The sequence below is a fragment of the Delphinapterus leucas genome, chromosome 12 (genome assembly GCF_059928025.1).
Source record: "Delphinapterus leucas isolate spDelLeu-1000000601 "Yukka" chromosome 12, BTC_Dleu_Yukka2, whole genome shotgun sequence".
In the NCBI taxonomy this organism is placed as follows: domain Eukaryota; kingdom Metazoa; phylum Chordata; class Mammalia; order Artiodactyla; family Monodontidae; genus Delphinapterus; species Delphinapterus leucas.
The window spans coordinates 27,652,302-27,792,714 of NC_143140.1; the positions used below are offsets into that span (position 1 = coordinate 27,652,302).

Below are 140,413 nucleotides of genomic sequence, written 5' to 3' on the forward strand. Positions count from 1 at the left end.
AATGTTCACTGTGAAGAGAAGGCATTCTTTAGAGAAAGCCACTTCCCCATTAACATTATTAAACTCTTTTATCTTGTGGAGAAATCTATCACAAAAATGCAATAGTTGAGATATACTGGTTTTATTGTTGTAACAAATTAATCCTGAATTCTCGGTGGCTTAACATAATGAAGACTTATTTCTTGCTCATCCTACATGTCTATCACAGGTCAGCAAGAGTCTCTGTTCCATTCAAGGACCCAGGCTGACCAAGACCCCACCAACTTGTAGGTGCTCCATATGGAGCACATAACTTCCTCAATTAGGAAAGAAGAAAGGCTGGAAAATTATACATAGGCTGTTTATTGCTTCAGTCTGAAGATCACTTTTGTTCCCATTTCATTGGCCAAAACTAGTCACATGGGCTCACATACTATAAAGAGGCTGAGAAATGGAGGAAAGCAGATGGAACATTTGGTGAGCATTACTGTTTCTCCCACGAATAATATAATAATTTTCTTGTCTTTTATTCATCTTTCTTGTCCTTTGAGAACAGCATAAATTTTTGGTCAAGCTGCATGAACTCAAATAGAAATCCTTTTTAAATTGTACTGTTTTGTCTTTTATGCTCATTTATAATCTGTATCTATTTGAACTAGTTTAAGAATTACAGTAAGAAAAAAAAGAGTGGTTTCTTGGTGTGCCAGCTAACAATTTCCATTGAGGCAAAATAGGCCTCTGCAATGCCCCTCCCCCTTTTCTATTTTTACCCTTGTTAATTTGACAGCACTTTTCCATGATCTGGATGCATAACCCCACTACAAAGAAAGATAAACATTCCCTTATGTATAGATGACATGTCTATTCAAACACTCCAAGACTGGCTTTAAGATAGAATCAACCTTCGTATCACATGACTTCCCCCCAAAAAGCCTAGAGACCAAGTATTCTAGAATTAAAGTCATTATTTTTGCTCAGTAGCACCCAACATTAAATGAGTTCATAATTTAAAACTCCATAAGTCCATTTATCAATATTTTACAACCAGTTTAACTTAATATGTCCACCAGGAAATTATATTCCTTAAAGGTATACATTTTCTGGGTCCTTTACTGAAATAGCTTTATGGCCAGTGTCAATGTTTACTTATAGCTGCTCTAAAGTTTTTCCAGAATGAAATGATTTTGTACGTGATCAGGGTAACGAACTTTGACCTCTGAGAGCTCATTTGTCTGTGTTTTTGAGCTCACCAAATATTACTTTTTGAAAAGAATATTGCCCTCCCTAAAGATGCCACCATAGCCATCTCTGTGCAGAGGTGAGGTGACTACTTTATGAGATCCCTAAATTGTGATCCCAGCCAGTTTGGTGTTAAAAGCCAAGGCCTGTGGCTCTACACACTGAATAAGTGCTGCTTTCCAGACACATGTCAGGGACGATCGCCCCAAACCTACTACCGGTCCATCCCTATCAAAACTCCCAGAGAGAAAAGCAATATTTGTTAACAATTGCGCAAAGAGTGTGCAGGCTACCCCTCCTTTTCTCTTACTACTCAAAGTGTGATCCAAAGACCAGAAGCATCTGCAGCTTGTTAGATTTGCAAAGACTGAGGCCCTAACTCAGGCCTAGTAAATCAGAATCTGCGTTTTAACAAGATTCATATGCACGGTAAAGTTTGAGAAACACCACTGTAAGCCACATTTCTAATCCGGGGCACATGGATCGCTGGATAGGCCTCAGGAAGACTGTGATTTCCTTGACGCATTTCAGTGTTGTGCATGTGCAGTTTGTGCGTTTTCTGGGGAGAGGTTGCATGACTGTCATCAGATTTTCCAAAAGGTTTGCTTCAAACATATTCACATAAAACCCCTCGCTGTGGAGTTTCTAAAGAATTTCTTTGATCTCGACTAGAGCACCAGAGAGGTTTGTACCTTCATCACCTCTATTAGTTATCTGTTGTTGCATAACAAGTTACTCCCAAATTTAGTGGTTTAAAATACAAGTATTTATTAAATCACAGTTTCTGTGGGTTCAGAATCTGGGAGTGGCTTGCCTGGGTGCTTTGACTCAGCATCAATCAGAGGATGCAGTTATCTGAAGGTTCAGCTGGGTCTGGAGAATCCACTTCCCAGCTCCCTCACATAGCTATTGTCTGAGGCCTCAGTTCTTTACTGGCTGTAGGTTGGAGACCTCAGTCCCTCACTTAAGTGGGTCTCTCCATAATCTGCCTGAGTGTCCTCTTGACATGGCAGCTGGCTTCCCCTAGGGTGAGTGAACCGAGAGAGAGACAGAGTGAGACAGAAAATCACAGTGCCTTTTATGACCTATTTCCAAGTCACACACCATCACTTTAGTCCTAGTTATTCTATCTCACAATGTTTTTGTGAGGATTGGATGTTGTAATGCATGTAAGTAAATACTTTGATCAAGTATTTCTCACATGGTAATGACTCAGTAAGTATAACTATTGCATTGAAGGCTACCTTAAGGAGAAATTCTATGAAGATAACTTATACAAACTGTAAGGGTATTATTGAGGATATTGTCCACAGCAGTCTCTCCACAAAAAAAAAAAAAAAAAAAAAAAAAAAAAATGCCATGGGAGGATTTCTCCTTGGCCTCAGTGAAAGGAATAGATAGTCATCTCATGGATAATGTGAGTTAGGTGATTATGTACTTCCTGTGTTGGCTGCTAGAAAGCACATAACCACATTCATGGTCTGACCTTAATAAGGGAATGGAGACCCTTTCAAGAAGCATTTTGTGCTCTAATCTTGCTCTTAGCTTTATGTTACTTTCCTACCCTATATTCCACCTATTTTGGTTCTCTCACATGTCTAAAATAAAGTTTGATTTTGTTTCATTATATGTAGTTTTATAAACTATTAAAACTTCCTTGGAACCACACAAAATATAAAACAATCTTTCCAGTTTCACTCATAAGAAAGTAGACATTAGTTATAGGAAATTTGACCTGGCATATCCTCTCCATAAATGGAGGGATATGGAATCTAAACATTTTTTAGTAAGAGTCACTTATAATGAAAATTAAGAAAATCCCTCCCATGCAAAAACACAAAAAATTTTAGCACAATTTTAGGGTGGCTTTTGTAGCACACTGGAGCCCTTCCACAAGCCCAGGTTGAGAACCAGTCTCTGTGGGATTTCTCTGATATTTAATTCAGAGGATTCATCTGTCCTCTTTTAAAGCACAGTCTTCAAACGGAGCCCGCATGCCCCTGGGGGTACTCTAAGAGTTTTCGGGAGATGGAATGGCATGAATGTGCTACGGAGTCCAAGCTCACTCTGCTCGCTGCACTACAGGCCAGTAAATCAGGAGACGAAGTGTTGAGGCAAAAGGAATAATGACTTTGTTTGGAAAGCTGGCAGACTAAGAAGATGGCAGACTAGTGTCCCCAAAAACCGTCTTAGTGGGGGGTCTGGATGCGAACAGAGAGGGGGAGGAGGTGAGGAAATAAAGTAAAAAAGCCATTAGTTTTGCAAAATATCTCCTGGCTTGGGCAGCATGGGGAAGGGATGTGTTAATTTCTTCTTTTCTACAGCCATTCGCAGGTGGGCAGGGTCAGATTATCTCCCTGTGAGCTGAACAAAGGCACTTTAGTTTAAGGTTCAGGCAGAGGGGCAGGGTTCCCTGAAGCAGCCCATTATGTATGATTATAATAACAAAAGCAATGAAAAGCAAAGTTTAAAATAAAAGAAACAGCTCCAACATGGAGTCAGATTTTGCTCTTCCCTGTTACAAATAGTTTTTGGATCATCAGTTTCCAAATCCTCAGATTCCATAGGCATGATTTTCTAGACTTGATCTGCCTGAGAATGTGCCACAGTCAAGACATCATCCTGTTCTCCTTGCCCACCTTCCCTCACCTTTCATAATTGCATTTCCCCACATTACAAAATAAAGACATGTCTCTCATGCATCCTCAAACTTACTGTATTGTACTGCTCTGAGAGTAAAAACCACAGAGTGAAAACATAGGGAGAATTCTAAATATCTGTGTTGATAAAGCCATCTTTAATCAAGATACTGTTACTGAATTGGTTGACTTAGACCCTCACTGGGCTGATACCCCTTGTCTTTGCCAGGTAGGTTCTTTTCCCTCTCAGATTCACACAACCAATAACAAAACCGATGCTGAGACTGGAACAGTACAAGTTTTAGTCAATGCCAAAGAATGAAAAAGTGGGAACTTAGTTTGCAAATCAACTTCTCAACCCAGTTGCAGCAGAGACACCAAATATATAGGAGGGTCAGAGGAAAAGAGAGAGAATTGGAAAGAATGGGAGGAATATTCACGACTTATCTGAGAACAGGAGTGTGGCTTAGACCCACAGAGGCAACACTCCTTTTCAGTGCTTGTATGGGCTTTTCCAGTTGTTGTCATGGCAATTGTCAACTGTCGTGGTGTTGGTGGGTGTGTCATTGAAGCATGCAAATGTATTATAATGAGCGTATAATGAGGGTCAAAGGCAACTGGAGGTCAGATCTTCTACCATCTTGGGCCTAGTGAGTTCTAATCAGGTCTTGTTTTTTTCTCTTTGCAGTTTCCCCCTGAAACTAAGGCAAAAGTAATTGGTTCCCATTCGAGAGAGGGGCAGGGGAATGATTCTGGGGCAACAGCCTTGGTAACGATACCATAAACCCAAATAGACCTTGGCACCATTCTCTGTCTTAAATATATATCTGTTAAGATTGAAGCAAGGCGTTAGATATCTCTGTTGGGGTGTTTCAGTCTTAGATGTATGGCGTAGTGGGGCAGCAGAAGTCATGGCAATTTTTTGCTCAACAACCTCATCCCTTCCAATTTTTACCTATTATCACAAAATGTATTGCCCCTGAAGATAGATTCTTCTGAGAGCAAAAAAAAGAAAAAAAAAAGAGCCTCAGTAAGACAAAGTAGCCATCTTTTATTTCATTCAGTAACAAACTCCTGGCAAAGCTCCATGACTTATGTAAATACCTTGGCATTAGAATTAGGAAGGAAGAAGATAATTGGTGGGAGGCACACTAACTCTTATGTTTGATTTGAAAATGAACCCATATTTCTTCTGATGGAAAGTAAGTGCGATTGGGCTCATTGGTTTGACAAAAGGGCTGGTTTGATCGACTTTTTTTTTTTTTTTCCGGTACGCGGGCCCCTCACTGTTGTGGCCTCTCCCGTTGCGGAGCACAGGCTCCGGACACGCAGGCTCAGCGGCCATGGCTCACGGGCCCAGCCACTCCGCGGCATGTGGGATCTTCCCGGACCGGGGCACGAACCTGCGTCCCCTGCATCGGCAGGCGGACTCTCAACCACTGCGCCACCAGGGAAGCCCTGATCGACTATTTTACATGTCAGATATTTTCCAGAGATTGAATGAACTAAATGTAAATATCCAAGGATTTAAGAAAAAAATAAGTAAATCACATATAATAAGATAAAATATGTTTGCAAAACGGAATTGACATTAACAATTTTTCAACTTTCCCAACCCTTTCTGGGTAAACTGATATGCTTCTAAGTAAACCGGTAAGAGTAACTAATTCTCATTTGATAACTCTGAGTGAAGCCCTATTGGGAGATTCGCAGATATGAGAGAATTCTAATGACTAAGTAACAAATACTTTGCAAGTTAGGAGGTTTCTAATTCTGTGCTTTCAACAAAATTGAAGGAGCACCTAATCAAGCTGTCAGGTGCTGTATTTTTAGCACATAACTTGAAAGAAGGTTTTAAAAATTGAGTAATATTACCACAATAAAACTTCTTCCATTCCCATTACTTACAGGAATAAAGATTTCTCAGAGCTTACATCATTAAATTTTTTTTTGAAAATTGAATAGGACTGATGTTGAAAATTCCATCTTCTTCTAATGATAAGTAATAGTTATCCATAGATGCACGTAAAATGTGATCAGTAAGAGTCGCCACATCATGGGACCGCCGTGAACAGTAAATAAACTAACACAAAAAGGACATAGACCATGTGTGGCAAAAAATCAACAGCAATACACATTAACTATTATTATTATCATTATCATTATTACCCCTGTACTTGGCATAGAAGTGACAATCATATGAATCACAGCTGTATCCACATGCACTTCCAAAATGTTTTATGTTAATAATTATTTATCAAATCATAATATATGTATGTTGTTTTGGTAAATTGGCCCTGAAAATATTTTTTGTGGCAGAGAAGTATATTAGAATTATCTACTAGAGATTTTCAAACATTAGATATATTACATTAGGATAAAAAGTATGTGGGGAAGTGCAAGAGAAATAAGTCTGAAAGAAAAGGTGGCAATGTAAAACTCCTAAGTTAAAGAAGAATTTGTTTATGTATTTTTTAAATGGCTTATGATACGTATGAAGGTGGTATAGTATTTGGATTCTATATGATACATTTTAAACAGTGATGTAACCATTTTAATGTAAAATATCAAAGTTACCTGTGATCATTTTGTAACATATAGAAATATCAAAGCACTATGTCAGGTGCCTGGAACTAACATAGCATTGTAGGTCAATTACACTTCAATTTTTTAACTAATAATAAAAAAATGTATCAAACTTAGAATATGGAGGAATTTATACACTTTGCAACTACTTAAAATTACCACGAATTTTTTTTATAACCTAAAAAAGAGACTGGGCACATCTATTATGAAAATATCGTGAAGACCACTGCCCTGGAGCTCTGTCTTTTGTTTCCACTCACTCTGTACCACCTGCTCACTCACTCTCATTGCTCAGTTAGCCTCTTTATCATCAACTTTATGTATCTGGAGAGAGAGAGAGAGGGAGAGAGAGAGACAGAATATGTATGTAAATAATTATTATATACAAAATATAATATGGGGCTTCCCTGGTGGTGCAGTGGTTAAGAATCCACCTGCCGGTGCAGAGGTCACGGGTTCAAGCCCTGGTCAGGGATGATCCCACATGCCGCGGGGCAGCTAAGCCTGTGCGCCACAACTACTGAGCCTGCGTGCCACAACTACTGAAGCCCGTGCGCCTAGAGCCCGTGCTCCACAACAAGAGAAGTCACTGCAATGAGAAGCCTGTGCACCGCAATGAAGAGTAGCCCCCGCTCGCGGAAACTAGAGAAAGCCCACGTGCAGCAACGAAGACCCATCACAGCCCAAAATAAATAAATAAATAAATTTATTTTAAAATATGTATATATATAATATGTATAGAGAGAATATATAATATGTATAATTATTATATTCTCTCTATATCTATCTGGCCCCTGGTGGAGTTTGGGAAAGTAACTCATAATCAAGTAATCAAGCACTTCAGTATTTCTCAGCAAAACATATATGTGTGTGTATACATAGATAGACACAATTTTTCTAAAATTAAGACTTTAAAAAAATCTTTGAATTCTGAAACACATCAGTCCCCAAGGGATTGTGAACCTGAAGAGATATAAAAAATCTATCATACACAGTCTTCCTTTCACCATGCATTTGACCTATTAGGTAGCGACTGGGGTTGAAGCTGGGTCTTAGAAATATTTTAAATGAGTAATAATGGGCACCATACAACTAATTTCCATTTACCATTTCCTGTTTACTAGAAACTTCTTAAAATCTCCTTCACGGGCTTCCCTGGTGGCGCAGTGGTTGAGAGTCCACTTGCCGATTCAGGGGACACGGGTTCGTGCCCCGGTCCGGGAAGATCCCACATGCCGCGGAGCAGCTGGGCCCATGAGCCATGGCCACTGGGTCTGCGCGTCCGGAGCCTGTGCTCCGCAACGGGAGAGGCCACAGCAGTGAGAGGCCCACGTACTGAAAAACACACACACACACACACACACACAAATCTCCTTCACTTACAGTCTCAAGGAAATGCTGGTAAACTTGCTTGACTTTTCTGGAGATAATAATATAGATCCTAAAAGTTAGCCTTTTCATGTTTCTGCTTCTTTACCCAAATGTTAAAGCCTTTCTCCTTTTATTACCCAGGAGGACTTTTACTTGTGCCCCCAGAATCCCACTAAAGGGAGTTTCTGATTCATTCGCCCCTTAGGGGCATCTCAGCGTCCTCTTTTCTAACAGATGTAACAGGTTGGTTCTAACATTTGCATTTTTTTTCACCTTTGTTTCTCTAGCTCAAAATTTCTAGAATTCTGTTTCTGTAATTTGCCATCAATACTTTTGTCATTTTCCTCTTTTCTATTTCCAATTCTCTCCTTTCCTTAATTGTCCCCAAAATAATCATTCACCTATTTTGGAAATAAATTTTTCATGATTACCAAAATGCATGCAAAAATAAAATTAAGTATATTAGAATTTCATATAAAGGGAACTTGCGCTTAGGGAAGGATTGCTGGCTTTACAAGTCTTTGAATATAATTTCTAGCCATTACTTTCATGCAGACAGCCCTGATTCTCTATATATGCACCACAGTCACAATAATTTATGGGATAATGTGACTTTTCCCGAAAGATGAGACTGATAATTCGTGTTCTCAGTCTGATCATCCTAAAGTTTCTCTATACCACACTTTTCAAGACTGTGGCTTTTGCTGTGGTAGATGGTTCAAATCATAAGACTCTCTACTTATTAAACTAGGCACACATCAAGTAAAAAATCTTAAGCTCTGTGTATGTGACAATAATTAGGGGTACATGATGATTTTTCCACAAGACTCGCAGAGAAATTTTGTGATCTGTACGAATTGTAAAAGCATGGACCCAACAGAGGAAGATGCGAGACCCCTAATCCCTGAGGTAACATTAAGGGCTTCTCTGTCATTTGTGAATAGTTCTGTTCTCTCAGCAATGCTCTCTCAAGTAAGTAACAGTTGGTGTCTCTTTGTCACCGGCATTTTATGACTAGACCCAGCTCCAGCCCTGACATCATGACACATAAGAAGAAAGAAGCTATAGTTTATGTTCATCATAATGCATTCCTGCAGACTAAAAGTCAATAACCACTTGACATTCAGAAAACGTCCTCATGCTGGCAAGTCCAATGCTTCAGTCTGCTGGGGCTGCCATAACTAAATACCATAGACTGTGGGGCTTAAACAGAAGACATTTATTTTCTCAGCTCTGGAGGCCAGAAATCCAAGATCAGGGTGCCATCATGGTTGGGTTCTGGTGAGGATTCTCTTCCTGGATTGCGCATTGCCACCTTCTTGCTATGTCTCCACATGGAGAGAAAGAGGGCAAGTTCTCGCATCTCTTCCTAAAAGTCACTAACCCCATCATGAGGGTCCCACCCTGATGACCTCATTTAAATCTAATTACCTCCCAAGGATCCTATCTCCAAATACCATGACAATGGAAGTTAGAGCTTAAACATATTAATTTCGGGGTTGGGGGGGGACATAATTCAGTCCGTAACAGCTTCATAATTCCTTTTCCAAGCAAGCAATGAAATAGTTATGCAGAGGCTAGGTTCCATGGGAAAAGCCCCCGAAAGGAGTGATGTAGCAATAGAGGTACAGGTGCAAGGGCTTTATCGTAAACTTTACGCGTACATGCACACACCAACACCACACCCACACACAATTTCACAACATGACATCTGAAAAATTTCCCCAAACTGCAGTGCTTGGTTCTGAACATCAGCAGCAATGCACTCTCCTGTTTGTTTCTATTAGGGAAATTTACATTTCAGAATAATTTGGGGTGTTTTTTGACGATTGCACCTGAAGACTAGCCAGAGAAACAAAAGTAAGGAGCAGTCACTCTCCCCTGGCCCTTTTGCCTGCTGAAGGGAAGTCTCCTTGTATATCTATATCCACAACTGAACCTTCAGAAAGAGCACTTCTTTGCCCGTTACGGGATTGAATCAGTTAAGGAAAAAAGGAGTTGTTGTCATTTATCATTAATTCTTTTCAGTTTCTGCATGCATCCATGCTGCAGTGATTGGATTTAGCCTAGAGGAGATTCCAGAAATAAAAGATTATCCTTTCGAATACCTGTTCCTTCCTTGCTTGGTTTTTGTGTTTGTTTTATTTTTACTAATAACCAATATGTCTCTGCCTTCCACCCAAGACCTACCTCTCCTCCATGAATCTTATTTCATTCCACTCTGAATTTTTCCTTTTTCTGGCTTTTAAAACATGTATTGTGGACTTCCCTGGTGGCGTAGTGGTTGAGAGTCCTGCCTGCCAGTGCAGGGGACACAGGTTCGAGCCCTGGTCCAGGAAGATCTCACGTGCCGCAGAGCAACTAAGCCCGTGTGACACAACTACTGAGCAGCCTGCATGCCACAACTACTGAAGCCTGGGTGCCTAGAGCCCGTGCTCTGCAACAAGAGAAGCCACCGCAGTGAGGAGCCCATGCACCACAAGGAAGAGTAGCTCCCACTCACCACAACTAGAGAAAGCCTGCGCGCAGCAACAAAGACCCAACGTGGCCAAAAATAAATAAGTAAAATATTAAAAACAAACAAACAACAAAACATGTATGGCTGCACAATCACTTCCTCAATAGTTTTCTAAGGTGGTCACACATTAATATTCAATAAACATTTGTTTGATTCATTGATATTCTTTATAAATATTTCTAGTCTATTAATTAGATATCCATTACACAGTTCTTAAAAAGAGAGAGTGAGACCAGGAGAGAGAGCAAGTTGTGTGCCACTGAGTTTCTTCCTGGAAGCCTCTTCATGGTTTATGCCACCCAGAGCATCTCATCTGATCCACAGGGCCACCGGGCAGAAAGCGGGGCACCAGACATACCCACTCTTGGATGCCCCCATGGATCTGGATAGTCTATCAACATCATCCCTCTCCCACCCCAGACTTCTGTTTGGAGAGGTGAGGCAACCTTTCAAGGGACAACTCACCAACATTTAACTCTTGTTTTCTTTCCAATGTACTCTTCCTCTCCCAGTGCAGGATGAAAAACAAATTTTTAAAAAACTTTTGCTCTGTTGACGGAAAAAAATGCACAACCTAAAAGGTGAGAGTTATGTTTTATTTGGTGGACAAAACTGAGGACTTAAGCCTGGGACACAGCATCTCAGATAACTCTGAGAGACTGCTCCAACGAGGCAAGAGAGGGGGAGCCAGGATGTATAGGAGTTTTTGCAACGAAGACCAGGTAGTCAGAACATCAAACGATTACTGGGAATTAAGGAAAACCAGATGATCTCAAGTTAAGGAATTTAGTGCTTTTCTATGTACTAGAAGATGCAAGAGTCTGGGCTCACTGAAATCATTCCTTTGATATGCGAGCTATCTGGGGCCAGTATCCTGTGCTCTCTCATCCTGAGTGTCCTCAGGGTGTACCTTTGGGAGTGGCTGCATTGGCTGACTGCTAGTTGGGGGATTGGGGGGCACCCTGCCTCTATCCTGAGTTGCCTCAGGACTCACCATCCTGGTGGCTGTAATGTGATGGCTTGATGGCTGTGACATCCTTTGTTTACTGATATGGCACCAATGTTTTTCATTCACAGCTCTCAGGTAGGAATGAAAGGAGGTCAGGGCAAAGTGGAACTCACTTATCAAGTATTTTTTCCAACCTTTCTGCCTTATACTTGGTCCTGGAGATTCAAACTTTAAAAGCAAGGAAACAAATGAACAAAAACAAGAAGTTGCTGCTTTGGGAGTTTCCCGGTGGTCCAGTGGTTAGGACTCTGTGTTTTCACTGCCAAGGGCCCGGGGTTCAATCCCTGGTCTGGCAACTAAGATCCTGCAAGCCGTACGGCGTGGCCAAAAAGAAAAGGAAGTGGCTGCCTTGGTTCGCTATTTCCATTATCTTTGGGATGTCAGTGGCCTAACTTCCATCCCACTGCACTATTGGGGATGGGCTAGGGAAACAAAAGAAAACAGAGGGGACCACATCCATTACTACTTTGGAACATCTTTGGGGTTCAGATTATGGTAATTTGGTTCAATATCCAAGGTAGTCTAATAATAATTGAAGGACTTATTAAAATAATACATTTGAGAAACAGGATTTAGTAATAAATTTAAATAATTATTTTAAAATGGATCATAAATTTATGTTTGTCCTAGATTCCTGCAGTTTTCTCCATTTCTTAGCTCAAGCCACAACTTACCCTATCAACAACTTTTTTTTTCTACAGAAATCCATTAACAATTTATATCTGTAAAGAGCAATTTTGATCATTTGACTGCTGTGAAAAGCAGTGGTTTGCTTTCAGCAAAGGTGACATTTTGCCCCTAATCAAGTAAGAGAATAGCTGTGTGAGGAGCTGTTATCTTGGTGCTAAAAAAATGGAGACTGTGCATCCCTAACAAAGAATGCGTTTGCAAGCTGTTGATCCCAGGGGAGATTTAGAGGAGGAAGTTAATATTTTCTTGCTAAATTCTATATCACCATAATACTTTGAATTGATTGTAAATAATGCAAAGGTTTGTATGAGTGAAAATTATCTATATACAAAGAGCTGCAGGAAAGTAAATTTAGCTGCTGAAGATATATATGTTATAAAGCTTTTTATTAAGTGGTTAATATTACATTCTTCTCCCAATATTTTCCACATTCTTCGTACTACTACTCAACTATGTTACAAGAGGAATTTATTACATTCATTGTATTCCCATTAATCTTTAAAAAAATATTATATTGCTTTTCATTTTATTTCACTACTATTGTTTTTCCACTAAGCAATGATTTTTACCATGAGGCTGAAATCAATAGACATTTAACAAGTACTATACACAGGTTTATCATCAATCAAAAACCCCAAGGACCTAACACAGCACTTACTAAAATTGACTTTGAATTCATCCTTGCTATTGTATTTTGTGAAACTTCTTTTAGAGGATCTGGTTCATTTTACTGAGAAAATGATGCACTCCTCAATAATAATTGACAAAAGATTTAAGGAAATGTAATTCAGAAAAAAAAATCATTTACTGCACATAGCTGAAACATGAAAATTTGGAACCCTTTTCTTCCACACTCCTTCTGCCTTGGTAATACCGTAGAGAAGGATATTTTGTGACTAATTTGGTTTTATGTAATTTTTACACAGCAAACCTTCACTCAAAAGGAGATTGAAGATAGAGTGTTTGCTTTCCAGGAAGGGAAAACCAAACTAATATATTTGAGGAAAAGCTGCAAAAAAACCCATGAAGTTGCCTTTGGTTATCTGATTATACCTACCTACCGCCAAGTCATGAAATTAAAACAAGTCAAAAACATAAGGATCAAGTTATTAAAATGATTGTAGCACTTTAGAATTAGAATATAGCTCTAAATACTACTAGAAGGGAAAATATATAGTTAACATTAAGGAAAGTTGAAAATATGTGTACGGTTGGACCTACAGATCAAAAGAATCTAGGTACTGCTAGATTCTTTTGATCTGTAGGTTGATTCAAACTCAATTTTAGTAAGTGCTGTGTTAGGTCCTTGGGGTTTTTGATTGATGATAAACCTGTGTATAGTACTTGTTAAATGTCTATTGATTTCAGCCTCATGGTAAAAATCATTCCTTAGGTATAAAGATCCAGAGATGACAGAAATGAGCTGTCATGCCAGGACCTCAAACTTTTTGTACATCAGTTTCCTTGTATAATCCTCCGTCATCTGGTTACCTCTTCCTTTATTGTAGCCTATCACAGTCCAACCTGCAGTACTTCTTTGGGTTCTGGAACCCGCCTGCGGGTTTCTGCCACCTGTCAGGAGGAATTTGATGGCTGAGTGTTTACCAAAGAATAATTCTCACTTATATTAACATGGCACAGCATCAACAGGGCTATAGGAGCACTCTCCCTCCACCTAGAGAAACTTGTAGCCATTATTTTTACACGTTATCCTCACTAAATTGAACTCAGTATTGTTTGAAATGGCAATGCTGTATGTATATGCATGTATACGGTTGTAAAGGAAACTTCTTAGGGAATGTTTTGTTTCTTCTCTTTTTTTTATTAATTTTTATTGGAGTATAGTTGCTTTACAACGTTGTGTTAATTTCTGCTGTATGGCAAAGTGAATCAGTTATATGTATACATATATCCCCTCTTTCTTAGATTTCCTTCCCATTTAGGTCACCACAGAACATCAAGTAGAGTTCCCTGTGCTCTACAGTAGGTTTTCATTAGTTATTTTATTCATAGTAGTGTATATATGTCAATCCCAGTCTCCCAATTCATCCCACCCCCAACAGGGGAATGTTTTGATAGTTGAGAAAAGGAAAAGAAAGGAAAGGAGTAAAGGAGTAAACATTTTGTAGAGAATAAAATTTAGCAATTAGAAATAAATCTTTGCAAGAAACTGGGGATATTGTAAGACTAACCATAAAATCTCTGGGCCCTTCTGTAGTCAATCTGTCCTCTGCATAAAAGCTCTCAGAGGGCTACCTCTCCCCTTTCTCCCGCCTTTTGGTTTATAAATTGGAGTCAGGGGTATTTTGTTGAAAAGGACCAGCAAACCAAGAGGGTAGGGCTTCCCTGGTGGCGCAGTGGTTAAGAATCTATCTGCCAATGCAGGGGACACGGGTTCGAGCCCTGGTCCGGGAAGAGCCCACATGCAGCGGAGCAACTAAGCCCATGCGCCACAACTACTGAGCCTGCACTCCAGAGCCCGTGAGCCACAACTACTGAAGCCCGCGTACCTAGAGCCCGTGCTCACAAGAGAAGCCACCGCAGTGAGAAGCCCGCGCACCGCAATGAAGAGTAACCCCTGCTCGCTGCAACTAGAGAAAAGCCCGCGCGCAGCAACGAAGACCCAACACAGCCAAAAATAAAAAATAAATAAAATAAATTTAAAAAAACAAAAAGGGGATAAGGCCCATTTAAAATTTGCAGTTTATGAAAAGGCAGGGCCTCTGGTCAGGTCCAAGTCTTCTCAAGTTCTCTAAGGCTAATATTATTTTTGCAGAATATGATACTTGAGTATGTGGTAATCTATAAAATATGAGAAGAAAAATGAGGGCAATAACCATCACTCCAAGCTTTAGTTAATATTCCTTTAGAACAGGGTGATTTTTCAGAGCCTTAAATGCTTATAACTGAAAATAGCTTTTATGAATAAGAACAAGGTAGATTCTGGCCAGATCAATACCTTGTTTTCAAGGGGCCAGGTTCTCATTCTATGTAACTATGGAAATCAGACTACACAGGAAGGCAATCTTCCCCAGAGAGAGATGGGTACAAGTGAACCTTCTGATACTGCTAGTGAAATTAAAGTTCCAAATCCAGCTACGTTGATTGAATTCAACACACTCTAATGGGGGGCTGCTTTATTTTAGTAAAGGGGAACAAAGCACAAATAACATGATTGAAAGGCTTACTCGGCTTCTGAGTATCATGCCACTGAACAAGCGCGGAAACACCCTCTGCATCAAGAATCTGGAGTCTATTTAATATAACGTCCTTTACATTAAATAATAATAACACATTAGCAGTTGGCTTTAATACATTGTATCTAAGTCAAATTACTGTTATTTTTTCTAACATCTATCTTAAATATGTCTATTTTAAAATTTCAAGTTGTTGGTCCTAATTATACTAAAATTGATCAGTTTAAAAACTATTTTCCTTCCATGACATTAGCACTTGTGTTAGTTTCCTATGACTACTGTAATATATTATCAAAACTTAGTAGCTTAGAATAATACAAATTTGTTACCTTACAGTTCGGGAGGTTAGAAGTCCTAAAGGTTTTTACTGTGCTAAAATCAAGGTTTTGGCAGGGCTGCATTCCTTCTGGAGGCTCTAGGAGAGAATCCATCTTCTTGCCTTTTCCAGTTTCTAGAGGGCCCTGATTTCCTTGGCTGGTAGCTCCCTAACATCTGCAAAGCCAGCAATGGCGAATCAAGTCTTTCTCACATCGAATCAATCTTCATATTCATGTGTATCATTATTTTAGGTTCCACATTCATGTGATATCATATGATATTTGTCTTTGTCTGACTTATGTCACTTAGCATGATAATCTCTAGGTCCATGTTGCTGTAATTTCTTTTTTATGGCTGAGTAATATTCAAATATATATATATATATATCACATCTTCTTTATCGATTCATCTGTCAATGGACATTTAGGTTGCTTTTATGTCTTGGCTATTATACATAGTGCTGCTATGAACATTGGGGTGCGTGCATCTTTTCGAATTAGAGTTTTCATTGTTTCTGGATTTATGCCCAGGAGTGGGATTGTAGGATCATACGATAAGTCTATTTTTAGTTTTTTAAGGAACCTCCATACTGTTCTCAGTAGTGGCTGTACCAATTTACATTCCCACCAACAGTGTAGGAGGGGTCCCTTTTATCCACACCCTCTCCAGCATTTATTATTTATTATTATCTTCAATATTTTGGAATAGTTTGAGAAGGATAGGTATAAGTTCTTTATATATTTGGTAGAATTCCTCAGTGAAGCCATCTACTCCTGGACTTTTGTTTGCAAGGACTTTTTAAAATCACAGATCCTATTTCATTTCTAGCAACTGGTCTGTTTCTTCTTTTTTTTTAATTGGAGTAGAGTTGATTGACAATGTTGTGTTAGTTTCAGATGTACAGCAAAGTGATTTGGTTATACATATAAATGTATTCATTCTTTTTCAAATTCTGTTACCAATATAGATTATCACAGAATATTGAGTAGAGTTCCCTGTGCTATACAGTAGGTCCTTGTTGGTTATCTATTTCATATATAGTAGTGTGTGTATGTTAATCCCAAGCTCCTAATTTATCCCTCCTCCCCATGCTACCCCTTTGGTAACCATAAGTTTGTTTTCTAAGTCTGTGAGTCTGTTTCTGTTTTGTAAATAAGTTCATTTGTATCATTTTTTAAAATTAGATTCCACATATGAGTGATATCATTGTCTGTTTCATCTTGACTCAATCTTGGCAGGCTGTATGTTTGTAGAAATTTGTCCATTTCTTCTAGGTTGTCCAATTTATTGGCATGTAACTGTTCCTCTTATGATTTTTTTGTATCTCTGCGGTATTGGTTTTTTTTTTTTTTTTTGCGTACATGGGCCTCTCACTGTTGTGGCCTCTCCCGTTGTGGAGCACAGGCTCCGGACGCACAGGCTCAGCGGCCATGGCTCACGGGCCCAGCCGCTCCGCGGCATGTGGGATCTTCCCGGACCAAGGCCCGAACCCGTGTCCCCTGCATCGACAGGCGGACTCTCAACCACTGCGCCACCAGGGAATCCCTGCGGTATTGGTTTTTATTTCTCCTCTTTCGTTCTTATTTTGTTTATTCAATTAAATCAGACACAGTTTTAAACAATTGTTAACTCTGTATAATATTAATATGAAATTCCATGAATATACTATGTTTGAAATTGTTTATTAATTTAGATGTTAAAAGATACCCTTAAGGGGAAAACTTATTCTCTTACATCAATAAAGGAATATTAAGGACTTCCCTGGTGGCGCAGTGGTTGAGAGTCCACCTGCCAATGCAGGGGACACGGGTTTGTGCCCCGGTCCGGGAAGGTCCCACATTCTGCGGAGCGGCTGGGCCTGTGAGCCATGGCCGCTGAGCCTGCGTGTCCGGAGCCTGTGCTCCGCAACGGGAGAGGCCACAACAGTGAGAGGCCCGCGTACCGCAAAAAAACAAAAAAGGAATATTAAGACTGAGCTAATGTTTCCTTCTTATTTAATATTTCTGCTGATAGAATGGCTTTCTGGTATATTATTCCCCTTTTGTATTACTGACAAATGATAAGTGGCTTGATTTCTAGTAATAGTTACATGTTATATATGAAATATTCAGTGAACCAAGGAGGCAACTTCTTTTACCTTTCCCTCAAGATGCCAGGGTCTTGCTGTCATTTCCATTCCTCTAGGATTTCCTTCTTTGGTGCTCTGCCCTATGTCAAGTGTAGAAAGTAACTGAACACTTACAAGTACTCAACTGTCTGCAGCTTTGGTGCATCATTTAGAAAGTAAGAATCATTTCTTAGTGAGTGCTGACTGGCACAACACAGCAGGGGAGTAAAGCTGAAAAGAGAAACCATGAGAAATTTACGTTTCTTTTTGCTTGCGTTTCCTGTCAAACGAGTAAAAGCAGGACTTAAAAATGAATCAAATGTGCTTTAAATAAACTTTCAAGGTTGCATGAGTAGTGTCTTATCATCTTTATTTTTCTCATCATTCTTGCAAATTGTGACTTGTATAGACCCCCTTCAGTAAATATTTATAGAAAGATCTGAAATTTTCCATTGTGAGTTTGCTAAAAAGCAATACGGATATTGGGTGAAGTTAAATTTGTAATTTATTTAGTCTGCAGAGAATGATATAGACTTGATTGGAAGCTCCAAGACCTCACAACGCAATGGAAAATTTTGCCAAAAAGTGAAGGACACAGGAAAAGAGGCTCAACATCACCAATTATTAGAGAAATGCAAATCAAAACCATAATGAGGTATCATCTCACACTTGTCAGAATGGCCATCATCAAAAAATCTACAAACAATAAGTGCTGGAGAGGGTGTGGAGAAAAGGGAACCCTCCTACACTGCTGGTGGGAATGTAAATTGGTGCAGCCACTATGGAAAACAATATGGAGGTTCCTCAGAAAACTAAAAGTCGCACTACCATATGATCTGACAATTCCACTCCTGCATATACATCTGAAAAAAAACCGAAAACACTAATTTGAAAAGATACATGCACCTCTATGTTTATAGCAGCACTATTTACAATAGCCAAGACATGGAAGCAACCCAAATGCCCATCAAGAGATGATTGGCTTAAGATGTGGTATACACACACACACACACACACACACAATGGAATGTTACTCAGCCATAAAAAAAGAATGAAATATTTCCAGTAGCAGCAACATGGGTGGACCTAGAGAATATTATGTTTAGTGAAGTAAGTCAGACAGAGAAAGACAAATACTATACGATAACCCTTATATGTGGAATCCAAAAAATAATACAAATGAATGTATATACAAAACAGAAATAGATTCACAGACTTACAGTTACCAAAGTGTATGTGGGGGGAAATTTAGGGGTACGGGATTAACAGATACAAACTACCATACATAAAACAGAGAAGCAACAAGGATTTATTGTATCACACAGGGAGGTATATCCAATATCTTGTAGTAACCTATAATGGAATATAATCTGCAAAAATACTGAATCACTATGCTGTATAACTGAAACTAACATAATATTGTCAATCAACTATACTTCAATTTAAAAGAGATCCTCAGTTTGTCCCAAAGTTTAAGAAATGCTCATCAAGGGCTTCCCTGGTGGCACAGTGGTTGAGAGTCCGCCTGCCGATGCAGGGGACATGGGTTCGTGCCCCGGTCCGGGAAGATCCCACGTGCCGCGGAGCGGCTGGGCCCGTGAGCCATGGCAGCTGAGCCTGTGCGTCCGGAGCCTATGCTCCACAACGGGAGAGGCCACAACAGTGAGAGGCCCGCGTACAGCAAAAAATAAAAACAAAAAGAAATGCTCATCAAAATGAGCTATTAATTTTAAATTATGAAATTGTTTTAAAAGCTTGACAAAACATAGTTCTACTAAGAATTCCTGGGAAACCGGTCCTTTTCTACACTGTTGATGGGACTATAAGCTGGTCCAACATTTTGGAAGGGCAATTTAGCAACATCTGACTAAATTAAAATCACAAATTGCTTTGATTCAACAAATCTTCATTGGAGAATTTATCGCATACATACTTACTTGCTCAGATAATCAAATATATGCACAAGGAAGGCCACTGCAGCATTTTTATAGTTAAAAAAAAAAAGAAAAGAGAAAAGAACCAACTTGTTCCTCCATGAAATAATTAATTAAATTACCTTCATTTATACCATGGAATATCATAGGGTCATTACAAAGAATGATGATATAGAAAATTTGTAAATTAATTTTTAAGAGAAAAAAGTAAAGTGGGAGACTGTCCAGCTGAGTGGTATGAGTAGATTTGTTAAGAAAGCAGTGGTGATAAACACATATTGCTTATATATGCAGAAGAAATTTTTTTTTTTTTTTTTTTTTGCTACCGTGGGGCTCGTGGGATCTTAGTTCCCCCACCAGGGATTGAACCTGGGACCTTGGCAGTGAGATTACAGAGTCCTAACCACTGGACCACCAGGGAAAAGAAGAAAATTCTTAAGAATAAATAAACCATTGTTGAGTCAAGTAACAGGGTGGGACTTGATCCTGGAGGTTAGGAATGGAGGAAGATGTTTATTTTCTATTTTATGTCTTTCTTTGCTGTTTGAAAATTTTATGTAATTTTAAAATTAATGGCACCTAATTAGCAATTTTAGGAAGTCTCAGAACCATGGATATTTGGAATTTACAAATCAAATTTTACATTGTCTTTCTTCCCTGTCCACTTACCCTTATATGTATAAAAAATACATGTCATTAAGACTTATAAATACAGGGAGAATTTTTTTTTTTTTTGGTTGCTCGGCATGTTCCCTTACCAGGCATGTGGAATCTTAATCCCCTGACCAGGGATTGAACCCGTGCCCCTTGCATTGGGAGTGCAGAGTCTTAACCACTGGACCACCAGGGAAGTCCAATACAGACAAAACTTTGAGCTCTCTTCCCCTACCCCTTCACACCACTTCTGATAGAGCTGTTAAGAAGTAATATTCTCCTCAACAAGTAGCCTTGCTAGGGAATGCATGAGGAACAGGTTGAAAAATGCACGTTTATTGAGAACACACCTCCCATGTGCTGCACATTGAACTAGGGGCTTAGGAGTCAAATGATTCACAAAACAAAGGCTTTGGATAACAGGATGATTAGAACAAATTATGAAGAGTTAGCTATAACTTTTTTTTTTTTAAGTGCTTTGTGCCCGTTGGTGGTGGGTGGAGCAAGAAGGAAAGTGTTTAGGCTTTTTTTTTCTTTCTTTTTTTTTTTTTGCGGTACGCGGGCCTCTCACTGTTGTGGCCCCTCCCGTTGCGGAGCACAGGCTCCGGACACGCAGGCTCAGCGGCCATGGCTCACAGGCCCAGCCGCTCCGCAGAATGTGGGATCTTCCCGGACCGGGGCACGAACCCGTGTCCCCTGCATCGGCAGGCGGACTCTCAACCACTGCGCCACCAGGGAAACCCTCTTTCTTTCTTTTTTTACAAAATTGGTACAAGGGCCATGAGTCAGAGGGAAGGAAGGGAAGGCAGAAATTAGACAACTACAGGTCTAGAACAGTATGATCTGAAGGATCCTGAAGTGATGGTTAGAAAGCAGGTTTCTAGGGCCCAACTCCAGTCTACTTAGTCAGACTTTCTAGAGGTGTGGCCTGAGAATCTGCCTTTAAGTCAAATTATTCAAGTGATCTTTATGCACACTAAAGTTTTAGAGGTTCTGCTGTAAGATAATTCAGATCCTGAAGGATAAGCCCTACCTGGACTGAGAGGTAATCTTCTTACATTTATTTTCTCCTTAGATTTCTAGGATGGTAGTAAGGTCCCACATTAAGCATGCACTAGATGTTAGTGCGTAAACTCGTGGTAAAGAAATTGAGAAAAGATTGTTATGTTAAGAAAACAATTGGACTGGAAATTTAGACTCTCTCGAGAACACAATACAAAAATCAATATTGTGACAAAATGTAAGAGAAAAGACAAAATTAAATTAGATCTAAAGCACAGATTAAGTTTGTGAAAGGGAAAGCTAGAGCCTGTGTTTTTGCAGTTCATCTGATAGAGTGTAACAACTGAGCATCTATCTTGCCTTCTTTTGAGTCTACTTGCTATAACTTTTGATTATAGATAATTTTGTTGATAAAAAGTAGAGTCCCCAAAATATTTGAAAGGCAGTTGTAAAGAAGTTCCTAAAGTTTAGAGAGCATCATTGCTCATCCTGTATAGTCTAGGATATTTTAGATAATATGAGGATAAGTGTAAATCTATATCTATGACAGTCAAAAATAAACAGAATTGAATTAGTTCAATGGGCATTTATTGACTACTTAATTTTACCTTGAAATGTGCCAAGGAATATTAGAGAAGGGAGCCTGGATATAAGACACAGTGTCTACCCTCAAAGGGCTTACAGGCTCATGAGCAAGGCTCATCTATAGACTAACTATAATAAAAGGCAAGATGAGGGATTTCGAATTAAAGTGCAGTAGGGGGCATGGGATGAATTGGGAGACTGGGATTGACATATATACACTACTATGTATAAAATAGATAACTAATGAGAACCTACTGTATAGCACAGGGAACTCTACTCAGTGACCTAAATGGGAAGGAAATCCAGAAAAGAGGGGATATATGTATATGTTTGGCTGATTCACTTTGCTGTGCAGCAGAAACTGCCACAGCAGTGTAAAGCAACTATACTCCAATAAAAAAAAATGGTATGACATTAAAAAAAATAAAATGCAGTAAGTAGTAGATCAAAGCTACAGGAGTTTTAATGGGTGGTTATTTCTGCATGGGAAGGGGGGTGGTGGGCTAAGGGAAAGCAGAACAAATCAGTCAACTCTACTCTGGTGACAGATGTATCCAGACTTCACTCCACCAGGAAGACAAAGGAAGACTTCACAGAGGAGCCCTGATTAGAGAGGAAGTCGAGGGTGAGGATGTAGAGAGAGGAATAGTGAGCAAGTGAACATTTTTGTAAAGGTACGATAGAGGGTAAGCACTCGGTGGGACTGATCCTGGTCCAGTATATGAACAGAACACTAAACACTCAAATTGATGTTAATTGAATTATTATTACTGCCACTGTTGTTATATTGAAGAATACGTCTGTAAGAATCACAGAAATCAGCAAAACTCCTAAGAAGTTGATGTCCTAAAATGGGAAGAGAGACCTGTGCATTTCCAAGTTCATCACACTTTGACAGCCCTATTTTTTAAAATCCAGAGACCACAAAAGTGATACTCTCTGATGGGTTTCCAATGAGGTAAATGAGATACAATGATGAAAACTTAAAAATATAAGAAAAAGGCACTTTTATATTGCCTTTCTAAAGGCAATTTCTATATTTCTTCTTGGGAGAGATGCTGTGAATCAACTCAGGGGTTCTCTACAGAGATAGCGTATGCCACATTTATGCTTCCAAGATTTATTTTGCTTTATTTCGCGGTTAATTTACGTTTGAATAATTGAGGCTCTCTTAAAAGCATTTTCCTTAGAATAGTATTAATCTTTCTCATTTGCACCTGGCTTTTCCTCATGGAAAGAAAAATAAAAATCCGAATAGGCAATACAAATATCTCTCCTCATTTAACTACCTGTTTATTTAAATATACATGCTATCTTCTTTCTGGGAAGAACGCAAGGACTAGAATGAATCGTTTTAAATGCGGGCCCAGCGTTTCCGGTGCCTTTGGAATCATTTCAATATGTGGCACAGCACCTGCCTCGTGTTTTCAACTTTGATTGGACTCCATTCGCTGCTCCTCTCATGAAAAATGTTTTCCTCGGGAAAGTGTGGTGTGTTTTTAACCGATTCCAACAGACCTTCAACCCGTGCTCTCTCTTTGTGTCTGCGGACACAGAAGTGGTTCCCAGACTCCGGGGGGACTTTCTGCTGGACCGATCCCCAGACAGACTCCGGCCCTCACCTCTGAGACCCAGCAGGCGGCCTGTCTGGGGCCTCGCGGCCCAGCCCCTCGGATGAGAGCAGGTAGAACCCGCCCGAGACCCAGCAGCCGTGCCCGCGTCGCGGCCTCCGCAGCACAGACTCTAGCATCCCCGCCCTGTCGGTTTCCGGAGCCCCGGAGCCCCGCCGCGCCCTGGAGAGGCTCCAGCATCCCTCGGCCTGGAGGCCCCGGGCGCCCGCGGCTACCGAACCACGAGCCACAGCCGCCCTGCGGTCTCGATCCACAGCGCCGGGTGGAAGAGCCGCGCCGGCAGATGCCGGGGCTGGGGCTGCTGAGCGCCGGCCCCTGGACGAAGAGCGCGAGCAACCGCGCAGCTGCCAGGCGATCGAGCGCCGTGCCGCGCCAGGGGAGTCCCGTCCCGCCTCGGCCGAGTGGGGACCCGAGGACACGGTTAGCCGAGCAGATCGGAGGCGGCCTCAGCCCGGCTCCAGCCCTGCGCACCTTCCCGGTGGCCGGGGCCCCAGGAGACAGCCGGGAAAGGGAGAAACGGCGGCGGGAGGGCGGGGCGCTCTCCACCCCCTGAGGCCAGCGCTCTCTCCCAGCGTGCTGGGGTTGCTCGGCGCCCCGGTCGGAAGGACGTGCCCAGCCTTAGCCCCGAGCCGTCCGCCGCGCCCGCCGCATCCCTGGCGCGGCCCTCTGGCTCTGTTAGCAGGCACAACCCAGCGCCCTTCCTGCCACCAGGCCCTGCTATTTCAAGAATTTTAGAGGGAAAAAAAAAAGTGCACTAGCGAGTTGGGGGCCGGGGCAGCCCGGGAAACTCGTGAAGCAGGCAGGCAGGCGCGGCCTGGATGCAGCGACCTCTGTCTCCTAAGGGTCTCCCCGGCTTTATTGATCGCAGGGGTGGGGTGGGGGGCTTTTTCTGTCTCCCAGATTTACTCTGAAATCGAGTCTCTTGGGACTGAAGGTCCATATGATTGTATCACGTCCATAGCAGTCGCGCTGTGTCCAAAATGGGCAAGGGCACTCGCGGCGCAGACACTGAGGTCCCCAGAGACGCCAAGTCTCTTGGCCCCGGGGCTTATGCTTGTTTTCTCCATGGAACGGGCCTCCGAATTCCCCCAGGAACGTCTCAGTAAGTAGGGGTGTGTGTGCGCGTGTGTGCAATGATTCCCGTGAACTGACAGTGTTATTACAAGAACAAATGGACGTAAGTACGTCATGTGTACTTGTTGATACACTTTTTTAATGGATAAGAATGAAATTTCTGAGGTCTCGAATACAAGGTCGACTTGTCAAGGTAAAGTATTTCCAGCCCTCATTTAATTAAAAAAACCTGCACTTCTGTAGAGATTCGATGGACATTCCAGCTAGCACCTTAGACGATTTTGGTGATCAGAATTGAATCTGCATGCATTCTCATAATAGAACACTTGTCGTACGAACTGCCATTGCAGGTCACTCTTCCTCAAAACTGTAAGCTTCCTCAAGGCAGGGATAGTTTTCATTCACCTTTGATTTTCCCCATATCAAGTAGTGCCTGCGCATAAGTACTCAATAAATGGTCATTAATTACGCCACTCACCCCTAGTCCTTACACTTTCTGTAGATTCTAATACGGAGGAATGCAGGAAGAGGAAGGTGGGGGGAAAGATACCAAATAAAAGTGAAGGACTTAATCTTCCAAGCTGAGGGACATTTGCAAGTCAGTGATAATGCTCAGAATCAATTTGCTAATCAAATCTTTTTGGTTTTAGGGCTGTCATGGGCAGGAAGTGGAAATGACCTACATTCTTGGGCTTTTTGTTTTTAATCAATAAGTGGATACATTTCTCTTTGGATATATTTTCCTTTCTTCTTTTTTTTTTCTTTCTTTCTATAGATTAGGTGTGGTGTAAATCATAATGCTTGAAGTGAAAATGTGTCTTGCTAGCCTTTGATGCCTTAGATGTCCTTGAATTTACTGGTATATGTGGCTAATCTCATATTTCTCATTTTTTATATTTTAACGGTTATCCTAAGAACATACATTGGAGAAATCTTGTTTGGACATCTAAAATACTTCACTTGGGAGAGTGAGCTGCAAATATTAAAATCCATTAGCTGCCCTAATTGTTGCTTTTTAAGCTCTCAGTGATACTTTTACATCTTTGTTCCTTAGCCCTTGAGTGTACTCCCCAGCCTCTTCCATTTGTAACTATTTGAAGAACCTGTATTGTTAATATGTAATATGCTGTACTATTATTTTAGCTGATAATGGCCTTTATAAGGGGTTCATTTGTGCCCACTCATCTTATATAATGGCACTTAAACATCACCATCACTGATGCATTACAAACATTCATTCTGGACAACATACTGTCTAGAACATTTTCTATTAATACTAGAAATCTCCAGATGCCTCATCACTATCATTGTTTCTGAATTTCTGTAGACAAGTTGTAAGAAAGATTAGCCTTTTGTCTAATTTTCGACTACTAACAAAATATTTGTTTTATTCTGAACTTTAGGCTTAAGCACTTGAATTTTTGTACTACTTCTACTGTTCTGTTCAAGTGCCAAGTGTCCATTCTTTCCAGGTTGTAAATAAAATATGGTTCAGAATGCCATCTCTATTTGCAGCACCAGGAAAAAATGCTGTTGAATCTGTAATAACTCTCGATAACCTTGTTCTTTTATTTTAGCAACTTCCCCTCCGTTGTGATTTTTAATGGAGTCCTTATTGCTGTCTTTTTTTTTTTCTTGACCTACTTTCTTTTCAAGAGCTTTCATATAGAGCGTGTTTTATGTGGCGGTGATTTCTGTAGTGTGCAGGAGAGTCTTAAATCGCGCGGAACAGATTAGTTGGCTATCAGTTATTCAAGAAATGTTTTCGTGGTTTAAAAATCACCTGGTTCCAACGTCCACAATTTCACAGTCTGAAATCTTTTAAGCTATGCTTTTCATGAGTTTGCTCCGTTCTCCAGACTGAGGATTGGACCTCATTCTGCTCTGACCCAATTGGTATTTTTCTTTGTTGCCTCAACCCCCTAGAGATTGTGTTTCCAAGGGAGAGGCGTTCTTGGGACTGACAAGGAGGGGAGTGGGACGAGATCTGGTACCTCAGGCACTAGATCCCTCCTCCCTCTCCTGGTGAGAAGTCGGAGACAATTTTGACAGTTCATAGTCCCGCTTTGGCTCTCACGCTCTTGGTCCATGGGTGGGTTTTACCTGCTCCCACTTCCCCTGCCTCTGGCCTGCCTTCGGGCCAATCGCAAATGCCCCAGCCCACCCAGAGCTCTCCCTCACCCGTCCTCTTGGGGAACTGGGGCATATGTCCGTAGAAGGCTTCGGAGACTGGGGAAAGCCACGCCGGGATCCGGACGGTCGAGAAGAGAGCCCCTCCCCAGGCTTTTCCCCGCGTCGCGGCTCGCGGCCCTCACGTGACCGAGAACAGGCCTCCACCGGCCCGCCCATTTCGTCCGCTGCTGCCCACTTCCCGCTGGGGGTAAGTAAACCGCGGTTTTCCGTACCGCCCAAACCCGCCCTCCTCCTTTCCCCTTCCCTTCACCTCCCTCGGGTTCCCTCGCGCCACTCTCCCCGCCCCCCATCCTCCCCACCGGGCCCTTTGTACGTGCTCGGCGGCGTGCGAGCGCGCCCGGCACGTGACCCCGCCGAACGTGGCATTGTGTTATCACGTGACCCAGGTGCGTACGCGACGGAGCGGGGTGTGAAGATGGCGGACGAAGAGGCCGAGCAGGAGAGGTTGAGTCGCGGCGGAGGCGGCTGTGCCGCGGAGCTGCAGCGCCTGGGTGAGCGGCTCCAGGAGCTGGAGCGACAGCTGCGGGAGAGCCGGGTGCCGGCCGTGGAGGCGGCCACGGAGTACTGTCAGCAGCTGTGCCAGGTGAGGGCGCCTGGGGTCCCCTCCCCCTTTCCCCCTGCTAGAGGGGGAAGAGGGCGAGCGAGCGCTTGGCGGCCGTGCGGTGGTCCTCGCTGCCTTGGCACCGTCTGCGCCGCCGCCCGGGCGGGAGCGGGGGAGTACGAGGAAGGCGCCTTTGTGTGGCTGCCGTTGTGGCGGTTGTTGTCGGCGGCTCCCGGCTGGGGGAAGGGAGTTGTGGTCAGGGCGGAAAATCCCCCCTCCCCTTCCCTTCCCCGAACTCGGGACTGCGCGGTCCCCGCGGCCGAGAGATGCAGACTGCGAGGACTGGAGCCCTCTCCGCCGTAGGAGAGGGTAAGGGGGGAATGGAGGCCAGGTCCCCTTCCTCCTTCTCTTATTGTGCACTGGGGATTACCGCGCCCCCCCCCGCCTCTGCGCCCCCGCGTCCCACTCCAACGGGCCTCCGCCCCCACTGGTTTGATTCCTTTGCCTCCTTTTGCTTTCATCCGTCCCGCCCCCGGCCCCGTTCTCGCTGTCTCCGGGCCTTTGTTGTTCGAGTTTCGCCTTAGGACTGAAGGGGCCTTTGTTGATGTTCCGAGTAGCAGTCCCCGCCGACCCCTTCTAGCTGGGCGAGACGTTCGGGGGTAGGCGGCGCGGAGGTTGTCCCTTCCTGCCTTTACTTGTTAGGAGCACCGCTTCCATGGTAAAGGTTGCTCTCCTCGGTGGAGAGAAGCTGTCCCTGTATGTGTATCCTAGGGTCGGATGTCGCTGTGCAGCGGCTTTTCCAGAGTCCGCTTCTCTTTTGCCTTCACCCTTGGAGGAGTGTGGTTTCCTCTCTGCCCTTCCTCTGCCGTCTTCCCACCCCCCTATTACTTGGAGCCTTCCCTGTTTGGCCTCCCGGTGGAACGGAGAAGACTGAGGTTCATGTGGACCCGTGCTCAGGTCAGTTTCAGGCCTTTCCTTTCTTTTCTTGCACAAGGACACTGCTTTCCAGTAACTGCGTTCTAACCAGGATTTGGAATGTTAATAGCACTGTTTGCTTGATAGAAATCGGGGAGTTTGTGTCTACATTTGGACTTGATTACCTACCCTCCAGTTACGTTTGAAATTTCAAGGTGCTACTGCTGGCTGTGGTCAAGATTTTGGTTAGATTATCTTCTTGAGGAAGAAAAAGAATTTATACGGGTCACATTTAGAGTTAGCTTGTGAACATGTCATTATACAGAAGTTGTTTCGTTAAGATACTGAACTTAAGGTCGAGCAATGGTGGACCGTTTTAGCATGTCACAGTAGATCACATTTTCACTTAACATTTGGCCTCCAAGTTCTGAAATCTTTCTTTATAAGATCAGGGGTACTTGATCCCATACCCAGAAATTCTCCATCGTTCTGTGCACCTTATTGTCGCAAATTATTTGATGGCGGTTATCTTAAAAAGCAAAACAACAAAAAAACTTTGTGAGATTGCATGGTGACTTGTCTGGGAATAAATGCAATGTGAAAGCCACCCACTTAAGGTAATATAGGTCTGGTGAATACCTATGGCATAATTAGAGATTCTGTCATTCCTTTGAATCCTAGTTTTAAAGAATTGTTGAAATTTACTAATTTCACTATCCTGACCGTAAACACTCATTCTTAATTGGTCTTTCAGATTTAAAAATTTATCTTAGATTAAAAAAACAACTTTAATAAGATGCCCATGAAAGGAACTCTTTCATTTGTAAGTAAAGTTAGCTTTTCAGTCAGTGAAAAGTATTAAAGTCTAGCTTTGCTGAAAGACATTTTTCAGGTAACAGTTTCCATTGATGGATTTAAGGCTTATTGCTGTAAATAGTCTTGACCAGCAATATGTATAATCAGGATTAATAATTCTGGGAAAGTGGAATCTCATACAAGTTGGACTTAATTTGGAGCATATGCAACATCAGATATTTGTCACTTTAAAATTATTTTTAATGTATGAAACAGTATTCCTTTTTGTCAGCATGAAGGTAATTTCCTGTATTAGTTTTAAGTGATTAGTCTTACAACATGTAAATTGCTTTTATTGACCAGTGCTACATGAAATAGTAATAAAACAAATGCTGGGTTTGTGGATTTCAAAAATGACATATTGCATGCACTAAAATCGCACAATAATGTAAATGCATTTAAAAGTGATCTCCATTATTCGAATAGTAGAGTGTATCTGATGTTTAAAATCCCCTGTAGAACATTTTATATATATATATAATTTATATATATATGATAAGTTTCCAATTTGGTCTTGCCAGATGGGAGGTAACTTGAAACAGTTGTTTCTTTAAAATTGTATCATAGCCATTATTATTAACATTTTGCTACAAGTTGAACAGAGCAGAGCAGTGGTTAACAATTACAGAATTTATTGGAGCAGTTTAAGAACAGTGCTAGAAATACTAGGAGCTAGAAATTATATCTACGTTTCTAACCTGGAGATTATCATTTAACTTTTTCTATCTAAGGTTTTCCTGTAAAACTGGGATATTCACATGCTTCAAGAAGGCAAAGATGAATAATATTTGTCAGAGTTAGTGAGCTTCAGAGTTAATATTCTGCAAGTGTTGATGCTTAGTGCTTTTAAATGTGAATTAGTTTATATTCTGAATTTTTACCTCAACAAAAGGTGAGTTTCTGGAGAATGTAGTGAAACCTACAGAAATAAAGTTGCTTACTCTTTCTAGTTTATAGATTTTTCTTTCTTTTTGAATGAAGTGTAGGATAGTAACATTTCTTGAGTTCTGAGAAGTAAAATAGAAATGAAAAACATTTAAGTTTTTCTTATTGTTAACTATTGTTTTGCTGTTTATATTAGGTTGCTTCCTGGAAGCATGTCCCACTTTTATATGAACGTTTGCTTAAAGCTTAAGAGTAGGAGAAAGGGAAGGTGGTAGAGGATGGGCATATGGGAGTATTTGTCAGAAAATCTTAGATTTCCTTATATCTTTACAAGCTAGCTGTAATCTGGATAATGTTTAATTTTCCTAAAAGCAAATTAGAATAAGAATATAGGATAACCAGAAATAATTTATTGCATTTATTTGTTTCAGTATCATTATATAAAAACAGATTGTAGTTGGAACTTATGGGACTGTTCCATTGTATTAGACTAGGCCAGGATTCACTCACTCATTCAGCATTGTTATTGAATACCTACACCGAGGGCCAGGCAACCATGAGCATGGTCCCTGGCTTCAAGGATCTTACAGTGTCTGGAGGAAGGTAGACAAGTAATTGTAGTAAACTGTGATTTATATCTTTTATATGGAAGGTTATTTATTTGGGAGTTTGAACAGAAGCATTCCAATAGGAGAATTGTTCTAAAAGGATTTTAAAATGATTCATTTAAAAAGTTAAGCCATCGTTAATAGTTGAAGAATGATTTGTTGGAGCATGGTGTTTGTTGACAGCATTACATACTGGACTGGATGACTCGATTAATACATGAGTTGTGACTGTTTATGGTTGTTTACCTTCTGGTGACAATTATTTTAAAAGGTAGAATTGCAGTTGTGGAAATATGGTTTTGTATCATACACACACGCACGCTTCTTACCTTTGTTCATACCTTAATTCATATAAGCAGCTTCTCAACTGGGCATGGTACTGTTTCCCACTACATTTCTCTCTTAAGGACATTTAGACACACGTGGGGTCAGTTGTTCGGTTACTGCAGTGACTGGGGATGTGATAACTGGCATTTAGTGCCCATGGGCCATGGATATTACATTTTCTGAAGTGACCAGGACAGTCCCACTCCATTAAAATTTATCCCTCTGCCTAAATACCCACAAGTGCCCTTTTGAGAAACAGTGACCAGGAAGAAGAATATATTAAGATTTTTTTTGTCCTTATGCTTTTTCATGTTAATATAGTTATATTAAGAAATGCAGTTAATCTGGAGCAGATCCAGGTCAGTGCTTTTCAACCATATATAAATGCACACACTGAGCTTCAGTGCACATTGAACTTGAAAATTTCTACTTTCTTAGCAGAAATTATGAGCAATTACTTAAACAATTACTAAAACAATTCACTTTTACTAGGTTAAGGAGGGTAGCAAAGTCAGCATACTTAGTTATCCTGATTAAAGCAGAGATTTGACCTTTTGATAAAATTGAAATTATGTGCTTTTAAGAAAGCATTTAATGCAAGGACTAGGTTTAAATGTTAGGGAATATAAGATACAGGAGACTCTAGTAGGATATAAACTAATAAGATTTAAATATCACTTCAAGATGACAACTGAAGACATGTCAAAAGGCTGTGTATCATTAACATATTTGCTTTATTTTTTATTCCCCTTTTTTAAATTGAAAATGTGGTACATTAAAATGGTTTTTAAAAATTCAAAGACCAAGAAAGGGCATACACTGAAAACTTGCTCTCCTTCCCACCCTAGGCCTCCAGTCACCTTCCACAAAGACAGTCCCCTAATAGTATTTTATGTGTCTTCCCAGAAATGCTGTTTACTCTTCTTTTTTTTCCGGCACGCGGGCCCCTCACTGTTGTGGCCTCTCCCGTTGCGGAGCACAGGCTTCGGACGCGCGGGCTCAGTGGCCATGGCTCACGGGCCCAGCCGCTCCGCGGCATGTGGGATCTTCCTGGCCCCGGGCACGAACCTGCGTCCCCTACATCGGCAGGCGGACACTCAACCACTGCGCCACCAGGGAAGCCCTACTCTCTTTTTTTTTCTAATTAAAAAATCAGGACATACTGTATACTGCATTTTTTTTTTTTTTTTGCGGTACGCGGGCCTCTCACTGTTGTGGCCTCTCCCGTTGCGGAGCACAGGCTTCGGATGCGCAGGCTCAGCAGCCATGGTTCACGGGCCCAGCCGCTCCGCGGCACGTGGGATCTTCCCGGACCGGGGTACGAACCCGTGTCCCCTGCATTGGCAGGCAGACTCTCAACCACTGCGCCACCAGGGAAGCCCTGTACTGCATCTTTTTCTTCACCAAAAAAAGGTATCTTTGAGATCATTCTGTAGCTGCCCACGTAAATCTATGGCTTTCTGTTTTAAACTGTGTAATAATTCTAGTCTGCAGCTGTGTCTAATTAATCAGTTAATTGTTGGTGGTTATTTAGAAGAGTAAGTTAATTTTGTGTGTAGTAATTTCAGTAGAGTTCAGAATAGGTAGTAAGCACATCAGGCTGGGTTATCAGACAGAAGGCTTTACTAAAAAGGTAGGATTTGACATAGACCTTAATGCCTTTATTAACTGTGTTTAGTGCCTTGTTGGTATAAGAAACAAATGAAATTAAAACTGTTGAGAACTACTGTTTAAATTGTGCAGTTACAGCATATCTTTGTATATATTTCTTTCATCTATTTGATACAAGTTGATTCTTTTGTTTGTCTGCATGTTTTGCTTAGCTTTAATGGTAGAGGCAAAAATTTTGAAAATACTTAAATATTTTCCTTGAGAAACTCAACTTTCTTTTGATTATTAGAGACCATCTTAAGTTAATTTGTAGGTCACTTCAAATCAGAAGATAAGATAGCTTGCTTGTTAATTAGTGATAATTACTTTAGGTATTGAGGGAGTAATAAGTCATTTAAACTTTAAAAGTTTAGGTAATGCTCAGGGGAAATAATTTGTTAAGTGTTCATAATTAGTATGATTGCATGCTGGAGATATTAAATTCTGCTTTCCAGAATGTACTTATACCAGTTTTAGCAAAGGAAAACTTTACCAGTTTTTCTTGCCTCCATCTTAACACTTCTTGATCCTAAATTAAAATGGGGGAAGGGAAAAGGTATTTTGCAATTGCCATTCATGATATTTTATATGACTAATCTGCAAAACCAAGGATTTTTGAAAATGTATGGTCTTAACTGTATGAAACTGCTGCTGTACTTATTTTCCTGGAGATTCTGTCAAAGTTGAGAAATTACCTTATTTTTCCCAACTCCCACACGTAAATTCAGTTCATAAAATAAACCAATCAATGTGTGAGTAGCCTTGCTTATAAAATGGAAAGTTTACTTTTTATTAATGTGTTTGTCAGATACGCTGTGTAACTTTTAGCTATTTATTGTTTTCCAGGAGAGCCTCTTGATTCATTGTTTCTCTTATCATTTAGAGTTGCACAGTGCACCTCATAGGAAAAAATGTTACCTTTTCCCACCTTACATATACTTAGCCAAGAAGATTTGTTAAAGTTCAATTAGTTACATCTTAATTTATTTTAAACATATTGAAATTCCTCTTATATGGGAGCACTAAGGGAGCTATGGAGAATTATGGCGTGGATAGAGCTTACAAAATCTGGTACATATATTAATAGTTAAGCAAGTAATACTATTAGATAGTAAAGTATCTAGTGATTAATACAATAAGTAGAGTGTGAATTAAGAAAACTAGAGCATTTTAAAATTACTTACACTAGCTAAAAATTGAAAGGAAAGGAAAGGAAAACACTATTTACATTGGGTCTTGAATGTGGATAACTAAAGTGGGAAGGATGGGAATAAACCTCAGAGATCTGGAACAACTTTTCAAACTGGCATCTTGGAGAAAAATGTCATGGGTTGGGATGAAAAATAGGATAGAAAAGGTAGATTAGAACCAGACTTAGAGTTTAAGATCCAAACCAAGGAATTTTAACTGATCCTGTAAGCGTAGATAATATATGGTTACATTTCTTAAAGACTTACCCTTCCAAGGTTGAGGCATTGAAATTTTAAAAAGTTCAGAATGTTAGAGCCTTTGGTTTTTCTTGAAGTATCCTGTGTCAGTTACTGCCATGTAACAAACTACTCAAAAACACAGTGGCTTTAAAAGAACAGCCGTTTTTATTACTGTTCTCAAGTCTATGGGTCTTTTGGGTCGTTCTGCAGTCAGCTGGTAGGTTGTCTGGGGCTGAATGATCCCAGATGGTCTCACTCATATGTCTTGTGGTTGGTGGGTTGGTTGAGGGGCCCCAGTTAAGTTGGCTCATCTCTGCTCCACTCTTACCCTCTAGTAACGTAGCCTGAATTTCTTTACTTTGCAGCAGGAAAGCCAGTTCTGTAGCACAACTGCTTTTCAAGCCTCTGCTTGTGTCATGTTCGCCATTGTCCCATTGCGTCAACTAGTAGTCATACCCAGCCTCTTCGTGGGTACAGGGAGATGTGATGCTTCAGGGAGCAATTTTATAACAGTCTATGACATATCTCACTTCTGTTTATTCTCCACTGCAATTCCGGGCACTTTTTTGGGTGAGATTTTAATTTTTTGTTTCTATAGCCCCACCTCTGCTTTCTTTCTTGTCATACATATTCTGTCATCAAAGCACATCCAATTACTCCTTTTCTCCTTGATTGGCAAAAGGCATTTCTATTCCTGCTTTCTAATTTAAATTTCCAAATAGAAGAAGGGCATCCCACTCCATCACTGTAACTTTGGAAAGTTTGTGGAACAACTTCTTATTTGCCGTGGTTCTTTACCTTAATATTAAACCTGGTCTGTACGTGGTGTTTTGTGTTGTCTCTACCTTGTACAGTTTAGTAATAACATCCTAGTTCTTGTCCTAATATTTGAACTTCTTTTTCCTTTTAACTGATGAACTTGCTTTTAACCTTCCATTCAGTTTGTGAAATTCCCCCAACATCCTGCTTTTATCCTTCTACCTCAGTGGCAGTCCAGTACTCGTGACAGTGTTTCTCAAATTTGTGTTTGCAGAAACCCAAGAGAGTCTGTAGATTTTAGAGTTACTCAGCTCAGAGTAAGATGTAACTTTTTTTTTACGTTGCCACTTAGTTGTCCACTGAAACAAAATTATCACAAAAAAATACTTATCTTTACTGTGTGTGATGCATTCTATTTTCATTTACTATTATTGTTTTTAAAAGCTGCTCTTGATTTTATGATCCATTCATACGTCATAACCAAGAAATTGGAAAACACTGCTTATAGGAAGTCAATGGGCTCAATTCAGTAATAAGCACATAGGTACTCCTAAGTTGTAAGGTGGCCTTCTAGTCTAGTTGATTCAGAAAATTCATAGTTTTATTTATGAGGCGCATCAAAATTAAAATACAATTTTAAATTTAAATGACTGCTAAAAACCCAGCATATGTCCATGGAATCAATTTGAGAAATACTGGTACATAGGATCAAATCCAAATTTAAGCTTGAGCCCAGTGGTCTCCGTGCTCTATTGTTTACTTTTTTTTAATATTTTCACTGTTCAGGAACTTTCTGCTCCATCTAAATTGTTCATTCCTCATTTTACTGCCTTTGTGACTTTGTTCAGAGGAGCAATGTTATGCAGTGAAAAGTCAAATGGCTTTGGGTTCAAATAGGAGGTCCCCAACTATCAAGACAAGATTTTTGCTCATGCTTTGTTTGGGGTGAGGGTGAACCTTGAAGTTAGAGTCTAGACCAAACAGATTGAAGAGGAAGAGAATTAATGTTTAAAACAGGCACTGTTACGCTTTACTAACAATGAATTGTTTAATCTGAAGACTTGTGATATCATAGGATTAAAAAGCGTTTAGTCTGTTTAAATGTCTGTTTACCCAAATTGCCTCTTAGGGCCTCATCATTGCTATATAATACTTGTTCAGTATGACATTGATTTATCAGAAAATGTTCAGTTTTATTAGGCATTTGTTTAGGAAGACTGAGATATATGGTTTAATGGCTAAAATGAAGCAGTTCTTTAAAAAATGAATTTCAAATATATGGATAATATATTCGTGTGGAACATTTGGCATCCTTATTGATGCCTGACGTATAGGCAATGTTATGTTTTAAGTTTATCACTCCTAGATACAGATTTTACATTTAGAAAGAGGTAATCTAAATTCAGAAGTAGTAAGTAATTGACTTGATCCCCATCCCCGTCATTTTTTTTGTTTGTTTTTTTGGATTGAACCTCCACCGCCCCACTCCCCTGCAGTGAAAGCACCAGGGAATTCCCTGCATGAAGGTATTTTCTAGGAAGGGTTTCTGAGTGCTTGTCATAACTATTGCTCCTTAGTAATTCAGAATGAACTCTAGTATGTAAAACTGAATATGTTGGCAAGAACGAGTCAGACCTAGTATATTTAATATCGTGACCTATTTAGTGTTTCTGAAAAGGCAATCTGATGTTGTAAATGCTGCCTAAAGAGAAATTATTTTTAACACCAGAAGACCTTTGAGGATTTACGTATCTTGAATGAAAACATTTGTGGTGTTTGGTGCCCCTCCTCACCGAATTATCTTTTATAAATCTTGTTTTACTTGATGAAGAAAACGTACCCTCCAGATTCTTTCATATATACTTTGCTTGACAGCTCATTAGATACTGTAGATTAAAAGTGTTGGAATTCTAAGGACACCAATTTTAATTTTCATGAAATGGTTTATTGTGACCTTTGGCATGCTACTTAAGACTTTTCTGGGGTTTTTTTGTTTGTTTGTTTTTGTTTTTTATCCTTGACATGGAGATGCTACAGACTTTTGCTGGTTGTTGGTATAAGAATGGATCAAAGGCATGATTATTTAAAACGATTGTTGTCGTATAAAGTAACATTTTCATTTACATTTAGAGACTACTTTGGAAACACCTTTGATGTTTTATACATGATGGTGACCTAGAATAATGTTATTACATTAATAATTCTATCATTTTGAAGTCATCTATTATTGTCATTTTGAAAATAGCATTAGATTACTGATTAACCAGCTTGTTTAAAGCCTACATTTTAGAGAAGGCAGGATTAGATTTTATAATAATTTATGAAAGGTCTTTTTGTCATGGGGGGCATGCAGATTACTCAATGTGTGTGAATGTGCCAGGAGAAGATTATTGGCTTTGCAATTAAAATCTTTGTCCAAAATTTTAAACCTTGGATTTGAGAGGCTGGGATGAGAAAAGCTAGTATTTACCTAGTAACTAAAAGTATAGATTTTGAACTATGATTAGAATTCTAGCTCCCTTACTTCTGTGGGATTTCGGGCTTGGTTTTGTGCTCATCTCTATCTAGACTGGAGGTAAGAAAAATATCTGCCTTAAAGCTGGTGTGATTAAGATATAATGTTTGTTGAGCACTTTGCATATTATGTTGCTGGAAGCACACAGCAAATGTTAGCTATTAATACATTTACAAGGACTAGGTCTGAAACTTTCTCTCATAAACGAATATTAATCTTAGTAAAATACTCTTTAGTTTATCAAACTTAAAAAAAAAATGAGGGGAACTCCCTTTTCCTTCCCCCCAAAGTCTTACCTGAAATCTTATGTATAAAACAGAAAAGTTACTGCTGCAGAACAGTTTGACAAGTACAGTACTAATCCAGAAAATAACAATGCTATTGCCAGGGGTTGTAAAGGGAGTTCAAGCAGAGTTCTCTTCTGCTGTTATTTTCTTCTCAAATGGTTCTTTTTTCTTATTTTCCCTCATTCTACTGCTTTTCTACACTCTCCCAAAAGATAATGAATGTTCTTGTCTTAGAGGCATAATAAAGCCATCACTGAAGACTTAATATATTTTATCTTTAAAGACTTTTAATTGTGCTGCTTATTTTTGTTTTACATACCAAGGCACACTAAATAAACTCATTTTTTGGTACCTAAGATTTAAAATAAATTTGCTTCTCTGGAAGCGTGACACTGATGTGAATGTCTAAATAGAGAAACTGTACCTTATCAGAGAAACAATAAATATTAAATAATAGTGAAACTTATGCATGAAACAGTCCCACAGATATACTTAGTGCTTACGTTTAATTCGGCCATCTTATATATTCCCTCAAATCTTCATCTAATGTTTTCTCTAGATCTTTTATTTTCTTCCTTGGGTTTCCAAATAAGTGGCTGTTCCCTGGCAAGTGGATCTTTTCGTCTGTGCACCTTCTCAAAGAACCTTTCCACTTTCCTGTTTCTTCACATTTTTCTTTCCATCGCTTCTGTCCTTTAGCCTACAGAGATGGGTGTGTGTGTCTTTCTCATCTTATTGCTATGTTGATCATGTCTTCAGATTTCTCCCTTTTCTCTGACCCCTTCTCTCCACATATGAGATGTCTCCTATCCTAAAAATGTCTTTCTCTAACTCTTGTTTTCTAGTCTTTCTTGCCAGACGTCTTTGGAAAAGTACCCTGTACATTGCCATCATTTCTTACCTTCTGTTGCAGTTTGGATTCTACCCCTCACCACACTGGAGAAGACACTCTTTTGAAGGTCACTGCTTGGCATATTTGTAATACTTTATTAAATTTAGACCCAAGTAGCAATCAGACTATTTCATATACCTGCATATTGTGTTTAATAAAATTTAATTGTTAGCATTTTAAAAATCATAAGCTTTCATGTTGAAATGAGAGTGTTTGGCTTTTCCTGGAAAATCAGAAGATCGGGCAATATTGGACTCATGCATGGCGACAGGCTGAAGTGGCTGCCTGCTCAGCCTCTGTTGGCATTTAAAAGTGTTTGTGACCCCATCTTAAGTTCATCTCCCCTCAGTTTATTTACACTGCTCTCCTGATTCTCCTACCTTTGTGACTGCTCCTTAGTCATCTTCACTGACTCTTCCTTTCACCGCTGGAAATGCATGGTAATTATTAGCTAGTATTAATATATTTAAACGGAGTAGATCCAACATTTCTGAATTTTTTTGTGGCATTTCCTCAGTGTTCTTTTCTTCCTTTCACTCTTCATTAATGACCCTCAACCATTTTCCCCATCTCATCAACATATCTGAGACAGGACTCTAATCAGAAAGTGGCTCCTGAGCCCTGGTTGACAGTCGTGCTTCACATACTAGTCTTCAGCAGGCATCCACTCTGACAGCATCTCCTGTCACTCACTCTGGATAGGATTTACAGGGGTCCATTCTCTTGGACCTTGCCACTCTTCTTAGCTCTTGAGTCCTGCTTCCAGCCACCTGTGGAACTCTTCCTCGTGAGGTTCAGTAGGTACTTCTAATTAAACAAGACTGAAATTGAACTCATCTACTCTGCTCTCCACTCCCCACTCCCCACCAAAAAGAAAGCCTGTTGGTATTGGTGACATTCCTCCCTTCCCCCTCAAACTTAGGTTTTGAAATCTTGAGTCATTTTTAGCGCCGCCTTTCACCTCCACAGCCCAGTCACTGAGTTCTGTCAATTTTACTCATGCACTGTTTCCTGTATCCTTCTCTGGTTAGATCTGATATGCTATTAGTGGCCACTTAGTTTCTTGCAACAAAAAATTCAACAAACATTTTTTTCATGAAGGTACTTTTCTGTTCTCCATTCTCTCCACTAATCTGTCTTCTTCTACATTGTCGCTAAGATTATGTTATCTTTTTAAAGCATGGATATCATATTTTTAAAGACTTTTAGAAGGTAGCACAATGTGGAAGAGCTCAGACACCATGAGTTGAAATCCCAGCTCTACCATTTACTGACTATGGGCTCAGTTTCTTAACCTATTAGATGAGGATCGTAGTATTGTGAGGTAAATGAGGCATCAGCACAGCACCCCCCACATTAGTAAGCACTACATAAAATGCTGTTCCATGAAAAATAAAATTCAAGCTCACTAGCCTTACATTCAGGGACTTTCATGACATGACACCTAGCATGCCAGCCTGGCTGATTGGCAGCCATATCTCTTCATTTCTTTTTTATATAGAGCCTTAGGGGTTTGTAGTCTGTTCTTATACTACAGTTTACATAACTTCCCTCACCTCTGTGCTTTGGCTCCAGCTTTCCCCTTTAGGATTTCCTTCTTTTATCAACCCCATTTCTCCATATTTATTTCCTTCAATCTGTGATGAGATTATGAGGTATTATTATCTTTTTCATGAGGCTTTCCTATACTCCTAAATGGATTTAATGGCATATTCCCCATCCTTCTTATTGAACTGTATTTTTTCTGGCTTTTATCATAGTTTTTCTATATTAAGATTGTCTCCTCGCCCTCTCCCCAAACTGGAGCTTCTTAAAAGCAGGGGCCATGGCTTAATAAGTGATTAAATCTGTTAAATGGTTGTCTCCTCTTTTTTTGCTTGAATAGGCTGGTTTTAAATGTGGGGTGAGCTTTTGTGCTCATAAGAGGCCATTACTTCCTGAAATTAGGTTTCTTCTGACCACAGTTGTTTCATCTCAATTCTGACATTGGGTTTCTGTGTTCAAGGCAAGGATTCAGTTGGACCAAATATGTATAGTTTTTATAAAGCAAACATGAATGAATGATAAGTAGCAGCTCTCTTAATAGCTTGCGTTCATTAAATGCTGATTGTGTGCCAGGAACTGTTAAGTGTAAGTGTGTGTGTTTGAGAGGGAGAGAGAGATTGAGAGAGATGAACTCATTGTAATCCTCAACAACCCTCTGAAGTAGGTGGTTACTCTCCCTATATATGAGAGACTGCTGAGGCATGGAGAAGTAAAGTAGCCCAAGTCAATTAACTCAGACTTAATTTTTAAAAAACAAACAAAAGCAAAACCCAAACTAAGTAAAACTTTTTTTTTCTTTTTGGGAGGAATATATAAGTGTTAATTGTTGAAATTTGTTTTAGGGCACAAAGATAATTTACAATAGTAAAATTTAATCATTTGAAACTAAACCTCAGGAAAGCAGAGCAATGAATATAAGCAGTTATTGTAGTGGAGTTTGAGTAATAGTTTTATTTAATAATGTGTTAAGTAAAGTTATTTGTTTAGTAGTAGTGGGAATCTTATTAGTTTTGAATTTCTTTGAGTAATGTATAGGTCTTTTAAGGGTAACCAGTACATATTTATAAATTACAATGAGGGCAACTTGTTGAAGAAATCTGTTACTAATCTCCAAATATAACTAAGATCAATTCTTTATTTCATTGGATTAAGGAAAAAACTGCATTTGTGTTGTGTTTGGCCTTTTTTTGTTTTGCGGTACGTGGCCTCTCAGTGTTGTGGCCTCTCCCATTGCGGAGCACAGGCTCTGGACGCGCAGGCTCAACGGCCATGGCTCACAGGCCCAGCTGCTCCGCGGCATGTAGGATCTTGCCGGACCGGGGCACGAACCCGTGTCCCCTGCATCGGCAGGCAGACTCTCAACCACTGCGCCACCAGGGAAGCCCATGTTTGGTCTTTTTATATGGTGCAAAGAGGTGCCTAAAATCCATGGGGAAAAGTAGGTCATCAGCGGTCTTTAAGCTGCTTTGAATTGGGTATCCTACCAGTAAACATCTGAATAGGAACCCTTAGTATGGGAATGTCTCATAAATTTCACACCCGTGTGCACGCGCATATTATTTCAGCTTATATAGTTATTTGAGTCTGTTTGTTAAATTATAAAGTTTGTTTTAGATAGATTTCATAGGAACAGTTTTTTCCCCCCTCTGTACCGCATTTTATACTCTGTTTGGAAACCTCTGGTTTGTAGTGCTGTGAGTAGCTGAAGTTTCTGAGATATGTTATTAAATGAGTGCTGATTTATTTTCCCCATTTTCATAGTGTACTGGAGAAATGACAGCAGTGACCCAATCAGAATTTTTTTCATATTGTCTTTTAGGCAAATTTAATGTAATGTGTATTTCCAGTTTATTGTTTCTGTCATGCTTTACCCTTTATGAACATCCCTGAGTATTGAGTGTGCCTGTTACCAGATTCTCTCTTAGCTCTGAATCAACTCTGTTACTTGCTCTGTGGTATTGGAGCTTGGCCCTTTTAGCATTTCTCTGTTGATCGATGTTAAGCTGTGTCGGTAGAGGATGCTGAAGGGCCATTACACAAAGAAGGGGCTTCTGTTTGTGTTTCTTGCTGCTGCTGCATGACTGCTAGTGGCACAGATAGGAGGACATTCAGTAGTCCTCTACCCCAGATGAGTGCCCCGGGTGGACAGGTTCTTCGTGAGCTCACAGCCCCAGCCCCGACTTTGTGACTTGCCTCACCACAGTTCTCCTGCCACGGACATTGCACACCCCGGCCACCAGCACCCCACTTTCCCTGCGCGGCTGCTTGAGCTGTACAAGGTTGTTTCCGTGGCCCTCCCCACGCAAGTACTGCTTGCAAGCAGGTCCTCAGCTCTCTTTGCAGACTCACCTACCGGCCACTTAGGCCCAGGCAACCTAACCTGGCAAACTTCTTTGCGATTCCAGTAGGCTGTAACCATATCTTCTCCAACAAGGTCCAAACCCTAGCTTTGGGGAAGAGCCCTCCTTCAGGTTTGTTTTTTTCCTTCTGGTACTCTCTCAGTTCTTGGGGATTCTTTAGAGCAGCGGTCCCCAACCTTTTTGGCAGCAGGGACCGGTTTCGTGGAGAGAGTTTTTCCACGGATGGGGGTGGGGAGGGGTGATTCAAGCACATTACATTTATTGTGCACTTTATTTCTGTTATTATTACATTGTAGTATATAATGAAATAGTTATCCAACTCACCATAATGCAGAATCAGTGGGAGCCCTGAGCTTGTTTTCACTTGCCACTCACTGGTAGGGTTTTGACATGAGTCTGCAAGCAGTTGATTTATTATGGTCTCTGTGCAGTCAAACCTCTGCTAATGATGATCTATATTTGCAGCCGCTCCCCAGTGCTAGCATCACCGCCTCAGCTTCACCTCAAATCATCAGGCACTAGATTCTCATAAGGAGCACGCAACCTAGATCCCTCACACGTGCAGTTCACAGTAGGGTCCGAGCTCCCATGAGAATCTAATGCCGCCGCTGACCTGACAGGAGGTGGAGCTCAGGCGGTTATGCGAGCGATGGGGAGCAGCTGTGAATACAGATGGAGCTTCATTCGCCCGCCTGCTGCTCCCCTCCTGCTGTGCGCCAGTACTGGTCTGTGGCCTGGAGGTTGGTGATCCCTGCTTTAGAGTGCTGTTTACTTGTTTATATGTGTTACTCCTCTGTTAAAATTAATAATTCTTTATGTGAAACTTTCCCTGTTCAAATTACTGTGTGGTTCCCAGGTTTTTGGTTTGACCCTATCTGATGCAGTGGGCTAAAATGAGATAAAGTGCATACTGAGCGTAAAAACTGTATGTAGATTAATACCAGTACTTTCTGCCTTATACACATTGCCTATTTGGTTCACCTGCTTGCTAGTCCATGGAAACTAGCTTTGGTATTTAAAAAAATACCATGGTTGTAGATTCAGGTTTTCATTCTAGTGGGATTATAATTATGTTGTAGTGGTCCTTAAAAGTCACTGGTCCCAAAAATTGTTGAGGTAAGGGAATGGAGTCATTGTGTTTCATAGTTAAATATCTCTCATACTTTAAACAGTCAGGAAACATCAAGTGATAACTTTTCAATCCTATTAAGTTATTGGCATATTTATTGCTCAAAAAATTTCCACCTGGTCTTTTTTTTTTTGGTAAATTAGCAAATGGCAGGCATGAGTTATCTTTTAAAAAAAATTCCCCAAGTAGGAGGTTGGGTTAAAAGAAAAACACACCCACACTCCCAGAGGACTGGAGCTGTTGAGACAAGGAGACAAAGAAGTGCTGTTTTGACTAATTTCTTCGCTGTGCTCACTTGTTAAATGGTTTATTTGTAGACATCTGAATTTGATTCTGTTTAATATTTTCATATTTGAATTTTCTTGTGGATATTTAAAATCAGTAGCTTTGCTGATTTTAAGATTCCTCTCATGTCTTTAATAACATTTACCACATGTCTGCAGCTATTGCTGTACAGTCGACTAAAGTGTTCTATTAATACTACATTCATTCCCAGGAAGTTTTCTCAATTTTCCAGTTACTGGATTTCTGACTTCCACTTTGGTTTTTGTGAACCCTAGTTCTAGCTTTTTCTTTGAAGTAGTGATATATACTTAAAATGGTTGATGATAATGTTTCCAGAAGTTGAAGGTTTCTGAATAGAAGTAAATTAATGATCAGATTATTGATTCTATAGGAAATAATTTTGCTATATCCAGTAACCTTTACACTGGTATGGAAGTAATGAATCTGCATAGTGTATTAAATAAATTACATTATTTTTTAAAAGTTAATAAAACAGTAGAACACCAGAATCCTATTTGAGGGGTTTCTTACCTCCTGGTCCTACTGCTTTAACTTCACTATTTGTGACAGCTTTGGGTAGAGATATTATTGAAGATAAAACTGATGGCCCTGACTCTGTAGATGATGATTTTCCCAGTGGAGCATTTATCCAGTTAGTATTTTAAATAAAATTTTAAAAGCAAATTATATTTCCTGTAGAGGAGCCGATTTTTAAAAAAAAAAACCCTAGCTTATAATTACTATGTATACAGTGAGTGCTTTTGAAAAGAAAAAAATGTGCTTTTTAATAAAGTTACAAATAGGAGTTTTCTCCCCCTGCAGTGGAAAGAATGGTACATTATTTAAGTCTTTGACGTGACATTCAGTAAAGGTGTGATGTACTAGAGAAAGATTATAATTACAAAGAGGTGAGTCTCCTCATCTTAAAGGAAAATAGAATTCTTTGCAACAGTAAAAATAATAGGAAAATAATTTATAATATGTATTACTATCAAGTACATTTTTGTTTCTTGCTGGTTGGCTCCTGCAAGAAAATATAACATGAAATTGAAATACGTAGTATATGTTGTATCTTACTAAATGAAATTCAAGTATATTGTATATATTGTAACTTACTAACAAGTTACTTTTTTTAAAAGCTCCCTTCAGGTGACACAGTATGGCAATTTAATTAACACAGTAATCGTTTTAATTTTGTTGGTGTACCCTTGGTATTCTTTTAGAACTTTAAGCATACTTTTCTGTGTTGTTAGTGGACGTAAATTCCCAGCTAATCACAACAGTCTTTTTATTAGCAGAGTATGCTTTAGTGTTATTTTGTATTCTAGGAACAGGATGCCATGGAGGAAAGAAGGGTTTCCTACTATTTTTCTGAGTAGTAGGCAAGCTTGCTGTCCGATTTAGAAATAATAGTTGTGAGCAGTTTGGGTTTTTTTTGGCGGGGGAGGAGGGCTCCTTAACACTTCATTTTCATTCCTTCTCCCTTCCCTGCCCTCTTTCCCAAGTAACCACTGTTCTCATATTTCTGTGAGCCCCACTTTGCATCCTCACTCAAACCCCCTATTTCATCAGTGTGGGAAAATGCAACTACCTGTTAAGGAACATCTAGACTAATATGTGGGTATATCTTAAGTAGATAAGGTTTTGAGCAGATAAATAAAAATGGGGAAATACGGGTAATTTGGGGAAGGATAATTTGGAAAAGAAGGGTCTTCAAAGAGACAGACCACACTGTTGCTGTTATCTGAGTTCAGTGTTTGTTTGTTTTTTTTAAGAGTTGTTTCTGTACTCCTGAACTCATAGTTTCTCTGAAAATTTGAACTCAAAAAATTTTTTCCTAACTACTTTTACAGTACAGCAAGGGTTCATGGGGTAGATGAATAGGGTAAGATGGGAGCCTTTGGTATGTATGGTTTTATAAATTCAGGATTCCAGTTGTGTCATCATCACTCTGACCTTTTCCAGTTATTATGTGAGCAAATAAATTACTTTTTTTTTCTAATCCTAATACAAATAATAGTCCAAATTTTAAGGGAAAAATTAATTAACTACAAAAGTGTAGTAAGTTGTCAGTCCTCTGACTTACATACATAAAATATACAGATAATTATGGGTCCAGATAAATCATGATAAATACCAGTGAAATTTAAAGGAAAAATCATTTTGTCCAATAACTCTCTTGACTACATCTCTGGATTCCGAGGCGTGGACACTTAGTACTGGAAAATATACACGTCCATAGCCAGATCTTCAGCTGAAGGGCTGTTGGATGAACCTATTTTGTGGACAAATGTTTGATATTTACTGATGACCTAATGTAGTTTAGTGCTCCTGCGTTAAAAACTGCTTTCACTACTTAACTGTTTGTCTGTGCTAGCAGTGACAACACTAGATGCCTATAAACCCCAGGAATGTCAAATAAATGGAGCACTTGGGTAGGGAAGGAGCAGTGAAGAACCAGAGAGCTCCTCCCTGATTTCCCAGTTGCTACCTTCCTGCTTTTCACTGCTACGTGGGATTCTTGACCCAGTATTACTAGATCTTCTGAGTCTTCCAAGAAGAACTAGAAATCCAGATTTTTTTATGTGCATTGTCCCAATTTTGAAATATTGGCATCTAATTCAAAATGTCTGGGGGGGGGAGGTGGGGAAACCCGAAAAACACTGTGTGAGCCAAGCAAAACATGTCCAGGGAATTTAAATTTATTCCTGGATATTTTGAGCGGTCTGTAGTTTGCCAGAAACAGTACATGGAAAAACTCCTCCCCCAGAGTGAGATTTGGTTATGATTCCATCACTGTCCATGTGTTTTCCTTCTTCATTTGCATCTCTGGAAATTGTAGTCTCCTGAATGCATCTGGAAAGAGGTATGTACAGATGGCTAATATGGTAAGAGGGGGGAAACAGGTTACTTTCGCACTTTCTTTAGAATAGAGAGCTCTCCGAGGTGAAGATTCCTATTGGCAGATACCTAAGAAATCTCTTACCATCCTCCTGGTCTTGTATTTCTGCTATAGGGCTCTATGCATTGTTTAATTTATCCTGAGGCCGGACAGATTTTTAACCAGTATTCTAAGTTTCCAGAACCGTTTAAACATTGTATATATCCAAGGGTGGTTATATATCAATGTATCAGTGGAAAGACAGAGGAGAACAAATCAGATAATATTAGCTTGCAACCATGTTTATTTGAAACTTGGGTGATTAAAGAGTTAAAAATATAATTATGTTAAACTAGGTTTTAGAATGTCAGTATTCTTGCTTAATTTTTTGCATTATCTAAGAAAAATTCTAAAGTTTAGATTAATACATGGCCAACTGTATTATCTTTTGTTTATTTTAGAAAGTTTACTTCACTTATTAAAAATAGCCAAATATCAAGCTTGAAAATGAACATATTAATGAAAAATTCTAACAAATAAAAATGTTTTTTAGAACAAATTTCTTATTAGAATAGTTTTAGATTTACAGAAACACTGTGAAGACAGTACAGTGAATTCCCATATACCCCAGGGCCAGTTTCCCACATTAGTCACATCTTACATTCGTGTGGTACATTTGTCACAGTTAATGAACCTTTATTGATATAGTATCATTAAAGTCCATACTGTATTCATATTTTCTCAGTTTTTTTTTTTTTTTTTGCGGTACGCGGGCCTCTCACTGTTGTGGCCTCTCCCGTTGCGGAGCACAGGCTCCGGACGCGCAGGCTCAGCGGCCATGGCTCACGGGCCCAGCCGCTCCGCGGCATGTGGGATCTTCCCGGACCAGGGCACGAACCCGTGTCCCATGCATCGACAGGCAGACTCTCAACCACTGCGCCACCAAGGGAACCCTCTCAGTTTTTTTATCGTAGCGTTTTTCCTGTTCCAGAATCCTATTCAGAATACACATTACACTTAGTTGTCATATCTGCTTAGTCTCCTTTGTGCTGTAATGATTTCTCAAACTTTTCTTGTTTTTGGTGACCTTAAGTTTTGAGTACTGGTCAGGTATTGTGAAAATGCCTCAATTGGAATTTGTCTAATGATTTTTTCTTGATTAGACTGGGGTTAAGGTTTTTTGGCAGGAAGACCTCACAGGTAAAGTGCCCTTGTCATCACAGTCATATTAAGGGTACCTGTTAACAATATGACCTAACACTTGATGTTGACCTTGATCACCTGGCTCAGTAGTGTTTGTAGGTTTCTCCACTGTAAAGGTACTCTTTGTTCACCCTTTCCATTATGTACTCTTTGGAAGGAAGTCACTACACTTAAGAGGTGGGAAGTTATGCTCTATCTCCTTGAGTGTGGTGTCTAGATAAATTATTCATGATTCTTTTACATGGGAAGTTTGTCTCTTTTTCCACATTTATTTATTTATTCATTTATTTACATCAGTATGGACTCATGGATACTTGTTTTATACTTTGTGTTATAATTTAACACTACTGTATTTTGTTGCTCAAATTGTTCCTGTTTTGGCTGTTGGGAGCTCTTTCAGTTGATGGGTTCCTTTGGATTACTACCCCCCCCCATTTCTCTCTGTGTGTGTGTGTGTGTGTGTGTGTGTGTGTATGTGTGAGCACAGTAAGTCTATCTAGAAGAAAAATTTTTAAATAGAGGTTAAGTTTCTTTTTAAATTTATTTGTTTTTGGCTGTGTTGGGTCTTCGTTGCTGCGTGCAGGCCCTCTCTAGTTGCGGCGAGCGGGGGCCACTCCCCGCTGTGGTGCGCGGGCTTCTCACCGCGGTGGCCTCTCCTGTTGCCGGGCACGCAGGCCCAGCAGCTGTGGCTCGCGGGCTCCAGAGCGCAGGCTCAGCAGCTGTGGCACACGGGCTTTGTTGCTCCACAGCATGTGGGGCCCTCCTGGACCAGGGCTCAAACCCGTGTCCCCTGCATTGGCAGGCGGACCCTGAACCACTGCGCCACCAGGGAAGCCCGAGGTTAAGTTTTATATACAGATAATCTTCCCATTTTTACCCTCTTGCTAACCCTAAAACTCCATAACTAACAAAATTCCGCTATTATGGTTATGCCCTACTCTCAGCATTCTTTTTTCAGGTACTTTCAGAGGCATTGGTGAACATTATCTTGGAAGTAAAATAAACATTGTCAAGATAAAAGATCCTAGAAGATTTTAAAGTTCTTGAAGCAGTGAAAAATGCCTGTGCTTGCTATAGGAAAATTTACCAGAAAATGGAGGTCTCTTAGGCCAGTGGATATATATTTTTAAGAAGACTGCAGAAAAATTCCTTCAAAGGAATATTTAAATAGCCAGTAAACATCTTTGAAACATGTTTATTTTATTTTTGATCAACTTTAATATTTTTTGATGATATAAAACTCATTTCTAGAAATTGGACTCTAATATATAATCTCTCTGTAGAGTTTGATTTACTAGGAGCCAGTGAAGTCATTGTTTGGGGTGGGGTCACTGGTGTTAATTATCCATAGAAATGTAATCGTCCTTGGCATACCCTGAAAGTCAGTTCTAACACAGTTTTCTATGTAGTAGAAACATTCTTTAAGTCAGATAAAAACACTTCTATGTGATTAGTTTTTTTAACTCTCCAGTACATAGTATTAATAGTCTCTTTCCATTTTTTAACTACTTTCTTTTTTAAGTTATAAAAATGGCATTCTTTTTATTTAAAAATACAAGCAATACAAAGGTGTCATCCTCCCTATCCTGTTCTACTCTTCACTCCAGAGGTGTAACTAGTTACAAAAATTGAGTATCTTTCTAGACATTTTCCTGTGCATTCAAATAAATGTAATTCATTTATATGTTCAAGTTTAAATAGCAGAATCATGTAATACGTATTGTTCTGTGCTGTACATTTTTTTCACCTGATAATATATCCTGATCATCATTCAATGTCAGTAAATTCAAAACTACTTCATTCTTTTTATTTTTTTATTAAAAAAATTTTTTTTTCATTTTATTTATTTGTTTTTTGCCTGTGTTGGGTCTTCATTGCTGCGAGCAGGCTTTAGTTGCGGCGAGCGGGGGCTACTCTTTGTTGTGGTGCGCGGGCTTCTCATTGCAGTAGCTTCTCTTGTTGCGGAGCACAGGTTCTAGGCTTGCAGGCTTCAGTAGGTGTGGCACTTGGGCTCGGTATTTGTGGCTTGCCGGCTCTAGAGCGCAGGCTCAGTAGTTGTGGCACATGGGCTTTTTTGCTCCACGGCGTGTGGGATCTTCCTGGACCAGGGCTCGAACCCATGTCCCCTGCATTGGCAGGCAGATTCTTAACCACTGTGCCACCAGGGAAACCCGACTTAATTCTTTTTAAATTAAACATTTTATAGTGTGCACATACCGCAATTTATTAAACAATCTTCTACTAGTGACATTTGGGTTGTTTCCAATATTTTGGATTACAGAAAGTGTCAGAAAACCCTTGTATCAATGTCTTTGTATGTGTGCGGCAGCATTTGGTTAGGATTGTTTTGTGGAACCAGAATCTTTAGTTTAGTGGTATACCCATGTAAAATGTTTGTATCGCCAAATTGACCTCCAAAAGACCGTACTAAACATTCTACAACACTGGTTGTTTTTAAGGTTTTGGAATTTCTGCCATCTTGCAGAGTGAATTAGCGGCTCCTTGCTGCTTTTAATCTTATATTCCTGACAGCTGGGGAGGTTTGAAAGTTTCTTTTTCATAGACTATGCTTTGCCATGGAAAAGGCTTTCAGAAGATTTTGTTTTCTGTCTCTGATTCTGGGTTAGTTTGTATTTTAGAAGTATTTTTTAAACCTTTATATCAGGTACCTCTGAATTGTAGCTAATATTTTCTGGGAAAAGTAATACGATTTTGAGCCATTAATGTTTTAAGCAATGTTTAATATATATTCATCAGTATTTTCTTTTTCATTAGTTTCAAATTGATTCTGTGAATTTGATGGGTTAAATCAGGAAATTCGGACAGCTAGAGATCTGTGTCTTAAATGACACTAATTTGCTTAAAATTTAAATTCTAAAATAAGTCACGATTACATAGTACACATTAACTGTGTGCTTCATGTTCAGTCATTTAAAAAACATTAAAACAAGAACTAATTTGTAGTTGGGAAATGGATGTTGCTTAATATAGGTTATTATAAGGTATAAAATACTTGAATGTATTAGGAGGGCTTGGGAAAGTTATTAATCCTCTGTGAATTCCACAGTCCTTATGTGAAACCATTGAAGCCAGATGTGATTCAGAATTCAGAATTTTATGGCTTTCTGAAAAGCTGTATGGTGCATGTACTGTATTTTACACAATACCTTCAGAGGGGCTTTGGGTCGCATCCCATAAACACATAGCAAGATATATGAGTATTCTCTCTAAGTGGAGTAAAAGCTATGAAGTATTTCATTCCTTTTTATTATTTTTATTGGATTATATTCAATCATATGGATATAATACATTTTATTTATCCATCCACTCCATTTAATGGACATTCGGCTTGTTGCCAGTTAGTGTTGCTATGAACATTCATATACATTTCTTTTTGTCAACATGTTTATATTTGTTGGGGTGCTTTGCTAATAGAATTGGATAGTGAATTTATGAAACTGTCAGATTATTTTTCCAAAGTGACTGTATGTACCATTTTACATTCTGTATGTACCATTTTGCATTCTTCCCAGCAATGCATGAGGGTTCTAGTTTCTCTATATTCTCACCAAACTTGGTATTGTCTGTCTTTTTAATTACAGCCATTCTAGTGGATGTATAGTGGTATCTTGTGGTTTAATTTGCATTTCCCTAATGACTAATGATATTGAGCATCTTTTCATGTGCTTTTTAAGCCATTTGTTATCTTCGGTGAACTGTCCATATAAAACTTTAGTCCATTTTTGGGAGAAGGTCGTTACTTGTGTTTTTATTATAGAGTTGTAATAGTTTTTTATGTATTCCAGATACAAGTCCTGTATCAGATATATTATTTCCAAACATTTTCTCCTAGCCTAAGCCTTGTCTTTTCATTTTCTTTTTTCTTTCTTTGTTCTTTTTTTTTAAATGAATGCTTAGTTTTTTCCACATCTGTTGAGGAGAATTGATAAATAAAATTATATATATTTCAGGTGTGCCAGATGAAGATTTTATATACATATACATTATGAAATGACTACAGTCAAGTTAATTTAACATATCCATCACTTCACATATTTACCGTGTGTGTGTGTGTATGTGTGTGTGTGAGAGAGTACGTGTATTGAGAACACTTAGGATTTACTTCCTTAGCAAATTAGAAATATACAATACAGTATTAATTGTAGTCACCATACTGTACATTAGATCCCTAGAACCTATTTATCTTATAACTGAATGTTTGTACACTTTGGCCAACAGTTCTCTTTCCCCCACCCCACAGTCCCTGGCAACCACCATTCTACTCTCTGCTTCTATGATTTTGACTTTTTGTACATACGAGTGAGATCATACAGTGTCTTTCTCTGTCTGGCTTATTTCACTTAGCATAATGTCCTCCAGGTTCATCCAAGTTGCAGCAAATAACAGGATTTTTTTCTTTGTTATGGCTGAATAATATTCTGTTGTGTATATACACAACATTTTCATTATCCATTCGTTTGTTAATAGTCAATTAGGCTGTTTCGATATTTTGGCTATTGTGAAAAATGCTGCATGAACATGGGAGTCCAGATATCTTTTCAAGATACTGATTTCATTTCCTTTTGATATATGTCCAAGAAGTAGAGTTGCTGAATCATACATTCCATTTTTAATTTTTTGAGGATCCTCCATATTGTTTTCTGTAATGGCTGTACACTTTACACTCCTACTAACAGTGCACAAAGGTTCCCTTTTCTCCCCACCCTCACCAACACTTATTTGGTCTCTTTGATAATAGCTATCCTAAGAGGTCTGAGGTGATACATTGTTATGGTTTTGATTTGTATTTCCCTGATGATTAGTGATGGTGAGCACCTTTTCATGTACCTGTTGGCCATTTGTATGTTGTCTTTGGAAATATATCTATCCAGGTTCTTCGCCCATTAAAAAAATTTTTTTTCCCATAGACTTGTTTTATGTTCCTTATATATTTCAGATATTAACCCCTTATTAGATAGATGGTTTGCAAGTGTGTTCTCCCATTTTATAGGCTGCCTTTTAATTTTGTTAATTATTTCCTTTGCTGTATAGAAGCTTTTCAGGTTGATGTAGTCCTCCTTGTCTATTTTTACTTTTCTTGTCTGTGCTTTTGGTATTATAGCCAAAAAATCATTGCCAAGACCAGTGTCAAGGAGGTTTTTTCCTCTTTTTCCTGTTTTCGTCTAGGAGATTTACAGTTTCAAGTCTTCTTACATTTAAGTCTTCAATCTGTTTTGAGTTAATGTTTATGTGTGGTTTAAGATAGGAGTTTAGTTTCATTCTTTTGTGTGTGGATATTCAGTTTTCCCAACACCATTTACTGAAGAGACCATCTTTCCCCATTGTGTGTTCTTGGCACCCTTGTTAGAGATTAGTTGACTATGTATGCATGGATTCATTTCTGGGTTCTCTGTTCTGTTCTGTTAGTCTATATGTCGGTTTTTATGCTAGTACTATACTGTTTTGATTACTGTAGCTTTGTAATATAGTTTGAAATCAGGAATCCAGCTTTGTTTTTTCTCAAGATTACTTTGGCTACTGGGGTCTTTTGTGGTTTTGTACAAATTTTTGTTTTAATTTCTGTGAAAAATGTCATTGGAATTTTGATAGGTATTGCATTGAATCTGTAGATCGCTTTGGGTAGTTACGGACGTTTTAACAATAATAATTTTTCTGATCCATGAACATGAAACATCTTTCCATTTGTTTGTGATTTCTGCAGTTTCTTTCAATATTATAGTTTTCAGTGTACAGTTCTCCACATCCTTGGTTAAATTTACTCCAGTGTTTTTTGTTTGTTTTTATGGGTTTTGAAGCTTTTCTTAAAAGCTGGAACTGTTTCCTTAATTCCTGTTAACAGCTTGTTCTCTTATAGACACATAGTTTGTTCTCTCATAGTTTCTAAATTTCTCTTACAGTTCTCTTATAGTTTGTTGTTATTGTATAAAAATGCAACTGATTTTCCTATGTTGATTTTGTATCTTGCAACTTTACTGGATTTGTATTTTTTCATTTTCTAAGTGAAGTCTTATGAAGTGCAAAAGTTTTAAATTTTGACGAAGTCCAATTTCTTTTTATAGATCATACTTGTAGTGTTGTATCTAAGAACTCTTTCCCTAACCCAGGGTCACTAAGATTTCTTCCTATGTTTTTTTTCTAGAAGTTTTATAGGTTTAGCACTTTATTTAAATATGGTCCATTTTGAGTTAATTTTTGCATGTGATGTAAGGTAAATGTCTTATTTCATTTTTATGCATGTGGCTATCCAGTTGCCCCAATACCATTTGTTATGTTGAGAATGGATCACATCCCCTTATAGTTCAGCATGTATTAACATTTTTCTTAGGAAAAGAAGTAATTTTTTTTCATTTGCTTTTAATCAAAGTTTTTGTGGATCAGTGGATATAATATAAGTGACCAAGGAAAAGCTAGTTTCTGTTGAATTTTATTAGTATCCAAGATAGTTGTAAATTATAGAACCAAAGGGAATTGATCACCTTCTAAGCTGGGCTTCCTGCTGTCATATTTCACATTCTAAAGTAGGTGTATTTGTTCGTTTGAGCTGCTGTAACGTAAATAACATAAACTGGATGGTTTATAAACAATAGAAATTCATTTCTCACAGTTCTGGAGGTTGGCAAGTCCAAGATCAAGGCACTAGCAGAATCTGGTCTGTTGAGAGCCCACTTTCTGGTTCATAGACAGCAGCACCTTTTCACCATGTCTCACATGATAGAAGAGGCAAGGGAGCTTTCTTGGACCTCTTCTGTAAGGGCACTAATTCCATTTATGAGGATTCTGCCCTCACGACCTAATCACTTATCAAAGGCTCCACCTTCTAATACCATCACCTCGGGGTTATTATTTCAACATATGAATTTTGAGGGGCACACACATATTTAGTCCATATCAGTAGGAATGTCATATATGTGGCAGTTGGCCCATGATAGAGAGACCAAGTAGACTATGGTACCCTTTTCTGCTGAACCCTAGCAGGTTGAGATTGAGACTCATGCTGTTATTATTTCTGGGATTTTGACTGTGCTTCTTTGAGTATGATTATGTATATATACTGTGCTTGTGGGTCCCTGGAGATATTACGGTTACGGTCTTTGTGGAGGTGTTCCTCTCTAGGATTTTGGACCTCCCATGTGATATTCAGCTGTATGTTGGAATAAAATTATCACTCTAGACTTGAACCATGTGTTTACCTTCACTATGACTGCTTCACTCTTGGAGTCACAATATAAAGGTACAGGTCAACCAGACACAAGCTGTCATGGTTCTTGGAGTATACGTACAAAGTTAGAAATATTGTGGAGACTAAACTGAAGTCAAAATTGTCATTTTTAGGGTGTCCTGTATGCAGAAACAGTTATATAGTGTTATGAGAATTAGTTCAATGGATGGGATCTAAAAACACTTCCTCTCTAGGTTACAGTGTACTAGACATTGTTACTTTTTATCTCTATTACATCAGGTTTCTTAGGAATACCTGTGGGCATTGTGAACAGGTTAGTGTCAAACATGTTCATATTAGTCCAAGATTGAGACCCTCTACACAAGCGGTCCCCAACCTTTTTGGCATCAGGGACTGGTTTCGTGGAAGACAGTTTTTCCATGGATGGGGGGGAGGGGGGGAGGGGGGGGGACGGTGGTTGGGTGGTGGTTCAGGCGGTAATGCGAGCGATGGGGAGCGGCAGATGAACCTTTGCTTGCTCGCCTGCCGCTCACCTCCTGCTGTGTGGTCCAGTTCCTAACAGACCACGGACTGGTACCAGGGGTACCTGGGGGTTGGGGACCCCTCCTCTACACTAAGGAACTCATTTGGTTGCTTTTGTAAAACTTGTTTATAGCAAAGGATATATTATAAGAACTAGAGGAATTAATGGGCCACACCACGTCAAGGTAGGGAATAGGAAATGTTGGGGTCATGATGTTCATGCCACCAAAATGCTGCAAAGAAAGTAGGCCTTGGATTCTGAGAAATTCTGGAGAATTACAGCATCCATATTGGAGATTATTTAGGATTTTAAGCTGCCAGAAGCTCAGTTTCTGAATGATTACTTCACATCCTAGAATGAATGTATGGGAGTGTGAATTATGTCAAATTCATAATTGATTTTCTTTGAAAATGTTAAAGTGCCACTGAAATAACTACAACAATGGCCCATTTGCCAAGGACAATAGACTAAGGTATGGGGAAACAAAGTATCTGGAATAATGTGGAAGTAAGATTATGAAATAATATTGGATTTCATCACAAGTGAGAGAGACTCATTGAATTCTTACTGTTCAGGAGAAAGATGATACAAAAGCAGCAGCCCCAGAAGAAAGTACAGTAAGGGACAAGCTCAAACCTGAGATGCTGAGTCAGGCTTCTGACTAGCTTGGTAGTTGGGAATAACCTCCTTCACCAATTCTAGTCAGAGGAAACTTTTATTATGGACATGTTAATATGTATTCCTGGGAATATGGGTTGCAAATACTTCTTCCCAGTTTGTAGCTTTTCGTTTGGTTTTAATGTGGGGTTTTGGTGAACCAAATATTAAGTTCTAAGGTAGCTTTGGTTGTCAGTGTCTTCCTTTATGGTTGTGTGTTTTGTCTTGTTTAAGAAATCCTTCATTGTCCCTTGAAATATTCTCAAGATCTTGAGATCTTCTCCTCTTGTGTTCTTAAAGTTTTCAAGTATTGCTTTTCACATTTAGATATTTAGATATTTAATCCATATGGAATATAATTTTGTTGTATGCTGGGAATAGTTGTAGTTTTTTTCTCCTGAAGAACTGGTTGTTTAAGCATTATTTATGAAATGGTCTGTACTTTTCTCACTAATTACTAACGGCACATCTGTTATATACCCAAGTTCCCATATATACTTAGCTTTGTTTTAAAGCTCTCTCTAATTCTTTTCTGTCATCTATGCCTGTACCAATATCATGCTCTTTTAATTTCCGTCTCTTTAAGTCTTGCTATCTGATTAGGGCAGATACTCCCACCTGGCTCTTTCAAAATTGGTTTGGCTTTTTGTGTGAATTTTAGAGTCAACTTGTCAGGTTATATGAAAAATCCTTATGGGGAATTTCTTTGGCATTGCTTTGACTTTATATATCAAATTTGGGTCATATTGCCATTTAAAAAATTTGTCTTCTAACATCCATGAATGCAGTATCTCCATTTATACAGGCCTTCTTTTATGTCTTTAAAAAAAATCTTCTTTTCTGAAGATTTTATATATATTTCGTTAGATTTATTCTTAGGTACCTCATGGGTTTAGTTATTGTGAGTGGTATCTTTTTAACAGTTATATTTTCTACTTGCTTGTGAATAGAATTGATTTATATCCTGATTATATCCTGCAACTAATTTGAATTCTCTTGGACTTACGTATGCACTTTCTGCAGTAATGACGTTTTTATTTTTCCTTTGCAGCCTTTATTGTGTTCATTTCTTTTTCTCATTGTGCTGATTAGGCCTACAGTGTTGAGTAGAAGCAGTGATAGAAGACATTTTTGTTTTGTTTCTGACTTTAAAGGGAAATGCTTTTAACTTTTCACCATTAAGTATGAGGTTTGCCGTGGGTTTTACTGAATACATTTCGTCAAGTTAAGGAGCTTTCCTTCTATTCATTGTTGCAAAAAGGTTTTTTTTTTCTTCTCTTTACGTTGAATGGGTTTGTATTTTGATCGTGTCCTTTTTTTCATAATTATTGAGGTAATCATATAGCTTCCCCTTTAAATCTGTTACTATGATAAATTAGTTTAAAATTAGAGACATCTGTTTACTATCTTCATATTGCCAAGATAAATCCTTCTGGGTCCGAAATACATTTAAAAAAAATACATTGCAGCCCTTCCTCTTCCCTTCCTGAATAATTCAGTCCTTGATTCCTTATGTAGAGGGGACAAAGTAGGTGTCTGTGGTGGGAGCAGGGGTGTTGCATAGGCCCAGAGTGAGTGTCAAAGCCCAGGATGGATGAGTAGCAGCTCTGTGGTGCAGGAGTCAGAGCCCAGTTAGGGTGAGGAGGGCTCTGTAGGGAGTTGGCAGGGGTGGCTGCATGTGGGGATTTAGAGCCCAAGTGAGATGAGTAGGTTGCCCATGGGGTGGGGGAGGGGAGAGCAGCCTGGTGTGGGGCTTCAGAAGGGGGGCATTTCCACAGAGGGGCAGCCTGGCAGAGGATGTCAGCGCCGAAGCAGAGGGAGAAGGGGGAACTACCTGGAGAGACAGCCGGTTCCAGCATGCTGAGCCCAAGCGGAGTGAGGAGGGCAGGCCCTAACTTAATCAAGTGATCAAAATGAACATCATCCATAATGGTACAAATTGAAATCATGTACTGCTTGATAGCATACAGTGAGCAGAGATCATCATTGCTTCTGTGGTATTCCTGCCAAAATGCATAACATGGATATAATTATGAGAAAACACCAAACCCAAATTGAGGGTTATTCTACAAAATAACTGGCCTGTAATCTTTGATAGTGTAAGGGTCCTACATGAGTCTTTAAAATTTCGCTTAGGACTTAGAGACTGAAGGGACATCACAACTAAATGCAAGGCATGGTTCTGAACTGTATCCTTTTCTGTGAAACACATCATTGGGATAATTGGCACACTTGAGTGGTGTCTGAGGATTAAATGGTAGTAGTGTATGTACCAGTAGCTTTTTCTTTTTTTTTTTTTTTTTGCGGTACGTGGGCCTCTCACTGTTGTGGCCTCTCCCGTTGCAGAGCACAGGCTCCGGACGCGCAGGCTCAGTGGCCATGGCTCACAGGCCCAGCCGCTCCGCGGCATGTGGGATCTTTCTGGACTGGGGCAAGAACCCGTGTCCCCTGCATCGGCAGGCGGACTCTCAACCACTGCGCCACCAGGGAAACCCAGTAGTTTTTTCTTGATTCTTGTGGTCATACTCTCTGATCACGCAGGAGGTCCTTGTTTGTAGGAAATACACATTAAAATATTCGAAGGCAGTAGAGCACCAGGTTGGCAACTAACTCCCAAATGGTTCAGGAAAAAAATTTCTCTATACTGTATTTCCAACTTTCTGTAACTTTGTGATTGTTTCAAAATATTTTTTTTAATTTTTTAAAGTTTATTGCAGGATTTGGTTTGGTAATACTGGGGATTTTAAAATCTGTTTATTAAGTGAGATTGGCCTGTGATTTTTCCTGTCTCATATCACATTTACCCAGTTTTTAAGTTTATAATAACCTCAAACAATGAATTGGGGGAACTTTCCCTCCCTCCCTTTTTCTCTTCCTTTCTTCCAAAAGTTTCTATAATAGTCTGTTTCCTAAAAGATCGTTTGCTGGATTTTCCTGTAGAAAACCAACTAGATTCTTTTTTTTTTTAAATTGGATTCAGTTTCTTTAGTGGGTAAAGGACTTTTTCTGTTCTTGAGATAGTTTTAATAACTTCTACCCATTTCATTCAGATTTTTAAGCTGTTTCATTAAAAACCAAGTAAATAGTTAAAAAAAGATTTTAAAGCTATTTCAAATAAGGAATAAGGTTATTCAGTGTATTATCTTAAGATTTTTTAAAAATATGTATTGCTTCTGTAGTTTTGGTCCCTTTCTCATTCCTAATTCTATTTATTTGTGCCTTCTCTCTTTTTTTTTTGATTATTTTTGCCAAAGGTTGTTTTTTTTTAAGTCTTTCAAATGACCAGTGTTTGGTTTTGTTGATCCTCTCTATTGTATCTTCATTTTCTATTTCATATATAAATATATCTGCTCTTGTTTTTACTATAAAATTTTTAAACTTTCTTTGAATTTATTCTCTTTGTCTAACTTAAGTTAGCTACTTAACTCAGCTGTTTTCACAAAATTGTGTGTAACAACCACAAAACCCTAGTGACATCTAATAGTAAGTATGTATTGCTCATTCATCTGAAGTCAGGGCATGGTTGGCTAGGCAATCTGCTGGTCTTGGCTGGAGTCATACAGGTTTAAGGTTGGCTGGATGTTGCCTGGTATAGGGTGGCGTCAACTAGAGCAACAGGGGTGGCATCTTCTCATCTTACTGGGAACAGCAGGCTAATCTGGACATATCTCCTCCTTTTGATGGTAGAAGCATACGAAGGAGCAAGATTCTTAAACTTATAGATGACCTACCATCACTTCTGACACATTCTTTTGGTCAAAACAAGTCACATGGGGTAGGAAAATATTCTCTACCACTATGAGAAGTATTCCAAAGTCATGTGAAAAACGGCGTGGATACAAGGAGGAGTGAGGAATTCAGTCTCCCACACTTGCCATCCCCAATATTTTGCTCTTCCAAACTTTTTATTATCGAAAGAGTACAAGAATAGTACACTGAATACTCATATACCTTTTACAAGATTCACCGGTGTTAACATTTTGCTATATTTGCTTTGTCTCATGCTTTCTCTTTTTCTCCCTGAATCCTTTAGAGCTAGGCATCATGACACTGCGTAAGTCCAAAAATTGGACTCGTATTTATCGCTTACGTCCAAAAATACAGTCATCACACAGGAAATTTTAACATTGACACAATAATATTATCTAATTACAATATATGTTCAGATTTCCCTGTTTGTCCCAGTAATATTCTCTGTGACTTTTTCATTTTGTCTTTTTCTAATGCAGCCAGTTTTGCTTTATCACAGCATAAGTATCCCTAGCAAAAAACCTTGCTATGCAAGATTGCACAACAAAAATCACAAGGCTTATGGGGAAAATGGGGTTAGAGGCACAACACTCAAACTTCATCAGTGTCACACACAGAACCTTATAAAAACTGTAGTACAATTTTATACCCCTTTAGTGGTTAAGACATACATAACTTAAAATAAATGTGGTGCTTTACCTTGGAAAAGACCTGTACTTTGTTTGTAGGAGTGGGTGTCAGAAGGGATGCAGTTTGTGAGTTATTGTGAGGTAGTGGAAGGAGAGTTCTCTGAAATTGGACAGAAAGTTGTAAAACCATGTGTGGATGGGTGTGGCTCATCACACGCCTGGTGAACTGATGCAGGTGATACATGTTTTTGAGGTGTGTGCATTTTGTGTTTTCCTGCAAGCTTAGTTCAGCTGGGTATAGTTTTCTTCTTTCACCTAATGTTTCTCACCAAAAAAATCACACATAGGCAAATGGGAAATTAATGTTTTGCTCATACTGTGTTGGAACATATTTGCATGTTTTTTTAAAGCTATAGCGTAACTTACAGTATAAACATTTGCATCTATAAATTTCCCTCTTAAGCTTGTTCTAGCTGCATCCTACAAATTTTGATGTGCTTTTGCTATAGTTCAAGTCTAAGTATTCTCCGATTTCTATTATGATTTCTTCCACCCGTGATTTAGAAATAGACTTAAGGGGGGAGAGGGATAGATTGGGAGTTTGGGATTGACATGTACACACTACTGTATGTATGTATGTATGTATATTTATTTATTTACTTTTGGCTGCATTGGGTCTTCGTTGCTGCATGCATGCTTTCTCTAGTTGCAGTAAGTGGGGACTACTCTTCGTTTTGGTGCGTGGGCTTGTCATTGCGGTGGCTTGTCTTTGTTGCGGAGCACAGGTTCTAGGCACACGGGCTTCAGTAGTTGTGGCACGCGGGCTCAGTAGTCGTGGCGCACGGGCTTAGTTGCTCCGCGGCATGTGGGATCTTCCTGGACCAGGGATCAAACCCGTGTCCCCTGCGTTGGCAGGTGGATTCTTAACCACTGTGCCACCAGGGAAGTCCCACACTACTATATTTAAAATAGATAACCAACAAGGACCTACGGTATGCACAGGGAACTCTGCTCAATATTCTGTAATAACCTAAATGGGAAAAGAATTTGAAAAAGAATAGGTACATGTATATGTATAACTGAATCACTTTGCTGTACACCTGAAACTAACACATTGTTAATCAACTATATTCCAATATAAAATAAAAAATTTTCAAATTTGTACTTTTCTTTGTAAGGGTATTTTGTTAATAATTTCTGACTTTATTGCATCATGTTCAAAGAATGTGAAATGTATGATATTAATTCTTTGTTATTTTTTGTGACTGTGACCTAGTTTATAGTCAGTTTTTGTAAATGTTCTGTGTTTTTAAAGAATGTGCATTCTCTAATTGTTGAGGGCAGGTTAATGTACTTAAATTATTTTATTTCCTTAGCTGAATATTCTATGTATATGTCACTAATTCAATCCAAACTCTCCCTCAGTTGTATAAATCTCCTCTAAGCTTATTCAGGCACATTAGGTAGTCTTGTCAATTTCGTCTTGAATAAATTTGTCCTAGAGCCATCTGATATGCTGTAGTTATTTTTCAGGCCCATTGCACAGCTGTCTTCTTGGGATCTTTCTTCATTTCCTGTCTCTTGTGTTAGATTCCCTTTTTCCTAGATATCATTTTCACTCCTTCCCTGGTTTATTCCCTCATTTTGGTGAAATTCCCTCTTCAGTAGCATCCTGAAAAAATATGCCTAGAAGTTGAAATTTTTGAGAATTTGCATGTCTGAAAATGACTTTTCTGTGTTAATACTTACGATAATTGGATGGAAATAATCGCCCCTCAGTTTTTAATGCAGTGCTTCATTTTCCTTTGGCTCCAGTGTTGCTGTTGAGAAGTCTGCTCCCTGGTCCCCCCCAAGCTTGTTTTGGTCTTCTCTTTGTCCTTGAGCTCTGAAATTTTATGAAATAGTACCTTGGTATAGGTCTAGTTTGAGTAATTGAGTTGGGCACTTAGTGGGTCTTTCAATTCTAAAATTCGTGTCCTTAGATTCTAGGAAATTAACTTGAATTAGTTCTTTGATTTGTTCCCCTCCATTTCTCTTAACTTCCTGGAATTCCTCTTGTTGATTATGAGACCTCTAGCACTATTCTCCAAAGTTTCTTATCTTTTCTTTCCTTCCCTTTTACTCTACTTTCTGGGGAAATTTCCTCAGTTTATCTTCCAGCTCTTTAATTGAGGTTTTTATTTCTGCTATTACATTTTTAATTTGAATCGTTTTAAAATAAATATTCCTGTATGATATGGTGTTTCTATTCATAGGTCTAATAGACTCTCTCTCACACACACACCCCCTAGAATATTTTTTTAATTTTTTTTAACATCTTTATTGGGGTATAATTGCTTTACAATGGTGTGTTAGTTTCTACTTTATAACAAAGTGAATCAGTTATACATATACATATGTTCCCATATCTCTTCCCTCTTGCGTCCCCCTCCCTCCCACCCTCCCTATCCCACCCCTCCAGGCGGTCACAAAGCACCGAGCTGATATCCCTGTGCTATGCAACTGCTTCCCACTAGCTATCTCCCTTACGTTTGGTAGTGTATATATGTCCATGCCTCTCTCTCGCTTTGTCACAGCTCACCCTTCCCCCTCCCCATATCCTCAAGTCCGTTCTCCAGTAGGTCTGTGTCTTTATTCCTGTCTTACCCCTAGGTTCTTCATGACATTTTTTTTTCTTAAATTCCATATATATGTATTAGCGTATGGTATTTGTCTTTCTCTTTCTGACTTACTTCACTCTGTATGACAGACTCTAGGTCTATCCACCTCATTACAAATAGCTCAATTTCGTTTCTTTTTATGGCTGAGTAATATTCCATTGTATATATGTGCCACATCTTCTTTATCCATTCATCCGATGATGGGCACTTAGGTTGTTTCCATCTCCGGGCTATTGTAAATAGAGCTGCAATGAACATTTTGGTACATGACTCTTTTTGAATTATGGTTTTCTCAGGGTATATGCCCAGTAGTGGGATTGCTGGGTCGTATGGTAGTTCTATTTGTAGTTTTTTAAGGAACCTCCATACTGTTCTCCATAGTGGCTGTACCACTTCACATTCCCACCAGCAGTGCAGGAGTGTTCCCTTTTCTCCACACCCTCTCCAGCATTTATTGTTTCTAGATTTTTTGATGATGGCCATTCTGACTGTACACACTAGAATATTAATGATAGTTTCTTGGAATTTTGTCTTCTCCTTGTATAGTCTCTGCTTGCTCCAAGTTTCTTTTCTTTTTTTTTTTAACTAATTTGTTGCAACCTCCTGAGTGGTCCTTGGCTGTCCATATTTAAAGGTTTACCACTGAAAAATGGATTGAGAGCTCCAGGCCCATGAGTGGGATTTGTTGTGGTTTTCACTGTAGGGGGACCTAGCTGTTTCCTTTTCATGGGGGAAGGCCTGGTGTCAGAATCTTTGGGTCTTTTCTCTTGAATTTCCTGAGAAGGACTCAGCTAAGGAGGTTCTGGCAATTTTGGAGGGAAAAGGACATGAGAAGGGAGCTGTCTCTATAGTCAGTATGTAAAGTTGACTCAATGCTCCCCTTATCTCTGTGCAGACACCTTTTTTTCTATACTTCTCTCCAGAATAAACTGCTGGGGATAGAGAGGAGTAGTGCCTAGCTTTGGTCACCTAGCTGTGGAGAGGGATGCAGAAATCAGAGAGGCCAACTGCTTAAATAGACTTTCAGCCAATCCTCTCATTCTCAGTCTCACCTTTGCCCCCATTTCCAGAGGCACCTGGTGCTCCCAGTTCTTGAGCCCTTCCATGATTCTTGAGAATTAGGTCTTTACCTAAAGACTACTTTGGAGTCATTTTTCATAGAGTGCCCATCTTCCGTATGCTTTCCAGTGTTTAAAATTTTGTTTCTCTTTCCTCTGTTCCTATTTTCTTAGTCCTTGTGGGTTTATGCCAGTTTAAAAAAAAAATTACTGTTGGTTTAGTGAGGTTTGGAGAGAACAAGGTGCGAAGTGTATGTGTCCAATCCACCATTTTCATGCAAAACCTTAAAATAAATTTTAGTAACTTTGAAATTATAAGAGTATCACTCCCCAAAGGCTCAGTGGGTACAAAAAAGTCAAAACTCTGTTACTTGCCTTCTTTCATTCCTGTACAGTGGAGTTTTTCTGGAGGTTACATGATCTGTGATATTGCAGCAGATTAAATGCAGGGATATGAGAATCCTGCTCTTTTGTATTAAGCCAAACATTGAAGAGATTTGAAAAATGTAAGAAATGCCACTCTTCTCACTAATTTTTTTGAAAACAATTTTTTTCATTAAAAATACCCTATTTATAGTAACATGTGATGGGTTTGTTGTTATTTTAAATCCATTTATAAGTATATAATTAAATATCTCAGTTTTCATTTCTAATTCTCACATGGTGAAAATCAGTAGTTATAATCCCCATAAACAAATGCTTTGGGATTCTCAGTAATTTTTAAGAAAGGGTCATGAGATCAAAACTTTTGAGAGCTTCCACTCTAGAGAATCATAGCTATAAATTGGAATTGGACCATGAGTGTAAGAGTATAAACATATCCAACACTCCAGTCTTACCTTTACGTAGGACAATAATGTAATTTAATCCTCTTGCTTATTAAATTTAACACCCCTGTGCTTTTATTCCCCTTTTATTCTTCTTTCGTTTTCTCTCCTAATAATCCTTAGAGGAACTAAAGGAAGCTTCTGGAAGTTAATCTATACTGTCTTCCTCCCTAGGGTATATATGTCCTAGTCTCTGCTGATGTAGATAATGAGAAATCAACTTAACAGCCAGAATATTAAATGTGCATTTTTGTTCCCAAGGGGGTGAAAATTGGTTCTTAAGGAGCAAAAAGAATCTTAGATATTACAATAGCTTGTGACCCATAAACAGACAGTACATCTGTGGTATTAAAATTTCATTGCGGGTGGGGGACAGTTAGGGAAAAAAGTCAGAAGTTTCCTTAGGAGCGGATGAAAATGAAAAAGAGGTTGAGAAACACTGTTTTAGAGATCCTGCTGGAATATGATCCTTTAACCTTTCTTTTGCTTGTATTTCTTTCTCTGATCCTAATACACGCTATAGGAAAGGTGGTGACGACAAATAACTTGCAGGAAGACAATAGGTCCCTTAAAGAGGGAGGCAGCTGGGTAAGGCTTCCAGCAAGCAGAGAGCCCGTGCCTCAGCTCCTGCCAGTTATTTCAGTGCCGGAATATGGACCCAAGGTTTCCAAATGAAAAAAAAAAAAAAAGTCAGAAATCCAAGTTCTGTGTAAACTTATGATTTTTAAGTGTTAGAAACTAATTAAAATAATTTTTAAACAATATGCCCACCAATCAAAACCTCTCTGAGCCCCACTAGTGTAGTCTCTTCTGTTGTGATGGAATGTGTCTCCCAAATAGGACTGCTTTACTGCATTCTGAACTCAGAGCTGTTTTGCTCCTGCTTGAGTAACTTCAGTGATGGAGGCCAACCTGTTCAATTTTTTTTTTTTTCTGTACGTGGGCCTCTTACTGTTGTGGCCTCTCCCGTTGCGGAGCACAGGCTCCGGACACGCAGGCTCAGCGGCCATGGCTCACGGGCCCAGCCGCTCCGCGGCACGTGGGATCTTCCCAGACCGGGGCACAAACCCGTGTCGCCTGCATCGGCAGGCGGACTCTCAACCACTGCGCCACCAGGGAAGCCCAACCTGTTCAATTTTTGGTTAACTGTAATTGTTTGATCGTCAGTCTCATAGGAAGCAGAAATTTATCTCCTTAAAACTTTAACTTAGTGGTGCTGGTTTGTCCTGTGAGAGCACATAGAGTAAGACTAACTCTTGTTTTATGTGACAAGTCTTCAGGTTTGTTAATTTGGCTGTGAACCAAAGTTTTATTTCTCTAGAAATGTAGAGCATAGTATTTAAGAACTCAGGCTCTGAAGTCAGACTATTAAGGTTTGAATCTCCTCTATGCCTCTAGTTCTGTGCTCTTGGGGCTTATTTGTTTAACTATTTTATGCCTTTGTCCATTTTAATATAAGCATATTATTGTAATTTATCTAATTGCTAATAGGTATTGTAAAGCTTGCAGAACAGTGCCTAGCATATAGTAAATATTCAGTAAATGTTATTTATTGCCCAGATTAAGCATCCCGTCCTTAGTTCCATTAATCATTCTTTATAGAACACACTTTTAACTTCTCTTACTATACTTAGTTTACAGTTTATTCATCAATGGAAGCAATCTGGTGCCTCGTAGGAAGACTTACAGGTTTCTTTTCCTATCTCTTATCCTCTATACCCCTCGCATATCCCTCTCCAAACCAGATCACAACTTTTATTTTTGTTCATTTGTGTATGTGTATTTAAATATAAAAACACCACACACACACATGTGGACTTGCTCATTCTTGAACACATGTGGGAGTAAAAACCATTGGAGAGGCAACCGAAGTGTGAGGCTTAGGCTCCTCCCCCACCTTCCTAATAGAACCCTGATTTTATTCACACATTTTCCTTCTTCAGCATGGCTTTGTGCTTCGGAGAAACCTTGGAGAGTGGGCAACCATGGAGTTCCTTTATGGCTGTGTGATTTTTGACGTAGGTGTCTGATGAAATTCTGGCCGTTGGGACCTGAGGAAAAATTTACTGATAGAAATTGGGTTTATGGTTTCTGGGAAGGGTTTCTTTGTTGCTTGAAAAGATGCACATGAAGTGGCGGTCTCATCTTTTCTTCTGGTTATTGCTGAGACCTAGGGACTGGGTGGGGCACCACCTGAGGACGGCAGAGTGAAGGCAGAGGTGGTCCTTGAAGACGTTGTTGAGCCGCTAAACTAACCAATCCCAGAACTTGCTCTTCCTCTTAATCTCTTATTATGTGGGAAACCTTTATTATTGTTTCTGCTGCTTTGAGTTGGATTTTCTTACTTTCAGCTGAAATAAGCTTAACCAATAAAGAGGTCAAGTTATTTAATTCTACTATGGCTGGCAAACTAGATAAATAGTATATAACCTCATAGAGTTATGAGGAATAATTGAAGTAATAAAGTAATCTACAGATTTATAGCTGTGACATTACCACAAACAGTGTTTGTAGTGGACAGAATGTCTCACAGAGAGTGAGGAGGCTGCCTGGCTTTGCTGATTGCCAATTCAGTTAATATTCGAATTGCAGGTCACTGGACTTCGTAAAACAGAATTAAGTGATCTTGAAGGTCTGATCTGATTCTGTGTAAAAAATATGAGTCTGATTGTTCTGGAATTCCTGCCTGAAAGCCTTTGTATAGATTAAGGTAGTAGATATAAATAAGTAACTTTTTTAGTTGAAGAAAGCATAATTTATGAACTAGTCATGTTGGGAATGCTTCCAGTTTCACAATGGTTCTACTAATCTTAGTGTTTTGAGAAACAAGGGAAGTTCTACTATCAGTACATTTACTGGTTATGAATATCAACTCATACCTTTATAAAAATAGATATTTAACCCAACTTTTAAACTTATTCTCCTATATGTAATCAGTATGAGCATGCCATTAGTTTTCTTTTTCCTACCATCTCTTATTAAATCTGCTGTGATCCTTTTCTTCTACCCTTTCCCTAGTTACATTATTCCCAGACTGTTAAAAAGCCACCTAAAAGGTCTGCTTTTCACCAGAATCTGCTTTCTCTTCCTCTTTCCTCATCTATAAAATGAGGTGAAAGTGTATCATTTTTAAGGTGCTTTATGGTTCTCACATTCTGTGACTTGTCAATTATTTTTCTCATCAATTCAGACTCTGTTATACCCAAAAGAACTCATCTTTGATTATAATTAAAGGTAAGTTTAAAAACTTTTTTGGACTTCCCTGGTGGCGCAGTAGTTAAGAATCCACCTGCCAATGCAGGGGATACGGGTTTGAGCCCTGGTCCAGGAAGACCCCACATGCCGCGGAGCAACTAAGCCCGTGCACCACAACTACTGAGCCTGTACTCTAGAGCTCGTGAGCCACAACTACTGAGCCCTCGCACCACAACTACTGAAGCCCGCATGCCTAGAGCCCATGCTCCACAAGAAGAGAAGCCACCGCAATGAGAAGCCCACACACCACAACGAAGAGTAGCCCCTGCTCACCATAACTAGAGAAAGCCTGTGTGCAGCAACGAAGACCCAATGCAGCCAAAATTAAATAAATAAATAAATTTAGTAGAAAAAACAAGGAAAACTTTTTCACCTGAGGACAGTAGAACTCAAGTATATAAAGGAAAGAGGTAATGTATAAGTACCCTTTGCAGAGCTAGACATATCAAGAAATGTAGAGCTTGGGTAAAATGTAGATATATGTACATACATGTAGATATATGTGATTTTTTTTTCTAGGGTTTTTCTTGGGGGTGTTGGGAGACAAGAAAGGAAGAAGCTTATAATTTTAAAGCTTTTTGGAAATCAGTACAGTATATTTTCTTTTTCAGGAAAAATTAAAACTATTATGGGAAATTGATTCATTACTGCAAGAGGACTAATAGGGGAAACCTAAGCTTTCAATTGAACCCATGTGAGATTGGGTACATTGGCCAGGCATGAAATTCCCCAGACGCCTAAACTTATTTTTCCAGAAAAAGGAAAATAATATTTAATGACTTTATGTAGAAAGACAGGTGCTAGCTAAAGTAAGAATTGTATGCATAGTTGGTGTTAATTCCAAAAACCTTGAAGATGTGAGTGAGGTCATCCTCCATCATATCACCAGTTTTATTCCTAGAAGTAGAGGGATCATCACAAAACAATTCCAGAATGTAGACTTCTCCCTTCAGTTGGCAGGTTTTGTTTCAATTTTTCTAAGTCCTGTTGAGAGATATTTGCACTGCTGACACCAAACACATGGTGTTTTTTCCAGTACCTCTTCTCAAGCTCTCCAACACCAAATAGGTGTCCCACAGTTCAGTTAGCTCAGACTCCACAGGTTAAAGGGCTCAGTCCCACAAGACTGCCCTTACTTCAGATGCCAGTTGCAAGTACTGGGCCTTCAAGTAACCTGCACTTCTGTCCAACTTGGAGAGAGTCAGGGTTTATGAATATATGACTACTCAGAAAGTAAGTGGTTATTATGTTGCTCTTTAATTTACCAGATTGCCTTTTCTATCCTTCTTTTCTTCCGTATTCTCTTTGATCACTTACTACTTCTAGTAGTTAGAGGGTTGTAGAGAGGAGAAGGTAATAAGTGTTTTCTTTTGAGTGTGTGATAGTAGAATATAATTCCTTCCTTCCTCCCTTCCTCCCTTCCTACTTTCCTACCTGCACATTTGTAAAAAGCTGCTTCTGTATGCCAGAGGATACAAGCAAGGCCTTATGGAGTTTTCCTTCAAGATACCTCTTTTCTACAAAATAACACCTGAATTTGCCACATGTTGATGAGTCTTAAACCTTGAAGAGTGAGAAAGACTAATTGTGGCAGTCTTCTATATTCTAAAAACATTTAATTAGAGTTCTACTTCATTTAGCATAATAGTAGAACCTTTTAGATAGTTTTTAGTAACTCACAATGTTAGTAGTTGTAGAACGCATAGGTGTCTGTTTACTGTTGCCAGTTTCTTCCATCTCTTCATTCTGTAGGATAAACAGCATTTTGTTTTTCCTGATGAAGAGTTTTTTATTGTAAAACACGAGCACTTGGGCTTCCCTGGTGATGCAGTGGTTGAGAGTCTGCCTGCCGATGCAGGGGATACGGGTTTGTGCCCTGGTCCGGGAAGGTCCCACATGCTGCCGAGCGGCTGGGCCCGTGAGCCATGGCCGCTGAGCCTGCGTGTCCGGAGCCTGTGCTCCGCAACGGGAGAGGCCACAACAGTGAGAGGCCCGTGTACCGCAGAAAAAAACAAAAAAAACAAGCACTTTGGGGGCTTCCCTGGTGGTGCAGTGGTTAAGAATCCGCCTGCCAGTGCAGGGAACACAGGTTCCAGGCCTGGTCTGGGAAGACCCCACGTGTCGCAGAGCAGCTACGCCCGTGCGTCACAACTACTGACCCTGCACTCTAGAGCCCGCGAACCACAACTACTGAGCCCGCGAGCCAAAACTACTGAAGCCCGCACGCCACAGCTACTGAAGCCCGCACACCTAGAACCCGTGCTCGGCAACAAGAGAAGCCACCACAGTGGGAAGCCCGCATGCCACAGCTACTGAAGCCCACACACCTAGAACCCGTGCTCGGCAACAAGAGAAGCCACCACAGTGGGAAGCCCGCACACAGCAACAAAGAGTAGCCCCTGCTCGCCGCAACTAGAGAAAGCCCGAGAAAGCCCGCGCGCAGCAGCGAAGACCCAACGCAGCCAAAAATGAAAATAAAAATATAAAAAACCCCCCAAAAACCAAGCACTTTATTACAAAAATTTCTTGACCTTATAATCATTCTTTAATATCTTTAATAGTGATTTTATGTGTGTTGAACATCTTTAGATATTTTTAGTGATAACTCATCATAAAAACCAGTAATATACTATGTACTATTTTTTATTAACTGAAAGCATTTCATGTCTTTTCTGACCATATGTGGTTAATTTATTTGTTAGATGTTGAATTTTATGTTCCTTGCATGAAAAATAGAACACATAAATATTTGAAATTCTTCACTGCATGCCTGGCCAAGTATTACTTGCCCAGGTGTCTTCTTTTTAAAATAACTTTTAAATCTTAGAAATTTGTGGGTGAAAGGGCGGATTTTGACTTGGAAAGAGAGGAGATAATGCTTTCACTATTTAAAACCAAACTTCATGAAAAGATGCTATTGTTGGATGAATTAACACTAATCTTGTCTCCTACAAAGAGCTGCTGGAAATAAGATTACGGCTTTATTACTTTCAATATTTTAATCAGTGTAAACTGCTTTTTGTTTTTATAAATAAAAGTTATTTCTCAAAATTTCTTAGGGAGGAAAGAAAAACAGTTGATTAATCAATATGTATTTTTATTTACGTTGAATACTTTTTATTATCCCTTCCAAACAGACACTCCTTGAATATGCAGAGAAATGGAAAACTTCAGAAGATCCTTTACCTTTATTGGAGGTATACACAGTGGCTATCCAAAGTTATGTTAAAGCCCGACCTTATCTTACCTCTGAATGTGAAAATGTAGCATTGGTTCTGGAACGCTTGGCATTGTGAGTAGACCTTTGAGTAAATAAAAAATTAGATTTAGCTTTTTTGTTTTTAACTCTGTATCTCAAATCTTATGATAGTTTAATTTTAAATAGATTAGTTATGGACAGTCTGCTGATGATATTAGAATTATTCATCTTATTTTACTTTGAATTTTAGTAATTATTTGTATCCTTACCAACTTTTTGTTTTTTAGAAGCTGTGTTGACCTTTTACTGTGTCTGCCTGTTGAGTTATCTGATAAACAGTGGGAACAATTTCAGACACTGGTGCAGGTGAGAATATTTACCTACTAGATTTAATATAGGTATATTTTATGGCAATTTTCTTTATTCTTAATAAATTATTTGGTTAAACTTTAAATGATTTAAGTAATGACAAACATTAATTGCTGTTATTATTAACATTAATGTCTTGTATATAGTCAGTGCTCAATAGATGTTTGCTAAATGAATATATACATTTAAGTAGATTGGTTGAATATTGCACTGTTCTTTAAGATCAGATAATTAGAACTTTGCCAGAGCAGTAAGGGAACACAAAAGAAAATGCCCTCATTTGTATTTAGAAACAGTTTAATTGTTGAAAATTGCAATATGCTTTATAAGAATTTAACATATCTCATTTAATCCTTATGAAAACTTTGTGGGGGTAGGTATATTTTTCCCATTTTAAAGGTGAGGAAACTGAGGCTCAACTCTAAAATATTTATCTGCCCAAACTTGTATAGCTAATATCAGAGTAGTTATTTGAACCAAGATTCTTTACTCCGTAGTCCATACTTTTTCTCCTATATCTGAAAATACATGCTTATCTCTGTTACTTAGGGCTGTTATTCTACTTATAAAAGTACTACATAGTTTAGCACTTAGTTGTTTTGCAGTATTTCAAGAATGTTAAATTTTGTTAAGCACTAGATTGTGCTGGATATTTTATAGCTTCAAGTAAAGTTTGATTAATTGGTTAGTTAAGAAGAATGTTCCTGCCAACTAGTCTCAAAAAGTATAGTTGTCTCTCTCTTCCTCTAGCCAGAGTTCTTAAAATATCTTTTGGCCTTATGATTTTCCATATAAGAGATATTAAAAGAGGGTTAGTCTCAAATTTTAGAAGCATGTGAAATAAACTATAGACAGACAGAGAAATCAACTTTCCTATTTTAATATTAAATATTAAAATTACATCAAGTGCAAAATTCTTGAAGATAGGATTCATACCTTTATTCCAAAGGATTCAACATAGAGTTTTACACATAGTCGGTAGATACTTAATAACTGTTGAAAGTGTCTTGTCGTGTTTGTCACATTGCAGCTAACTTTTTGATCATGCAATTTGTACTTCAGCATATCAGTAACTTTTGTCTCAGGTTTTTTTTCCCAGCAAGTGGTTATTTTTAGGTAAATGATTATCTCAGAACTTTTTTTGATTGTTTGGCACTCAGATACACTCTACCACAGAATTAATTATATAAATAGTTTATATACAAATATAATACTGAATTCCTCATATTAATTTTGTTTGTCAACATAAGGTAAACCTTTTCAACTTTCTTTTTTGAAACAATAGCACTACTTGATACTTTTTCATATGGTTTAATGAGGAGGAAATAACTCTTTAAATCCCAGTATGGAGCTCTCAGCAGTTGCTCAAAGAAAATTTCTTAAAGCACTTGAACTTGTTCAGTGAGATTTTTATGGTTTTGAGGAATAGACTTTTTATACAAACACAGCGTGCAGCTTTAAGAGTTTCCATGACACTTTGCTTTCATTTCAGAGCTTCCTTGGGCTTATTTTATACCTGCTTAACAGCATTTGTTTTATTTTGCCTGTGTTTTAACTGTTTTTAAGCATCTCTTTACTCCACTAGAGGATAATATGCCCCATAAACGCAGGGACTAGTTGCTCTCTTCCTTGGTACTTTGCCCATAGAAATTCTCAATAAACATTTTCTGAATTGAGTTAAAACTATTGGTCTTTTGTGACCTGAAGAATATGCTAATTGCATGAACACTTGTAAACAACAAGTAAGCAAGATTCAGTGTCAGCTTTAATAGGATATTGTAAGGCTATGTCATGAATAAATGAAAAATCATACATTTAGTTGTTTTCTTTTCATAAGTCCCTTTTATTGAAATATGTGTATACAAGTTGTCACTTAGACCTTGATGCAGATTTGTCATTTGTTAATGATAGAAGTTTTTTTGGAAAATTTTTTACTAACAGGGAGGATATAAAACGTGTAAGGTCTTTCATGCTATGGATACTCTAATAGCTTCCTTGAGAAATAACTTTGCTCTCGGTTTAGATTTTGGGGAGAAAATAATATGAACTTATTTCTAGAAATACATTTTATTTATTTAAAATTTATAATTAATATAATTCTTGTCCTTGAGATTCATCTTTAAAAATCAGAAGTAAAGGATTCAGCACTTTGTAATGTGACATGAAAATTTTAAGATAAAAGTCTTATTTTTCAAAAGTTTAGTATTATATTTAAAGCCTGATAAGCTTGCTTTTGAAAATCTGTTGTAATTCTTTGGATGTTTATTTAATATTTATAGGTAGCTCATGAAAAGCTGATGGAGAATGGCAGCTGTGAATTGCATTTTTTAGCTACTCTAGCTCAAGAGACTGGGGTGTGGAAAAACCCGGTACTGTGCACTATTCTTTCCCAGGAACCATTGGATAAGGATAAAGGTAAATTTTCTAGAGAGCAGAGAGAAAAAAAAGAATCATTAGACTAGAAATAAGTACTTAAAATTGTTTTGATATAATTCATCTCAAGATATTCCAAGAAGGACCATTTAATTAAATTTTATATGAGGTGCTTGAGGCCCTTCACCTTTTTTTTATTGGGGGAAGATGTGTTTATAGGATTATATAATCTTAGAGTAACAGTTTTTTTCTCAACATTATTTGATCAGAGGAATTCCCTCTGTAACATCCTGACAGGTGGCAATCTAGCTTATATTTGATAACTAACTTATTTGACAGATGGAGAAGCAGAAACAGGGTAGTGAAATGATTTTCCTCAGAATAAGAAATTAATGCGGGAACTCTCAAATCTTCTGTCTCTGAGATTAGTACTCTTTCTCAAACAGCTTTTTTTCTCAGACTTACTTTATCCTGCTTTGTTATTATTGTATGAGCTTAGCCAAACTCAAACTGGCAGGTAGCCTATCAGAATTAGATGGCTAAATCACTAATATGTATAACACTTAATGTTCAGAATTCAAAAATTGTATGTGCTACGAAGAAGAGCACAATTATTGTCGTTGGTACTTTTCTTGAGATTATTTAGGAAAGTGCCCAGATTCTACCCCAAGTTTTCCCAAGGTATTTAACTAGAGAAGTAAATAAGCTTTTTCCATTGTTTATTGATGTTTTCTTGTTGACTGATGGCAAACTCTAGGTATTTTGCTATGTGATAGCAATTTCTGAAGGCTCTGAGAAAGGAGTGTACGTTCGTTATTTGTTAACTCTTCTGGTACTTTGATATTTACCAAAAGGCTTCTCAGCTAATCTGGAAACTTCTCTTCAAGCTGGTTGTTCCTACCTGACTCCCCTCTTAACATTTCTCCCCATTTCTGGATAGTTTTAGCAGTATTATCTGTTTCTTAGTTTTCACCAAAAGTTTATTTTTATTACCTCCCTTCCTTTGTGTATATCCACAGATTAGCTACATTGTTCTCAGACCCTCATTATTTAAAATAGGAAGAACAACAACAACATTTAAAAGTTGAGAATCTTGGAGTTGTTTTGCCTTTGTCATATTAGTTTTTTATTCACAATATATTACCACCACCATGTTTTTATTCCTGTAACCAAATTATACTTTTTAGTCTTCTCAGCTTTGGAAATATTGGACATATGATATATTAATAATAATATCAGATTACATTGTATAGCTCCTTACAGTTTGAAATGTGCTTTTATGTGCCTGGTTTCATTTAGCCTTCACAATGATCCTGGGGAAAAAGTGGGATCTTTATTGTCCCTATTTTATAGGTGAGAAAATGGAGGCTCAGAAAGATTAGTTCTTTTCTACATCACATTGTCAGTGATGTGAGGCAGAGCCAGGAATTGAAGTGAGGTCCCCAGCTTCTCTCCTTTTTATATTATGCCACGTTGCACCCAGCCTAATAAAATAAAATTGCACCTAGCTTAAATAATTAAATCCTTTTTTCTGTTGTTGGTTTCTGAAGACTGTCTTTGCCAAACTCACACATTATGCTAACGCAGGAAAATGGAACCTTTACCTTAGCAGAGATTTAAAATTTACCCTAAAAGAATATGTGCTCAGTTTCCTTATTTGTTTAAATGTGCCTAACATTGTTTCTGTTAACAAATGTCTTTGCCTATCTCTGTGCTGCTTTATTCCATGGTCTTCACATGGCATAGCTACTGGAATAATTTGGACTGTGCAGGCAAAAGGAGTTTCTACAATAACAGATGGATTGTAGGTAGCCAGATTTCATTATAACTCGTGAAGCAACCAGAGAGATGTTACATGACTGAGAGACTCTGCAGCCGTAATCTTTACTTGGTTCTCCATTATTTAGAATACTTCTTTGGTGGGAGTTATTCTGTGGGTAATCACATAGACTAGAAGTGTATGTTTATTTCCTCCTTGGAAAAACTTGAAGGAATTAACATTTTACACATACATACTAATTTATTTATATTTTCAAATTGCATGCTTCTACAGCATGTGGAAGTTTTAGCTTTTTATATGATATATCCAGCCCCTTGGTTTAACCTACACTAGCCTATAGCAAGTTTGATGAGAAGAGCTAGAGCTCAGACAGTAATCAGTACACCATAATAAGCTGTGCTCATTAGTTTGTTTATAGCAGAGCCTTTGAAGGTTTGATGTACTATTTGAACAGTAGATCATCCACTTAATCTTGTTTTAAATAATTAATTTTTATTGACTAATTTTAGAACTACTAAAGCCCAGATAAACCAAGAAATGCCCTTTGATTTAGGGACTGAGGGTGTGTGGGACTAAATTAAAAATGCTGGTTTCACCTTAAGGTTTTAGTATCCTAGAATAAGATAACTCTAATAACTAAATCAGCATAATTCAAGTAGATGTCCATTGAATATCACAGGATCTTTAGGCTTACATATTACTTTTGCTTTTCTTTAGTTATCATCTCAGAATTGGAAAGGCACTGAATGCCCATTTATTTTTTACCCAATTTTAACTCCCTTCTAAAACATCACTGATAAATAAATGGGCCTTTGCTTGAAGACTTCTGGAGAATGGTAACTGTGTAATTCAGTCCATTCATAGCCTGCTATTAGATAATATTCATTGTGTAAATTGTGAAAAACTACATTCTTAGAGTTGCCATCCTTTGGATCTAGTGCTACCCCTAAAGCCATACCTAACAAAGTACAAATCCCTCTTTCGTGCCATAGCAATTGAGATGCTTAAGGATCGTCATCATGTCCACACTTAGTCTTCTTTTATTCTAAAGACTAAAAGCCGTACTGGTGTGGCATTATTTTAAATCTACAGTCATGATTCCTGACCTTTTAGTGCATTTTGTTTGTTGTTCTTATTCATGTGTAATTCTCAAAACTTATGTGTACCCCAAATGCTATCTGGCAGGCTCTGAAGTCATTGGTACTCTCATCCCCTTCATCTTAGTGTTACTTAAGATGACGTTACCTTTTTGGGTGGCCTTATTCTCACAACTCAACGAGGTTACTAAAATCACAAAAATTAAGAAAAAAGAAAACTACTCTTAAATTATTTACATCTTTATATGTTGTGTATTGGTACACAAAGTAGTCTTTTTTTTTTCTTTTTAATTTCACTGTGTTAGATCCATTCTGCCTCTGCAACTTGTCGATATCATTTAAAATCTTGATTTTGTTAATTCAAGATTTTTGTCCTTCCCTGTTTAAGCAGATCTTATTAGCATACACTCTGTTGGCATCCACATTCTTTTTTTTTTTTAATTTATTTATTTTTATTTTTGGCTGCGTTGTCTCTTCGTTGCTGTGTGCGGGCTTTCTCTGGTTGTGGCGAGCGGGGGCTACTCTTCGTTGCGGTGCACGGGCTTCTCGTTGCAGTGGCTTCTCTCATTGTGGAGCGCGGGCTTCAGTAGTTGTGGCACGTGGGCTCTAGAGTGCAGGCTCAGTAGTTGTGATTCACGGGCTTAGTTGCTCCATGGCATGTGGGATCTTCCTGGGCCAGGGCTCAAACCTGTGTCCCCTGCATTGGTGGGTGGATTCTTAACGACTGCGCCACCAGGGAAGCCCGGCATCCAGGTTCTCGATAATAACCATTAAAAAGGTCATATCCAAAAACCTACCCTATGGGATACTTATAGAAATCTTCTTGCTTGCCCTTCAGTCTTTTAGCCAATGCCGTTTGATTATGGTTGTTTCATCAAATTCACCTATTTCCTTATGTCTGGTCCATGGCTCTCCTTTTTGTCTATCAGGATTTGATGAAAGACCACAAGAGGTACTTGGCTAGAGTTGTATTAAGTCAGATTGTTTAATATTGAGGTTAGTCTGATCTAATTAATTTTTAACTGAACTTTTTATTTCAGAATAGTTTTAGATTTACAGAAAAATTGTGAAGTTTCCAAATAATCCACAACCATTTTTCCCAACAGTTAATATCTTACATTAGCATGATACATTTGTTACAATTAATAAACCAATATCAATACTTTGTTACTGAGTAAAGTCCATACCTTATTCACATTTCCTTAGTTTTTACCTAATGTCCTTCTTCTGTTCCAGGATCCCACCCAAGATACCATATTACATTTAGTTGTCATATCTCCTTAGGCCCCTCTTGGCTGTGACAGTTTTTCAGACTTCCCTTGTTTTTGATGACCTTAGCAGTTTTGAGGAGTACTGGTCAGGTATTTTGTATCCCCTCAGTTGGGATTTGTCCGATGTTGCTCTCATGATTAGACCTGGGCTTATGGGATTGGGGGAGAAAGATCACAGAGGTACAGTGCCATTGTCATCACATCATACCAAAGGTACATATAATCAACATGATTTCTCACTGTTGGTGTTAACCTTGGTCACCTGGCTGAGGCAGTGTGTTTGTCAGGTTTCTCCACTGTGGAATTACTTTTTCCCCCCCTTTCCATGCTGTACTCTTGAGAAAGAAGTTACCTTGTACAGCCCACACTTAAGAGGTGGAGAGTTAAGCTCCACCTCCTCGAGGAGGCAGTATCTGCACAGATTATTTGGAGTTCTCCACAGGAGATTTGTCTTTTCTTCCTTATCTGTCTATCTGTTTAGTCAATATGGACTCATGAATATTTTTTTATACTTTGGTGATAATCCAGTACTACTTTATTTTGTTGCTTAAATAGTTCAGCTTTGGCTCCCAAGAACTCTTTGAGTTAACTTCTGTGTCCCTTTGACATACCCCATCATTGTGAGTTATGTTTTTTGTTTGAATACTTCCTTGTTTTCTGGCACTACAAGATGCTCCAGGCTTATTGTGCATATTTCCTGCCCTAATCCTAGAATCAGCTATTTCTCCAAGGAACCCTAGTTCCTTTTATTGGAGAATAGTATTGATATTAGAAACCAAGACCTGGTAATTGGGTGTGCTCATTGCTACTGAGGTGTCATTGCCTCTAGGACCTCTCAGCAGACAAAGTAAGAAAATATATGTAAGTATAACTAATCTGTGTATATACACATATCTATAAATGTTTCTGTATGTAACCAGCTGTATCTATATTAAACTAAATGTGAGAGTTTATACTGATGTCTCCAACTCTAATCTATATCACATGGATCATTCTAGCGTTCTCGCTTACCTGTAACCTCTTACTTCAATAGAATGTCATATAATTGGAATCATACAGTATGTAGCCTTTTCAGAATTACTTCTCTTACCGTTGGCCATCCATATACTTAATCAATCCTAGTATACATGTATAGTGGTTTCAGAATTGATAACCTCTACCCCTGTGGGTACAGTTCCTCTTTCCATTCTTGCTGACTCCACTCATCCAAAGTTAGGTGAGCACCCCATTTTCCCACCTCTTTCAGTGAAGTTCTTTCATTACATTTGTAAGACAGATTCTTTTGCCATATTCTACGTTCTATCCTGGACTTCCCAACCATCTAGATATTTTTTTTAATTTGCATACCTTGAGTCCTCCTTCATGCTGTAAAGTTCTGTGGGTTTTGACCAATGCATAGTATCATGTATTCACCATTACAGTATCATACAGAATAGTTTCACTGCCCTAAAAAAAATTAATTGTGCTTCACTAATTCAACCCTCTCCGGAACACCTGACAACTACTGATCACTTACTATCTCTATAGTATTGCTCTTTCGAGATTGTCATATAATTACGGACTTTTCAGTCTAGCTTCTTTCACTTAGCAGTATACATGTAACATTCATCTATGTCTTTGTGTGGCTTAATAGGTCATTCCTTTTTATTGCTGAATAGTATTCCATTGTGTGAATGTACTGTAGTTTGTTTATCCATTCACCTATTAAAGGACATCTTGTTTGCTGCCAGTTTGGGGCATTTATGAATAAAACTGCTATAAACATTGGCATGCAAGTTCTTGTGTGAACATAAATTTTCACATCAGTTGGGTAAATGCCTAGGAGTAAGATTGCTAGGTCATATGGTAAGACTATGTTTTGCTTTGTAAGAAACTGCCAAACTGTACTATTCTGCATGTTGCTCTACATTCTCACTGGCAATTGGTGGTGTCTATTTTGGGAATTTTAGCCATTTTAATGGGTGTGTAGTGATATCCCATTGTTGTTTTAATTTGTGTTTCTGTACTGACAAGTGATACTGCACATCTTTTCACATGAATATTCGCCATCTGTATATCTTCTTGGGAGAGGCATCCATTTATATCTTCTGCCTACTTTTTAATTGTGTTGTATTTTCTTTTTAATTTTTATTGAAGATAGTTGATTTACAATGTTGTGTTAGTTTCTGCTGTACAGCAAAGTGAATCAGTTATACATATATCCACTCTTTTTTAGATTCTTTTCCCATATAGGTCATTACAGAGTATTGAATACAGTTCCCCGTGCTATACAGTAGGTCCTTATTAGTTATCTATTTTATATATAGTAGTGTGTACAAGTCAATCCCAATCTCCCAATTTATCCCTGCTCTCCCTTTCCCCCTTGGTAACCATAAGTTTGTTTTCTACATCTATCACTCTGTTTCTGTTTTGTAAATAGGTTCATTTGTACCATTTTTTTAGATTCCACATATAAGTGTATCCATTCGATATTTGTCTTTCTCTGACTTACTTCACTCAGTATGATAATCTCTAGGTCCATCCGTTGTTTTCTTTTTGTTGAGTCACAGTTCTTTGTTATATTTTGATACAAGTCCTTTAGCAGATAGGAGTTTTGCAGATATATTTGGTTTACTCTGTGGCTTGTCCTTTTTCTTTACAGTGCCTTTCAGAGAGCAGAAGTTTTAAATTTTAATGAAGTCCAACTTATCATTTTTTTCTTTCGTGGATTGTGCTTTTGGTGTTTTATCTAAAAATAATTACCAAACCCAAGGTCATATAGATTTTTCTCCTGTTTTCTCCTAGAAGTTTTATAGTTTTGCATTTTATATTTGGGTCTGTGATACATTTTGAATTAACTTTTATAAAAGTGTAACCTAATTTATGTTTGATGAATCTGTCTTCGCTCGTAACAGTCATGCTTTTTTTCCTGACCACTCACAAGCCATGGTTTTTGTTTTTTTGTTTTTTTTTTTTTTGCGGTACACGGGTCTCTCACTGTTGTGGCCTCTCCCGTTGCGGAGCACAGGCTCCGGACGCGCAGGCTTAGCAGCCATGGCTCACAGGCCTAGCCGCTCTGTGGCATGTGGGATCTTCCCGGACCGGGGCACGAACCCATGTCCCCTGCATCGGCAGGCGGACTCTCAACCACTGCACCACCAGGGAAGCCCACAAGCCATGTTTTTAATATATTAATTTTGAGACTCTTAGGAATATATCTATTCCTCTAGTCTACAGTTTGCAAAATGTACCTTAAGCCCCGTTTTGAAAATTACATCTTCCCATCTATTTCCATTTTCTCCATTGTTTGTTCTACCTTTTCAATTTAAAGCTTATTATCAGAAGCACCATAAGAATAAAGGAATCCTCTTTTTCTCTGTCATCATAAATAATACATAATCAAACCCAAGGAGCAGGTCCTTCTGAAGAAGTTGCCCATCTCCACCAATTTGATTACATTCAGCTTTTTTGGTGAGCTAGGGGTCATCTTGAGTTTTAGCTTTAATAACAGTTCGCATAGGTTAGTACTGGTGCTGACACTCATGGTGCACGCATCCTTGGTCCTGAGCCTGCTGCTTTTCCTTCTTTTGTATATGTCATTATTGTAAAATCTAAACTCTGAAAGAGCTCCCTATTAACAGTCACACTGAATTCCTTCAGCCCTTTCCCTTCCACTTCTATTTTGGAATAATTTGCAATGGCATAAATTGTATTTTTATCAGCTTGCCCGTTCTTTCTTGAATCCTAAGCCCTATGGTTCTCTCTCTTTTTTTTGAACCCCTTGGTTTTCAAAGGAAGTTTCTAAAGCTTCAGCTTTTCCACAGTACTTATAAATCCTCCAGAGCTTTGTGAGAAAATAAGTCTTTTTTTCAGTAATAAACTTTGCCTTTTAAAATGAGCAGGGAAAAAGTGCTGCTAGGTTTACCCGATATTAACATATGTAAAATGTAATTATATTTTAAAGGGAGAGGAGATGGGAGGAGAGAACAAATGGTAACTAATAATTTCCAGGTAAATAGTGTGAGGCCAGATCTGATTACATGCAGCTGAATTTGTTTTCTAATAGTAAATCTCCAGTTCTTTTGCTCATTGATACTTTTCCTATATTTTTCATGTGTGTGTTTATATCTTTACCTGTCTATGTAGAGAATACCAAAAGGGGTGATTCTGAGACCTAGACTTATATCTGTTGACGGTTTTTTTTGTGTGTTAGGACATTTCTTACAGAAAGTCACTAAAAAGAACACCTTATAGACTATATACATTTAGTACTCTTAGAAATACAGGTTTCTTAACTTGTTTCTATTTGGTTGTCTTTTTTGTTTTTTTTTGCTTTGTCTCTCCCTTTTGCTCTTAACTGACCTTGTTATAAAAAATAAATCAGTGGAGCATTTTAGATTTTATTTTTAAAAATCACTGCTAAATTAGATTGCCTTGTGTTTAGGTTTTACTTGTATATAACCCTTAGATCATTGAGGATCAGTGACTCTGGATAGAATTAAGCTGATAGAACTTAACTGCAGTAAAATTGTGAAAGTGTTCAGTCTCCCATTTCAGGCTGATGCTTTATTTTGCATTTTGTTAACCTTAATAATATTCTACTATTACATAATGAGATATAATATGGTGACCACCAAGATTTTATTTTTACTAAAAATGATTTTAAAACATACACTCATTGGCTTTTCTAAACATCCTAGAAAAATTCATTATTTCTGTTGTGATGAGTATATTTCATAATGATGTTACATGGATAAAGTTGTCAGAATTTAATTAAATATAATAGTAATAATTAAATCTTATTTCACACAAATTTTAGGGTTACATATTTACTAGGTTCATCTATATCATGGAACATTTTTTTAATGTTTAAAAATTCTGATTTATATCAGTCATGTCAAAGAATCAGTTATGATCATAACTTAATGACTTAATGACCAAGCAACATGATTTAAGAAATTCTGAAATCTTCAAGTGAAAATTCTGTTTATTGTATATGTAGCTTGTTCTTCCAGGAAAAGGTGAGAGGTCAGGTGAAGATTAAGACTATCCCTAACTGGTAATTTGAACACTGAAATATAGTTACCTTAGAGCAGTGGTTCTTAATCCTGGCAGTGCTTAAATCGCCTGGAGAGTTTTTTAGACATACCAGTGCTGGAGGCCTACCACAGACCAATTAAATTAGAGTCTCTGGGTTTGAGCCCCAGGCATTAGTACTTTTTAGAAGTCAAGATAATTGTACAGCCAGGGTTAAGAATCACTGATGTAGAGCTTAAAGTGTTATGTTTTTATTAAATTTTTGAATTTGGATTTTTTTGTCTAACAATGCTGAATTGATTTTTAATGCATTTTTTTCTTGTGGTAAAAAAACAACATAAAATGTACCATTTAATCATTTCGAAGTGTACAGTTCAGTAGTGTTAAGTATGTTCATAATGTTTTGAAACAGATCTCCAAAACTTTCATCTTGCAAAATTAAGCCCTGTTTTAAACAACAACTCCCCCCTTTCCCCATCCTTCACTTCCAGCCCCTGGTTAATCAACATTCTACTTTTTGTTTCTATGACTTTGACTACTTTAGGTACGTCATATAAGTGGAATCATACTGTATTTACCTTTTTATGAGTGGCTTATTTCACTTAGCATAATGTCCTCGAGATTCAACTGTGTTGTAGCATGTGTCAGGATTTCCTTCTTTTTTAAAGGTGAATAATACTGCATCATATGTATATACCACATTTGTTTATCCATTTATCTATTGATGGACATTGGATTGCTTCTGCCTCTTGGCCCTTGTGAGTAGTGCTGCTATGAACATGGGAGTGCAGATATCTCTCTGAGACCCTCCATTCACTTCTTTTGTGTACATAACCATAAGTGGGATAGCTGGACCACATGGTAGTTCTATTTCTAATTTTCTGAGGAACTTATAGCCTGTTTCCCTTAGAGGTTGCATCATTTTATAGTCCTGTCAATAGTGCACAAAGGTTCTAATTCCTCCACATCCTCACCAACACTTATTTTCTGTTTTTTTGTTTTGTTTTGTTTTTGATAATAGACATTCTTTTGGCTGTGAAGTGATACCTCATTGTAGCTTTGGTTTGTATTTCTCTGGTGATTAGTGATGTTGAGCATTTTTTCATATGCTTGTGGGCCATTTGTATATCATCTTCAGAGAAATGTCTTCAGATCCTTTGCCCATTTTCAATTGGATTATTTGGTTTTTGTTGTTGAGTTGTAGGAGTTCTTTATATATTCTGGACATTAACCCCTTATCAGATATGATTTGCATATATTTTCTCCCATTCTGTAGATTGCCTTTTCACTCTGTTGCTTCTGTCCTTTGATATGTAAAAGTTAACTTTGATGTAGTCTCATTTGTTTTTTTTGTTGTTGTTTATACCTTCTTATCACATCCAATAAGTCATTGTCAAATCCAGTATCTTGATGCTTTTCCGTATTGTTTTCTTCTAGGAATTTTATAGTTTTGGGTCTTACATTTAGGTCTTTAATTCATTTCAGGTTTTTTTTGTTTGCTTTTTGTTTTTTAATTTTATTTTTTTGGCCACACCTTGTGGCATGTGGGATCTTAGTTCCCCAGCCAGGGATCGAACTTGCACCCCCTGCAGTGGAAGCACAGAGTCTTAACCACTGGACCACCAGGGAAGGCCCGGTTTGTTTTTTTATATGGTGTAAGATAAGGGTCCAGCTTCATTCTCCTGCATGTGGATATCCAGTTTTCCCAACACCATTTGTTGAAAAGACTATCATTTTCCTATTGAGTGTTCTTGGCACCTCGTTGAAGATTATTTGACCATATGGTGAGGGTTTATTTCTGAGTTTTTTCTATTCTGTTGCATCGCCTACATGCCTATCTGTGTGCCAGTTTTGATTAGCTTTGTAGTATATTTGAAGTGAGGAAGTGTGAGACCTCCAACTTTGTTCTTTTTCAAAATTGTTTTGGCTGTTTGGGGTCCCTTAAGATTCCATATGAATTTTAGGATAAATTTTTCTATCTCTACAAAATAGCCATTGCAGTTTTGTTGGGATTACATAGAATCTGTAGATTGCTTTGGGTAGTTGGACATCTTAACAGTATTAAGTCTTCCAGTCCATGAACATGGGGATCTTTCCATTTACTTGTGTCTTCTTTAATTTCTTTCAGCAATGTTTTGTAGGTTTTAGTGTACGAGTCTTTCACTCTCTTGGTTAGGTGTATTCCTAAGTACTTTATTCTTTTTGTTGCTATTATAAATGGAATTGTTTTCTGAATTTCCTTTTCAGATTGTTCATTGTTAGTGAATAGAAATGCAACTTATTTTTGTGTTTTGATTTTTATATCCTACAACTTTGCTAAATTCGTTTATTCTAATAGTTTTTTGTTTTTTGGGTAGAATCTTTAGGGTTTTCTACCTATAAGATTATGCCATCTGCAATCAGATGATTTTATTTCTTCCTTTCCAGTTTGGATGCCTTTTATTTCTTGCCCAATCGATCTTGCTGAATAAATTTTAAGAGAAAATATAAATTGCATTTTTAAAAAGGAATAGATGATGCAGATTCATGTAGGCCATGATGGTAATTTTGGAATTTACCCTTTGAAGTCAAAGGGACACCACTTGGGGGTTTTAACTAGGGGAAGATAGTCCAGCGTGTGCTTTAGGAAAAAGAAAAGGCACCCTGCATCCTAGTGGAGATGTGATGGAAAGAGTAAGAGTGGCTGCAGAAGACTAGTAGAGTGCAACAAAGTGGTCTGATAGATAAATGATTTGGGCTGGGAGGTGGGGGTGAGTGAGTGGTTGGCGTAGGGATTGAGAAAAATGAATAGAATTGAGTACTTAGGAGTTAGAAGTGACAGGATTATATGGTGGATTGTAGGTTAGGATGAGGAAGAGGCAGAAGAGAAGAACTTTAATGCCAACTCTTAGTTCTGGGCTGAGGTACCACATACTGTGGTATAGAGATGTTTGTATGCAGAGTTTGAGATGCTTGTGAAACAGCTACCCAGAGATACTGCAAGGGGAATTGTGAGCAAATCTAAGTGTGGAGATATACACCCAGTAAACAGGTTGACTCCACTTTGGGGGGGAATCCAGGACCTAGTCCTAAGTTTTGGTGCATGGTACATGATCAGTTAATATTTGGGTAAAGATTTATCGCAAATATTCAACTTACATATTGTAATATATTTAAAATTATCTTCCATGTTTTTCTTTTTTACTATTATGTAAGTAGCATTTTATGGGAAGAAGGCCATTATTACTTTCTTAATTGAACTGGCTGAATATTATTCATTTACATTGCCATTTTATGTCATCCAGCTCTCGATAGGCTTGAATGTAGTAAACCTGCTTTTTTCCCCCAAGTACATAAATACAGACAAAATAGATAAAAAGGCTACACAAGTAAAATTCAAGGTATTTTTTCATTTTCTGGGATGGGGATGGGTAAAGCAGGGTAGGGAGTGAAATTTGATGTGACTAGGTAGTCAAGGATAAAGATAACAAAACTTTTTTCATAAGTCTGGTAGTCTTTGATGTGCTATTATAACTGTAAGGAAAACATGTCCTGGAGTAGAGAGAAATAGAGAAAGATACAGAGGAATTGGGACAAGGAAAGTGTAAAAGAAAAATGGAGAAAAGTGAGGGGAGTGAGTTTCCCTCCCCTGAGGGGGAAGTTCTGAATTGAGTATTGTTGAATGTAATCTAATTTTGATCTGTTTGAAACATGAGCTTCAGGATACATTATTATTTTCCTTTAAAAGCTAATGCTACTTCACAGCTCTTTACTGCTATGTAGTGCTGTTCTGATAACTAGTAAACACACTAGTTAAATAAAAATTTTTATTTTTTTCTCATCACACCACTGTGTTAAGGTGGAAGTTGCAAGACCCCATTATTCTGGTCCTGGTTCTGTCATTAACTGGCTTTATGACCCTAGAAAGTCACTTGCCTTCTGTGAGCCTCAGTTTACTCATCTGCCAAATGATGGAGCTGGACAAAATGATCTATAAAGTTCCTTCTGCTCTAATATTCTGTATTTCTTTGAAATCAATTTTGCCCTAAGTGTGGCAAAGGTTTCCCATTGTTTAAAAACACACACACACAAGTATGTTTTGGAATGTATAATAATAGCATATATTCTGCTATACTTGTTAGTACAGAAATTATTTTGTGTAATTGTCGTTCTAACTATACATGCTGCTCTTTGAGATTTTAGGTACTATTTGAAATTCCTCCTATTAAGATTGTCATTAGTTTTGTTAAAAAAACTTGCCACCTTTAAATAATGTCTTTGCCATGATCTTCAGAGTTTGTTGATTATGAATTTTTGTGGGAGTATTTGAAATAATTCCAAGACTTTTTATTGCTAGAGTTTCCTGGAAACTCAAGCTGTATTTTAAAGTCTGTGACTTATAGCTGGAATAACTTTATTTTAACTCTCTTGCCTTAAATTTGTCATTGAAAATCTTTACAGATTTTACTTTGGCTATTGAACTAAACTGTGAAAAGATATTTGCCATATAACTGTCTTAACCAGGATCGTGTCATATTAAAAAAAGAAAAGTAATGCCCTGTATTTGTCAGACAGATCATTAGAGGCACCAGAGGGTTATGCAGATAGTGTTATTTATCTGTGTTCAGTCTTTATACTTTTTGGTTTAGTTTAACATATAAAGAATAGAGAGTAGCAGATACAAAGGTCTAGACTTCAAGAAAAGGATGAAATTTGTGATCCTATGTTAAATTGCTTACATGCTCATGGTTTTAATACTGAGGAGCCATAATCATACTATTTTATAGAAGAGTATTTTCATAGTGGAGTACAGTTAGATCTAAAAAATAAAGGTACTAGAGGGTAGGAAAGGATATTTAAAGAAGAGAAAAACATCTCTTATTTTCCATCTTCTAACCCAAAACTTACTCACTAGACATGTCTTCCAGTCTGTTCACAAGTGAGAAATTGTGTATTTTATAGTGTTTATAGGGCATTTAAAATTTTATTACTGAAAGCCTTCCAAAGGTTTCCAGCTAGCCATCACCAAGTAAATTTTTAAACACGATTTTCATCCTGGTAAAGAAAACTTAGGGAAAAGTTTAAATTTGCATTTGTTAAAATTTAAAATCTCCTTCACCAAAAACAGAAAGTTAAATTTTTATTTGTAGTTGATCAAACAAGCACTAGGAAATTTAAGATTTCAACAGAACAGAAATTTATTATGCATTAGTGGGTCTTAAGCAAGTGTTGAGGTTTGTTGATTGGTATTTTAAAAACCCACAGAACTTTCAGCAGACTACCCCCACCCCCTTATTTATTCTTCCGTAGATACTTAAATTTGTTCTACAACACTCATTAAGGCAAGGTAGACTTCACCTTTGTAAAATGAAAAATACATTAACAGTATTGAACACAATATTAGCTGAATTTCATCTTCTTGAATATCCAAACATCCTTTTGTGGTTTCCCATGTAAGTGTGTAATGTCCTAACTGCAAATTTCTAGAAATGCTAACGCCTGGTATTCAAGAATAAATGCTGTGGGGAAAAGAATTTAGTATTATTTTAAAAACAATGAGTTTCAGAATTCAATGTAAAATTATTTTTATAATCAGGAATTTAACTCACCTCATTGTAAATGGTACTTTCAGGGGCAAAAATATTTAATGCAGCTCTAAAAAGTTAGCAGCGTAACTCCTTCTGCTTATAAGGTCAAGTATTTTGTGATAGCCTGAGAGTAATAGGAAACTGCAACAACAACAAAAAAGAGTTTTCGTTTCTGTGCTTTAAAAAAATATTCCTTGTAAGTATTTGTATTGCAAATGAACTGTTACCAAATGTTAATAATCTATTATGTCTTGTTTTTTAAAGTGAATGAATTTTTAGCTTTTGAGGGTCCCATCTTGTTGGATATGAGAATTAAACATCTAATCAAAACAGATCAGTTAAGTCAAGCAACTGCTCTAGCAAAGCTGTGTTCTGACCATCCAGAGATTGGTACAAAAGGTAGTTTTAAGCAAACTTACCTTGTCTGTCTTTGTACATCATCACCAAATGAAAAGTTAATCGAAGAGGTGAGTATGTTTTCTTTTGTTAGTAATTATTTTTTAAAGTGAAGAAAATAATTTTTAATTAGATTAGAATGTCTTTGACTTCCATTTCTCTTAGTGAAGAGCCATTGTTGTCAGTCTTAGATCTGGGGTGTGCTCTTAGATAGTGATTCTAAGCAGCTTTCAGAGTTATACGTAAACATTTCACCTGGCTTCTATTTTAAATAATTTGGCTCTTTCAACTTCTTTGGCTAAATTATGGGAAAGATGGCGGTAGCTTAATTTAGTTAGGATGTTTATATTTGTTAGTGTTTGGGCCTTAATTTCAGTTTTACCTGACTTCAAGATACTTGCAGATTTTTTTCTAACTGGCTAATTTAAGTAACTTAAAAAATTTATATGACTTCCTGCTAGGAATACTTTCTCTCTCTCTCTCTCTTTCTCTCTCTATATATCTTTCTCTCTTTATCTATCTATATATGTAAATATTTTATTTGCATATTTAATGTAAAACTTTGTAAGACAGGTGATTCTGTTTTGTTTTTTTTTTACTTCTAGTTGGCATAAAGCATAGTATTCATGTATTTGTGTATTTTATACTACAGAATTCAAAAAGTAGAATCATGATCCAAATGGGAATTTTGCAATTGGAGGACTCATAATTCCAAAATGAAGTTGGAGACAGGGTAGGAGAATTGAAAGTTGTTGATCAAAAAGCAGGGAATATGTATATAAAGAGTACAGATAAAACCATAATACATTGGACAGTGTTGTGTGAACATTTAATGTATATGTGTCTTACATCTCTAATATACATATCTTTCGACTCCAGAGCGATAGAGAATGGAGAACAAAGGGATTGTGGGACAGATTTTAGGATATACAAAGAGAGAAGCTGAGATAAACAACAGAGAAGACAGTTAACAGAGCATGCATGATCCCCTGAGTAGTCAGAGAGAGATTGTAATCAGAGTCCAGAAGAAGGATAACCTCGGACAGAAAGCTAAATGCCTACATGAGGTTAGAGGCTGTAATTATAATGGTGATTGACTTTTCTTGAGAATAGAAAATAAAGAGGAAGATGATAGCCTTGGACTGAGATTACAAATAAGCCTGTTGTGTATGTTGAGGATAATGAGGATACTGGGAGAGTGATGCCAGGTAATTTCTAGGCCGGGTGGAGTAGAGCCAAGGGCTCTAGCTTAGGGGAGATATCATTAGTTTAGACCTTAGCTGTTATTTTGTTTAATAATTTCTCTTTTGTCTCAGGTAATGGCTTTTTAATCGCTGTATAACAGGAGCTAAATAGAAGATAGAAAATTTCTTATTAGTTCAGGATAACTTTGTAGACAAGTTCATTGGCAGCTGTATCAAGTTTCTTGGGATAACAGCCTTTGAAATGTGTGTAACATTGTTTTTTAGTCTTTAAATAAATTAGTTATTGTGATGCTGCATTTCAGATATTTTTCAGCTCCACTAAAGTTTTCATTATCAGTTCAGTCCCAGCCCTTAAGTCAATCTGTCCATCCGTCCATCCTTCCTTCAGCAGATTTTATTAAGAGATGTGTGCTGTCTAAACACTGAGGGGATTTAAAAGTAAGGCATAGGTCCTACCCTAAAGAAGCATACCTTCTAGTAGGAATCTATCTAAAGACAGGGTGGTTAGGTTAACTTTGAAAGTCCTGTTTGAAGTTGAAGACTATGAATTTGTAATCTCCAGGAAAAATCTCTATTTCTAGCTGTCTTGAATAATCAAAAAATCTTGCAATACTGAACCTAAATTCCCTTTTGGTCTAATTATCCAGAGTTAAGTACCAGCAGCCCAGCCTACTCTGGGAGAGCCTCAGAAAAATTCTCTCTGAAGACCCTGGGTATCTCTGATGTCATACGAAATTATTTTTTCCTTCTCTTGTTAAGCAGGTGGAATTAAGATATTTCATGTTCTTTAAGCAGAGTTCGCTCAAGTCTCTTTCCCACCCCAGGAACAAAACTAGATCACATAGTGTAGAACGGGATGGGATATGTGTAAGTCTACACATTCCTTGTTAAAAATCCCTTTTTGCTTAGAGATTGTTTGATTACTCTTTTATGTTTCTATTGCAAACATATAGAAACTGGTTCTTCATTGTTCCAAGTGGAGTAAGTTATTATTTCTGCCCCAAGGAAAGGTAATCACTTTGGAACAATTGCCCAGACATTGCCCCCTTCAGAAGAGGTATGCTACATGACCCGCTTCAAACATTCACTTTACCTGTCTGGTTCTTGTAAACATTTGAGATCTTTACCCATTCCTTAGAGTAGGCAGGAATAGATATTGGAAAGAGTCAGCCATGGTCTGGATCTATAGTCCTTTTGAGGAAATCCTTGTCCAAGTGAGCCAGTAGACAAGGGATTGACTATTTCTCAGGACGCTTTCAGTGTGATAGAGGTAGCAGAGGAATGGGACTGAGATGAATGTTTATCTGGCTTCTCTAGAAGGGACTTTGGCCTGAATTCTTGGTGTAGGTGTAAAAATGAAGTTAGCGTTTATTTTATATCCAGTATTTACTGGTTTTGTCGTCAAAATAAACATAGATGTTAAAAAAGTAAAATCTACCTTGTGTCTCTCTAACCATTATTTCCACATTTAATACTCCTCTGACTAATCATTAAGTGTGAAATTTGATATTTCTGATATTTTTACATACACACACACACACTTTAAACATACTTACACATACCCTGGCTGCTGGTCACTTTTCCTCCTCTTAGTTTGGACATCTTTCCATATCATTTCTTTTTTTTTTTGCAGTACGTGGGCTTCTCACTGTTGTGGCGTCTCTCATTGCGGAGCACAGGCTCCGGATGCGCAGGCTCAGCGGCCATGGCTCACGGGCCCAGCCGCTCCGCGGCATGTGGGATCCTCCCGGACCGGGGCACAAACCCGTTTTCCCCTGCATCAGCAGGTGGACTCTCAACCACTGTGCCACCAGGGAAGCCCCTCCATATTATTTCTTAAAGATCAACCTCATTCTTTCTCATGGCTGCATAATTCCGTAGTATAGATTTATAATAATATCTTAGCCAAACTAGGGGACATTTAAATTGTTGCCTTGTCCATACATCCTTTCATTTTTCTTGGGGGTATACTGGTAGGGTAAATTTCTGTAAGTGGAATTGTTGGATCAAAGAACCTACACATCTTAAATTAATAAATAGGGCCATACTACCATCCAAAAAAAGATTATACCAGTGTATACTCCCATAAACAGTATATGAAGTTTTTTTCTTTCCTAACACTATAGATTATTCGTCTTTTAAATCTAGCCTAAGATTTTTTTTTTTTTTTTTTGCCGTACGCGGGCCTCTCACTGTTGTGGCCTCTCCCGTTGCACAGCACAGGCTCCGGACGCACAGGGTCAGCAGCCATGGCTCACGGGCCCAGCCGCTCCGCGGCATGTGGAATCTTCCCAGACCGGGGCACGAACCCATGTCCCCTGCATCGGCAGGCGGACTCTCAACCACGGCGCCACCAGAGAAGCCCCTAGCCTAAGATTTTGCTACCCTGAGAGTATAAAACAAAAACAAACAGTAGCTAATTATTTTAATGTGACAGGTTTACCATTTAAGTCCCTTTCTAGATGGAAAGCAATTTCATTTTGATAAGCAAGACTATTCCTAAAATATGTTAAAGCCAATACATTTTAAAAGTATACTTGGTAAATGTATGTAAAATATTGATGAAGTGTTGTATATTTTTTGAACATCTTATAGAAGGAGCCATATTAAAACATGGAAGTCATTATTCACATTTTTGAAATGATTTTTATGCTTTACAAAGGGATTTAGCATAGTTTATCTTTAACAAACAGATCATTTTAATTGGCTTTAAAATTTTTATTCATATTTCTAAATTTTCTGGTATTAGATTTTTACTCATTTTTCAGAGCAATACAAAATAGCTATCTGTAATGTATAAATAGTTCTTATATAGGTAATATATTGGTAATCCTTACTTTATGCTGCCTTGGATTATAAAAAATAATTCTTGCTCATTGATGGCTAAATTTGACCTGTATTTCACTTGCACAATTTTAATTAAGCCATTTATTAGTTTAGGTTTCATTTTCTCTTTAGTGTCCTATTTTTTTCAAGTGGGCCACCTAGTGGCAAATCGGGAATGAAGGCTATCAAATAGCACATAGTAAAATTGTTTCCTTAGTATACCTATAAAAAGTGAGGTTTTCTGTATTATTGAATATAGCAGATGTTTCAGTTGGTATGTTGTATATATGTGGATAAATTTATAGAGGCTACCTTACATAGATACAAATATATATAAATATATTTTTATTTCTATATTTTTAATTCTTAAGTATAAACTAATGTAGGTAATATCATTGGGAAAATAAATTTCTTTCCTTACATATAATGTACACATTTTGCATTATATGAGAATTCAGTAAGAATGGCTTAGGTTTTAGAAGGACAACAAAAAAATATTTGATTCAAAATAAATCAGATTTTCAGGATGTAAGAATTTTTGTTAAACCTGAACATGTAGAATCAATATTTAGTAAGAAAGACCCTCAGTATGCTTGTGCATGTAGAATTCTAGAAAGAGCACAGACTTTGAAGCGAGACCTGGGTTGAAATCTTGACTCTGCTAATTAAGCAGGTAACTTTGAGCAAGTAACTTAAGCTCTCTGAGCCTTATCTCTATAAAGAAATAGTATTTACCAGGCAAGCTATCATGTTGATTAACAATGCTATTTCTGAAGAAGCTGGCACAAATAAATGAATAATAATAGTAGCTGCTGTTTACTGTGTTTATTGACATCTTATGTATAAAATGTTAATGATACCTACCTAGTAGAAAAGTTATGATTAAATAATAATTACATACATATATAAAATGTCTAACAATGCATTTAACTTATTGTAGCTATTTGAAAATGTTAATTGTATAAATATATATTGTTCAGCCCTTTTTGTGTTTGTTTACATAGGGTCACTTAGAGATAAAGATTTGTAAGAAAGAGGCAGACAGGAGTAGTGGAAAGAGTACTGTGCCAGGGAGTTCCAGGACTTAGGTTTCAGTCATAACTCTGACACTAACTTCATACTTCCTTTAAGAAATCATTGTTGTTAAACACATAGACTTGGAGTTGGGTCTTTTCTTATCCTGGTGTTTTCTAGCTCAGTGTAATGTATAAAATGGAACCTCTGAATCTATCCCCATGCAATCGTTATCCTCATTACCAAAGATCAACCTCAAGATTACCCTCATTCCCATTCAGACACTTGTTTAATCCTAAACATGTTACATTTTACACATACACACACTTTTCCCGTACTCAAAAAGTAATGAGACATAGAAGGTCAACAAGGAGGTGTATAGTTACCTCTGTGGTACATGGGTGCTAGTGGTCTGTATTAATCTTCAGTTATTTTTGCCATTTGTCAGTTGTACCATGTTGGAATTAATCTTTCTAATTCTGTGGAACACCAGTGATTTGTGACTGTATGCTGTTTGTCAAATCCTTATCTTACAGCAAATACTTGTAGAGATCATAGGTAAATTCTGTTTTATGTAGTAAATCATTGTAATGAGGTTATAATTTTAAAAAAATAAGCATTAGATGTAAGTGCATAATTAAATGAAGCAAGTTGCCTTCATCTAGGTTATACTTATGCATGCATGACTGTTGACAAGCTTTGAGATGGAATGAATTTATATGAAAAGAAAAATAATGGAGATGTATAGAAAACTGAGGTGAGCTTCATTTAAAAGTGGTATAGCTACATAAAATGTTTCATACTATACTTTTTTCCCTCCAATAAATAGACACTTTGTTTTTCTAGTCTATATCCAGTAGACATTTCTGTCTTTTTGCTGATTCTAATGCTTTTTAAATTACTGGATAAATGGGAAGAAATACAAGTAGCAGCTTTTCTTTTTCAGTATTATAGACCTGATTTAATGGGTAGAGGTTGCTTATAATTAGCATTAGTTATTTACATGTAAATGAATGCTTATAAAGGTCTTGAAAATCGTTGGTTCTCTGACTTGAAGGAAGATTATTTCTTTAAACTGCAGGCTAGTCATGACAAACTGTGAATTGATAGTGTATGAGTTAATGAGGTTTTACTGATGAAAATGATCTGTAAATATCTAATAAAAATTATAAAGTATATTACTGTATATTCTAACATAAAACCATTTTATGGCATATTTCTATATCCTTTCCCTGCAGATTTCAGAAGTTGATTGCAAAGATGCCCTAGAAATGATCTGTAACTTAGAATCTGAGGGTGATGAAAAAAATGCTCTTGTCTTATGTACTGCATTTTTATCACGTCAGCTTCAACAAGGAGATATGTACTGTGCTTGGTGAGTTGATTTTATTTTGAAAGGAGAAGTTTGTTCAATAAGATTACAGGATAGGTTGTGCAGATAGCTTAAGAACATATTTTTTAAAATCTTTTTAGTGTTACAAAAACAAAAAGCTTATTTTCAGATATTATATGCTGTGCAAACTGATTATCAAGTAGTTCATATTATAACTTTAAAAACTTTATATTAAGGACCACACACTCCTTAGTATACCAGCAATGATCATATAATGATCAATTATGATCAATTTTTAAATGTTGGAAGATGAAAGAAGGGCTTGTGTCTAATGCCACAATAAAAATTTTTTCAGATATGTAGTCAACCTCTGATTTAATGTGTATATTTTTGCTCTGCATATTGCAGACTTTTTTACTACATAACTAGCTGCTAGTGATTTATGTATAGAAATATAGTTCATTTCTGTGAGGTATCATTCTACTTCACTAACTTCATGGTACATTTCCTGGTGGGCAAACCTGTTATATATAATCCTTTCGGAGGATACAGCTAACAGAGATGATGACTTCAGTTAACTCAAAAAACTTAAGATCAACTGTCTTAAGTTAGTGTTAGCTAAAACTGACAATTTATCTGGTCAGTCGACAGCATTATTAGTCTTCAGTGTTGTGTTGGTACTGTGGAAAAACAAAAGAAAATTTAGTTTACAACGTTCTGATATTTAAGGATATTTACCAAGTGACACACGTCATATAAGTGAATATAGAACAGGCAAGCTAAATAAATGGTTGTATAATCAAAAAGACTAAAGTTTATAATGATAAAGGTTTTCTGAACAGTTGAGCTCAGTTATGAAGGAAAAATTCTATATGCAATACAGAGAAGATTGATATAAAAGGCTGGTAGAAGGATTCTGAAGGGAGAATAAATAACATGTATTTATTGAGGACAAGTAGGTTTTCTATATAACAAATATTAATGATGACTAAGAAATTAATGTGTTATATTGGTTTACAAAAGGCATCAAAGCCTGGGTTTTATATGAAAAGCAAAAGCAGTCTATTAAAAGCCCTTAGTAGAAGGGGGCAAAATAGAAGTTTATGTTCAAGAAACACTGTTTAAGACTAACAGTTGAGAATGGATTGGAGCCTGAACAATGAGGGCGAGTTGGGGGTAGGAAGTGGCCGTACAGGGAATTGAGCTGAGATAGGAAAATCAACTAGAAAGCCAGTAAATAGTCCAGCTGGGAAGTTACGAAGTTTTCCTGTGGATGTGGGGTGGGGTGAGAGAAATGTTGAAGATAACAGTCTTGAGGATAGTAAAAAGCAGAGGCTGATAGATAGGATCAGTGATAATGATGCATTAAATTAGAAAAAGGGTGAACTGGAAAGAATGTTAATCATCTTTTTCATATATTAAGTTTCAGGTTTCAAAAGAGATCAAAGTGGGGAGGTCTTATAAAGAACTAGAGAGGTGAACGTGGTCAAGACTGGAGAGACAGATTTTGAAGTCCTCAATATGAAGGTTAAAATCCAGTAAATGAGCAATTTATTCAAGTGGATGGTGAAAAGGGCACAGTTGCTAGGAGTGGAATCTGAGGAACTAATAGGAAAGGCCTGTATGGAGGAGAATACTTGAGAGGGGAAGTTGAAGCCAGGAAGAAGATTTTTGTGGAAGTTAACTATGGAGGACAGAAGAGAAATAGGACGATAGGTAAAAGGGAGGAAAATTCATCAGTTCAGTAGGATTACTTTCTAAGAAAATACAGTGTAATTGCATTTGAAATAAATTTCAAAGTTTATTTTTCAAAGTTTCTTTTATTTTTTCACTGCTGTGGCACAGATTAGTTATTTTCTTCTGGGTTCTGTGTCATCATTGATTCTTAACATTATCTAATAATTTAAGTTAGAAGATAAAAATTAAATGCTTTTTAAAAATCATTATGCCATTGAAGCTTTTTATATATACACACACATTTTGTACTTTCTTATTACTTTAAAGTTCAGATGTGGCCCAAAGTTACCATTTATATAACTTGTTTAAATGTCAGATGCTTTCCTAGTAAAAGGTAGTGAGTGCTTCTCTGAGATTCAGAAATCTTAATCAGTAAAATGATAAGTCATATCTTGATTTTTATTTAATAAGTCTTTAGAAATTGAGATTTTTTTCTTTTAAACCTCATTCCACATACAGTTTTAATTTCACATGTAGTTACGAGCCTGACATGTTCATGATTTTACATGATAGCTCCAGCTTGCTTTTTTACTTTTTTTTTTTAAGGGAACTCACTCTCTTTTGGAGTAAATTACAGCAAAGAGTAGAACCATCTATACAAGTGTACCTAGAAAGATGTCGTCAACTTTCTTTGTTAACCAAGACGGTATATCACATTTTCTTCCTGATTAAAGTTATTAATTCAGAGGTAAGAATGATCAAGGTATCTTATCTTAATTTCAAATATATAAATTACCTTTAATACAAGACTTTATTATTTTGGCACCTCTTCCAGTGATTTTTGTTTATTTCATTTAGTGCTTTGAACATTGATTTTCTTATTGGTCCTTGATGATACTTGATACAGAGAAACTTAAAAATGCAAATGAGAGCCAGGGGCTTGCTCTTAGCCTGGAGAAAAGCAATATACATAATACTTGCATTTTATCATTCCACAATTTTTACTGCTAGGTGTTATACTATTTTGATAATTGGCTCTATAGAAATTTAGAAAGTGTAAAGAGAAATATAGAGATAGCTTCCTTTGCTAGCAGTCTGGCAGATTACGATATCTAAAAATCCTTCTTCTACAAAAGACCCAAAAATACTTGATAAAATAAAACAAATATTGTTCTTAATGTGTAGCAGCTGAGATTGCAAGAATATTGGGGAAATCCCTACGCTCAAAAAGAAGAGAAACCTAAAAACTGAAGTAGAAATTTGAGCTGATGCTAGGGTTCTCCTACCCTGGTGAGGATTGGGGTATGTTACTAAGGGGTTTGAGTTTTTATATCCACACAGGGATAAGACAAGAGATGGGATCTTGGGCCCTTTCAAGTTGGGGATTTAGAACTGAGTTCTGTGTTCCCCTCCTTCCCTCCACCAACTTTTGAAGTACTATGATTTCATTGAAAAGTGGACTAGAAAAATATTATCCTGTGTAACACAGGTGATGATAGGGAACCATGTGCATGTCCGACTGGACTGTGGGTCAGAGGAGGGAAATGTTTTCCCTAATAAATTGTAACCATAGGTCTGCCCTCACACGATTTGGGGTCCACATTTACCCTGCCGTATAACCAGGAGTCCCCACACCAGGTGAGTGTCAGGGAGGAAGACCTTTTCCTCTCCCTTTTCTTCTTAGTTATGTTGGCTGGTCTAAGAATTAAACTGACACAGGACAGATTAACAAGAGAAGATCAGGCAAAAGTTTAATAACATGTATACATGGGAGAGGCCCAGGAAAACTGAGTAACTCGTCAAAATGGCCGAAACTCTCACCTTAAATACCATCTTCAGCTAAAGACGAGGATGTTGGGTGTAGTGGTTTAGGGCTTCAGAGGGGAGGAAGGCAATTCACATGAAGATGGAAAAGCAGTGTTTGGTAAACCAATGGTGTGCTGGGCCATGCAGAGACTATCAGACACGGTGGACTCTGATCTCCAGGCCCTGCAGAGTTTCTCCCCACCACCCCTAGCCCGTATTCTTTGCAGAGATCTCTGGTGACAGCTCTATTCCAGGAACAGGCCCTCTGTCTAAACTTTTAGGCAGTAACAAGTAGGGGTGGCAGCGGGTAACAGGAAGAACTTCCTTAGTCTTCTGTTTCTTAAAAGTAATCAGCCTAACATAATCCTCAGGTCAAAGAGACACATTTGGTGGTGACAGATTTTGCTTTGTCATAAGTAGTGTTTAAGAAGGTAAGGATGGAGTCCTGGGCTGGTAATGCCTGGGATCCCTGGCAGAAGCAAATGAAGAACTGCTTTGGAGGGACATACCTTCAGTACAGGACTCTTAGATAAAACCCTTCTTAAGATGGGTTCACCATCAAGATTTACAAAACAGAGAACAGTCTGCCATGAGGGAATTTTAGCAGAGAGAACTAACAATAGGGTTAAACATACAAGGATAAAAACAATAAATTACATATATTTAAAGATATAAATAAGTTAACCATCAAGCTCTATTAAACATATGAAACAATCTGACATGAATGAATTTCAGTAGACAGAAAGAATGATAGAATTATTTGCCTAATACTTTAAATAATACAGTTATCGGATAAATTATAAAATACATATATTTAAAGATATAAAATAAGGGATTGAAGTATGAGAAAGAGAGGTCCTATAAAAATGATCAAGCAGATTTTAAAAAGAGTCAAAAGAACTTTTAGAAATACAAAAACAGTCGTAGAAATGAAAACACTTAATAGATGGATTAAACAGTAGATTAGGCACAATTCAAAAGGGAAGCGATGAGCAGAGATTGCGTAAGTGCTTCCATTTATCTATTAGCAAAAATCAGAATCCAACTTTTACAAAATTAATTTTTCTTATAGTAACCCTTGTAGGATGCACTTGATTTCCCCTTTAAATGTACACGGAAGTCACTTTCCAAAGTTGCTAGCACTGCATGGAATGGTATGCCAGACAGGTCTTAGGAATTCTTGAAAACCGGGATGTAATATGATAAGTATTTTTAATTAATGTATAATTTTGTTTTTGAAAGTAGAAACCAAAAGACATTCTTATTCTTTTCAAAAAATATCGTTTAAGATCTATAGCTGGTCAGTAAATCTTATATGTATCTTTGCTATTCTTCTCCTGAAATAATTCTCTTCATTTTCAGGAGTAAAGAACAGGAATGAGTCCTTCTGCTTTCCAGTTTTTATCAACCTTAACTCATCCTGCTTTTTCATTTTATATGTCGTAGCGCTGCAGTTGAAAAATAAACTTAACAATAAGTTTCTGTGTAATTTTAAAATATAGGTTGTGCCACTACTTTATATCTAACTTAAAGAGCAGCATGGCAAAGTAGATGGAACTTGAAACTAGAAGCCAGGCAAACTGGGTATAAATCTTGACTTGTTGTTGACCACCTGGTAACCTTAACCACTTTGGATTTCATTTCTTAATCTGTGGAATTGAGGAGGTTAGGTAACAGGGACTCTCCTCCCTCAACCTTACATCCTGCTCACAAGGAGACCTTGTTGGGGAGGGAGGAAAAATCTTGGACAAGAGCTACACTGTCCATTATGGTAGCCATCAGACACTTATGGCTAGTTAATCTAAGTAAAATATAAAATTCCGTTCTTCAGTTACAGTAGCCACATTATAGGTGCTCAGTAGCTCCATGTGACTAGTGGCTACCATATTGAACAGCACAGATAAAGAACATGTCCATCACTGCAGACAGTTCTGTTGAGTAGTGCTTTTCTAGAGAGACTTTGGGCTCAGAAGTAAAGCACATAAAAAAGCACTTAAAGTGTGAATAGCTTGGGAAAGTTGTCCAGGGGAGCAGGATAATGTGCAGTGTGGTAATTGCTCTGCCCCAAAATGTTTCCCATTGCATAAAATGTCTCCCTTTGTTTTTATTTTCTGAAATCTGACCAAACAGAGGTTTTATCTTAAAAGTAGAATCATAGATGATTATTGTTTTAGGACTATGAAAGAGACCTTAAAGTTATGTTGTAGTGACTGCGTTCTAGTGTAACTCCTCATTTTTTTACATGATGAAATTTAGCCTCAAGGTTGATGATTTGGGTTAACTGGTGCCCCCCCCCTTTTCTCCCCAAAACTCCAGGAGTTGTTGAAAATTATTGCCCAGCTGCTCACATATTACCTAAAATAATTGTTTCCTTCTTAAACTCTATTTGAGATTTGCAAAGGAAATGGAGCAGATAGCTTGGTTCATCATTTTATTTATGCTTTTTCCTAGACCCCTGAAGTCCGAGTGTTGAAAAATATAGCCCTGCCCTTAAGGATCTCATATCTATTGATGGAGACACACTAACAGTTGCAGTGTAATATGGGTCTTTCAAATATAGAGGGATATCAAGACTCCTGAGAGGGAGAGCACATTGCTGAGCATAGTGCCTGGTGTAAAGTAGGTGCTGATTGAATAAAAGAAGAGGGCCCTCTAACCCACTGGTCTGTTTAGACTCTCAAATGGTGATGGCCAAACAAAGCTGGAGAGGGAGAGTGTTCCTAGTAACAGAAAAAGAATGAAAGGTAGTGTAAAGAAAATACTGTTTTCTCCTCTGTTCACTACTCACTGAATACTTCCTGATGACCAAGTATGACCAAGGAGATTTTTTCCATACCAGGCAATCCTCTGATTCTCCGGACCCCAGCTGGGTGTCCTACAATTTAACTCAATTCTGACACTGTTCACCTAGAGATCGCATAGAATCCATAGGTTAAGGGCTCAGTCTTATAAGACTGCCCTCCTCCCCCAACATCAGCTGCCAGTCTTGAATCCAGGGCGTCATCTGTGCTTCTGACCAGCTGGCTATAAATCAGAGGTTTCCACAACTTTCTGGTCAGATTTGATTATTTACTAGAGTGGCTCACAGAACTCAGGAAGACAGTTTACCAGCTAGATTACTGGTGTATTTTGAAAGGATTCAACTCAGGAAAAGCCAGATGGTAGAGATGTACAGGGCAAGGTATGGGGGAGAGAGTGAGCTACTCTCACCCACCTCTACTTGTGCACAAACCCAGAAGCTCCCTGAACCGAGTTCTTTTTTGTTTGTTTGTTTTTGTTTTTTGCGGTACGCGGGCCTCTCACTGTTGTGGCCTTTCCCGTTGCGGAGCACAGGCTCCGGATGCGCAGGCTCAGCAGCCATGGCTCACGGGCCCAGCTGCTCCACGGCATGTGGGATCTTCCCGGACTGGGGCACGAACCCACATCCCCTGCATCGTCAGGCGGACTCTCAACCACTGCGCCACCAGGGTAGCCCCTGAACCGAGTTCTTTATGGGCTTTTATGGAGGCTTCTTTGGCCATTGATAATAGATTCAGCCTCCATCCTCTCTCTCCTCCTTGGAGGGAGGGGAGGGGGACTGAAAGTTTCAACCCTCTGATCACAGGTTGGTTCCCCTGACAGCCCCCAGCCTGTGGTTATCTAGGGGCTTTCAGAAATCATCTCATTAATAAACTCCAGTGTGATCGAAAAGGCCTTATTATAAATAACCAAAAAACACTCATTTCACCTATTTCAAAAGCTGGGAACAAAAGATGCCCCTATAGCTATTATTACTTAGGAAATTACAAAGGTTTTAGGAGCCATGTGGGAACTGAGGGGGGAAGACCAAAATACATATTTCTTAGCAGTATATTACAATATCACAAGTTGTATCAAGACATGAGAGAATGGCGTAGTTGGGGAACTACAGTTCACATTGCCTGGAGTGTAGGCTGTTTGGATAGGGAAAAGATAAAACATGAGGCTAGACCAGATGAGGCATAGGTCAGACTGTGAGGGCCCTTTTGTATTCATTCCATGCTAAGAAGTTTATATTTAATTCTGAAAGACACGGGTGATAAGCATTTAAGAATTTTAAAGCAGGGTAAGCCATGATGCTGTGGGTGGATAGGGAAGGGCTGAATGGGATGTTAATGGGGAAGGAATATCAGCATGTAAGCCTTGAGTAGCTTTGGGTCAAGGATACTGGGCAGCCAGAGGAAAGGAATAGAAAAGGGGGACACCAAAGATAAAACCTTGCATTTTTCAGAAGATGGCCTGCTGTGTGCCAGTGCTAGAGAGGGGGGGATGAGTCTCTATTCCTTCTCTGAATGGATCTCACTTAGGTTTCTGCTCCTGTGACTCATAAATTCAAGCTGGTGCTATCAGTACTTTTATTAACTGATATTATTAAGTAGGTTTTTATGGGCTAATTACTTGTTTAATCACATTGTACTTATGGGAAATTGTGAATTCAAACTCAACTCTTAAAAAAAACAGTTATTACATAACCAGTTTATGATCTGAATATTACCTATAAACTTAATTTTCATTCAGACACACACAAAGATGAAAACTCAGAAGAATAAAAATTTTGACATAGTTTGTTTTGTTAGCCTTATTTCTTAAGGTTTCAAATGTATTTATAATATTAAGATGGCCAGTTAGCATCTCAGCCTCTTTCACTCACTTTCCTTTTGGCCCACAAATCTAAGCTTCTGTTTTAGTAAAATATTTTATTTCCTTCTTAACCTGTAAAAATACAGATCCTCTCAGCTTTTTTGGACCTTTTTTGACTTTCTTGCCCTTTGATCTTAATGTCACACATATTTCATTCCCATGAATGTGACCACATCTTGTGACTGGCTTATTTTTCATATATTTGTTCTCTTTTAGCCTTGTAAAACCCATTTTTATCTCTTCATTACATGTATCTTTCACATGAGTCTTACCTTTATTACTGCTATATTATAATAATAGTTCAAGATGCTAATTCAAAAGGAAAAAAGTTTATTGTGTCTCCTGCTACTCCTAATTCTTAAGATGATCCAGGAACTTCCCTGGCAGTCCAGTGGTTAAGACTTCGCCTTCCAGTGCAGGGGGCGTGGGTTCGATCCCTGGTCAGGGAGCTAAGATCCCACATGCCTCGCAGCCAAAAAACCAAAACACAAAACAGAAGAAATATTGTAACAAATTCAATAAAGACTTTAAAATTGGTCCACATCAAAAATAATCTTAAAAAAAAAAAAAAGATGGTCCAGCCATGAGGTAGCTGATTTGGCATTCAAATTTATGATAGAACTAGAATTCCCAATATTAAGGAACAGGTAACTTTATTCTCTTAAATGGGAAAATCTCCTTTCATTACTAACGAGTTAGGAATTATGGGGACATTCTCAGTTTTGTAATTGGACTAAGGGTTTTGTTTCAGAAGGATTGTAAATATAAACTTAGGAAATGAAATTTGTGATAAAGTTAATGACATTTATTGATCACTTAATGTGTGCCAGACATGATACTAAACTATACCAACTACTTTAGATACACAATATCTATTAATGCTCACAGCAGTTTCATGAAGTTTGTGTTGTTTTCATCTTTTATATTGTGATATGAAAGGTGAGAGAAGTTAAATAATGTCCAAGTTTGCCTAGCCGTTAGATGATTTTATACTCATGTCTTAACTTAGCTCTCAACGTTTATGCTTTTTCTGCTATTCTCTAGAGTTCATTACACACATAGACACACAAACACACACACACAGCTACAATGCTTTGGAAGGGGGTATCTGCATATATTGGCTATTGCAAAATTTGAGAAAAGCAAACATCAGTTTTAAAATTACTAAATTCACAAATCTGTTGATGAGTGTAAATTAAGATAACATTTCTTACTTGCTTTTTCACAGACTGAAGGGGCTGGACTTGCCACTTGTATAGAACTATGTGTAAAAGCTCTTCGCCTGGAATCTACAGAAAATACTGAAGTGAAAATATCTATTTGCAAGACCATTTCATGCTTGTTGCCTGATGATCTGGAAGTTAAACGTGCTTGTCAACTGAGTGAATTTCTTATTGAGCCTACGGTAGATGCATATTATGCTGTGGAAATGTTGTATAACCAACCAGACCAGAAATATGATGAAGAGAATCTTCCAATACCAAATTCTCTACGCTGTGAGCTCTTACTTGTATTGAAAACTCAGTGGCCCTTTGATCCAGAATTCTGGGATTGGAAAACCTTAAAACGACAATGTCTTGCATTAATGGGAGAAGAAGCATCCATTGTGTCTTCAATAGATGAACTAAATGACAGTGAGGTTTATGAGAAAGTAGCAGACTATCAGGAAGAGAGTAAAGAAACTTCCATGAATGGTGGAATTGGTGCTAATTCTGGCCTTCTTAGAGACATTTGTGATGAAAAGCAGAAAAAGAGAGAGATAAAACAATTAAGAGAGAGGGGATTTATATCTGCTAGGTTCAGGAACTGGCAAGCCTACATGCAGTATTGTGTGCTGTGTGACAAAGAATTCCTTGGTCATCGAATAGTACGACATGCTCAAAAACATTACAAAGATGGGATTTACAGTTGCCCCATATGTGCAAAGAACTTTAATTCTAAAGAAACTTTTGTCCCTCATGTCACATTGCATGTTAAACAATCTAGTAAAGAGAGACTAGCAGCTATGAAACCATTAAGGAGGTTGGGAAGGCCTCCTAAGATCACAACTACCAACGAGAATCAGAAGACTAATGCTGTGGCCAAGCAGGAACAGCGGCCTATCAAGAAGAATAGTCTCTACTCAACAGACTTCATAGTGTTTAATGATAATGATGGCTCAGATGATGAAACTGATGACAAAGACAAATCTTATGAGCCAGAGGCGATCCCAGTCCAGAAACCAGTACCTGTTAATGAATTCAATTGCCCTGTAACTTTTTGTAAAAAGGGCTTTAAGTACTTTAAAAATTTAATTGCTCATGTAAAGGGACATAAGGATAATGAAGATGCCAAGCGCTTTCTTGAAATGCAAAGCAAAAAAGTTATTTGCCAGTACTGTAGACGGCATTTTGTAAGTGTTACTCATCTCAATGATCACTTACAAATGCACTGTGGCAGTAAACCATATATCTGTATACAAATGAAATGTAAGGCCGGTTTTAATAGTTACGCAGAGCTCTTAACCCACCGAAAGGAACATCAAGTCTTTAGAGCAAAGTGCATGTTTCCTAAATGTGGCAGAATTTTTTCAGAAGCTTATTTACTATATGATCATGAAGCACAACATTATAATACCTATACTTGTAAGTTCACAGGTTGTGGTAAAGTTTATCGTTCTCAGAGTGAACTAGAAAAGCATCTGGATGATCACAGTACTCCTGAAAAAGTGCTGCCTCCTGAAGACCAACTTAATTCTTCTGGAGATTCTGTTCAGCCTTCCAGAGTGAATCAGAACGCAGAAGGGAACACTAAGAAAGAAGGATCTGTGCTTCCTTCAGAAAATAACATGGAAAACACCTTCCCAGCAGATAGAAGTGGTGCTTGGGATAAAAGCAAGGCAGAATCACCTGTGACCAAACAAGACCAGATTTCTGCTTCAGAGCTCAGGCAAGCTGATGGACCATTGCCAAATGGTTTGGAAAACCCTGCCCCTGCTCCTCTGCTTCAGGCCAGTGAGGTAGCTGTGTCCATTAAGGTATCCCTCAATCAGGGGATCGAGGATAACTTTGGAAAGCAAGAAAACTCAGCTGTGCAAGGCACTGGTGAATCACTGGTCACGAACTTACATACACCAGTTGAAGATCCTTGTAATGGTTTGTGTCATACAGGTTTCCAAGAGAGAAAAGAACAGGCTTGTTTTAATGAAGCCCAGATTACTCAGAATTCTTTAGTAGATTCGGAAGCCCTCAAAATAGATGACCTTACTCCACAAAACTTAGAAAGACAAGTGAACAACCTGATGACCTTTTCTGTGCAAAATCAGGCAGGATTTCAAAACAGTTTACCAACTGCCAAGTTTGAATGTGGAGGTAATGTTAAAACATCGTCCAATCTTTATAATTTACCTCTGAAGACATTAGAAAGTATCACATTTGTTCCACCACAGCCCAACCTCAGTAATTCTTTAGGAACTCCATCAGTGCCTCCAAAAGCACCAGTTCAGAAATTCAGTTGCCAGGTTGAGGGATGTACTCGAACCTATAACTCTTCACAGAGTATTGGGAAACACATGAAGACAGCACACCCCGACCAGTATGCAGCATTCAAAATGCAACGCAAAAGCAAAAGGGGTCAGAAAGCTAACAACTTAAATACACCAAATAATGGAAAGTTTGTTTATTTTTTGCCATCACAGGTGAGCAGCTCTAATAATGCATTTTTTACACCACAGACCAAAGCCAATGGGAATCCTACTTGTTCCAATCAGTTGCAGCATGTCTCACCTTCCATTTTCCCAGCTCATTTAGCAAATGTGTCAGCTCCACTCTTGCCCTCAGTGGAAAGTGTCATAAATCCAAATATACCTTCTCAGGATAAAAATGAACAAGGTGGTGGTATGTTATGTTCCCAAATGGAAAGTTTATCTAGTACTACCTTGCCAGCACAAATGGAAGATCTAACCAAAACAGTTCTGCCTCTGAATATCGACAGTGGCTCAGATCCTTTCCTTCCGTTACCTGCAGAAAGTAGTTCAATGTCTCTCTTCCCTTCACCAGCAGATAGTGGGACTAATTCTGTTTTTTCCCAGCTGGAAAATAATACAAATCATTTTTCCTCACAGATGGAAGGGAACACGAATTCCTCTTTTTTAAAGGGAGGTAATGGTGAGAATGCAATTTTTCCTTCACAAGTCAGTGTTGGAAATGACTTCAGTAGCACCAGTGCCCAACAGTCTGCACTGGAAAAAGTGAAAAAAGACCGTGGGCAGGGCCCAAATGGGAAGGAAAGAAAACCCAAGCACAACAAAAGGGCTAAGTGGCCAGCAATTATCAGAGACGGGAAATTTATCTGCAGCAGGTGTTACAGGGCTTTCACTAACCCCAGATCTCTGGGTGGACACTTGTCTAAGCGATCTTACTGTAAACCACTGGATGGGGCAGAAATTGCTCAAGAACTTCTGCAGAGTAACGGGCAGCCTTCTCTTCTTGCCAGCATGATTCTCTCCACAAATGCAGTAAACTCGCAGCAGCCGCAGCAGTCTACCTTCAGTCCAGGAGCATGTTTTAAAGATCCATCATTCCTGCAACTTCTTGCTGCTGAAAATCGCTCCTCAGCATTTTTACCAAATACATTTCCTCGGAGTGGTGTGACTAACTTTAATACAAGTGTTAGTCAAGAGGGAAGCGAAATTATTAAACAGGCTTTGGAAACTGCTGGCATTCCCAGTACATTTGAGGGTGCCGACGTGCTCTCTCATGTCCCCCCAGGTTGTGTCTCAGACCCAGCACCAGTAAATGCAACAGTGATGCCAAATCCACCTGTGCCAGTCCTGCTGCAGACTGTATGCCATGCAAACCCCCTGCTGACAGACCAGAATAGGACACCAAACTCCAAAACTTCCTCCATTGAGGAATGCAACAGTTTGCCTGTTTTTCCAGCAAATGACTTACTACTGAAGACTGTTGAAAATGGTCTGTGCTCTAGTTCATTCCCTAATTCTAGTGGGCCATCACAAAATTTTATCAGTAACAGTTCACGAGTTTCCGTTATAAGTGGTCCTCAGAACACAAGGTCTAGTCATTTAAATAAAAAGGGAAACAGTGCTTCTAAGAGAAGAAAGAAAGTTGCTCCTCCACTAATTGCCCCTAATGCTCCCCAAAACTTGGTAACAAGTGACTTAACAGCAATGGGACTTATAGCAAAGAGGGTTGAGATACCAACTACTAACCTTCATTCAACTGTAATTCCTAATTGTGAACCTCAGGGTTTGGTGGAAAATCTAACACAGAAATTAAATAATGTTGACAATCAGTTGTTTATAACTGATGTGAAAGAAAACTTTAAAGCCAGTCTTGAGTCCCATACAGTGTTAGCTCCCTTAACATTAAAAACTGAAAATGGTGATTCCCAAATGATGGCTTTGAATTCATGCACACCTTCAATAAATTCTGATTTGCAGATTTCTGAAGACAATGTTATACAAAACTTTGAAAAGACTCTTGAAATTATTAAAAGTGCTATGAATTCTCAAATACTTGAGGTAAAAAGTGGATCTCAGGGTATTGGTGAAACATCACAGAATGCTCAAATAAATTATAACATTCAGCTTCCTTCAGTAAACACTGTACAAAATAACAAATTATCCGATTCTTCTCAGTTTTCCTCCTTCATAGGTGTCATGCCAACAAAAAGTAACATTCCTCAGCCTGAAATATTACATAAGGAGGATCAAGTACAGGAGATTTTAGAAGGCTTACAGAAATTAAAATTAGAAAACGACCTGTCCTCTCCAGCACCCCAGTGTGTACTGATAAATACATCAGTGACACTGACTCCCACTCCTGTTAAACCAATTCCAAATGTCACACTTGTTCAGCCAGTTTCTGAAATGATAAGCAACATTCAGTTTAATGACAGAGTTAATAAACCCTTTGTGTGTCAAAACCAAGGCTGTAATTACAGTGCTATGACAAAAGATGCACTGTTTAAGCACTACGGTAAAATTCATCAGTACACTCCAGAGATGATTCTTGAAATTAAGAAGAATCAGTTGAAATTTGCTCCGTTTAAATGTGTAGTACCTACATGTACAAAGACATTTACAAGAAATTCGAATCTCCGGGCACACTGTCAGTTGGTACATCATTTTACAACAGAAGAAATGGTAAAGTTAAAAATAAAAAGGCCTTATGGAAGAAAATCTCAGAGTGAAAATTCGTCAGCCCCGCGAATTACACAAGTAAAAAGACAGCTAGCTATGACAGAGGAAAATAAAAGGGAATTCCAGCCTGCTTTAGAATTGGGTGCAATGAAGGAAAATACCCTCAGTAATATAGCAGTGATCCCAGAAAAACAACTTCTAGAAAAAAAAAGTCCTGATAAAACAGAAGGTTCTTCACAAGTGATGACCGTTACTTCAGAACAATGTAATACAAATTCTCTCACAAATGTACAAACCAAAGGACGGAAAGTTAGGAGACATAAAAAAGAAAAGGAGGAGAGAAAACGCAAGAAGCCGGTTTCTCAATCTCTTGAGTTTCCCACAAGATACAGTCCCTACAGACCTTATCGATGTGTTCATCAGGGCTGCTTTGCTGCCTTTACAATACAGCAAAACTTAATTCTGCATTACCAGGCTGTACACAAATCAGATCTACCTGCATTTTCTGCAGAGGTTGAAGAGGAAAGCGAAGCTGGTAAAGACAGTGAAGAAATTGAAACTAAACAGACTGTGAAAGAATTTCGATGTCAGGTGAGTGACTGCTCTCGAATTTTCCAAGCAATTACTGGCCTAATACAACACTACATGAAGCTTCATGAGATGTCTCCTGAGGAAATTGAAAGTATGACTGCTTCGGTGGATGTTGGGAAATTTCCATGTGATCAGTCAGAGTGTAAATCTTCATTTACCACATATTTGAACTATGTTGTTCATCTTGAGGCAGATCATGGAATTGGGGCAAGGGGAAGTAAAACTGAGGAAGATGGCATATACAAGTGTGACTGTGAAGGCTGTGACCGAATATATGCGACCCGGTCCAATCTCCTCCGACACATTTTTAATAAGCATAATGACAAACATAAAGCTCATCTGATTCGGCCAAGAAGATTAACACCTGGTCAGGAAAACATATCAAGCAAGGCAAACCAAGAAAAGACAAAGTCTAAACACCGGGGGACAAAATACAGATCTGGAAGGGAAGGAACCAAAATGCCTAAGACCAAACGAAAGAAAAAAAATAATTTGGAAAACAAGACTGCAAAGATTGTGCAGATTGAAGAAAATAAGCCTTATTCTCTGAAACGTGGGAAGCATGTATATTCTATAAAGGCTAGAAATGATGCCTTATCTGAGTGTACGAGCAGATTTGTCACCCAGTATCCATGTATGATAAAGGGGTGTACATCAGTCGTTACAAGCGAAAGCAATATAATTAGACATTATAAATGCCATAAATTATCTAAGGCATTTACATCACAACACCGCAATCTTCTCATTGTCTTCAAACGGTGTTGCAACTCACAATTAAAGGAAACTTCTGAGCAAGAAGTTGAAAAGAGTGATGTGAAAGATTCTGACACGGGTATATCAGAGAGCAGTGATAACTCAAGAACAGCTGTAGTTCCACAGAAGGAAGTTGAAAAAAATGAAAAAGATGAAGTGGATGAGCTAACAGAATTATTTATTACCAAATTAATAAATGAAGACAACACAAGTGTGGAGACCCAAGCTCAGACCTCTTCAAATGTTAGTAAAGATTTTCAGGAAGATAACCCCTGCCAGTCAGAAAAACAAAAAGCAAGTAATTTGAAGAGAGTTAATAAAGAAAAAAATGTCTCCCAAAATAAAAAGAGGAAAGTTGAAAAAGCCGAACCAGCACCAGCAGTTGAGTTCAGTAGTATGCACAAGGAAGAAGAAACCGCTGTTGCAATACAAACCACTGAGGAGCATCCTGCATCTTTTGACTGGAGCTCATTTAAACCAATGGGATTCGAAGTATCATTTCTGAAGTTTCTTGAGGAGTCTGCAGTGAAGCAGAAGAAAAATACTGACAAAGACCATCCAAATAGTGGGAATAAAAAAGGATCCCATTCAAATGCAAGAAAAAATGTTGACAAGACTGCTGTGACTAGTGGAAATCATATATGTTCTTGTAAAGAAAGTGAAACCTTTGTACAGTTTGCCAATCCATCACAGCTTCAGTGCAGTGATAATGTAAAAATTGTTTTAGACAAGACTCTTAAAAATTGCACTGAGCTTGTCTTAAAGCAACTTCAGGAAATGAAACCTACCGTCAGTCTGAAAAAACTTGAAGTGCATTCAAATGATCCAGATGTGTCTGTTATGAAAGAAATCAGTATGGGCAAAGCCACGGGGAGAGGGCAGAACTGATAACTCATGTGCTATTAATACATTATTTACAGTTTTATTTTAAATAGGAAGCCATCAAGCATGCTAGAATTGTGTAACTTTTTTGTTTTTCTTTTGTTGTTGCTGACATGAATTAACCTGGCCAAAAGAGAAAAAAAAGAAAAGGAAAAAAAATCAACATGACATTTGTCATGTAAAACTTTTTTTTATCCCTATGGGACTTGAGGAACAGAATCAATATTTCAGTTACTGTAAATAGTCGAGCTAAACCTCAAATTTCTATCAGCCAGTTGCCCTTTCCATGAACTAAACTGAATTATCTGTGTGATTGATATGTTTCACCGGGTCACTGCTCATGTGTAACAGTACTCTGTAGATACCTTTTTTGTATATATTTATTATTGTAAATCATTTGCTGCCACCAGCAGTGTGTAAGTCTAAACTATTAAATGACACATTTATATTTGGAATTTTAATTTTTAACTAAGTGATCAAGTTTTTAAAACTGTTCTTTTATTGTTTTAAATTAAGAATTTTTTTAACTAAAACTAGAAACTCTGCCATAGTTCATTGATTTTTACATAAAACATTTATTTACAAGACTATCTCAAAAAATTACTTTTCACAAAGTAGGCACGTTATATCAGCACCTTGCTCTGCTTTGTAAATTTACCCTCCAGGATTTTTTGGGTGGTACTCATGTGAAATTAAAGCAGATTCTTTAGCAATTTCCTATAGCTGCAGTTTTCTTTTCAGTGCTTCTAATTGGATATAGTTACTATGATTCCATGAAATATAATGGAAATGTGAATAAAGAATTTACTACATCAAAGATTTTAAACATTTGGTATTTAAAAAAAAATCTTTTGTGAATGTGATAGAAACTAGTAGTGTGGAGCAGTGTAAATATTTGAGGTGGTGATTTGTGAAGTAGCCCAGTATTGCCTTAAATAAAATCACATTTCATTTCTTGTTTTATACATGTGATCTTATAAAGGTTTTTGGGTTTTATTTGGTTTTTTCCCCCCATTTTCTGAGATTTATAGATTGGTGTATAGCTTTAAACTGTATAAACTTTTGTGGAAAGATTTTTTTAAACATTTTTATAAATCTAAAAATTGGTATCATCAAAGTGAGCCCATCTTGTGTTTATAAAATGCAAGAGTCCTTAAACATTTATAATTACATAGATGAAACACTTTCTATAAGGAAGTTGGATGTTTTGATTTTACTGTTTATAGATGTTAGATTGTACAGATTTGTCTGTATTTTCCCACCATATCTAATGATACTTTTTTCATTAGGTTGGTCTTCCAGAGCAGTATTAGTTGTTACAATTGATTATTTTGGTTATTCAGTATATAGTTAGCTCTTATAGATTAGCTGTATTCACCATATTTATACTGTGGATTTACGGCCAGAGATAGAGGTTATTTCAGGAGAGTTTATTACCTTCCTTTGAATTCCAATTAAAATCAGTACTGGAAACAAAAGAAAACATCCTTTCAAATTTACTTTTGTTTCTGTTTGCCATAAATAGTAGCATTAATTTTTGACTTTGTTATAAACCAGTTGCGTTCACAATATTATTAGCCTGAGATATTGATGATATTGTGATATGAAAATGTGTGTATTCCCTGTTCAACATCAGACTTGCAGGAAAAATGAAGCACTTAACATTAACTGAAATTGCTGGTACTCTGAATAAATAAGCATGGTCAAGGAATGAATTATTTTCTTTTGGAAAATATTTTTTTAAGTTTTATTATTAAAGTATTATAGTTTTATTTTTAGGGCCGAATGGGTTATATTGAATAGTTGGTTTCACCTCCTTAAGGTCTATTACCAATATGCATAAAACTTGACACATTAAAGTCCCTATCCTTTGGTAAGCCCACTGTTATTTATTAAAATAAAAGTTGTTCTTATGGGTGATTAATACATGTTTTTTTCTAAATTAATAATAACTTAACTTTGAGTCATTTTAATATTAAATTTTTGTTAACAACTGAATGTTTCCGTACAGTTTTCTTAGAAGTTGACCTAGATCTTAAAGGTAGGCATTTGGCAAACTGCCCTGTATAGTACAGCAGTAAGTAGGTTTATTTCTGATGAATGTAGTGATGAGCCTGTTAAGGGAAAATGCCAGTGTACTGGGGCTTTTCTTTTGCTCATTAGCTTAAGAAAATTAACCACCAGAACTTCTGTAATTGTTCTCCTACATGTTGGGGGGTGGGTGGGGCGGGCAGTTTGCCAACATTGAGTTAATTTTTTTTATATTCCAGGTACTGTATGCTAAAAGTAATTATGGAATAGTGGGCTTTTTAGCATGGAACAGAAAAGTCAAATTATGGTATAAAATAATGAATTTATAGAACAACAGCATGTTGGTAAAATTTGATACAGAATGTAATGCCTAAGTATTAAAAAAGTATCAAAAAGTATATATTTTTCATGGTATAATTTTCCTCAATCTCTTGTCTTTGAGATATTTTCTTCCTACAGTGTAAATTTGCCTAAGTTTTCATCATTTGAAAAATGGATTTTTTTCCCTCTTCTAAACTCAGAGAATTTGAATCTTACAGATCAGAACATGTTATTCAGAATACATCATTAAGTGAAATGTAACAGTTTGAGAAATTTTCAGCAATGTTAAATTCAGCATAATTAAATAATTATTTTAAATGGCTGGACAGAGTTTTACAAAGGCAAATTTTGATCATCAGGTAAGCAAACAGTTGCTATAGTTATTAAGATAAAAGTACATGAAAGCTAGAGACATCGAGAGAATGCTCTGTTTTTCAGGGAAAAAGAGGTAGGTGGTTATGAGTGTTTCTAGAAAGATGGGTCTTGAAAGATCAGTGAGTGGTCGGCGGCTGCTCAGAGGGGAAAGGGGAATTCTAGGCAGGAGATAAGCGGCATAGAGCGTTTGCAGTATTGCAGGTGGTCTGTGTGGAAAGATAGGGAGTTGGAGAAGCTGAAGCTGAGGAGGCTGATGGGCCAGGTCGTGAAGGTTCTTGTTTGCCACATTTAGTCTTTATCGTGTTTTGTTTTTCAAGTGGTTACTGAATGCATTTCAGTTGAACCGTTTGATCAGGTACTGATTTTAGAAAGATAATTGGCACTGTATAGAGGATAGGTTGGATAAGTTGGAGGTTAAGAGCAGGGAGACTTGAAGTAGTCTGTGCAAAAATTGATGGGCGCCAGAAAAAAGAATGTTACTGGAGTTAAGAGACTAATGAATGTGAGAGGTGTCAAGAAGTGGAGCAGTAAGGCAGCCTTTTTCAAAATGTTTAGTGTAGTGTGCTAGTAGTGGGTGGGAAGGTGATGGCAGTGATGAAAGCCGTTTTCTAAACTGCGTGCTGTAGCTCCCCTTAACGAATCCAGTGTACATCCGCATATTGAAGACTGAGAGGTTCTGCTGTACAGAAAAGATGTTAACTGTTAAAGTGGGAATTTTTCAGACTTAAATGACCGTGAACATTAAAAAAAATTTTTTTTAATGTTAATACTTAGGTATATATCCCACTAAGTTAGTGATTTAAGGAACATGTTTTGGGAGACAGCCATCTAAGATGTCATTCATTCAGCCAGGGCTCGTGATCAGCAGGTGTGCACCAGTGCACCTGTACCAGCTGTTTACACGTGGTGATTATTCTGATTGGTCAGTTTATCCATTCCAGTTGGATTGATTCCCCTGCTGTATTGGTTGTTAATGTTTCATCACCCTACATCCAAATAATATTTATTGAACATTAAGTACACTTTGATTAAAATCCAGTCTCTTTACTCAAAGTCCCTGCCAACCTCTCCAGACATTCTTATGCTACTTCCCATTTTCCAGATGCTTCCATCTCCTGTATAGGAGATGGAAGCATCTGGAAATAGCTTCCCCCAAACCACCACCACTTCAAGGGCTTTACACATATTTACTCCTGTGTCTGGAATGCTTATTCCTCTATTTGTATAGTAAAGCTTAAATGTCACCTCATCAGAGAGCCACCCGGATCACTCTGTAATGAAGTGTCACATGTTCATTCTCCATACCAGTGTTTTTAATTTTTATATTTGTCACTTACTATCTATGCCGCCCAACACTACCACTCAGTGAACAAAATTTATTTCCTGATGAACTTGCTCATTAGAGGTGCCTCTCATTTCAGTGATCGCTCCATAAATGGGCGCCCTACGCTTTGACATAATCGAAACCTGTATCACTTCCAAATCTGGAATTCAGATTCCGTTTCTCCAACCACAATCTTCCTCCAGCTCATCTGCTCGAGATACCTTCATTAAAAAGTATTTCCACCTCATCACGAATAACAGTTAATGCTACCACTTGCTCACTATTCATCAGTTCACTCCCTGCCCTCAACTCGTCTGGCTTAGAGACTAGATCCCACTTTGCAAATATCCTCAGACCATACCCCTGCGCCTCCCTTTATGTCGTGATCTGGAAAAATCGCAGTTTTCTGTCTACTCTTGAGCAGTTGAGTAGGAGAAAATTGTTACAACAGGCAGGTTTATAATCTCAAAACTTAAATAGGCTCAAAACTGGCAATTTTTCTGCAGTTTTATTGTAACAACGTGTTTCCACAAACTTATTTATGTACTCTTTTTTTCTTTTCTTTTTTCTGCTGAGAAAGTACAAAAATTTGACAGGAACTTTCTCAAATTTCATCACTAAGTTTACAAACCCATCTATATCTGCGCACTCTTCTACTTGTCAAAAGCCCTCCTCACCTTCTCAGAAACCTTGAATTAACTACTCTTGTTTCATCAATCTTTCTTTTCCTAGATCCTTTCCAACAGCTCATATTAGTCCCTAATAGCTACTGTTCTTGAAAGAAAAGGGGGAGAGTGGTCATTTGATCCCATCCAACTATAACCCCTTTTATTTAGTTCCCATCATAACTAATCTGAGTTGCCTCCATTTTTCATTTACTACGACTTTGTGTGTCCCTACAACTTTGCTGAAAGTGCTTTCATCAGGATCACCGGTCTCTTCCATGCTGTCATACCTGTAGGTTCTTTTTCTGCCCTCATTTACTGCCTCAGGAGCATTCAGTAGGGTTGAGGACTTCCCCTTTGAAGTATTCTCCCTTGGTTTTCTTGGCATCTTCTCTTGGCTTTCTCCTTATCCTTACAGCAGCGGTTTCTGGCTGCTCCATCACTGACTCCAATCCTAGTTCCTCTTCCAGGACCTGGACCTTTGGCTCCTTGTGTGACTCTACACTCTCTTTGGATGGTGTCCATTCTGTGGAGCTTAGTATTATCAGTGTACCTGTCACACCTAAACACATAACCCTAGGACCAAACTTTTTATAGTTCCAGGCTTTCATGTTCAGCTGCCTACCTCATAGTTAGGCATATCACGTCATATCAAAGTCATTTTCCCCACCCCGCCTTCAACCTGTTCCTTTCCCAGTACTCTGTCTGAAGTCACTACCTAGGTTTCTCAAGTTAGGTTCTCTAGCCCCATGGCCAGTTAGTTATTCCATTACAGCACTCAACTTCCTTGATAGCATTCATCTTGAGTTGTAATGGCTTTTTTTCTGCCGTGCTTAAATCTCATGCCGCCACCACCACTGCCGCAAAACCAACCTATAGGTTGCACAAGGGCAGAAATCTTTCTAGTTAGATCGCCTACTGCTTTATGCCAAGCACCTAGTCCAGTACCTTAAACATAGTATGTATTTAGCAGTAGTAAAATTTTATTGAATGCTTAAATGGAAGTTGAAGAAAACTTGACTCAAACTCTCATGGAGCTCAGAAGTACACAATTACTATCGTTACTAGTTCTAGGGGTACTGTAAGAATATATAATAGCGTGAGAATATGATACTGCATGGTCTGTAGTGAGGGGAAGCAGTTAATGAAGACTTCACTAAAGAAGGAGGTATTGGAGGAAGCAAGGCAGAGAAAGCTCCAGGCTAAGGGGAAACTGAAAAACTGGTAGGAATAACTTTTGAGGAAATGGTAAAACAAAAAAACAAAAACTGATAGCGTTTGAAGTAAGCAAGGACCACATCACACTGTGTCTTAGACCTAATTGTATTGGACTTTATCCTGGGTTCACATTTTGGTTTCAAGCAAAAGAATAAGATTCTTACATCTGCAGTTTTGTGGGTTTTTTAAAATCTATTTTTGGGCAGAGGCTACTCTTCGTTGTGGTGTGTGGGCTTCTCATTGTGGTGACTTCTCGTTGCAGAGCATAGGTTCTAGGCACGCAGGCTTCAGTAGTTGTGGTGTGTGGGCTCTAGGGCGTGCGGGCTTCAGTAGCTGTGGCGCACGGGCTCAGTAGTTGTGGCGTGCGGTCTCCAGAGCACAGGTTAAGTAGTTGTGGTGCACGGGCTTAGTTGCTCCGCGGCACGTGGGATCCTCCCGGACCAGGGATCGAACCCATGTCCCCTGCATTGGCAGGCGGGTTCTTAACCACTGTGCCACCAGGGAAGCCCCACATTTTCGGTTTTAAAAGTTCACTCTGGTGAGAGCATTCCAGTGGGGAATTCAAGTAGACCAGTTAAGAAGGCTGTCCAAGTCATCCAGGGGAGAGAGGATACTGTCGGTGTGGAGTGGTGATGGCTGAAGGAGAAAGGTGGATGGACTGGAGAGACCAAAAATATTTGAGAGGACTTGATCATTATGAGTTATGGGAAAGGAAGAGGAGAGGAGAAGCAGAGAAGATTTCCAGGGTTTTGCCTTGAATAAGTAGTTGAAGAAATACCATATGTTCAGGTAGGTGAGACGGGAAGAGGAGCCGTTTTGTGAATGGGTGATTGGCTATAGGAAAAAGTGCATAGAAAGGACTCAGGGCTGAACTCTGAGGGACTCAGTATTTAAAAGTAGATTAGGGGGCTTCCCTGGTGGCGCAGTGGTTGAGAGTCCGCCTGCCGATGCAGGGGACACGGGTTCGTGCCCCGGTCCGGGAAGATCCCACATGCCGCGGAGCGGCTGGGTCCGTGAGCCATGGCCACTGAGCCTGTGCGTCCGGTGCCTGTGCTCCGCAACGGGAGAGGCCACAACAGTGAGAGGCCTGCGTACTGCAAAAAAATAAAAGTTAAAATAAAAGTAGATTAAGTGATAGGAAAAATCATGAGACATAGGATGGAAAGCATCCTCTGGCTTTAGTGGTAAGAAAGTAATTAGTGACCTTGGCAATTACGTAGTTTGAATGGAAGCCAGTTTTGAGGGATGTAGAGAGCAAGTGTACACGCCTATTTTTGGAAAGTTGGTTGTGAAAGAGAAGATAGAATGGTAGCTGGAGAGTGTTATGGATTCCAACTAGTTTTTACAAATGGAGCATATTTTAAGTGCCAGTGAGGAGGATTTGGTAGAGAGGGGTTCAGATGTGAGAAATAGATTATCATAAAATTCTTTACTTTCTGGCTTGGGTAATTGTGAATGATGATGCTGTTTACCAAGACAACATACAGGCGTACCTCAGATACTATGGGTTAAGTTCCAGACCACCGCAATAAAGCAAATATCGCAATAAACTGAGTCACACAAACTTTTTGGTTTCCCAGTGTGTATAAAAGTTATGTCTACACTCTACTGTAATCCGTTAAGTATGCAGTAGCATCACGTCTGAAAAACAATGTGCACACGTTAAAAATGCTTTGTTGCGGGGGCAGTGGGATGAATTGGGAGAATGACTGACACACATACACTGCTGTGTATAAAACACAGCCAGTGAGAACCTGCCGTAGAGCACAGGGAACTCGGTGCTCTGTGGTGACCTAAACGGGAAGGGAATCCAAAAAAGGGGATATGTGTATGCGTATAACTGATTCACTTTGCTCTACACAGCAGAAATTAACACATTACTCAAAAACAGCTATACTCAAAAAAATTAATTTAAAAAGATGCTTTATTGTTTAAAAACGCTAACCATCATCTGAGCCTTCAGCTAGTTGTAATCTTTTGGCAGGAATAACATCAAAGATCACTGATCACAGACCACCATAACAAATAGAATAATAATAAGTTTGAGATACTGCAAGAATTACAAATGTGGCAAAGACGTGAAGTGAGCAAATGCTATTGGAAAAATGGCCCCGATAGACTTGCTTGACACAGGGTTGCCACAAACCTTCAGTTTGTAAAAAATGCAGTATTTGTGAAGTTCAGTAAAGCAAAGAGCAATAAAACAGGTATGTCTGTAGAAGGAACATAGCATTGAAGGAAAGGCTAATATTGAGTTTGAGGTTCTTGTAGGTTATTAAGGCAGAGAGGTATAGTGATCAGTTCTTTATAGGGGTCTGAAACAGCTCTGTCCCTTGAAGACAAGCATCCTGTCTTTGTCTTCTATCTCCTGAGCATTTAGCCCATAATCTGAGGTATAGTAAGCACCTGATACATTTTGCTGGAATTGAAAGAAGCAGCAAGCACGTAGGGGAAAAAATACGTCACCACAGAGAGAACCCTGAGGAACACCAATACTTAGTGGACACTCAGTGGGCAGAAGAAAAAGTAGCAGAGAAGACTTGGGAAGGAAGTGTTAGGTGACAGCCAGGAAAGGAGGTAGGGTATGGAGCATTATGGAAGCCAGAAGAGAGAAAATGGGGAAGGAAACTAGTCAGGAGCTGACCTTATTGGAAGACCTTTAAGGTAAAGTCGAATATTTATGAATTCTGGGGAGGTACCCATTAAAGAGGCAGAAGCTGACATAGAGTAGTAAATGGAACCTGGTCTCAAGAACAGGTGGAGGTATTAGCATTACCAAATAGAAAGGACATCTCTTAGACTAAGTCTGTTAAGTAGGAATGTTGAGTTCCTAGGAAACAGAACATTCCTGCTCCAGAGGAAGCCTTGGAAAAGTAGGAAATCAACATTTAAATGTTAAAGTTTGAAGTGAAGAATGAGAGAAGGGGCCAAATATAAAAGGATTATTGATCAGCATTCAAGGCCCAGCTGAGTTAGGAGAGCATAATCTTGTAGTAGCACTGTCTGCATGGTTATGTAATATTTCCGGCAGTGTTCCTCAGCTTGAACAGTGGAGGAAGAAGGAAGAGGTTGCATAGTCCCAGGAGGAGTATTATTACATCAATGAATTGAGCCTGGTTAGGGTAGGAAACAAAGCCAAGAGGACAGAAGAAAATGGAGTGGTCTGGCTTCCCTGGTGGCGCAGTGGTTAAGAATCCGCCTGCCATTGCAGGGGACAAGGGTTCGAGCCCTGGCCTGGGGAGATCCCACATGCCGCGGAGCAACTAAGTCCGTGCGCCGCAGCTACTGAGCCTGCGCTGTAGAGCCCGCGAGCCACAACTACTGAGCCCGTGCGCCTAGAGCCCGTGCTCCGCAACAAGAGAAGCCACCCAGTGAGAAACCCACCCACCACAACAAAGAGTAGCCTCCGCCCGCCACAACTAGAGAAAAGCCCACGCACAGCAACAAAGACCCAACACAGCCAAAAATAAGAATAAATAAATTTTTGAAAAAAGAAAAAAGGAAAATGGAGTGGTCAAGGGACTGGAGGCCTTTTTTTTTTTGAGGGGCGGTTAGAAGATTCAGTATTATTTATTTTTATACGATTTTTAAATTTTGGTGTATAGTTGATTACCAGTGTGTTTCAGGTGTACAGCAAAGTGATTCAGTTATACATGTATCTATTTTTCAAATTCATCTCCCAATTATTACAGATTATTGAGCAGGGTTCCCTGTGCTGTACAGTAGGTCCTTGTTATCTATTTTAAATGTAGCAGAGTGTACGTGTCAATCCCGAACTCCCAATCTATCCCTCCCCCCGCCCCTTCCCCCTGGTAACCATAAATTCTCTGAGTCTGTGAGTCTGTTTTTGTTTTGTAAATAAGTTCATTTGTATCATTTTTTTTCAGATTCCGCAGGAGGTCTTAATGGTGCCAAAGAGAGGGTATAGTAGGCATAAGGCCAAGAATTAGGTATGAAAGACTGGAGCATTGCAATTTAAGATTTTAGGAGTAATGTAACACAGTGTCTGGAAATGGCCGGAGAACTATATTTCTGAATTAGAATGTAGATGAAGGCTGACAGAGTTGAGAAATTGAAACAGCTTGTGGTCTAATTTATTGGATGGACTGTACACCGAAGATGCCGTTAGTAGGAAGTGGTGTAAGAAGACTGAGTCCAGTGCTGAAGTCCTAAATTAAGAGATTCAGTGGAGAGCGTGCTTCCAGACTACATGGTACACGTAAGGAGTTTTGGAAAGTAGCTTCTTCATGGTATCCTCTTGGCCCAAAAGTCTTGGGAGATCCAGGTTAAGTTAAGATAAAGTTGCAGAATATAAAGATGAGCTTTGAATTCATTCTTCAAGACCAAGAGTACAGTCTAGCAGGAACCTGCTCTATCTAGCTTTCCCAGGCCTAAGTGCCGTGTGTCAGATCTGCTAGTAATAGTAAAACAGTTAATATTATTTGACTTTTACTACGTGCCAGGCACCGTGCTAGGAACTTTCCTTGTACTTCCATTTCTTCTTTCACCAACTCTAAGAGTTCGGTGCTCTTATCCTCATTTTAAGATGAGGACAGTCTAGGTGTCTTGCCTGAAGATTGCACAGCTAGTATGTGGCAGAGCTGAGGGCTGAAACCAGGCAGACTGACTCCAGAGTTTGTACATCCCTTGGTATGGAGAACACAGGTAGCCACATGAGCTAAGAGGTTGCTCAGTGTCTTTAGCTGGAATGATGTTGTGAAGATTGTCCTGGTAGCTGGAGGGCATTTTCCCCAAGTGATTAGGAAACAGTATTAGGAGATGATTTGTAAATGATACTCCTTTTTTAAGACCCACATTTATGAAATTTTTTCGTCTATAGTTTAATATTGATTCCAAAGGAGGGAAAACCACTTCTGGAAGCCAATCTAGAGCCGTGAAGGTAGGGAACATAGAGGAGCAAAGGGCCCCTACTGGTGATGTTCACTCAGAAAGCAAAGGAGCTGAGAGACAGAAGGAAATGAGAAGCCACTGTGGAGGGCTAGAGTGGATTCTGCCTAGCTCTCTACTCACTCTAGTCAGTGTGTATGGGGAGCCCTATAACTGAGACTAATAATAGGGGTTTTGTTTGCTGCCCCCTTAGCCACCAGGTTCTCGTGTTCCCCAGAATAGCTATGGGTGTGGCAAAAGAATGTTCATTCTGCAAGCTGCACTTGCACAGACTTTAGTGCTACCAGTCCTGGACCCCCTAAAGTGCCGCTATCCCACAGGGGAGGTTGGAGAAGAGGAACGGGGCATCGGGGTGGTAATAGTAGCCCTCATGCGCCGAGGTCCTTGCCAAGCAGTGAGGTGTTGAAGTCACAGGGCTTTTGAGGACACGATGGGTTTCAAACTATTCAGGAGCAGATCACACGAGGAAATTCTTAGAAATCAGGTACCTAGGAGGCATCCTCACCAGGAGACTGCCCCCGCCCTTGCCAAGTCAAAGTCCTCCCTTTTATACGGAGGCTTCACAGTGTAAAGCAACACCCAGACACTTAGGGATGGGAAGGGGGATGGGATTATACAGAGCATCAGTCTCTTACATATTTCTACAACACTTCTGCAATCAATACAACCCAGATGTTCAAACAACTGGAACCTTTTGGTAATTCTTGCTTGTTACCTCCAACCCTACAAAACCACTTAGTTAGCTGGTAAACTCATTACATTTACTTATTTGAAAATTTCAAAAGCATCCTTAATGTATTTGCTAAACCTGCTTACAGCTACTTAAAACTGGAGCATTACAAAGTTTTTTTCTCACGTATATTTGTCCTCAAAGGAAATTTTCTAATCCATGGTGGCAGTTGGGTGGTGTTCTAACCTGATTTATACAGCTTAAAGTAATTCTCAACCCCTGCTCCATGAGAAGAATAGGAAACTTAGCAACCCTGTTTTATAAAGACAGTGACATACAGGGAAATTAAATGACTTGTGACAGTAAACCTACAAAACAGGTCTCTTGACCCCTGGTTCAGAACGCTTTCTCTCTGTCCTGCTGGTTGAAGGTGTTGCCATTTCAAAGCAGGAGGATGAAGGTGGAGAGTGGCAGGGTTATACAGGGAAAGTTCTCATTGGAAATATGGGAAGCAGTGCCATATACTTATTTTAGTAATAAGGCAAAATTATAAGTTGTCACATGTCATGGCATATGTTGGTGTCTTACACTTTAAAAATAGATTTTCTAAAAAAAAATGCAGTCTACATGTTACCAATATAAAACGAGAAACTGAAGCAACTCTAGTTTCTTCCAACAAAACCTTGATCCCACACCAGTTCCCCAGCCGAAGTAGATGAGCCAGAAGCATGAAAGGCAACAGCACCTCTGCTAGAAGTGAAGCAACCAGAAACATCCAGAATGTTCTGTGTGATAGTGGTGTGCACTTTCCAACACAAAATAGTGATTGGTTGTATGTAATCACTGAGCTTTTAACTTGTATTATTGTGCTCCTGTGCTCGCTCGCACTCTCTCTCTCTGTCTCTAAGCTTACAACCCTGACAATGAGAGAAAATCTACATTTCGATTTTAAAACTATAGGCTGGAACCCAGCCTTCCTACAGCCTGGCTATGTTTTGTTTTCTTTTCACTAACCAAACTATAACGTGTAGGCAGCTTTTTTCAGAAGTACAGCAGGGAAGCAAAGGGCAGACATGTTCCAGCAGAGCTTTCAAGTCTGATCCATTGAATCAGGCACTCAGTGGAGCTGCAGTTTGAGCACTGAGCTCAAAGATCCTGGAAGGGAGGCTTGGGAACCCAAGACTGAAGTCTGGCTCTATCTAGTAAGACAATGGGTAATATTTAATAATCGTGTCAGACACTGCTCCTGATATGTCCACTGATTTAATCACAGCCATAGGAGGTAGCTGGCTGTCCCCACCGGACTCATCTATTCCAGGAGACCCATGTGTTCTTACTGAGGTTACCAATCCTAGAATACTGCTTGAAGGGAAATTTATATAATAGTTATAATAGTATATATGTACATGTACACACACATATGTACGTATACCTTCAGCAGAGAAAGCAGACATTGTAGTAGATTTTATAACCCTGTCAGAGTGGGAAGAGAGACCCTGCCACCATTTGGATTTGGTAAAATCTATATTTAAATCCTGTTATTACCTTGCTTTCCCATCTCTATTAGAGGCGATGTTCATATTGGCATCACAGGAAAAGTTACATACACTCCTTTTCAGCAATCGTGTATGCACGTCCTGTTCCATAAATATTTAGATGGTTTTCGTGCACTTGTCTCTCAGTGCATGTTCTTTAATTCACTTCACTTGTAGCTGCCAGCATCTGTCTCTCTGACTTAAGGTTTGTAAGCCTTTACTGGAATGAAGTTGGTCTGGAAGTGAAATTTGAGGTGCAGCTCATTTACCTGCGTATAAAATAAGTTTAAAGTGGGTATGTGTGTGTAAACTCCTCAGTTCCAGAGGCCTTGCTGTATCAAACGCTGGTCAAACGCTGAGCTGCACAGGAGTAAGAGGCCACAAGGTGGCAAGCTAAGACTGGGAAGTGTGTGTGTAGCTAAGGTCCAGAAACTGAACCAGGAATTATGTTTTCATTGTTTTTTAAATTATCTTTATAAGGGGTATGGGCTAATATGCGGTGGTCATTTATATTTTTGACTACTTAAGATAGTTTGAATAGATACTGGAACAGTTTTAAAAATTGGGAGATGACTATGATATATTAGCTGTTGATTCATTTTAGGAAAAATAGGCCACCGTTTACAATGGAAACAGACTAGAGTCACCTTGCATGGATTATACATATTTTTAACTTTTCCCAAAGCACCAGTCGAAAAATCTTGTTCTGATAAGAAGGTAGTCAGTGCCACCTCCACATGCAAAGGAGGCTTGGAAATGTGCCTTTTAAGCTGGGCACGTTGCCACTCCCAACAAAATCAGAGTCAGCTAAATCAGAATTAGTTGCCTAATAAAGTAAAACAAACAAACAAAAACTGGATGCAACACAGTCGGCCATTACATGGAATACCAATATTCCAGAGATCTTTGAAGCTATTTGTACAGGAAGCTTCTGGAAGGCTAGATTTGGAGTTTTAAATAAGCGAATTCTTGCTCTGTCATTTCCTCTAACGTTAGGCAAAGTCACTTTATCATTCTGAGTTGTAGTCTTCTCATTTGGAAGTATTTTTAAGGTTTCTTCCAATTCCAGAATACTATGATTTTTTAGCTTATACAACATAGTTGTGCTGTAAATTTCATGAATACATTAATTGCTGTCAGCAACTAGTGTGGATTAAGCCCTTAAGGTATGAAGATGAAGGCCTTGGCTCTGCCTGCATTCAATATGCTCATAGTTAGAGGGGATTAAAAAAAACAAGCAAATAATGGAGGGAGAAGTGATATAATACAGCCATGTATTAATATCTAACATTTAAAAAAATAACCTCTATGTGCCAGTGCTTTGCGTGGATCATCTCATTTAATTCGCTCAACAACCCTATAAGATAGGTATCCCATTTTATATCAAAAATTTGCTGTCTGATAGAAATATTTGATCCAGACTTTGAAATGAAATTAGAATTTCTCAAGCTGAAGAAAAGATGAATGAAAACATTGATTATCTTACATGTCACTATAATGCCATGATTTTAAAGAAGGTAAATCTTATAACCATTTCTATGGAACTGCCTAACTTGTTTGTTGTAATGAGGAGTCTTGTTATTGTACAATACATGAAATTTGTTTTTTTTTAAGGCAATTCTCTATTAATCAGAGATCTTTCTGTGGTATCAGGTTTATATAGTGATATAGCCAATATAAAGTCTCAGTGCTTTATCAGGCAATCATTTAATTGTGATGCAGTTCAAATTAATAGAACATTTCTATATTAGGTAAAAATCTTTATTTCTTTGATGTTCACCGATTGGTCCTGGTTCTCAAATCTTGGAACATGAAATAAGTTATTTGTTTTCCAAGCATTGGGAAAGTCATTCCCTATAGTCTGAACACGAACTTCTAGTACAACAGAATTAAGTCAACTTTCTTTCATTAGCGCCATATTACACTGTGTTCATGTTAAGGTGATGGACAGCTAAAGCTCCACGGACTTTACCTCATGAACCAATATCAATCCTGGTCTCATATTAAAATTTAAATCTTGATGCAGAATGACTACTTGTTGCATTTCACCTGACTTGTTCTTTTTTTATATATTTTATTTATTTATTTATTTATTTAGGCTGCGCCACAGCGGCCTCTTCATTGCAGCATGCGGGCTTCTCAGTTTCGGCATGCATGTGGGAGCTAGATCCCTGACCAGGGATCAAACCTGGGCCACCTGCATTGGGAGTGCGGAGTCTTACCCACTGGACTACCAGGGAAGTTCCTCACCTGACTTGTTCTGAACAAAAGTCTATTGAGATCTTTAAACACGTCTCATTTCTGCCTTTCAATATCCTGGTCATTTCTTTTGTCTTCAGTAGATAGAAGCGTGCCTTCTGTGTCTTCATCCTAATTAGTAATATGAATGTAGTCAGGAACTGTTTTTGTCTATAAGTGAAAGAGACTAACAAATCAATGACTTACATCAGGTGGGAGTTAAGTTCTCTTTCACATAACAACAAAAACAAAAGCATGGAGACAGGCGGTGCAGAGCTGATGGCAATTCCATAATGGTGTCCATGTCCCAGGAGCTTTCTTTCTGCTCCTTCATCCATAAGGTCTTGCTTCCATCCTCAGAGTCACCTCATGGTAGAAAATGTTCACTACAGCTCCAGCTATGATGTCTCAGTCAGGAAGAGACGGGGGGAGCAAAAAGCATGCAAGGTAGATCAGCTCCACTTTTTAACTCTCCCCAAAGCATCAGTCATAAAATCTTGTTTTGACAAGAAGGTTGTCACACACTGCTAACTACTTGGAAATGTGCTTTTTTTTTTTTTTTTTTAAGGTGGGCACATCGCCACCCCCAGCAAAATCAGAATTCTTTTAGGTGGAGAGGAATAATATTGGGTAGATTAAACATGGAAGAGGCAAGAGGAACACAAAGATTTTTTTCCCCAGAAACACCATACTCCTCAGTACCAGGGACCTAAGCTGTGGCAATACAAGGATGTGAAGAGATGAATGAGACAAGATTCTCGACCTTGGTCACGGTCAGTAGTTTTAATATCATCATTAAATTAATGTGATTAGGAGCAATCTTCTCTAAGAAGACTGGCTTATCAGGTTTGCTAATCTTCTACAGAAAGGTCTCAAGTTACTGTACTTACTCTCCTTTGAGATCAATGCTTTTTAATGGAAGGCACTTGGCTAACCTAGTGAGTCATACTTTTAGTAACAGGGGATTGATGATCATCAATTTAGTTAATGACATTTTTATAACAAGAATGTGGAAATTGTACTGCTTAATATTTGTCTCCTCTGCCCCAGTCCTCTCCCTGAGGGCTAGGACTCTGGAGTCCACTTCTTCAACTTCCTGTTGCTCTGCACAGACAAGCAGAGCCTGCTGCAGTTCTATACCACAGCCATTCTGCCTATCTCCACTCTGACAGGAGACATTAATGTCTGAGAGAAACTTTAAGATAAAAATAAGTTAGGGCTTCCCTGGTGGCGCAGTGGTTGAGAGTCGGCCTGCCGATGCAGGGGACACGGGTTCGTGCCCCGGTCCGGGAAGATCCCACATGCCGCGGAGTGGCTGGGCCCGTGAGCCATGGCCGCTGAGCCTGCGCGTCCGGAGCTTGTGCTCCGCGGCGGGAGGGGCCACAGCAGTGAGAGGCCCGCGTACCGCAAAAAAAAAAAAAAAGTTAAAGATAAAAAAGATAAAACAAGATTTAAAAAACTACGTATATCACTTTTGTCTGGACAACATTTTTTCTTTTTTCTTTTAATAGAAAATTAAATCTCCATAGGTGGTGAAGGATCCGATACTTCACCTGTAAGTAGACGGGAATGGTGGCTTATTTGGGTAACATCCAGAGCTCATTTCCCATTGCTTTCAGACAGAATTTATGGGTACAATTATAGAATTTTAAAAGATCATCTACATCTTCTCAGAATAGGAAGGCTGTTTGTTAAACTCTCTGGCACAGTGGAAACAAGATAGGTCTCTGGAAAATTCTCAGAACTCGCCACAATCACCGATGTCTTTTACAGCTGAAAGAAGATTTGCTTTGTGAGAAAAGACCCAATTTTATATTAAAGAGCTGCTGGCAGGTCTCTCCCAGAATGCCTCCCTTGGGCTTTTGTCATTAAAATTCAATTGAACGCTGACATTTTTTACCTCCACGTGCCCCATCACTGCTTTCCTTCCTCACCAGTTTTTCACAGAGCTGCAAAATGCCCTCTCGTTTGTGCTGTGTCATACTAAATATACAGGCAAAATAAAATGTAAACTAGGAATACACTGGCATCAATGTTTAAGGCAAGTGTTACATGCATGTGATGAGATGCGAGCTAGAAAGAGATGGGGCACTTTGGGGTTTTCAATTGCTTTATTTTATTTATTAAAAATTTAAGGACTTCCCTGGCGGTCCAGTGGTTAAGACTCTGCGCTTCCACTGCAGGGGTCGCGGGTTCGATCCCTGGCCGGGGAAGAACCCGCATGCCACGCAGCCAAAAATTAAAAATGTTTAAGGCATCTTTGGGAAATATAGAGATTTTTTTTTAATTAAAAACAAAAGTACATGTGAAACAATGAAAAGATTTATAAAGAAAAATTTCATCTCTCCTTCTCTTATTGTAACCAGTGTTGACATCCTTTCCCGTCTTTCCTCCTATTGACACAAACATTCTACACGTACACACATGTAAAAGTTAGGATGCTTGAAGCTTAAGAAGGAAAGGCTAATACAGGAGAAGAGTCATACCTCTTTTTTCTATTATACAGGAAAGAAATTAATGAAGAACATGATTTTATTAGGACTCTTTTAGTTGCAAGGCCCAGAAACCCAATTTAAACCAGTTTAAACAAAAATGGGGAATTTATCTTCGATGTAACTAAACTGCAGAAAGGGTAGGGATGGAGCCAGTGTCAGGGATAGCAGGATCAAAGAATTCAAACATCCATTCCCTGATGTCCATTCCAGTTCTGTGCACTGATCTATGTTCTAGATTCTATGCCATGATCAGGGCCTCCAAAACCTTAAACCTCTTTAACCACCTATTACTGTAGAAAAAAATATATGTTCCTTTAAGTCCTCCCTGGTTACCTGAATTTGTGAAGGCTAGCTTTTGTGAAAACACAAACATGTTTTCATGTCACAAGGTGAAGTACAATGTATACAAGTACCTGAGTCCAGCAGTGACATGTGGTGTAAACTGGAGGAGGGGGACCACAGAGTTCACATCCTCTCTGCTGTCCAGACAGTCTTTAAAACAGATTATGACCGCTGTTGGCGGCATGGTCTGGAGGCTACATAATGACACAAATAACCTTCGTTATGCATGAACTGTAGTGAGACATTTTATGTTAAAGAGGGCAGGCTGTGAAAGACATGACATAATTTTAGTTAAAATTACATTTTTATGAGCTTACATTTTGTTTAAAAAATCCCAGCAGAGAAGAATGATTTCTGAGCTATCTTTACCAGGCAGGGTTGCAAATCCTATTCTAAAATTGTCAGAACAAGTTTTATTTCACAGAACAATCATGCCCAGTGCAGCCAAGTAACGATATCAATGACAGTCAAGTAACACCGCAAAACCACTTCATTTTTATTCTGGAGAAATGCACATATGTTAGAGTATTAAATCCAAGGAGAATATATCTGTGATTTTTTTTTAAATAGGAAAGTAAAAGAAAGCCATAGTTTTCAAATCAAGTGATAATAAACATATCTTTTTCTTCTTTTTACATTTTTTGAACCAATGCAACAGCATAGTACACATTTTACTATCTATTCTAGAAGGAGATGTACTAGCAAATCGTAGGCAAACTATGACATGGTGTATAGTACATTGTGAATTCCTGATTGTAAAAAGGTCCAACGTATGGAAATTTACAAAGTATTTCATTGTTCTGTGGTTAAAGATAAGTGTTCAGTAACTATCAGGTAGGCATATTCTTTTTCTGGGTCTTCCCCTTGCTCCCTACCAATGTGCTTCTCTCTGTGGGACCTGCCTTCCCTCATGACTCTAGAATGACCCTTGCAAATGTCTGCTAGTTCAGGCTTAAGTGGAATTATCTCCCAGTAACATTTGTATTTAAGCTGGAGGCCAGTAAATGATGGCTTTCTTCCCTTTCCCCTAGTCCACTTATATCCAGGGACACCTAAACTGCAAAGCGTCCTGGGCTCTGTGGAGTTTTCCCCAGACTGAACTCCCTCACTGAATGTGCTTCTGTGTGCCCCTGGTTAGCTGCTACCCCCACCCTCATCACAGGCTTTCTCTACAAAGTTTGAGTAGGGCTGAGTGAGTGGAGCGTTGGCTGCCATTTGGAACGATTGCCAGTGCCTCAATTGTTGTTTGGAGGCCACCACATTCGAAAGAAGTGTCACTTTTTATATTTTCCAGTTGATAGATCTAAGCACTTAGAAGAATGCTGTTAGTTGGCTTTCTTCAGACTACGTTGCAATTAACCATTCAAACACAACTCATGTAGGGTTCATGTGGATGAACCCTACCACCAAACAATGAGACCTCTGTCTAGTATATACAACTGAGCACATACTGAAAAATTTAAAAATTCCTCCCAAGTGACATTAAGGCTGACACCCTTCATTTTCCAAGGAAGCCTATGTCTACTTCAGAGGGATGAGGGTTTGCTTTAAGCCTCTTGTGTGCCACAGAGTACCTTTGTTTCCCCTCCCTGGGCTGTGCTCATGGCTGAGTCTAAATGGTGCTTCTGGAGCAAGGGAGGGGCCCCCATCTCACCATATTTAACATATCTGAGGTTATGGCACTCACACATTGAGGACTTGAGTTTTTTAGAGTATTTTTGGAGACAGCACTTAATAAAACACTTGAGGACCAAAAAACTCAGTTCAGTGAAATTCAACACAATGCACAGGCATGAGGTAATGACCAAGAAGAGGATGAAGATCGTTTTTTCCGTGGGTTTGGAGACGAAGCAGTCCACAGTGTTGGGACAAGGCTTCAAATCACACTTCATAAAGTAGGGAACACTAAAGCCACCATAGAGCTTGTAAAATAAAACCAGGAAGCCAATTTCAAAACCAGTTTTAACAATGAGGCTGATAAGGTAAGTGTACCACAGGCCCCCATCCATGGTGCCTGTGCTGACATAGAGTTTCTTCCTGTGCCTTTTCTCTCTACCCTCACGATAGGCTACATGTAGAACCACCAGAAGTGAAGGCGTGGAGACTACGACCAGTTGTAAGGCCCAAAGTCTGACCTGGGAGATGGGGAAGAAGTAGTCAAAACACACATTTTCACAACCAGGCTGTCTAACGTTGCACTCAAACTCTTTCTGCTCATCTTTCCATACATGCTCTGCCGCCACCATGTAGACCAGCAAACGGAAGATGAACGTGACCGCCAGCCAGATCCGCCCGATCCCAGTGGAGTATTTATTTACTCCACTCAGGAGGTCTCTGAGGAACGTCCAACTCATGACTTAGATTCCAAAGAAGGCAATATTCTGCAAAAAAAAAACAGTTTCATCATGATTCATTTACTTCTATTCCATTGATCATTTCTACTGTCTTACTTGTAGATTATGGAATTATGGAAGATAAACTTGACTTTTTGCATTATTACAACCCTGGATGTTCAGGGCTCTCTAAGAATCCCATAGGATATGCTTGCTTTCATACAAGGAGATGACACAGCTGGTCCACAGGACGTAAATGAGCCCATGCCCAGTTTAACTTGGAATTTGGTTTGTCATCCCACACACACTAGCCCATTCCCAGACAAATCCTTCCACTTTATTGCTTCTCGCTAAGGATGGTTGGGCTCTATGGCTGATCTAGAAAGAATTAGATATGAATCCCAAGGTGACCTTGGTACCTTGAGATATCCCTCACATGCCAGCTTCTCTTTTTTTTTAATGTTCTTTTTTTATTGAAGTATAGTAGATTTACAATATTGTGTTAGTTTCAGGTGTACAGCAAAGTGATTCCTATATATATTTATTTCAGGTTATTTTCCATTATAGGTTATTACAAGATACTGACTATAGTTCCCTGTGTTCTACAGTAAATCCTTGTTGCTAATCTATTTTATATATGGTTGAGTGTGTCTGTTAATCTCAAACCCTTAATTTATCTCTTCCCACCCTTTTCCTTTTTGGTAACCATAAGTTTGTTTTCTATGTCTGTGAGTCTATTTCTGTGTATTAATTTTTGGACTGCACACATTGAAGTTGTAGTCTCTACTCACTTTCTCTAATTTGTCAGTGCCCGTCCCTAATCCCTAAAGGTTATTCCCTGTCCCTACCGCCTCCTGTGTCCCGTATCTCATCCCAGCTGCTTGCCTACAATTTGATAATGAGAAGTGAGGCTCTCCACTATGAACTCCCTCAAACTCATGCTCCCTCATCCCTCCAGATCTACTTACATCGGTGCCCAACTTACCTTCTTTACCCAGTTTGGAGGGAGAGGGTTGGTCTCTTCTCACCTCAAAATGATCATGATCATTCCAGCTCTAATCCCATTCTTGATCTACCCATTTCCCCTGCTCTGAATTCTGTATCTTCACCCTCCACTGCCCCCTTCCTCTCAGTGTATAAACGTGCTGAAGTGTTGTCCATTTTTAGTGGGGGAATCTTCACAGCTTCTCTTTCTGACAACCTCTATCTTTATCCCTTATTTCTACTTCCTCAACTATTATTTACTCATCAACTCACTGAGTCTAGTTTTTCTTCTCAGCATTGCACTTAACTTCAACTACCTCTCAATTACCAAGTGTTCTGGACGCTTCAAATCTCCTTTAATTTTCCTGTGGTGTTTGATACTGTTGCCTGCACTTGTGTTTTTGAAACTCTTTCAGCCTTGATTTCCATACCACTCTCCCCGCTCTTTCTGTTACTCTGATCCTCTTGATTGTACCATCTTGGTTGTCTTTGCCCAGCCCTGAACAGCTCTGTCCTCTGCTCTTTTCTCCCTCCATATGCCCTCCCTGCAAAACCTCATGCATTCCTACAGATTCAACTACTGCTTTCAGGTTCTCGTTTCTCAAATCTTAGGCTCCTCCCCAGACTTCCAGATCTCACTGCCTCCTGGCTATTATCTAAATATCCTACAGGCATCTCAAACTTGATATGTCTGTAGTTCAATGTATTATTTGCTCTGCCCTTTGATTTCCTTATGTGGTTAAACAGCATCACTAACGCCCAAGCACCAGGTCAGAAATCTCATATTCATCCTAGATGCCTCTCTCACGACCCTTTTAAAATTGCTCACCAAGTTCTTCTGATTCCTCCTAAATATCTCTCAAATTCACTTCCAAGTCACTGCTGAGCTCTCTCTCACCCATACAGCCCTCCCACTGCTTTCTACGGTCTCAGCATCTCCTCCGTTCCCCTCCTAGTACACCCTCAATGCTGCTCAGTTCTCTTGCGCCCCTCTCCGTCTCTTTTGCTCGTTACCCTACAAAAGTGGATAGGAAGCTAGGGAGCCTTCTTTTCCAACTCAGCGACACTGTCTTTCTTGCACTCTTGGCTTCCATCTTGTCATATAACTGAACTCCATGGGCTGGGCAGTGATTTTTGTTTCTTTCTTTCTTTTTTTTTTTTTGCTGTACGCAGGCCTCTCACTGCCGTGGCCTCTCCCGTTGCGGAGCACAGGCTCCGGACGCGCAGGCTCAGCGGCCATGGCTCACGGGCCCAGCCGCTCCGCGGCATGTGGGATCTTCCCGGACCGGGGCACGAACCCGTGTCCCCTGCATCGGCAGGCGGACTCTCAACCACTGCGCCACTAGGGAAGCCCCTGATTTTTGTTTCTTTTTGTTTCTTTTTGTTTCTTTTGTTTCTTTTTTGTTTCTTGAGCCTACAGTGTGCTCAGCCTTCTCTGTTTAGTGAAGAACCTAGGGGCAGGTTCTCTTTTGAGTTGGTCTCTCACAACCAGCCTGGAAAGTGGGGTTTTTGTTGGTTTGTTTATGGTGGCGGTTGTGTTTTTCTTTCAGATGAGAAAGCAGACTCTGAAAAATAACGCCACTTCCCAAGGTCACAAAATAAGAGGCAAAGCAGGGTTCAAATCCAATTTTCGTTACTCTAAAACAGAGTTTCTCAACAGTGGCACCATTGACATTTTGGGCTGGATAATTCTTTGTTCCAGCAGCTGTCCTGTGCATTGTAGGCTGTTTAGCAGCATCCCTGGCTTCTCCTAGCTAGATGTCAGTAGCACCACCTCCCGCCCTATTTGTGGCAACCAGAAATGTCTCCGGACAATTCCAAATGTACACTGGGAAGATGTAGCAAAATCTCTCCAGTTGAAACCATTGCTCTTAACTCTCTAGTACAATCAGAAGATGTGGACTGGAGCTCCAGGTCTGCCGCTAAGATACTTCATGATTTCTCAGGTGAAAACCTTGCCATTTCAGGTCCTATCTCCTATTACAAAGATGGATTACATCTTGCCTTCTCTATAGACTCCGCCAGAGGAGCATCATGGAAATGATGATGTGAGGGGAGCCAGAAGGTAAAGAAAATGGGGATATTGTGATAGTAGCGTTCCTGCCAGAGCTCGTCACATGATCTCTTCCAGAGGGAACATTATGTAACAAGCCCACATGCTAGAACCCTGACATGTATGAAGGTTAACAGGTATTTTCAGAGACAACAAAGACACTTGTACACAATGCCCTATTCAGCAGGGAATAAATACTTCAATGTCCTTGGTTTTCAGAACACAAACAAAATTGTATTAAATAAAAAGGATTCTCAAATCCACCTGAAAGGTTAACATCTCCATGAATTATTAAAACAAAGCCCCAAAGATTAAAAAGGGGACAAAAGGGTCTTATGTTTTCCTATGACATGTGTCATTGGGCATTTGTCTGTATTATTCAGGAGGATATTTATGTAATGTTGCAAAATATTTAAAAGTACCCTGTTGGACATTTCAGAGAATGGATAAAGGTAAGAGATTTTCTTTTTTTCAAAAAGAAAATTAGTAAGAAAGTGACTGGTGTTTGAATAGGATCAGAAGACGCCATCAAATGTGTCAGGACTATGAATTTCACCTGACTAATGTCCATCCTATTTTGAAGTTCTCTGCTGATGGAAAGGCAATGGCTTTCCTCAGGAGGGAGGGGTGTTCTAATATGAGTCCACTTTTACCAGGGGTGGTTTACCATAGCGGATAAGAGCCTGAACAGTGTTGGACTCCTTGGGTTCAAGTCCAAGTTCATCTGTGATAATAATAGTACCTACCTCATGGGGCTCAAAACAGAGACTGACACACAGTAGGTGCTCAGTAAGCATTATCATTATAATTTTTAGTTTTTCCATTAAAAACCTTTTCTTGGTGTCAAAGTGAAGTCTTTCCAATTGCAAGGTAAGTATATATTTTTTTTTCTTTTTTTTTTTTCTCTAGCTCTGTTCCTATGAAGGATAATAGTTAGGAATCTCCCAGTAATAGCCCTTTAAGCGTTTGAAAGCAGTGAAGTCATCAGCTCAACATTTTTATCTCTTAATAATGTAGATTGTCTCCTTATTTTTAAAAAGGGTCTTTAATTTATCCCTTTTATTAAATTACTAAGGATTACTCCCAATTTTTAGAGTTTCCGTTTACTATTTCTAACGTACAAATAAATTATCCTATGACTCCCTCCTTTCTCTTAAAAAGCAGCAGTTAACTGCATAGGAATTTAGTTTGGAAAACATAAATATTTTCAGAAAGTAAAATATTCAATATTCCAATATGAGGAATAATTTTGGAAATTGGAAATTTCCCCCAAACATTTGATCTAAATTAATTTTGTCTGTTATGTATTACAGACAAAATAAGTTGAACAGAGTTCTGTGGAATATAAGTGAAGTGTGTATTGGGAAATAATGTGCATGTGTACGTTTCTCTAGGGGGAGTGGATTTAAAGAGGTTGGGGAGAAAGGTTGGAACTTATATTCTGGAGGGCTTTGAACACATTTTTTTTTTTAACATCTTTATTGGAGTATAATTGCTTTACAATGGGGTGTTAGTTTCTGCTTTATAACAAAGTGAATCAGCTATACATGTACATATCTCCCCATATCTCCTCCCTCTTGCGTCTCCCTCCCACCCTCCCTATCCCACCCTTCTAGGTGGTCACAAAGCACCGAGCTGATCTCCCTGTGCTATGTGGCTGCTTTCCACTAGCTATCTATTTTACATTTGGTAGTGCGTATATGTCCATGCCACTCTCTCACTTTGCCCCAGCTTACCCTTCTCCCTCCCTGTGTCCTCAAGTCCATTCTCTACATCTGCATCTTTATTCCTATCCTGCCCCTAGGTTCTTCAGAACCATTTTTTTGTTTTTTAGATTCCATATATATGTGTTAGCATATGGTATTTGTTTTGCTCTTTCTGACTTACTTCACTCTGTATGACAGACTCTAGGTCCATCCACCTCACTACAAATAACTCAGTTTCGTTTCTTTTTATGGCTGAGTAATATTCCATTGTATATATGTGCCTCATCTTCTTTATCCATTCATCTGTGGATGGGCACTTAGGTTGCTTCCATGATCTGACTATTGTAAATAGTGCTGCAATGATCATTGTGGTACATGACTCTTTTTGAATTATAGTTTTCTCAGGGTATATGCCCAGTAGTGGGATTGCTGGGTCTTATGGTAGTTCTATTTTTAGCTTTTTAAGGAACCTCCATACTGTTCTCCATAGTGGCTGTATCAATTTACATTCCTACCAATAGTGCAAGAGGGTTCCCTTTTCTCCACACCCTCTCTAGCCTTTATTGTTTATAGATTTTTTGATGATGGCCATTCTGACTGGTGTGAGGTGATACCTCATTGTAGCCCTGATTTGCATTTCTCTAATGACTGGTGATGTTGAACACATTTTAAAGAAGTTTATTCTTTGTTCTGTGAAAAAAAAATGGGAGTGAGAAGAAGGTTCTGGGACAATCACATTTCCACATGCAAAAGAATGAAGTTGGATCCCTTCCTCACGCCATTAAAAAAATTTAACTCAAGATGGATCAATGACAAAAATATAAGAGCAAAACCCATAAAACTCAAAATCCTCCACCAGCTATTCTAAGGTTCTACTAACTGATTAAGAGAAATTAAGAATAGTATCACAGGCCTCCCTAAAACCTGACGTCCTGGAGTGAGAGCACTGTCAGGCTAAATTAAGTAACTCAGAATTTGGAGACAAATACCTCCTTTGAGTGTGAAATGAGTAAAAAACATCATGGGATGTTATTTATAGAAGAAACCCACCCCAGAGAGATCATCTGTCCTGTATTCCTGGGATAACCTGGAAAAATACTAGAAAGTTGGTAGGTATGTAGATTTAAGGGTGTAAGATTATGCAAGACTTCGAACATCAAGAAGAGAATTGGAGGGCTTCCCTGGTGGCACAGTGGTTAAGAATCCGCCTGCCAATGCAGGGGACACGGGTTCGAGGCCTGGTCCGGGAAGATCCCACATGCCGCAGAGCAACTAAGCCCGTGCGCCACAACTACTGAGCCTGTGCTCTAGAGCCTGTGAGCCACAACTACTGAGCCCACATGTCACAACAACTGAAGCCCGTGGTCCTAGAGCCCGTGCTCCACAACAAAGACAAGCCACCGCAATGAGAAGCCTGCGCGCTGCAATGAAGAGTAGCTCCCGCTTGCTGCAACTAGAGAAAGCCCGTGCGCAGCATCGAAGGCCTAATGCAGCCAAAAATAAATTAATTAATTAAAAAAAAAAAAAGGAAGAGAATTGGAAACGTTTTTCCAATCATAGCAACCAGAAGGTACCTGAGTAAAGTGGGTAGTAAATGAAGAAACAGAGAGAAGACAACCAACCATGTGGTCCTGTGAGCGGCATCAAGACATGGCAGCAAAGGTTCACAAAAAAGTAGAGGTCTGCGTGAAAGATAGGTGAACAGAAACGACCTAAAATGGCATGGACCTGCTAAGAGTCTACACAGTTCTCCGGGTAGGGAGAACACAGTAATGTGCAGACATCACTCTCTCTTCTGCAACTGAGGATCCTGGGCTTTCTGGGACAACCCCTATTGCAAACATGCTGAGCTATTGTCAGAGCTAGTGAGAATATGCGCAAGTCTTAGGTTTAAAAAAGTGAGTCCCACTAACCATCTGGTAGGACAAGGATAGCTAATGCATCTGGCTCCTATACATCCTGGATTACATGTCCATTACAATCATTTGATTCTCATGACTCCAAGTGACCAAGCAACCTTCTGAGGAATTGTTTTCTTGCTGAGATTCCTTAAGCTGTGCAATGAAATCCTCTTGAGATTAGATGCAAGACTTCCAGTCCCTGGAGAGGTGCTTTATAAATCAGGCTTCCTGGGGCTTGGCTAATGTGGATGGGCCCCTTAGGGATGACTCCACTCAGGGTGTACTATCTATAAACCTGAGCTTCTGAGCCTTTGGACCTGAGCACCAGCCCTCCCATTCTTCTCTTATTGCAGGATGAGCCTTTGCCATGCCAGCAACTTCTCGCCACACAGGAGGCTTCACTTCTTGTGTGGTTCAGGCATCAGGAAGCAAGTGCCCTCTCCGGGCTCTGAATGGGCACAAACACTGTCCAAGAAACCCTGGCACTGCCAGGAGCAGGGGACCTGCTCTGTCGTTACCAAGGAGTGCTGTTTTGAAACTTGCATTAGAGGGGCACCAGATATCGAATGCCACACACACCACTGGTGACAAGCCCTGAAAAAGCCATCAGCCTCCATATCCAGCTTCTTTTGCGTCTCAGTAATAATAATACCTTGGATATTATTATCCCTGGATAGTGCTTGACCGTTTCCAAAACAGCTCACAGCCTCTCATCTGACCCCCACCCCATCTTCTGTAGTAGGCAGTGAGTGGTAGGACCCTTAATGCACTGACGAAGAAACCAAAACTCAGGGAAGTGGCTTGTCCACAACGCGCAATAATCAGTAGAAAATCCAGCAGCAGAAGCCAGGTCCTGCAGGATGGGTCTCCAGCTCCCCCTGGAGCTAATTTCTGTCCAACCTCGCACACAAATCATTTAACTCCCAAAGAAAACAGTTTCCTCTCGGGGACCTCTTTCCATCTCTGAGACCCATAGAACATGCTGACACGTGTGAACGCTTTAAC

The 140,413-nt window shown here is 38.7% G+C and overlaps 2 protein-coding genes across 6 annotated transcripts; one reads left to right on the top strand and one right to left on the bottom strand.

Moving 5' to 3' along the window:
• The first annotated feature begins 26,820 nt into the window (after positions 1-26,820).
• On the top strand, positions 26,821-114,233 carry ZNF292 (zinc finger protein 292). Of its 5 annotated transcripts, XM_022552259.3 has the most exons (9): positions 26,821-26,913; positions 27,113-27,309; positions 71,491-71,645; positions 71,840-71,918; positions 74,201-74,336; positions 89,290-89,492; positions 95,705-95,841; positions 98,083-98,224; positions 105,170-114,233. In XM_022552259.3, exons 2-9 carry the CDS (start codon positions 27,142-27,144, stop codon positions 112,313-112,315), a joined length of 8,166 nt encoding a protein of 2,721 aa, XP_022407967.2. In that variant the 5' UTR covers positions 26,821-26,913; positions 27,113-27,141; the 3' UTR covers positions 112,316-114,233. The 5 variants fall into 5 exon arrangements, with proteins under 5 accessions (XP_022407967.2, XP_089777942.1, XP_089777943.1 ...); XM_089921816.1 differs by lacking the exon at positions 26,821-26,913 and having other exon boundaries at positions 27,108-27,309; XM_089921817.1 differs by lacking the exons at positions 26,821-26,913; positions 27,113-27,309; positions 71,491-71,645; positions 74,201-74,336.
• Positions 114,234-131,733: 17,500 nt separating this feature from the next.
• GJB7 (gap junction protein beta 7) lies at positions 131,734-135,201 on the bottom strand. Its single transcript, XM_089921821.1, has one exon. The coding sequence runs from the start codon at positions 132,783-132,785 to the stop codon at positions 131,979-131,981; it is 807 nt and encodes a 268-aa protein (XP_089777947.1). The 5' UTR covers positions 132,786-135,201; the 3' UTR covers positions 131,734-131,978.
• Between the last annotated feature and the right edge of the window lie 5,212 nt (positions 135,202-140,413).

Coding starts and splice junctions, on each gene's coding strand:
- ZNF292 (XM_022552259.3), top strand. CDS start 27,142: ATGGCGGACGAAGAGGCCGAGCAGGAGAGGTTGAGTCGCGGCGGAGGC. Junction 74,337..89,289: donor ACCATTGGATAAGGATAAAG/GTAAATTTTCTA, acceptor TGTTTTTTAAAG/TGAATGAATTTTTAGCTTTT. Junction 95,842..98,082: donor GGAGATATGTACTGTGCTTG/GTGAGTTGATTT, acceptor TTTTTTTTTAAG/GGAACTCACTCTCTTTTGGA.
- GJB7 (XM_089921821.1), bottom strand. CDS start 132,785: ATGAGTTGGACGTTCCTCAGAGACCTCCTGAGTGGAGTAAATAAATAC.